At 40.4% G+C, this 122,200-nt stretch overlaps 15 protein-coding genes across 21 annotated transcripts; 7 read left to right on the top strand and 8 right to left on the bottom strand.

Annotated features, from left to right (window-relative positions):
- Positions 1 to 4,416: 4,416 nt before the first annotated feature.
- Positions 4,417 to 7,889, bottom strand: LOC121746911 (thiol:disulfide interchange protein TxlA homolog). 4 transcript variants are annotated; one of them, XM_042140868.1, is made up of 4 exons: positions 7,749 to 7,889; positions 7,529 to 7,577; positions 5,366 to 5,942; positions 4,417 to 4,816 (listed from the first exon to the last, which is right to left on the bottom strand). In XM_042140868.1, exons 3-4 carry the CDS (start codon positions 5,774 to 5,776, stop codon positions 4,664 to 4,666), a joined length of 564 nt encoding a protein of 187 aa, XP_041996802.1. In that variant the 5' UTR covers positions 5,777 to 5,942; positions 7,529 to 7,577; positions 7,749 to 7,889; the 3' UTR covers positions 4,417 to 4,663. The 4 variants fall into 4 exon arrangements, with proteins under 4 accessions (XP_041996802.1, XP_041996801.1, XP_041996803.1 ...); XM_042140867.1 differs by lacking the exon at positions 7,529 to 7,577 and having other exon boundaries at positions 7,749 to 7,887; XM_042140869.1 differs by lacking the exon at positions 7,529 to 7,577 and having other exon boundaries at positions 5,366 to 5,916; positions 7,749 to 7,882.
- Positions 7,815 to 15,051, top strand: LOC121746910 (transcription initiation factor IIA large subunit-like). Its single transcript, XM_042140866.1, has 12 exons — positions 7,815 to 7,943; positions 8,611 to 8,763; positions 8,969 to 9,145; positions 9,245 to 9,487; positions 9,725 to 9,776; positions 9,937 to 9,995; positions 11,456 to 11,557; positions 11,978 to 12,094; positions 14,185 to 14,248; positions 14,362 to 14,522; positions 14,638 to 14,721; positions 14,840 to 15,051. Exons 2-12 carry the CDS (start codon positions 8,641 to 8,643, stop codon positions 14,861 to 14,863), a joined length of 1,206 nt encoding a protein of 401 aa, XP_041996800.1. The 5' UTR covers positions 7,815 to 7,943; positions 8,611 to 8,640; the 3' UTR covers positions 14,864 to 15,051.
- Positions 15,052 to 15,242: 191 nt separating this feature from the next.
- LOC121748185 lies at positions 15,243 to 17,460 on the bottom strand. The gene is made up of 4 exons (XM_042142409.1): positions 17,358 to 17,460; positions 16,771 to 17,247; positions 15,511 to 16,690; positions 15,243 to 15,407 (listed from the first exon to the last, which is right to left on the bottom strand). Exons 1-3 carry the CDS (start codon positions 17,458 to 17,460, stop codon positions 15,513 to 15,515), a joined length of 1,758 nt encoding a protein of 585 aa, XP_041998343.1. The 3' UTR covers positions 15,243 to 15,407; positions 15,511 to 15,512.
- A 1,718-nt stretch (positions 17,461 to 19,178) lies between these two features.
- LOC121747841 (protein TOC75-3, chloroplastic-like) lies at positions 19,179 to 23,261 on the top strand. Its single transcript, XM_042141977.1, has 7 exons — positions 19,179 to 20,441; positions 20,871 to 21,092; positions 21,166 to 21,273; positions 21,362 to 21,553; positions 21,684 to 21,932; positions 22,367 to 22,621; positions 22,758 to 23,261. Exons 1-7 carry the CDS (start codon positions 19,266 to 19,268, stop codon positions 22,995 to 22,997), a joined length of 2,442 nt encoding a protein of 813 aa, XP_041997911.1. The 5' UTR covers positions 19,179 to 19,265; the 3' UTR covers positions 22,998 to 23,261.
- Positions 23,262 to 23,411: 150 nt separating this feature from the next.
- LOC121747842 (dnaJ homolog subfamily B member 8-like) lies at positions 23,412 to 26,118 on the top strand. Of its 2 annotated transcripts, XM_042141978.1 has the most exons (6): positions 23,412 to 23,575; positions 23,659 to 24,072; positions 24,391 to 24,559; positions 25,227 to 25,259; positions 25,408 to 25,502; positions 25,593 to 26,118. In XM_042141978.1, exons 2-6 carry the CDS (start codon positions 23,746 to 23,748, stop codon positions 25,821 to 25,823), a joined length of 855 nt encoding a protein of 284 aa, XP_041997912.1. In that variant the 5' UTR covers positions 23,412 to 23,575; positions 23,659 to 23,745; the 3' UTR covers positions 25,824 to 26,118. The 2 variants fall into 2 exon arrangements, with proteins under 2 accessions (XP_041997912.1, XP_041997913.1); XM_042141979.1 differs by lacking the exon at positions 25,227 to 25,259 and having other exon boundaries at positions 23,412 to 24,072.
- Positions 26,119 to 33,849: 7,731 nt separating this feature from the next.
- LOC121746418 (serine/threonine-protein phosphatase PP1 isozyme 2-like) lies at positions 33,850 to 37,931 on the bottom strand. Its single transcript, XM_042140243.1, has 4 exons — positions 37,216 to 37,931; positions 35,596 to 36,155; positions 35,304 to 35,516; positions 33,850 to 34,192 (listed from the first exon to the last, which is right to left on the bottom strand). The coding sequence occupies exons 1-3, from the start codon at positions 37,400 to 37,402 to the stop codon at positions 35,349 to 35,351; spliced, it is 915 nt and encodes a 304-aa protein (XP_041996177.1). The 5' UTR covers positions 37,403 to 37,931; the 3' UTR covers positions 33,850 to 34,192; positions 35,304 to 35,348.
- An 897-nt stretch (positions 37,932 to 38,828) lies between these two features.
- LOC121746906 (metal tolerance protein B-like) lies at positions 38,829 to 41,331 on the top strand. 2 transcript variants are annotated; one of them, XM_042140863.1, is made up of 3 exons: positions 38,829 to 39,097; positions 39,857 to 39,989; positions 40,095 to 41,331. In XM_042140863.1, the coding sequence occupies exon 3, from the start codon at positions 40,095 to 40,097 to the stop codon at positions 41,229 to 41,231; it is 1,137 nt and encodes a 378-aa protein (XP_041996797.1). In that variant the 5' UTR covers positions 38,829 to 39,097; positions 39,857 to 39,989; the 3' UTR covers positions 41,232 to 41,331. The 2 variants fall into 2 exon arrangements, with proteins under 2 accessions (XP_041996797.1, XP_041996796.1); XM_042140862.1 differs by having other exon boundaries at positions 38,829 to 39,221.
- Positions 41,332 to 41,463: 132 nt separating this feature from the next.
- Positions 41,464 to 43,362, bottom strand: LOC121748557 (ras-related protein Rab11C-like). The gene is made up of 3 exons (XM_042142988.1): positions 43,124 to 43,362; positions 42,723 to 42,944; positions 41,464 to 42,190 (listed from the first exon to the last, which is right to left on the bottom strand). The coding sequence occupies exons 2-3, from the start codon at positions 42,885 to 42,887 to the stop codon at positions 41,702 to 41,704; spliced, it is 654 nt and encodes a 217-aa protein (XP_041998922.1). The 5' UTR covers positions 42,888 to 42,944; positions 43,124 to 43,362; the 3' UTR covers positions 41,464 to 41,701.
- A 4,367-nt stretch (positions 43,363 to 47,729) lies between these two features.
- LOC121747484 lies at positions 47,730 to 51,159 on the top strand. The gene is made up of 4 exons (XM_042141523.1): positions 47,730 to 48,176; positions 48,402 to 48,675; positions 49,292 to 49,417; positions 50,794 to 51,159. Exons 1-4 carry the CDS (start codon positions 47,838 to 47,840, stop codon positions 50,898 to 50,900), a joined length of 846 nt encoding a protein of 281 aa, XP_041997457.1. The 5' UTR covers positions 47,730 to 47,837; the 3' UTR covers positions 50,901 to 51,159.
- A 1,053-nt stretch (positions 51,160 to 52,212) lies between these two features.
- On the bottom strand, positions 52,213 to 63,595 carry LOC121748184 (mitogen-activated protein kinase kinase kinase 17-like). Its single transcript, XM_042142407.1, has 2 exons — positions 63,283 to 63,595; positions 52,213 to 52,457 (listed from the first exon to the last, which is right to left on the bottom strand). Exons 1-2 carry the CDS (start codon positions 63,593 to 63,595, stop codon positions 52,213 to 52,215), a joined length of 558 nt encoding a protein of 185 aa, XP_041998341.1.
- On the top strand, positions 63,273 to 65,777 carry LOC121746615 (IST1-like protein). Its single transcript, XM_042140515.1, has 6 exons — positions 63,273 to 63,927; positions 64,020 to 64,153; positions 64,566 to 64,669; positions 64,752 to 64,923; positions 65,045 to 65,185; positions 65,270 to 65,777. Exons 1-6 carry the CDS (start codon positions 63,594 to 63,596, stop codon positions 65,288 to 65,290), a joined length of 906 nt encoding a protein of 301 aa, XP_041996449.1. The 5' UTR covers positions 63,273 to 63,593; the 3' UTR covers positions 65,291 to 65,777.
- A 164-nt stretch (positions 65,778 to 65,941) lies between these two features.
- LOC121746616 (UPF0548 protein At2g17695-like) lies at positions 65,942 to 68,300 on the bottom strand. Of its 2 annotated transcripts, none has more exons than XM_042140517.1 (5): positions 68,099 to 68,300; positions 66,859 to 66,934; positions 66,571 to 66,747; positions 66,299 to 66,497; positions 65,942 to 66,210 (listed from the first exon to the last, which is right to left on the bottom strand). In XM_042140517.1, exons 2-5 carry the CDS (start codon positions 66,915 to 66,917, stop codon positions 66,016 to 66,018), a joined length of 630 nt encoding a protein of 209 aa, XP_041996451.1. In that variant the 5' UTR covers positions 66,918 to 66,934; positions 68,099 to 68,300; the 3' UTR covers positions 65,942 to 66,015. The 2 variants fall into 2 exon arrangements, with proteins under 2 accessions (XP_041996451.1, XP_041996450.1); XM_042140516.1 differs by having other exon boundaries at positions 66,859 to 66,938; positions 68,099 to 68,292.
- A 2,261-nt stretch (positions 68,301 to 70,561) lies between these two features.
- Positions 70,562 to 72,431, bottom strand: LOC121747563. The gene is made up of 4 exons (XM_042141616.1): positions 72,370 to 72,431; positions 71,970 to 72,032; positions 71,523 to 71,875; positions 70,562 to 71,399 (listed from the first exon to the last, which is right to left on the bottom strand). Exons 2-4 carry the CDS (start codon positions 71,992 to 71,994, stop codon positions 70,794 to 70,796), a joined length of 984 nt encoding a protein of 327 aa, XP_041997550.1. The 5' UTR covers positions 71,995 to 72,032; positions 72,370 to 72,431; the 3' UTR covers positions 70,562 to 70,793.
- A 970-nt stretch (positions 72,432 to 73,401) lies between these two features.
- Positions 73,402 to 85,135, top strand: LOC121747010 (thiol-disulfide oxidoreductase LTO1-like). The gene is made up of 8 exons (XM_042140987.1): positions 73,402 to 73,642; positions 80,503 to 80,547; positions 80,643 to 80,958; positions 81,992 to 82,248; positions 82,330 to 82,442; positions 82,900 to 83,047; positions 84,137 to 84,274; positions 84,534 to 85,135. The coding sequence occupies exons 1-8, from the start codon at positions 73,565 to 73,567 to the stop codon at positions 84,612 to 84,614; spliced, it is 1,176 nt and encodes a 391-aa protein (XP_041996921.1). The 5' UTR covers positions 73,402 to 73,564; the 3' UTR covers positions 84,615 to 85,135.
- A 6,471-nt stretch (positions 85,136 to 91,606) lies between these two features.
- Positions 91,607 to 96,051, bottom strand: LOC121747166 (probable prolyl 4-hydroxylase 10). The gene is made up of 8 exons (XM_042141162.1): positions 95,666 to 96,051; positions 95,489 to 95,573; positions 95,009 to 95,106; positions 93,858 to 93,955; positions 93,018 to 93,147; positions 92,753 to 92,940; positions 92,502 to 92,608; positions 91,607 to 91,794 (listed from the first exon to the last, which is right to left on the bottom strand). The coding sequence occupies exons 1-7, from the start codon at positions 95,860 to 95,862 to the stop codon at positions 92,535 to 92,537; spliced, it is 870 nt and encodes a 289-aa protein (XP_041997096.1). The 5' UTR covers positions 95,863 to 96,051; the 3' UTR covers positions 91,607 to 91,794; positions 92,502 to 92,534.
- Between the last annotated feature and the right edge of the window lie 26,149 nt (positions 96,052 to 122,200).

The following is a 122,200-nucleotide window of genomic DNA, read 5'->3' as shown; positions in this document are numbered from 1 at the left end:
ATATACGGGAAAAGTTTAATAATACTATTAAAATTTAAAAAAGTACAATAAATTAAAAAAAGTACATTAATTTAAAAAAAATACATTAATAAAAAAGAGTGACAATTCACTCCTCGTCTCCGTCGTCGTCGCCTCCGTCGCCGTCGCCTCCGTCGCCACCATCGCCGCCGCCACCATCGCCGTCGCCTCCGCCGCTGCCGCCGCCACCGGTCTCCCTCCGTATAGCCTCCAACTCGTCCTGCAGGCTCATGAGCAAGGTTTGAAGCACGCTCTTCTCCACGGGATCCGTCGCCACCCGCCATTCGGCCATCGTCTTGATCAACTGAGCGCGTGTTTGGGCGCGAGCGAAGAATTTGAGGTCCTGGGTGGATTGGCCAAGGGGGGATGCCGACTGGACCTCCTGGGAAGCCCCGGCGTTACTTCTCGCCGCCTGCTGAGCGCGTCTGCGCCCAATCGGGCGAGGTCGGCCACCGACCGAACGCGGCATGGGGAACTCCTGCGTCGTCTCGGGGAGGTCGTGGGAACCTCCGCTGCTGCCGCTGTAATCGCCGGTGTAGTTCAGTCGTTGCTTCTTCGGCCAGCCAGAGTCGACACCTACTCGGAACTTCTCGGACTCGCTCAGTACAAGATAGCAGTTCCAGTAGGTGAAGTCCTTGTATAAACCCTTCACTGGGAAGGCTTTCTCCGCTATTCTCCTGTAGTCATCCTCCGTTTGGCCACTGCTCATCATGCGGAGTGCGTTGGAGTACAAACCCGAAAATCGGGAGACTGCCGCCCTGATTCGGTTCCAGCCCTTCCGGCAATCCTCCCCGTTGCGGGGCCTCCCCTCCGGGCAAAATCTCTGGTAGGCTACTGCTATCTTGCCCCACATGTTGACGATCCTTTGCTCGTTCGAAACGAGAGGATCGTCGCAAACACTCACCCACGCCTTGCTGAGAGCGACGTTCTCGTCGTCCGTCCACCTCCTCCGTACCTCCTCCTCACCCGGCTGCAACGACTCGCCGACCTTCTTCTTGCCCTTCTTCTTGTCCTAACGAAATCTAAACAATAGACAAACTAAAATTGTGGTCGTGGCACTTCATTTTTATCCCTTTACTAATTTGTCATTATGGTTTACTCGTAATAGTCTTTATAAACGACTCAAATTGTGGCCATGGTAATTCACATCTTCAACTTATTAGTAGAAATAAAAACGTCTTAAATTGCAGTCGTAAGTTAATAATCGATCAAACCACCTAAAATATCAATAGTGAAAAGTTAAGTATCCACATGATCGGATGATCATGTCATTTCAACTAGCTACAAGTAGAGTCACCTCACACGTTATTAGCAACGTAGCATAACTTGATTATTGAGATGTTTGTCCTCAAGTCAACAATTAAAGGTTCAAATCATCTTAAATGTGTACACTAAAGTGTGTATAAATTATAATTTAAATAAACTCAAGTAATGCAATATACAAATTATTTACTAAGAGCATCCGCAATATGGACGGATGTCCCGGCGGACTTCCCGACGGACACCATAAAAACACCTCCTGTTACGTCATAAGGACATCTCACAGCACTGCCACGTCATAAGGACATCCCACTGCACAATAGCAGACATCCCGACGGACATGAACAATAACAAAAATTCACAAATTCATAAATATACAATTTTCGGAAGTAAAATTTCAATACGACTACGGGAAAATGCATCCATTTTATTTATTAAAAAAACAAACACAATTAAAAAAATATACATAGTTCATAAAAAAATACATCCCAAAGCTTCGACACACGCGGCCCCGTCTCACTCCTCGTTGTCCCCTTGACCAGTCCCTGCGTCAATCCCGGGCAGGGGTGGGAGCCCCAAATCACGCCGCATACTGTCGATGACCCCCTTCGACATCTCCTTATATAAGGGGTCAGTCGTCTCGCGCCACTTTTCTATGGTGTCTATCATGCTCTGCTGCTACTACATGCGCGCGAGGTGGGCGAGTTTGGGATTGGCCTGGTTAGGAGTTGCCGATTGGACCTCGTGGGACCCGCTCGCTTCCCCTGGCCATCCGCATCGCGGTCTTTTGGCCAATCGGGCGACGGCGGCTAGAAAACGATGGAGGGGTCGGGATCTCTGCGGCGCCGTAGGAGAGGTCGTGGGAACCGGCACTGCTGTTGTACTCGCCAGAGGAGTTGAGCTTCGTCTGCTTCGGCTAGCCAGCTTCAACACTCGCATGAAACTTGGCGGAATCCTGCAACACAACATAGGCATCCCAATATTTGAAGACGCCGAACTTATTCGACTTGTCGGGGTACTGGTGCATGGACAAAGTCTTCACATCCTCCATGGATATGCCGCTGGTTGCCGTGGGGACGTTGTTTTTGTAGATGCCGGCAAATCGGCTGATGGTCATCCTCAGCCGCTCCTACTGTATCCGGCATTGCTCTCCATTGTGAGGCTTCCCACCCGGCGGGCAGAATTTGATATAGTTCTGGCTAATGCACCACCATATCCTGTCGATAGTATGGTTAGCCCCGATGTAGGGATCCTCGACTATACTGACCCAGGCCGTTGCCAGCACGACGCACTCCGCCTCGCTCCAGCCGATCCTCTTTCCCTCGTCGGCCTCCTCCTCATCCCCTTCCCCCCCATCTCCCGCACATGAGGACTCACTAGGGCCCTTGCCCTTCTCTTTGCCCTTCTTCTTCGACTTCCCTACCCCCGGTGGTATCTCAGTGGGAGACTTCCTGAACGAAGATATCCCCAACTCCTCAAAAGAAAAATTCTCAATGCAGGTGAACTGAGTCTCCAGCGGAGTACTATGAGAATCGCTAGACAATAAATCCATGTAGAGGCGATACACATTGTCCCAAGGTGATTGGGGGACCCCCACTCTGCTACCCCCGCAGCGGCAGACATGCCCTCCATTAGGGCTGGCAAATCGTGCGGATTGGGTCGATATCGGGTCAACCTGATAACGACCCAACCCAATAAGGCCTAACACGAACCCGACCTGTTAAGAAAACTGTAAATCCGAACACGAACCCGACCTGCTACCTTCAAATCCGAACACGACCCACACCCGACACGAACTCGTTATCGACACGATATAATATGGGTTGACACGACACGATAACGACCCGAACCCGATATTAAACGATTAAAACATGATATTACATGATTAAAGCTTATTTTTCAACCTAATTTACACGATTAAAATTCGTTTTATACTATTTAAACCTAATTTACAAGAAATTAAAAATTAAATTAATATACATATTTTTAAAATAATAATAATAATATTATTATTATTATTTCTTAATGGGTTATCTGTATCTGACCCGCATCCAACCTGCACCCAACCCGAAATTATCGGGTTCTTAATGGGTCAACCCGATAAGGACACGGATCCAATAAGACTTGACCCCAACTCAATAATTTCATGCGGATTCGTGTCGGATTATCGTGTCGTGTCAAAAATTGCCAGCCCTACCCTCCATCATACCGAGCATCATCATCCCACTCATCCCTGGCATCATTCCCCCCATTTCAGCCGCCATTCTGGGCATCATTCCCCCCATCATCCCGAGCGCTATCCCAGTCATCCCTCCACTCACCCCGGGCATTTGGGGCACCATCCCACCATCCCTGCACACCAAGGGTACATATTATAGTACCCGAGCATCATCCCCGCCATTTGGGGTTGGGACATCATCGGCGCCATTCCGGGCATCCCTGCAGTTCCGTCGGCGTTTCTCCCACCTCCAGCGGGAAACGTCGGCGTTTGTGACTCGCTTGTGGCGGGAGAATCACTGTCGTGCTCCATTTATATTCAAAATAAATGAAAGTAGGGAGAGAGAAACTCGTTAATACAAGTAGCGCGAATGAAATGAAGTTCAACGAGCTGTATATATAGAGTTTTTTTTTTAAATATCGGAAATTGGGACGTCCGTCGTGGCACCGCAATAGCGGACGTCATTACAGACGACCCGACGGACGTCCGTGCTCACCCGCGGACGACCTCGGACGCTATTGCAGATGCTCTAAACCCTATATTGATTTGTGCATATCACCGGAAACCAATTAGAATTAACATGTACTAATATTTATCGTACTTGTAATTTGTCAATTATGAATGCACATGCCTCCTATGAAACTTGTTCAACACCCTACTTTGATAAATAATATACTATCCTTTACTTTGATTACTATTCAAAATTTGATGAGTATATACTATCAGTGAATTATACGGAGTATTCAATTACTGATCTGTATTGTAAATACATATGTAAAATATTGTCTAACGGAGTAATTTATCCCCTCTAATATCCATTAGTCACAACTCACAACTAGTACTCAAATAACCTCTAGATCTTATTGACCCAGGTATCAACACCAACACCAACACACGTGAGAAAAAACACCACAACGACATTTTTCTAAACAAGTTCGATGTATTATTTTTTCCATGTAAGACCCATATCCAAACAATTATTCCATCAAATACGAGCTTGATCCGAATATTTGACCTCATCAGAGACAATCTTACACATTTCTTGTGTTTAAAGGTATGATACAACTTTCACAGCCGGAAAACCTGGAAAGCGTGCACTGGACAGATCACATCCGAGTGAGCTACCATTGTGTTCAATCTCATACGAAATGAGCCAAATGACCATCTCTAATTCTTCACAGGGCGTCTAATTTTGAGCAGATGGGAAACACCAGCCACAACATGGAGTCGACTGTTTGGAACGCCTGTTTTTGCGAGGGCATTGCCGTGTTTATCAACTAGGACAAAGCACGGTACATACTTGATGTCGTAATGGAGAAGCTGCATCAACAAAAAGCACATAAACCCATCTCTGTCAAGAAAATATATGTCTGGACGCTTTAGCTAACTTCTCAAACCACATGCATAAGCCAAAGTTAGCTCAATATGTTTTGGATATAAAAAGCAGATGCATAGAAACGAATAGAGTCTGTATTTGGAAAAGTCCACCCACATTTATCAAGTGATATATACATGTTGGTGCGTTTTGTTTCCAATAGATTATTAGTCCAAATGACATTTTTCTTGGATTAAACTCAAACCTACACGCATCAAATTCTAAAAAGATGTTGGCTTGCATTTTGAAATTTGAGTTGCTACAAGAACAAGTGCAGATTATAAGCTTCAAACAAAGTTTCATCACAATATGCAGGCATTCTACTTTTCTTCCTTTTTTGTTTTTTTTTTCAAATTTCATGAGTATGCTAGACATCATAATTCATATCAGCAATAACAGAATTCTGTAATGGCTAATAAGCGACTCATCTTTTTACTATGCATCAAGATAATGGAAAACTTACAAGAGGTAGAGAAAGAGGAGAAAAAGACAACCTCAGGTAGCCACATATCATTCTCAGCATCAGCCATAACAATGTTGAGCCAATCAGAGTTGCGGTTCTCGATTTCTGTGACAAATGGGAGCAGAGAATTACAGAGCCTACACTTGGGAGAGTAAAACTCAAGCAGCGTGGCGTCTCTGGCGGTGACTAGGGCGGCAGCGAATGCTCTTTGCTCAGCCTCTCCTTGCACTTGCCCGGATCTGCTGGTCTCTTGATTGTTGAATCCGAGATGGGTTTTAGCGGTGGAATTAATCAATTTGAAGGCAGCAGCGCCCAAATTCCTTACAGACTTGAAAACCCAAGGAGTATCGAGGGTACAGTGGGGATTGTTATTGTTCAAATTGAGGTTGCTGTTCCAGGGCCATTTTACGCAGAAAAGAGGGTGTTTTGGGGCTGGATTCATGGGAGTCGAGAGATTAAGCGTATGGTTATGGATGGATTCACTTTTTTGGGAGAATGTAGGGGTTAGGGGAAAAATCAAGAACAGCAAAGGAGATGACGTGGCGACGGCGCAGAGGTTGCTGGCGGTTGATTGAAGATTGCCTTCAAAGGTAAGCGGTGACGTTCAGCTTGAAAAGAGAAAGGAATCAAGAAAGCGAGAATGCCGTTATATCGTCTATCATAATCAATTCTTATCCCAAATAAACACACAAGGTTCACGTATATGTTAATAAAATATGCACATAATGTCAGCAATTAGTACACATGATCTCAACAGGAGAATTAGATCCTAGAGTGAGAATATGCTACCTCAGAGCTCAGATAAGAGTTTCACCAGGCTCGACGTTTCCTATTCTTTTCCCTTTCCTTTTTTTCCCTCGGCTACCACATGGGGCTTAGTTACTTATACCATTATAGCTAAATACTACTCCATCCGTCCCTCTGTAGCTGAGTCGTATTCCCTTTTGGGTTGTCCCACTGTAGCTGGGTCATTTTCTTTTTTGGCAAAAATTACTTTACTCTCTCTTACTTTACTCTCTCTTCATCTCTCCACCTTTTTCCTTTCTACTTTATTCTCCTTTTACTTAACTCATTTAAAACAATTTTTCTTAAATTCCGTGCCGAAAAGAAATGTCTCTACTACAGAGGGACGGAGGGAGTATTAATTACTCCTACACATCAATCGTAAGGCTATATACAATTCCAAATCCCTTCATTTCTAATTAATAAACTTAGTTGAGCAATATTAAGATGTGTTTCACAACCTACTAGTAATATTTATTTTCTAACTTTGTTCACAATCTTTGTCTTTTGTTTACACAAAATGCTTATAATTCATAATAGAACTTAGATCAGTTAAAGACTACCACAAGATACACTTTGTAAAATCTATCTGTCACGGCTTAGCCAAAACAAAGGTTAACAATTAAGCATTTCAATTTTCAGCATGCTTTTACATAAATTCAGAAACATACTGATTCTGAAAATTCACTCCAATCATCTCCGAAGTCGAAAATCAACAAAACCACTGGCAAAGGAAAGCCATGGATTTTTAGTTTTAGGGATTTATTTTAGGCATGAAATTCCTATCTGGGTTTAGAATTTATAACCATTCTTCCCAAACCTACCAGAACATAGTGGTCGTTTTAGGAAATTCATAATAAATTAATTTGAACTCGGTTTAAGTTAAATTTTGGTGACAAAGAAGAAGACTCCGAACTCTGTTTATGTTCAATTATGCATCATTTCTTTGTATCCAGAAAATGTTCTACAACATAGTACAATATAACTCAGTAAGACAACTTGAATCACAATCCCAACAATCTAAAAGTTTGAATTTTTGATCCATATTAAAATTCAACACTAAACATGTCCTAGTTCCTATCATTTTCATCAATAATAGCGTTTAAAAAACAGCCCCTAATAATTGATAATATGATGACAGAATTTAGGGAAATTCAAATAGCTTTCATGATTTGGGAAATCTAGTACCAGCAACATAAACCTAAGGCCAAAGCCAATATTCCATTTAGAATCTGTAAAAACAACACATTTATATCAACACCACACAATCAAACCAGATTACTTATAAAGTTATTAAGACACAGTAATCAGTTTCCCTGTTAAATAAAATATAATTACTAAATTAGTACTCCGTATATGATTACTCATCATCATCATCATCAACCACACATAGTAAATTTGGCATCCCTACCCTATTTATAATCATGTTCTTCAATTTCCTTCTGGTAAGTCTTCGGCACCTTTGATAACAATGGAAATTAGCTCAAAACAAGAACCTAGTCAAATCTTTGCAAATTCCACAAAAGGAGGCACCCATCATGCATTTCTCGCTCAGAGTTTCTTCATTTTAGATCAACCCAACCAGAATTACTACAGAAACTCATAGAGAGGTGTAAAAAGAAGAATCTGACCTTCAATTTCCAAAATTTCGAAGTTAGGTGTTTGGAATTTGAACTTGACACTCCGAAATTAGAGCACGGGAAGGAGGCATTTGGGCCGAGGCGTCGATGGAGTGGGTTGCGGGCCACGTCTACAGCGTTGGGCGGCGACGGCGACGGCGGCGGTGGAACGACGGTGTGGAGAGACTCTGTATGCCGTGAATCGAGGTAGAATAAGTAGGATTTTTAATTTTTTAAATGTACTTATTCAAATACTCCGTATTTGCTAAAAAGTAAAAAAAAAGTTAAATGAAACTTAATTGCAAATTGCAAAGCTACTGATAAAATTAAACATATATTTAAGGGAGGAAATTCAGCCCTTCCCTTATAAAATTACTAAATTACTCTCTATTTGTTAATAGTAATTAATTTTTTAATCTAATTTTAATATTAGTTCAGATATTGAAATTCTACAAATTTAAGTTGAATAGTAATATTTAAATCCTAGTTCAAACTTGCCAATTTTCTTATTTACAATCTAAATTAATTTTTGGATGTTACATTTACAATATCAAATATAGAAAGATTTTGGAGAATATATAATGCTAATGCTATAGAAAGAGTAAGATATAAAGATTTTGGTGAATATCAAAGAAAGATTGAGAATGAGATGGAGTACATAATTGTACTATATATATATTGCCACGTAAACGGATGCAAACCTATTTATATTCCCCGTTCTTTATTCCTGTTTTCTATTCCGCTTCTTCTCCCGTCTCTCTCTTCGCCGTTGGCCATCGTTTCCTCTCCACACTACTGTGTCTCAGACAAAAATCTTCATTTGTTGAATCAGAGCATTTTTATAGTTTTTTGTTTGGTCTGTTGGCATCAACAGATTCCAGTTTATTACACGAATTTTGCTATAATGGGGAGCTCGGCAACCAGTAAAGTATACGTCAATGTCATCGATGACGTCATCAGCAAGGTCCGCGACGAGTTTATCAACAACGGTGGCCCTGGCGACGGCATACTCGATGAACTCCAAAGGGTAATAAATTTCCCCAATTTTATTTCATTGTTTGTTTCTTTTCAATTCTAGGGTTTTGGGAATAACTGGTTTGACGCACTTTTGTGGCGTATCTGTACTGTTGTTTAACTTACGATTGAGATTGATGATGGAGGGTTTGTGTTTTGTAAACTATTGGATCTGTAGTTGGATTTAACCGTTGATGAGTTTAAGTTGGAATATACAGTTATGGGAGCTGAAGATGATGCATGCTGGAGCAATTATGGGCCCGATTGACAGGTCATCCACGCAAAAGGGGGCTGGTGGTGGTTCTATCACACCTAATCCTGTACATGACCTCAACGTACCGTATGAAGGCACTGAGGAGTATGAAACCCCTACTGCTGATTTACTCTTTCCTCCGGTGAGGTCTCAGTCTTTGTGTTGAATTCTCAGTGATTGAACTTGAAAGTGGAGTGTTGAATTATCTGTGATTGAATTTTGGGTTTCTGGGGTTGTGCAGACTCCACTGCAAACTCCTATGCAGACACCACTGCCTGGAACTGCACAGACGCCACTGCCTGGAATGGCTCATACACCATTGCCTGGAGCAGCTCAGACTCCTCTTCCTGGAAATGATAGCAATCCGTTCTATAATATTCCCACTGGCGGCACCCCAATCACCCCTAATGATTATGCGTCTCCCAATGAAAATAGTGGTGTTCCTGATGTTCGAGGTGGACTAGGAAGACCTAGCCAATTCATGGTATTATTACTTCCTGGACTCATCTTTTGTTCGACTTCATTTTGTAGTAATATTGACTGGAGTATTTTGTTTCTGGAATCTCATTCACCATGTCATGTGGTATATGTACTAGTTTCTCACTCTGGCTTTAGAATATGTTCATTGTAGGATGCTATAGGATGCTACGACAGTGGGTCTCTGTAGTCTCTTTTTCTGTTGGCTGTATGGTAGAGCTGATACTTACTTTCTAACCTGCAGCCTCCGCAATCCCCTTGGTTAAATCAGAGGCCTCATCTTGATGTGAATGTCGGTGAGTAAAATGTTATAACCTCGTATATAAACAAGCTTTACTTAACAATACCTATGTTGGAATGCAGCATAAGGGTTGTGTATATAAATATGTATGCTGGTTAGAAGGCATCACTATAATTTATTGTTAATCTAATTAATATTTCCTTTTCTTTTTACAGCTTACAATGAAGGTCGGAAAGAAGGTGAGATGGGGGCGCCTCATCAGCCATCAACTCAGGTTGTTGTCATTTGTCGTGTTTCAGTTTTATTAAGTTTCTTTGGAGAAGGACACTACTGTTTATGCTTACCTCAAATTTAATTGGGTTTCTGATTTTTAACTCTATAATTGTAAAAGCTAATTATTAGTGCTTATTAGCAGGTTAGATTTGCTTAGAATCAATCAGAAAGAACCACATTATTCTTGATTCTGTTAGATGAAATGCAGATAGACAGGAGTAATTTGACTCTGCTATAATGGGGGATAAAGATTGTTGCTAATATCTTGTAACTTTGTAATCAAGTTGGTTCAGTGATTTTGTTGTCCTCTGGTATTTAAATGTGTTAAATTGGGCAACACATTTTATTTCCAATCTAGACAAAGGTCGAATTTCTTTAAGGGACCTTAACCCTGGCAAAGTTGACATAACTTTACAATTACTATGCTTGAAGTATTCAGATAATTGGAATTAATGATGTCACTATGTCAGTTGTTAAGAATAATACTCCCTCCGTTCACCAAAGAATGTCCCATTTTGTCATTTTCGTCCGTCCACCAATAAATGTAACATTTGCTTTTTTACTACTTTTGGTAATGGACCCCACATTTCACTAACTTTATTTCACTATAAAATTAATATATAAAAATAGGACCCATCTTCCACTAACTTTTTCCACTCGCTTTCTACTACATTCTAAAAACCTGACCCCGGTCAAATTGGCCTTGTATTGGTGGACGGAGGGAGTAATACCTATCGACAACTACTAAAACTACATGGCTAGTACTGCCTACCTTTGATAACTTTTTCAGATAAAACTCATATGCGCTCAAGTTTTATTCTCGGCCTCAAGGCTTGATTTTGTAAATTGGGGTTTTGCTTCCTTGCTCCACCATTCCTAGTGTCCTAGAAAATTATCGTTTTTAAAAATAATAAACAGCAATCTTCTAATTTCTTTTTGGTTTACTTAAGACTGAATTACTTTTAGCTTTATACCATTCTGTTTAGTGATTTCAAAAATTGAAATTCCTCTATTAATCTATTACATTTAGCTTTATACCAAGTCCCTTTTTTGGGGAAAAAATTTCCATGCAAATTGAGTATATTGTTCATTTTATTTTTCTGAAAGGAATTATTAAACAGCTTCGCAGCAATTTCTTCCAGTATATTTTAATAAAACTGAGAAAAGAACATAGTACTACTTAGTTACAGGTCTTACCTCAACTTCTGCCTAATTCACTTTTTGCTTCTGGAATATTTGAATTATTATGTTGCAAACTTACAAAAGCTCTCATTGTGCCTGATAAAAGCCGACCTTGTAAAAAATAACAAATCAGAGACGAACCATATTTTTTCTGTTTTTTGCTAAAGAAAAGAATGGTCAGGACTTGTTTTTCTCTGTTTCTGTGCAGCATATTTCTTTTTATTAAATCTTGATTGCATTTTCAGTTGGTAAGAAACATAATTATGGACATAAATACAGGATTTCTTCTTAGCTAATGGAAAGCGGAAACGTGATGGTTATCATCCGGGATACATTTCACAACAAGATGGAGCGTCAGATAGTCTATCAGATGAATCAAAGGTATATTTTATATGTATCCCTTGATTTGCTTTATTCCCGTGAAAGACAGAGACTTTCTTAAAAAATTGATGAGCTTAGTTGATGTATTTCCATTGTGTAACAATTGTCTTAATAATTCAGTCTATTATCTGGTCTTGTCTCGTATGAGTACATAAGTTACATAAATTCCAGATATAGTGTAGAAAATTACAGACTGAGTAAAGACACCAGAATTTTTCAGTTGCACAAGGTTGCTACTGGTCTACATGTTTTTTTTGTTTTTATTCTGAAAATAATTGCCTTTGAGATTCTATTTAAAAGGCCATGTGAGGAAGCAGATCACCCTCTGGTAACTCAGATTAAGTTATTCTTCAACAATTTAGCCTATCAATCTTTTTGTTTCTTTACTACCCTCAGTATTTTTTAATTGAAATTTGGCAGGTGACTGAAAGAGGTATTCACCAAATACTCGGTCAAGAGGGGAAGATATCTGTTAGGATTACTCAGTTGGATGGCCCTGTGCCGAATCCATATGATGATGTGCTTTCTACACCCAATGTGAGTTTATCTCCTTGATATTTGGCAATATGAAAAATGTCACGTAGCAGTAGGAGGGGATGCATTTGATGTCTTGATCACCCGGTGGTGATTCCAAGTCAAAATGCTAATTTGATGTTGTATGATCCTGGGGACTGCATTGGTTTATTCTTCTCAGTAGTCAATATAACAACAACATCATTCTGTCACACTATACCCGTATTCTATCAACCGTTATTTTAAGTTGTAACTGAAATTCTGGCCATGGCTGTTTAATTTATAATCTTGTAAGTGGTTAAAAAGCTAGATATTGATGTGTAGAGCTTATCTTGTTGTCTTCAAAGGTTTAACTTTTGTATGTCAGTCATGCTATTAGTGTGCTACATGTTACTCACTTTTAAAAAATGTTAAGTTCTTACTGCTGTTACTGTTAAATTCTCTAAATTCTGTCCCACATCGACTTGGTGAAGATCCCATCTAATCTATATAAGTGTGGATAACCCTCCCCCTTATGACCCATTTTAAGGGGTGAGTGGCCCATTTCTAATATGGTATCAGAGCGGGCCCAAGTCGATGATGGTTTTCTCTTTATCTCTTATCTACCTCACGAGTGGATGACCGATGTCCTTTCCGGCCCACATCGATGATGGTTTCTCTTGCATTGCCTACCCACGTGATGGAAGACCGATGTCCTTTCCGGCCCACACGTGAGGGGGCGTGTTAAATTCTCTAAATTCTGTCCCACATCGACTTGGTGAAGATCCCATCTAATCTATATAAGTGTGGGCCTTTTAAGGGGTGAGTGGCCTTATCAATTTCAAAAAAATGGAGTCAAAAAGAGTTACTACCATCATGATGGCTATTTATGTTGGACTAATTTGCATGTCTTTGCTTTCAAGTTCTGTATTCGCAGAGACACGGGATAAAGTAACAAAGATTCTTCAAGGACCATGCTCAAAGTATCCAGATTGCAACGAACATTGTATTAAAACAGGATATGCAAAATATGGAGGAAAATGTGTTCCACTTGTTTTTGGAAAAAAAGATCTTGTTTGTGTTTTTTAGTGCCAAATTAGATATTGTTATGCTGATAAAATAATTTTTATAACATCTTTCCCTTGGATCTGCAAAAAAAAATGATAGAAATCCATGGGTTCCATCCTAAAACCAATTGGTGATAGGAGGAGTGGCCCATGAGATTTATATACTAGTTTCAGTTTTCTTTTAACACCGATGTGGGACAGTTATATGTTATTTTTCTAGTTTTAATTGCCAACACCCTCCCTCAAACCCTTCAAGGTGGTGAACTTGGAGGGGTTGGACTTTTTTCTGATCGATTGGACAACTGGCCCATTTTTTGTTTTCTGATCGGTTGGACCACTGGCCCAAATTTTAAGCCCAAATATACTATTGGGTCAGTCATTTTTTCTGTTTTTTAGCCCAGATATACTGCTGGGTCAGTTAAATTTGACCCACAGTCGGCGACCCGCTCTGATACCACGATAGAAATCCATGGGTTCCATCCTAAAACCAATTTGTTTTAGGATAGAACCCATGGATTTCTATCAGTTACTTCTATTGTTTTCATGTATCAACAAATGAACAAAATATTAGTAATTTATTGAATGTTGTTGCTATGGCGGTGTGCAGAGGTAAATGTTTGTATCAATGTAATTTATTAAAAATAAATGGCTCTTTTTATGCTTTATAAGTTTGTTAAGTATGAATGGATTTTTCTGTTTGAATCTCTTTGAAATGTAAGAGGACTAGATTTGTTGTTATGAATGTTATCTTAGTTATTTTACTCATACGAACTATTTGACTGGTAAATTTACCATATTTTTTTTCTCTTTTTCCCTCTTAGCACATCTTGTGCTTTTGCAATGCATCCACCAGTGCCTTGGGCATTTAATGATAAATCTGGATTTTGTATTCACCTCTAGTACTTGAAAGCGATAATGTGTTATTATGCATCAGCATAACGCTCTTGTTAGATTGGTTACCTCTCTGTTTTCTTCTAGCATTATGCTCTTGTTACTTCTTATTCCTTTTCGACTATTGGGTACAACGTAAATCCAACTGCCGTGGTTGCTTTATTCTTACCCTGATAGACATACAATTATCAAGGAGTTGTCAGTGAAGACTACAATATAGTGAACACACCTTTGCCAAAAGGTATCATTGGTTAATAAATTTGAACTGCTTATCACATCTTGTTCATTATTATTCTGGTTCTTGTTTTTTTGTTTGTTGATTTCCAATTCTGATTTAGTAATCTGCACTTCTAGAGATGCTAGCAGCAACTCCTGCCCCTGTTCACAATGACATTGGAGATGCCGACGATGATGATGAATCCTTGAACGAAGATGATGATGATGATGACCTGGACGATGTGGGTCAGGGGGAAGATGTGAACTCAGAACATTTGGTTTTATCTAAATTTGACAAGGTGCTCTGTTTTTTTCCAGCTGGTTGTTTTCATGGTTTTCCTTCGTCAGTGCTATTCTTTCTGCCTTGTTTCTATACGGTGATGCTACTCTTACCAGGACAATTACTTTTTTTAGGTGACTAGAACCAAGAGCAGGTGGAAGTGCACATTGAAGGATGGGATCATGCGCATAAATAACAAGGATATTCTGTTCAACAAGGTAGGTTTTGTCTCATGCCGCCTGATCTCCCATTTGACTAGCATGCTCGTCAAAAACTCATTGCTCAGTTTCACTTTTGATAGTATAATATATTTTGGTTTTTCTGTTTGTTTCACAGGCAAATGGGGAATTTGACTTTTGATATGTTGGTACTGCTGAATTCCAGATGAAAGCCAGATACTTGGAGAGTATTAGATTGAGTTGTGATCCGCAGAGTGTACATACAGTGTTTTGGCACATCTACATTTTACTTGCAGTGCCTTTCCATGGTTTTGGTGTTTATTGATAATACCAATATCATTTTTCTTATATAAACTTCATATTTTGGTATTCCCCATTTTGGAATCTGAAATTAGCCCATATGTTAGTACTGCAATATTACAATGTCTTGGCGCACTTTGAAATGAGATATCAATAATTGTCTTAGCAAGATAGTATACCAAATTAACCTAACCCGATTTTACTCGTGTAAATCTAAGTATTTCTTTTCAGTAATATTACAAATTAGTGGGAGTAAATCTCTAAATCTCAGCCTAAACACAGACGTGTTATAACAAAAATTATTCAAAAGGGAAAGTGATGTGCTAGATTCTGCTCTGCACTCTCCAAACGCAAAACGTGCCATTTGCTGCGTATGAATCTTCAGTTAGTCTGGAGAATCCTTCCATTGTTTTCTTCCTCATAAACTGTGAAACAACCACATCAATGAACAAGTTACAGATTTAGCTACTTTAAATTCATAAGAATTTCTTGAAGAAGTATTTTAAATGAAGTGAAACAGTAGATCACCTTCATGAGCATTGCTGGACGCTGGGATTGTTGGCACTGTTTGTGAAAACTTTGGTGGAATGAACATGGACTGAAGCAGCGCGGTTCAGTTGAGGACTCGCTTTATTGATTGAAGGCCTTTCTGTGTGGATTGTAGCAATGCGGTTCAGTTGAGGATTTGCTTTACCGGCTGAAGTGCCAAGTGCCATAGGAGAAGACTGGCTTGTGGGTCTTCCTGCCTTGATTGAAGCAGTGCGTTTCAGCTGAATCTCTGTTGGACTGTTTGAAGCGTCGAGGGCAGCAACTGTTTCAACCTCCGAGGAGACAGGGGCATCGGTTATCAAGCCTGCAGATGTTTCTGTTAGGTGGGAGGCCTCCTCCTGTCTGAAAAACGAAGAGACGGCCTCTTTCACCAAATCCACCACGCCTGTCTCCCCGGTGCTCTTCCTGGGACTAATGGCCTCTGTTATAGCCTGTGAGAGTGCTCTTTCATCGTCTCCAGGCTCCAGCTTGCTCAAGAAATACTCCTTCACGGAAACTCCTTTGTCGTATGTTTGAGGACTCCCGCTCGCGCATTGCTTCACGTTTCCTGCATCTTCTCTCACTAACTCCGCTTTCGCTTCCTGATACGGTTTTGCTCCAGATGCAACAGCAATGCTGGCTATTTTGCTAGCAATCTGTTGTGTTGCATCAGACACGGCCGTGCAGGCCGGTCCCAGTTTGTCAGCTACAGCGTGGCTGGTGTTTGTGATCATGCTGGCACCAGTGTGGGTTGCGTCCGACACTGCAGCGTAGGCTGGAGCCAGTTTGTCCGCGACAGCGTGAGTAGTGTTTGAGATCGTGTTGGCGTTGATGTTGTGGGTTGCGTCAGACACTGCAGTGTAGGTGTGGTGGGTTGCGTCCGACACAGCTGCGTAGGCCGGAGCCAGTTCGTTGGCTACGGTTTGAGTGGTGCTGGTGTTGTTGTTGTTCTTGTTCTTGTGGGATCCAGCAGACAGTGCACAGGCTGTAGCCAATTTTTCAACTACAGCACGAGTCTTGTCTGCGATGGGGTTCGGGCTCGCGGGTTGGTCGGTTCCTAGCATTGCAGCTTCATGGTTCATGTTTGGCGCCCGATGACTCATGGAGATGACAGGCTCCGCCCTTGGGTGTTGCCTTGCCGTCTCCTTCAGACATTCGGGCGCTGCTTCTGACTCGTACACTGGATTCAGAAAGCAGATGACGTCAGTTAAAAGTTGATGAAATCAAGATTCATTTAAAAATGGCTGATTGGTTAGGTACTTGGAGCGCCAAGATACTCGGGATCATAATCATCTTCATGATCGCAGTCATCTTCCATCGTAGCCCCCCAAGAAGGGGTGATGTGGTCGTGGTCGTGGCTGTGGTTGTAGTTAGGGACGTGGCTGTTGTTACGGTTGAGGTCATGGCTCTGGCCTTGGCTGTAGTTATGGCTGAGGCTGTGGTTGAGGCCGCGGCTGTAGTTATGGCTGAGGCTTTGGTTGAGGGCATGGCTCTGGCTGCGGCTGTAGTTATGGCTGAGGTCAGGGCTCTGGCTGTGGTCAGGGTCGTGTAAATCGAAGCCATTCCTGCGGCGGCTGCTGAGGCTGTGCCTCAACTTCTTGGCCGTGTCCCGGACCTTAGAGAGAACCGACTTTTTGCCGTCGGGGGAGGAGGCGCAGTTGCTGGGGCACACTTCGTGATCATCATGGCATGCTTTACCGCCTGGAGACAAATTTGGTGACCAGTACGCCTCTTCAACTACATTCATATTTTTTTACATTATTATGATATTCAAAGCTACTCAAATGTACTAAAATATAACAAGCCATTTTATTTTTTTTGGTGAGGGAAATAAATAAATACTGTACCTCTTAGGAGCTGGTCCCCGGTGGGGGGAGATTGAGATTGAGACTGAGATCGGGATCTAGGTGATGATTGAGGGCTGCTCTTCCTCCTCTCAAGTTGACCCATTTTTTATGTGTTTTGTTTTCTTCAAATGGAATGAGGAATAATGGAGTAATATACTCCATATAAGAAGGCGCAGCCAGCTATTTTCAAGCCTTGTTTTTAGGCTTGCTCAATGGACTATAATCTAAAACTAAATCCTGCCCTTGCCTTTTGTAATTTACAAATATGTGATTCCTTATATTTTTACTTTATTTAGCAATTTGACTTTGTCCAAATTTACAATCACTCTCTCTTACAAATTTCACATTCACAACAATAAAACCAATGTTTTTCATCCAACTTATTGGTTGAAGATTTAGGTCACCTTGATAAGAGCATCTCCAATAACCGGCGTCACCACCGCGACGCCGATTTTTCGCCGACGCCGGTTTGACGCCGAACCATTGGAACCGGCGTCGGCGAAATCGGCGTCGCCATGCCGATTCCCGCGCTGACGCCGGTTCTGACGCCGATCCTCACGGGCGCCATTGTGCGTCCCGGATCGGCGCCAAACCGGCGTCGGATTAAAATTTTTTTTTTGTTTTTCGAAAACACTATATATACGCGCGTTGAACCTCATTTTCATTCGCACCACTTGTTTTAACGAGTATTCTCTCTACCTTAGTTGAAGAGTTGTGGGCGCGGAGGATTGCAAGGCGTTAGTTTTTATGCAAATTTATGTAATTTTTTAAATGCAATTTTTTTAATTATTGTACTTTTTTTAAAAAATTAATGTACTTTTTAAATTTTAATATTATTATTCGAATTTTCCGTATTTGTCTCGTAAATTAAATTCTGTATGTTGATACGAGTGTAAATTAAATTATATAATTGTTATTAGTGATGTGGATAGGTAGCGTGAAGGCTATGTGAGGGCTATTTGATGTCCAGTTGATGTGGCAAGCTGATGTGGCAGGAGAATTGTAGTGCTGATGATGTGGCAGTGTGAAGGCTATTTGAGGGCTATTTGACGTCCTAACCTATTGGAGATGCTCTAATGAAGCAGAGCTTATATGACAATGACATGCTACATATTTTATGTGAGCACCACTTTCGTTTGACACACGTTTAACATTATTCGTTTTGATTTATATATTTAGTTTGATTCTAATAAATTAAAAGATGTCAGTGAAGTCTTTAATTTCACAAAATTCATAAAAACCAAAGCTCATTTTCTTTATAATTTCAAATAAATTAATAAAATTACAAATCGAGCTTTGATTTTTTTTATGAATTTTGTGAAATTTAAAACTTCACTAACATCTTTTAATTTATTAGAATCAAACTAAATACTCCCTCCGTCCCTCTGTGGTAGAAGCGTTTCATTTTGAGCACTCATTTGAAAAAAATGATAATAAATAGTTAAAGTGGAGAGAAAAAATAAAGTAAGAGAGAATAATATAAAGAAGAGTCTTCTCTATATTATTTTCTCACTTATTTTACTTTTTTTTCTACTTTAATTATTTATTATCATTTTTCTAAAACAAGTGCTGAAAATGAAACGCTTCAACTGCAGAGGGACATGGGAATATATAAATAAAAATGAACAAGGTTAAATGTGTGTCAAACGAAAGGAAAGGAGTGCTCAGAAAATTATCTAGCATATGCATATCATTCCTCAGATATAGTATTATTAAATTTTTAAATATAGTCGAATTTTGACTAATATAAATTGATAACGATGAGATATAAATGCATTTTTCGTTTTTATTTATAGGACTGCATAAAAGAAGTTACAGTACATTTTTAAACCCTCGGACTGCCTTTTTCTATTCTAATTTCTAACCCCTTCACCCACCGCCTCTGCCTTATCGAAACCGCGCCACCCGATGTCGTTCTCCGCGGCGGCGCATCTCCTTCCCCTCTCTTCCTCCGCCGCCTCCCGCCGCCGCCGCCCCAATGGAACCACAACCGCCGCCGCATCTTCAGGTCTCCACTCCCCTTCTTCCATTCCGCAATGCAGTCTCCCATCTCCGTCCTCCTCCCAAAACCCTAAACCTCCGAAATCTCCGCCTTTTCCTTTGACCTCTATTCTCTCACCCAAATCCATAGCTGTCTCCGCTGCATCCTGCATTCTCTTTGGCATCGCCAACCCTATCTTATCCGGCGCTGACTCTGTATTCAATTTCGGCGGCGGTGGGGGAGGAAATAGCGGCGGTGGCGGTGGGGGAGGAAACGGCGGAGGAGAAGGCGGTGGTTTCTGGAATTTCTTGTCACCCGCTGCTATCGCTAAAGACGACGATCCCCAACAGGATTGGGATTCTCATGGACTGCCTGCCAACATCGTTGTTCAGCTTAACAAGCTCAGTGGCTTCAAAAAGTACAAGGTCTCGGAGATCTTATTCTTCGACCGTAGACGCGGCTCCTCTGTTGGCACAGATGACTCCTTCTTTGAGATGGTCTCTCTTCGGCCTGGGGGCGTTTACACCAAAGCGCAGCTTCAGAAGGAGCTCGAGACGCTAGCCACTTGCGGAATGTTCGAAAAGGTCGATTTGGAGACGAAGACGAACCCGGATGGCTCAATTAACATAACTATTCCGTTCCTCGAATCGACATGGCAGTCTGCAGACAGATTCCGGTGCATCAATGTGGGACTTATGCCGCAGTCCAAGCCTATTGAGATGGATGCTGATATGACTGAGAAGGAGAGGCTCGAGTTCTACAGGAGCCAGGAGAAGGATTACAGGAGGAGGATTGATAGATCCCGGCCTTGCTTGCTGCCGATGTCTGTGCAGAGAGAAATTCTGCAGATGTTGAGGGATCAGGGAAAAGTTAGTGCGAGATTGTTGCAGAGGATTAGGGACAGGGTGCAGCAGTGGTACCATGATAATGGATATGCTTGTGCTCAAGTTGTGAATTTTGGCAATTTGAATACCAAAGAGGTGGTTTGTGAAGTGGTGGAAGGTGATATCACGCAGCTGGTGATTCAGTTCCAAGATAAGCTTGGCAATGTCTGTGAGGGGAATACTCAGTTGCCGGTGATAAAAAGAGAGTTGCCAAAGCCGGTATGCATCCATTACAATATACTGAAATCTGAATACTTGTGCTACTTTCTAGGTTACTATTATTATGGAATGGGTTATTGGGATGGCGTGTTTGCAATCTTATAAGTACTTTATGTCTGTATTTGATTATGTATGAACACTTTATCATAGTTAGGTAGTACTTGACTTTCTTGGTTTTGTACTTCTATGAGGAAATTATTAGAAGTGTGTGTGTGCGCTCAGTGCTCTTGATACTCTTTGCTGGCTCTAATTTGAATGTGGTCGAATAGTGTGATAATCCTAAGAATGGTCTGAATGGGTTTGATCTATCATGTCTGTTTCATGTGGTGTATGCATACGTTAAAGTGTGACATATGGTGTATGCATATCTGAAAGCCTTTATAAGTGATGGGTGCCCTAGGATTCATACTGTTGCATTATTTATCACAGCTCCGCCAAGGACAAGTTTTCAATATTGAGGCTGGGAAGCAAGCACTAAGGAACATAAATTCCTTAGCCCTTTTCTCGAACATCGAGGTGAACCCTCGTCAAGATGAGAAGAATGAGGGAGGTATCATTGTCGAAGTCAAACTTAAGGAACTGGAACAGAAGTCTGCAGAAGTTAGTACTGAGTGGAGTATTGTACCTGGTCGTGGGGGCCGTCCTACGCTGGTAAGTAGCTTACAAACTAAATTATAATTTAATTGGTAATCGTTGATTCCTAAGTGTTTTGGTGTCTGCTCAGGCTTCAGTGCAACCTGGAGGAACAGTTTCTTTTGAGCACCGAAACATTAATGGTTTGAATAGGTCACTTCTTGGTTCAGTGACCACCAGCAACTTCCTTAATCCCCAGGTGAGTAATGTAACTTTGCTCTTCCATAAGCTTTCTTTTTAAAATGAAGTACCATCTCTCATTTAACATTTTCAAATCTGTGTGACAGGATGATCTTGCTTTCAAGCTAGAGTATGTTCATCCTTATGTAGATGGTGTATACAATCCTCGCAACCGTACCTTCCGTGCTAGTTGCTTCAACAGTAGAAAGCTGAGTCCAGTCTTCACTGGGGGACCTGGAATAGAAGAAGTTCCCCCTATATGGGTTGACAGAGCTGGGTTGAAAGCCAACATTACGGAGGTATAGCTTTTGCTTGAGCGTGCTCGTTATATTTTTGCCTGGTCATTGGATTTAACTCAGTGTAAAACCTGAATATTCAATGTTGATTAGTCAGTACTGTGGAGATGAAAACTTGATGTATTTCTTGTAGAACTTAACAAGGCAAAGCAAGTTTACTTATGGGCTGGTGATGGAGGAAATAACAACACGTGATGAAAGCAGTCACATTTCTGCAAATGGTCAAAGGGTGTTGCCAAGTGGTGGAGTTAGTGCAGATGGGCCTCCGACGACTCTCAGCGGCACTGGAATTGATCGTATGGCTTTTCTGCAGGCCAATATCACACGTGACAACACAAGATTCCTAAATGGGGCTATAGTTGGTGATAGAAATGTGTTTCAGGTGAGAATATTCAATTCGACAGTGCTCATTATTAAAGCATCATTATTTCTATACAGAAAAATTATCACATTCTTAAAAGAAAACTAATCACATCTCAGACTTGGATTCGTTCTGAAGATTCCTTCTCATTCTAGATTTCCTCAATTCTGATGCAATATTATTTTCACTGTGCATCTTTCAAGCTGCTAACCTTCACAACGCTAGTTTATATTTTGTGACCCTTTATATCTTGATCTTAACAACGTAGAAGTTGTATGTGGAATGTGGATGCATATGAGTTAAGTCAATGAGTTTACAATTTGAATCTTTTAATCAGATGTTAACACCAGGAATTGTTGTTGACAGTGCTTTTTCATTGCATCTCTTTGTGGTTGTCTCAATACATGCAGTAGAGGTTTCCACTCTAACCTCTCCAAACTTTTGATGTTCTGCAGCTTGATCAAGGTCTTGGAATCGGTAGCAAGTTTCCATTCTTCAATCGCCATCAATTAACCCTCACCAAGTTTATCCAGTTGAAGAATGTAGAGGAAGGTGCTGGGAAGCCACCACCTCCTGTTTTAGTTCTCCATGCTCGTTATGGTGGTTGTGTTGGAGATCTACCCAGCTACGATGCATTTACTTTGGGAGGGCCTTATTCTGTCCGAGGATATAACATGGGAGAGTTGGGAGCTGCAAGAAATATAGTTGAGGTGTGATCACCTGGCTTGTTACTATAACATGCACTGGCATTCTCTTAATATGGTGCATTTATTAGGACAGTCTTGGGAGACCTGATCTCCGCCTACACAGCGGCACAGTATCTAATACTTGTTCTATTGTCTGTAGGTGGCTACTGAGCTCCGGATACCTGTGAGAAATACGCACGCTTACGTGTTTGCAGAGCATGGAAACGATCTCGGGAGTTCAAAGGATGTCAAAGGAAATCCGACAGAGGTATACAGGAGACGGGGCCAAGGATCCTCATACGGTGTTGGGGCAAAGTTAGGGCTAGTGAGAGTAGAGTATGCAGTCGATCAAAACTCTGGAAGCGGCGCTGTATTCTTCCGGTTTGGAGAGAGATTCTAAACCAGTTTTGCGCACGTCGTTCAACCAGATAAGGATTTGACATATTCTGACTCGACATTTAGTTGCTCTTTCATCGGTGTGGATTGCATTTTACAATTGGTAATAAAGTGGCTATTGAACTATGGAAATATGTTGAAGAATTTAAACCTAGTATCTATCTAGTTCTTTAGCTGCTGTCGGAGATGGCTTTGTTTCTTTCCTTGAGTGTAATGTCACTTTCAATATTTTTGAATTCTAAAATATATATGTATAATTTGAATGCCATGTTGTCGTGTATGAGAATGAGATGCATCTTTAGATGTCTTTTTGAGTTCATTTCATGCATGTTAAAGTTATTTTGTTTTGACCTAGTTTTCATCTATTTATGTTGTCCTCTCCAGCCATATGAGAAATAATATTTGCAAATTGCACTCTCAATCCCTAAAATATGCATTCATGTTTTAAAACATAGTACTACTGTGGATTACTTTCTTTCAAAAAATCGGATTAATTTATTCATAATGACATAATTTGGATGATAAAAATTGATCGGAGACTTCATACTAATTACAGTTTACAAATGGTCCATATTATCCAAGGTAAGAATTTATTCAAATTAAATCATTTATCGAATTTCATTTGTGATTTTTTTAATTCGCTGAAAACAAAATCTTTTAATTAGGAAGAATGAATTACAACCGTTAACTTCCAGGAACGTCCTCCTCAGTCCTCATCCACAGGCAAAAAGATCCCATATGAATTCAAGAACATGCATGGATTCGCTCATTCTCTCACATCTCCCTCAATTCTCAGCTTAAACCCCCTTCCCAGATCGACATCTCCGCCTTTTCTTCCCAATTTTCGGCATGGGCATAACGTCGAACACCTTGCGCGCGCACCGGAGGCCTTCCTGTGCAGTCACACCCAGCACCTCAAGAGGAAGAAGATAGGAAATTACAGAGGCTCCCCCATCAGAGCGAGTGGGAGGGAGTCTCCCTACGAGGTTCTGGGCGTGTCTCCTTCTGATTCTACCAAAGATATAAAGAGGGCTTATCGGAAACTTGCTCTTAAGTATCATCCAGATGTAAACAAGGAGGTACCTTTATGTGTTTAACGATTCTCCTGCTGTTGTTTTTTTTCTCATCATCTCTAGAGATTGGTGAAATTAAGGTGTTTTAATGTTTGTGCATTCGATTAAGCTTATTGTTTGAAGGGAGCATAAATAAGGATTTTGATAAAAAAAAATTCGAGTTTGATGTTTAAGAAACCCTAATCTGTTCCTCGTTAGGAGACAGAATAATAAAATAGACGTGAAATTGAAGATTTACCTTAACTTTTGTTGGATGAAAGCAGCATTATCTCGTATTCCTGCATCATCAGCATACTAATCCAATTGTTTATATGTTGCCTACAGGCTGGTGCTCAAGAAAAATTCATGCGGATTAAGCATGCATATAACACACTGCTGACCTCAAAATCGAGAGGTCAATATGACTCTGGCAAGCTGGGATCTGATTATTCTTATTCAGCTGGAGGATACCAGACAAGGAGTAGAGAAGCTAAAGAAGAATTCTATGGATTAGGTAAAAGACTTGCTTCAAAATCCATCCATTTTGTTTGTAGTCTAATTGTTGCATTAAATGGAAAATACTTTATAGTCTGATCAGCAGATCAAGTTGCATGATACCATCCTAATATCACTAGGAGGTCAATTGTTTACGTTCTTGCATCTGCAACTTTAGGATAAAACATCTTGAGTAATAGTAACTTCCCTTTTGTGATGTCAGCATGTTTTCCCAGTAAATGAAGCATAGTTGATCACGGATTGCGCAGGCACTTATACACATCAGTTCTCTCTCTCTCAGTATAGTCCTTCACTTGTAGTATAATTATAACTCACACTAATGGTTTTTTGTTCACAATATGATGAGTTTTCTCATTTAACTTGTAGCTATACTGCTTAAGTATCATGAAAAGCAAATGTGCAATTTATGATATTGCATTTCAATTGTTAGTAAATGCATGTCTTTTCTTTCTCTAATGAACAGTATTTGTCCTCTGAACTTGCAAGATCATTGTGAAAACTGCTGCATAAGAGTTCATATATTTTACCTAAAGCTACTATGGTTTTTATTTCTGCTATGGTATCTATAAATGAATTATGACCTCGTTCAGCAGTGCATTGCCTTTGTGGAGGAGTTGAATCCCCTTTTTTTCTGTTTATTCTTATAGTAACCCTCGATGATGCAGGTAACCTTTTCAGGGATGTCCAAATAACAATAGGTAGATGTATCCTCCTTGCGAGATCACCGTGGTCTCTAATTTCTTCACTTTCAATGTTAAATCTTCCTAAACACTTTGCATTTGCCTCTCTAGCTATTAAATTTTTATTTTTCTACAAATGCTTCAGATATTTGTCTTATTGCTGCAGGGGACTTCTTCAGAGATCTTCAGGAAGAATTTCGCAACTGGGAGTCAACTGTTGATACTCAAGGAAAGCCAAAGAGCTTGTGGGAAGAGTTGTCGGTGAGATGCTTAATTAGCAACATTTAATTTTCCCTGATTTCTTCACTCCCTCTAAATGTTTGTAGCCATTTAATTTATCAATCTGGGCAGGAAATTGGAGAAGAATTTGTTGAGTTCTTAGAGAAGGAGCTCAACATTACAGATGAAGAGGTAGTTGAAAACAATGACAAAAATTCTTCAAAGAGCCCTGATTCATATGGAACTAAGGGCGCTGCAAATGCTGGCCGGAAGGAGGCTAATAAAGGAGGCGGCAGCATCAACGACAATATATATGAGATTGAAGCAACCCTGGCCAAACTAAAAATGGAACTGGGTCTATAAGTTAGGATTGTGTTTTTGTCCTAATGCATTTGAGAATTGTGATTAGCGAATGCTATTGCTCGCCCTGGTGCAGTTGAAATATCCAGTGGGCGATTGCTATGGCTCACCCTGGTTCAGTCGGAATATCCAGTTGGCTCTACAAACACACACACACACACACAGTTGTGGTAAAGAATTCTTTTGTTTGTGGTATAACTGCACCAGATTTCTGATTTGAAGAGGTAGATGTCGAACTGTGTACCATGTGTACAGTGATTGTATTTATAGAAATGGCAATTTTTTTCTTTGGCTTTTATTCATATTTTCAAGTTCCTTTCTCTTGTTGGGGTTGAGGAGAACAATGTAAGATATAAATAATAATTTCTGCCCATCATAAAGTATTATTATTATTTTAACGATTCAACAATAAAAGTCTAGTACAATTTCATAAATATATGGAAAAAATATTGGCAGTAGATTGTTTTATAAAACCCCTTTATATCATACACCATCCGTTGTGTTAAAATAGTTGTTTGAGCGAGACACGTAGTTTAATAAAAAGTGGTTGGTCATGAGTAATAATAATATTATGATGTAAATAAGTTTCTGAAAATTGATAAGTGAATAAAATTGGTGAACTGACAAAAACAGCAAAAAAAACACACCAAAAACACCTTTTTTCTGTTTATGTAATTGGAACAGAATAAGTTTGACATCATGTTTAATTGAGATGACAGTATAAACTAAGTCACAACTTAAATCATTTTGGCACGATTTGAATGAACTCAAAACAAATCTAAAGATGCATCTCACATTTGACAATATGACATTCAAATTATACATAGCTTGTGATCCATTGCTAACTCACTCTCTAGTTGCTAATTACAACTAATTTAAGACCATAGAATCTTAGAAATCTAGTGGTCTAAAATTTGCCACGTGTACTTTTTATTTTTATTAATTATATCGAAAAAGATAAAAAAACTATCAAATTAGAATTTTAGATGAAAATGTCAATATAGTGTTTTGAAAATATCAACACAATGCTTTGAGAATGTCAACACATTGCTTTAAGAATGACATTATATGTGTATTATATTAACATATTTTATATAATATGTTGATATTTGTAGCTGTACGAAAAAGTGAAAATTTTCTATTTTTTTTTCAAATTTTGACATCGGAGCATATGCATGTGAGATCTCCTTAGAATCCTTATGAAATTATCTTTAATTTGATATTTGTTGTGCGAAAAAATAATTTAAATCGAGAAAGTTAAATGCGTTTTAAAGTTATGAGATATTTTTCAAAAGTTAGTTACAACTAATTTGTTGTAAATTGCCCTTAATACCTTTATTGATGTTTTTTGTTGATCGTATTGACATTCCGGGGCTGATGATCTAGACCCTTGATTTGAATATCTAATGGCTATTATTTAATTGTAGTTAGTAATTAATTATTGAGTTAGGAATATAACACTCCCCTAGTATGGAGTGATCAATTGCTAACTCACTCTCTAGTTGCATCGTCCGCGTGACCCGCAGTGGGGCAGACGATACCGCAGACGATGCGTGGTCGAAGCTCTATCGTCCGCGGACGAAGCATAGGGCGCGGACGATGGATGTGCCATCGTCTGCATGGCTACAATGGCGGACTATCGTCCGCCCCACTGTGGATGCCCTAATAACAAGTATTTGTAGCGGAGTATAAATTTATAAAATTTTTAATACTTGTTTTAGTTGATTTGAATAAAATTTCTTTAATCATTGTTTTGTTACATAAAAACTTTAATTGATTATGAAATTAGAATAAATTAATACTTTGACTGCAAAATATAATTGTGGTAAAACATCAAAACTCTAATTTATTCTAAAATTAGAATAAATTAATTATTTGATTACAAGATCTAGATCAATAGCTAACTAATTAATAATCCAAAATTTAGACCAATTTTTAATCCTTAGATTAGGAGATATAGTGGTGAATATAAGGCCAAGTGGAATATATTTTAAATTTAAATAATTATTAAATAAAATTAAAGGGTATTAATGTAAATTCTCTCTTATTAAAATCATCTCAAAACTTTAAATTATATTATCGCAAAAAATATATCAAATTAAAGATAATTTTATAAGGATTCCAACGAGATCTTAATTGCATATGTTCCAACGATGTTCGGATGATGAAATTTGATAATTTATATTTCAATTTTCATACGTGTTGATAAGCAGGTTTATCAACAAATGCAAAAAAGAAATCTCAATATAGTGTATGTAAAATCTCAATAAAGTGCGTTGATATTTTCTTGTAATTGTGATGATATATTCATGTCATATTGTTGATATTTGTAATACACTATGTTAATATAAAAAAACCCACGAAAATTATCATATTATAACATAATGACGATATTACCCTTTTGTTGATATTTTGTCTACTATTTATTGAAATTTATGAGCTTTAATCTCATCCATTCATTTCAAAACTAAGGGTGTAGATTTAGTCTTAGTTTTGGATTATGGTGTTATAAGGCCACCGCAACGCATTACGCCAGTGGCCCGAGTCACGTTACGGAGGGACGAGACAAGCACGAGACGCGTTGCAGCGTCCCGGCCCGTCACCAACCCATCCCCAGCACGTCACGCGTTCCGTCACTCCGAGACGCGGCACGGGACGGCTCGCCACGCTCTCCCGCGACGTGGCGCGCTCCCAGGACATGCGTGACGCCCACTCGTCGGCCCGTGAGTGGGATTCGTCACGCTGACGCAATAAATCATTTTTTTAAAAAAATTCGAATTAAAATTAAAAAATTAAAAAAATGGCAAACGGTAATGTTAGCGTTTTTATAGTCGTTTCCAATTTTTTTTATTTATTTTTTAATTTTTACTCTATAAATACTCCTAATTCATCCTCATTACACACACCTACACATCTATTCTTCTCAAATCATCTCCATTTCCTCTCCAATTTTCATCTCAAATCATCTCTCTTTTATTATTCCCTCAAATTTAATCGACCCCCTGGATTCGTATGAGCAAATGTGTCGAATAATGGAAGAATCGCTTGAAGAAGATCGACGTCGGAAAGCGGAGGAAGCTGCGCCGCCCCAAAGACGCTCCCGGACTTACATCCATCGTAACCGGGAGGAAGCCGCCACAAGGTTAGTCCGCGACTGCTTCTGCGATAACCCGGTGTGGGGAGATACCTACTTCCGTCGCCGTTTCCGCATGCGGCGACCGCTATTTCTCCACATCGCAAATACATTGGCGGCCCGGGAAGAGTTCTTCCAAGAAAGGTTCGACGCCGTCGGCCGTCCTAACCACACGACGCTGCAGAAATATACTGCAGCAATCCGTCAACTTGCGACTGGACAAACGACGGATGTGTTCGACGAATACCTCCACATTGGAGACAGCACTGGGAGAATGTGCTTGCTCCAATTCTGCAAAGGCGTCCGAGCAGCCTTCACCGACGAATTTCTCCGGAAGCCAAGCACGACAGATTGCCAGTTCCTGCTCCGCCTTCACGAAGAAGTGCATGGATTCCCCGGGATGCTTGGCAGCGTCGACTGCATGCACTGGCAATGGAAGAATTGCCTGGTGGCGTGGAGGGGGTCGTACACGAGCGGCCACAAAGGCACCCACCCCACCGTTATACTCGAGGCCGTTGTCGACTACCAGCTATGGATCTGGCATGCGTACTTCGGGGTCCCCAGCTTGAACAATGACATAAACGTGCTCCGCCAATCCGACCTCTTCGCCGAAGTTTTGGATGGTAAAGCACCGGCCATCAACTTCACCGCTAACAACCGACGCTATAAAATGGGGTACTATCTTGCCGACGGCATCTACCCGAAGTGGCCAACCTTCGTGAAGACGTGCGCTAGGCATGTGAACGCAAAGCAGACGCTTTTTGCGCAGAAGCAGGAGGCTGCTCGGAAGGATGTGGAGCGGGCGTTCGGGGTTCTCCAAGCGCGCTTCAACATTATCAAAGCCCCGGCTCGTACGTGGTTCATGGAGAGCATGGTCGACATCATGTATACGTGCATAATCTTGCATAACATGATTGTCCAAGACGAAGGACCCGAGGCGGGAAATTGGTTCGACCCCGGGAAGTTCAACCGGCAGTAGTCCGCCTCGAAGTGAAGTGCATCCGTCTATACAAGAACGGTTGTCTATTCGAGCAAGGACACATGACTCTTCCGCCCACGCCCAACTCCAAGATGATCTAATGGAGCACATTTGGACAAACTTTGGCAGATGAAATTAAATTATGCATTTTGTAATTTTTTTAGGATTTTTAATTATGTTTTTTTTATATTTTTTACTAATTTTATGTTGTAATGTTATTTTATTTTTAATGAAGTGTGTTTTTTATTAATTGAATTTGTTGGGAAAAAATAAAATAAAAAAATGAAATTGAATGAATAGTAATTTAAGGGACGAAGGGTTGCATGTTCCGTTCCTTAGTTAAGGGATGGAGTAAAAAAGTACATTGAGGCCCGCGAATAGTAATTTAAGGTACGGTTAAAGGACGGTATAGTGACAGCGTTGTGGATGATCTAAGCATTAGAAGATCACCCCTAGACGTAATTGCTTGTAAAATTAACGATGGGTCCAATATCTGAACATCGTTTGCGTGGAGGAGTATTAAAAGTGGGTCCATTATGTTAATGAATCATGAGTCCATTAAGTGGGGATGCAATCTGCCTTTCTAATTAAAGTAAAATTATAAGTTAAAAAATAATTAAAATAATTATTAATAAAAAATAAATTATTTCGTGAGAAAAAATTACAACAAAATATACAAATTTAAAAAAAAAAGAATTTTTCATGAACGAGGATAAATTTTTTTTATCTAAAAAGAGTGTTTTGTGGCTTGATTGCTATATTAGTTAGTTAGTTAGTTTTAAAGTCACTAATTATTTTAATTATTTTCTTTAGCTAATAATTAATTACTATAACTTAAGCAAAATATAATTTCATTTTTGAGTTTTGTAATCGTGAGACTCGTATAGTCGACCTAGATAGGTACTAGATCACTTAATTAAAAAGTCTTTCACCAACCAACACATTGTACCATAGTTGGCACCGCAAAATTGTGATGACCTTGAGGTCACGGTTCAAACCCTGCCATCCGCTTAAAAAAATTTGGCCTTACTCTGCAAACCCATCTAACATGATTAGCCGGATTCCACCAAAAGGGGATTGAGAACATATGTGGTCAAGCAAAAAAAAGTTTTTCACAATTAGCTAAGAAAAACAAAAATTAAAGACCAATTTGCGTGTTGGTAACGTACATTGCCAAATCTTGGTAACAAAATTATTACACTTAGAGCATCCGCAATGACGGACTTCGACGCGGAATTCCGTGGCGGACGTCCGCCATTAGGCCACACACGCACGGATACGGAATTCGGAAGAGAACGTCTCAGGTCAGCGGCCTTTCGCGAAATTCAGCGCGGAATTCCGTCCTGACGTCTGCCATTGCGTGGACTGTCACGGAATTCCGGTCTTTGCATTTTTTTATTTTCTATAAATACATCCCGTTGAACTTCATTTCATTCGCGCCACTTGTTTTAACGAGTATCTCATTCTCTAAAAATAATGTACTTTTTAAAATTAATTATGTATTTTTTTATTAAGTATGTTTTTTTTAAAATAACGTGTGTTCGTTTTCTCCGTATTCGCGTTGAAATTTTAATTCCGTAAATTTTTTACTTCCGGAAATTGGTTAATTGTGAATTTGTGAATTTTTTTATGTGGGAATTCCGTCAAGAATTCCGCCACTGTGCAAAGGGAATTCCGTATGACGTGGCAGAGCAGTGGGAAGTCCTTATGACGTGGCAGTGGGAATTCCACAGGGAATTCCGCCGGGGCATCCGCACCACTGCGGATGCCCTTATAAGTAAATACCAATTTTACATGGCATTGTCCTCAAATTAATTATCAGGTGTAAGTCCTAAGGGCATCCACAATGTGGAGCTCTAAGGCACACCACGTCAGCAGTTTTATCCTCCTACCGGACCTACCCCCACCTGCAATGGGGCGCCCTATGCATTTTATTTTATTTGAATATTTAAATAACAAAAAATTGGGAAAAAACTTCATTTCATATATAAAATTAATACATTACAATACGAATTTTTAAAAATACGCAAACTCAACGACGGCGGTTACAGGCCCACACTTCTTCAATCATGTCGTTCATGAGTTGCGCATGGTCTTGTTGGTTGCGCATTGAGGCCTGTCTAGCTAGAACCTCATCGAAGCCCGACGGCAATCCTCTAGCGGGGGGCTCGGTCGCCGTGCTGGACGAGCTAGATGCACCGTCATCATCGTTCCACTCGGTGATGCTCTCACCTTCATGCTCGACTATCATGTTGTGCATGATAATGCACGCATACATGACGTCGACGATGATTTCCTTGAACCAAAGACGAGTCGACCCTCTCACAACGGCCCACCGTGATCGGAGCACACCAAATGCCCCCTCGACATCCTTCCGCGCCGACTCCTGCTTTTGCGCAAATAAAACACTCTTCTCACCCATTGGGCAGCTGATCGTCTTCAGAAAAACATGCCACCGTGGGTATATGCCATCGGCCAAGTAGTACTCCATGTGGTATCGGCGCCTGTTGGCAGTGAACTCGATGGCCAGGCCGTTGCCGTTGCATTGCTCGGCGAAGAGGGTGGAGGAGTTGAGGACGTTGATGTCGTTGTTCAACCCGGCTACGCCGAAGTACGCATGCCAGATCCAGAGCCGATGGTCAGCGACGGCTTCGAGGATCAAAGTCGGGTGGCTGTCCTTGTATCCACTAGTGAATTGGTCTCTCCACGCCGTCGGACAATTCTTCCACTCCCAGTGCATACAATCGATGCTCCCTAGCATCCCAGGAAAGTCGTGCGCCGTCTCGTGCATCTTCATCAGGCCCAGGCAATCAGCGGCAGTCGGCTTGCGCAAATATGTGTCGCCGTAGGCCTCCACAACTCCCCTACAAAATCTCTTCAAGCACTCCCGGCCTGTTGTCTCCCCGACGTGGAGGTACTCGTCGAAAATGTCCACCGTGGTGCCGTATGCCAACTGACGGAGTGCAGCCGTGCACTTTTGCAACGGTGTAAGGCCGGGTCTGTCGATGCCGTCTTCCCGATACGTGAAGTATTCATCACGTGACGACAACGTCCGGACAATGCTGAGAAATAGGTAACGCGGCATTCTAAACCGCCGGCGGAAAACAGTCGGTCCTCACCGTGGTTGATCGCCAAAATAGTCTTCAACCAGACGTTGGTGAGCTGCCGCGTGGTCGCGTATGACAGACGTCCGACGTCAAATAGGCCTGCGGATCTGCTCCGCCGCCTCCTCGCGCTGCAGTTCAAGTAAGTATTCCGCCATGGCCTCTTCAACGGCTGCATCTAAGGCTGCCGAGGTCTCCGAGTGTGAACTACCCGACTCTGAGGAGCTAGAACTAGTGGTGTCATTGTCGTTGTTCATTTTGGTATGTGAGATAGGTAGAAATGTGAGAGAGGAGCGAAACGAGAGAGGCGAGATGTTCGTATGAACAAGTGAATGAGAAACGAAATTTAAATAGAAAAAAAAAATTAAAAACGCGTGGCATCGTCCATCGATCCCGTAATGGGACGCCCGATGGCGCGGACGATGGCCTATCGTCCGCCAATCCCACAATGGCGCGGACGATAGGCCATCGTCCGCGCTTCAACCGCAGACGATGCATCGAGTGTGGGCGTAGGGCGCAGACGATGGCGGGCACCCACAATGGGGCGGATGATGGCGCCCGCGGACGATGGCACGCATCGGGCGTAACATCGGCGTCCCATTGTGGATACCCTAATATTAGTTTTTCTTGGACACTAAAAAATTAATCCATGAGTGGGTATTTCGAGTAAAGAAACCCATTTTACTAATTAGACTCGGTAACAATAAGTTATTTCGTTTATAGCTAACAATTCTGTTAAATAAGGGGAGTTAAATAAATTTGTAAGATAAATTCCAATGCTAAATCTGAGTGAGACAAGAGTAGCATCACCAATTCACTACCAATGCCAAAATACTCAAACTGAAATTAATCAACGTTACAATGTGAAAGATTCATCAAAACAGTTATCAGGAGACAACTCATAAATTTAGCAGTAAATCTACACTTACATCGCAATTTACCAAAAAAAATGTTGATTTACCCAGTCGAATCATAAACTGCGTTCGGAAAAAAGGGAATGATAAAACAAAACTACAGCACTTGGGGCCATTTGATCATAGTTGCCTCTGAATCAGTTTTTTAGGGGGTATCCACCTCAGGAAACAATACATGAACAAGTTTCTTAAACATTCTGTCATCGGACAATGCCTTAGTACCATGTTCATGTCTCCGAGTCCTACAAAATTGAAACGGCCAATATAAATAAGGTCACTAAACGAGAACACATTCATTCGTACACAGTTTTAATCATCAAGGATTATAACAATTTGCAAGGCTTAAGCAAACTTAGTGCAAGTATAACAAACATGATATCATACCAAATATAACTCAAATGACTTCTGTTCCCTTCTAAGTATGTACCAATGAAGAGTGTTTTATTTACTCATTCTTCACATTTTTCATAACTCTGATTACATCTACTAGAATAAGGGGCAAACGACACATGGTGTTACAAAAGAATCCTACTTAAATACATTCCTGGCAGTGGTGTAGTTCATTAAACTACGCCAGCTACAGAGACACTTTTAATTGGGCCTTGGGGTAGAAAATTTAAATTCAAAAGGAATTTCCCACTAAATTAAGTAAATATTCATTGTCTCTATAAAAGAACTGATTGCAAGGGTTTGAAAATATTATCTAAAATGAGATCCAGATACCATACTGTCCATATATACAACCAGGCCACTGCACCCAACCATGTGGAAGGGACTAAAATGGCAAACAATTACAATGTCATTCTGACTTTACGAAAATACAGCTAGTTCACCAGGGAAATTATGTATTGAAGGAACAAAATTGGCTAAAAGAATATCGTTAGTCATTTTGGTATGCAAAATATAAATCTTGACGAAGTATGACAGAATATGCAACTACTTACTCAATGGATTAATGATTATGTAGTTGGAATTTGGAAATCCAATGAGAAATGCAAAACATGGGCCATAAAGTCTTATTTTACATTTTAAATAAACAAGTCCAAAGCTAGAGACATGTGTCAGAAATACTATAGGAATTATTAACCGAGAAAGAGAGAAGGCACAAACATGGTACAGAGCATGAAAATCATAGATCAAATACCAGCATAATGGTAAGCAAGAATTTAATCTTTTAATAAATAATTATCCTCTAAACATTTCACCAAATTGCATAACAATTTCATCATGAAAGAGATAACCATCCAAAAATAGAAAACATATAAAGAAGGCAATACAAAGAAAAAAAGGAACTGCTTAAATTGCTATAATGTACTAAAATACAAGGTTGGAAGAGAAGGAAATCAAACAAACCTGGATAAGTCTCCGAGAGCCAGGAACATTATGAGAGCACTTGCTTTAAAAGCGCTTTTTATCACTTGGTTTTAGAATCTGAAATGAGCACATCAAACTCTCATCAACGCTCATCATAGCTCCAGCATTGTCAAACTCGCCACAGTAGTTGGGGGCAGAAAATATGGTTACTAGTTGCCTATCAGCGAAAAATTCATAGCCATCTTCTACAACCTGCTCAAACAAGACCACATCATCAGATACTATATCCAAATGTGGGAGTACTGAAAGAAAAAATAGTAAGTAACAATACCTGGTGGGCACGACAAATGAGGTCCATATCATGTTGCGTTAGAAATTCAGCCACTTTATTTTGACCAAATGTGTATGAGACTCCTCTGTCATTCATCCCCCAACCTTTAACTTCTCTACTCGGATCAGACCAAAGTATATCACAAAGCAGACCAGACTCAGGAATATCCGTTGGACGAGTTAAATTTCTTATTTGATCCATGTTTGTTAGATCAGGAGAAAGACCACCATGCATGCAAAGAATCTTATCATCTATAAGAGCTGCTACAGGAAGGCAGTTAAAGCAATCAGTGAAAACTTTCCACAACCTAACATTAAAACGGCGCTTGCATTCATCATAGAATCCATATATCCTGTTGATAGAAGCACATTCGTGATTCCCTCTCAAGAGAAAGAAATTTTCGGGATATTTGATCTTGTAGGCAAGAAGAAGGCAGATTGTCTCCAAACTCTGTTTGCCTCGATCAACATAATCCCCTAAGAACAGATAATTGGCCTCGGGCGGGAATCCTCCATATTCAAAAAGCCTCAAAAGATCTCCATATTGTCCGTGAATATCACCTGGGATCCACAAAATAAGTAACTAAATCACAATTTTTCTCTGGTGAAATGAAAAGGAAACTGAAAATTCCACAAACAGCAAAGAAGGGCTCCAACTCAACAATAGAGGAGCATGCATCTTTTTTATGTTTTAATACATACTGATAAGTTGATTTATTTAAATAAAAAATTCTAGTGCAATGCTAACACCTCTAGAATCTCGCTCAGGCACATAGGAGGAAGTTAGTCATGTGACAATATACAAACAAATTTTTCTTAAAGCCACAAACAAGCAAGTTTGCATTACGCTAAAGTCTAAACGAGTAGAAGTTTCTTAATAAACAAAAGAGTCTCTTCAACTTGCATACGATTTAGCACTAACAGTATCTCAGTGGGCTAACAATACCAGTAACTCTAGATTTAACTTTTGGCACAGAAGAATTAGTTGACTGTGAGAAAAATGAGAATCTTTAAAATGTGTGGTAGCTGCTTCTTCCAAAAGGCATCTTTACTCACTAATAGATTCTTCATACTTTCAGGCCTTACAATGCATTAAAAGTCTGAAAAGCGAAATGATTGGTGCAATATAATAGTTCAAATTCCCAAAGAGGCCATTACTTGCAATATTTTCAAACTACACGTAAAGCAAGTTCATGAGATGGGAAAATGAAAACTTAAGCAAGATATTCACCCTTCTTTAGTTATTCTATATAATCCAGGACCATTCTGTTACAAAGCTACACATAAATGAAAAGTAGCATTAAGAAACAATGCAAAACAGCTTCAATTGACCTAATAACAGAACTAAACCCTACAAAACTCACGACATTTGACAGCTGTGCAACACCAGAATGAGGCTCTACTGATTCTTACACGGCAACCTCTTTATGCAACTCATGGAACATTATTATCATCCATTAATTCATCCCATTTTGCTGAGAAAATTTAACAGCATAAAAAAATTCCGACACCATCACCATTTCTAACGAGTCACCAGAAATTCAAATTTTTTTCACATTGTGCAGATGATGAAAGCACAAATAAGCGGACAGGATGAAAAGGGGATGAACGGAAAGTATACCGCAGATCTTGATAGGTGCTTCGAGCTCGAGGAGATTAGGCTGCGATAGGAAGATTTCCCGCGACGTGGCGCAGAGAGCACGGATCTCGTTCTCGGACAGCTGCACCTGGCGCACAGTCCTCGCGTTCCGGAACTCCAATAGCCGATTGATGATGTCGTCCAGCACGGCAGGCTCAATCCCCGCCATTCTACCCACCTCCAAAAAGCTCTCAGAAAAAATTACAAACCCTAGATTAACGAAACCAAGAGAAGCACAAAAAAGGGAAATCGAAAAAAAGAAGCCGAAATTCCTCCGGGGCTCAATTTGCAGGGTAATCGCAGCAAAGAAATGATCTTGAGCTCGAAAAGAGGAAAAAGGCAACTAGGTATTGAGGAGTCTAAGTCCGATGCGGCGGAGAAGACTAAAAGTTCATGCAAAGAGAAGCAGTGGATTTATTGGGTTGCATTTGATTAAATAAAGGGAGAAAAAGAATGTTGTGAATCGGTAAATCCGCTGCGGATGCGTAATTGCCTATGCTACGGAGATATTTGGAGTGGACCGCGTCTTCTCCTCCTCCTCCTCCTCCTCCTCCTCCTCCTCCTCCTTCTTCTTCTGCACTCGTGTTGTGTTATGCTTCTCCTCTCTTCTTTTGTTGGGTCCTGTTAGTGCTGCGCCATAGCCAGAGAAAGATAGAGGCGTTGTTTGATTGAATTTGGGGGCTAGCTAGGGTTGCCAAGGTTCTTCATTTTCTATACATAATTATTTATATCTTTTTTTTTATTTTATTAGTAGTAGTACATTTTTAAGATTAAAACATTTTAACTTTCAGTACACAATCATTTCAGTTTATATCTTGTTAGTATTATTACACAATTATTTGAAATATTATCTCATTATAATACCAAAAATTAGATTAGTGAAATCTGACAACGAATGGAGATTACGGTAAATCCTCCCAAATGCTTGAGGGGTCAAAGGTCAGTAAATCTGATTTTTTGGCTAATTAGGGTGCATTATGTAATGTTTATTCTGAAGCACGAAATTATTTGAGATCCTTTAATTTTCTTAACCAATTTCAATTTCTTCAGATTTCATTTCTATGTACAAATTTTTAATTAAGGTTTATTATACACAATTATGTTTATAGGAGTATTTTTAGTTTTTCACTTATTGGAGTAGATTTATTTCATAACCTAGGATCTGTAGATATTAATTTTTGCTGACTATAGTATTTTATTTTACAACATGTTAATAAATACTGCTACTATAGTCTATAGTGGAAAGTCAATTCAATGCAAAAAGGTAAACGATAAACCAAGTGCCATTCTAAACATTTACTCCTTATTAAATTATTAATAATGAAAAAGAAAGGGAAGATTTCCAGTCAAGTCAAATTTCGTATTAAATTTAAGATCTATCCAATTCAAAATAATCACTTTGTATAATCCATTTACTTAATATTTATTAAAAATTAAGTTATTTGTATTAAATTGATATTTAAGTTACAGATTACCTTCCCATAAATCAATTCATAGTAATTTCTATCACATGGCATACGACTTTTTTATTGTACTTATCATTGTTTGTTTAAAAAATATTTATTGTCTGAAAGTAAATCTATACTTGAAGAAAATATTCTTCCGCATTTTTTTTCTTTTCTAAATTGCATTGCATAAAAATAAAATTGGACTGCAACTGAGGAAGTCAACCTAAATTCATGTTAATTTGCCGAAAAATGTTTGGAAGATGAGATCGACTTTTAGGAAAGTATAAATAAATGCACAGATTCAGCTTTCATTCAGTTTCTTCGATTCAGCATTGGCCGCCGTTTGTCTTGTTGTTGAAAATGGGAGGAGATAAAGAAGTATGAGCACAATTTTTTTGTCGCATGTTGTTGTTTGCGTGAGTGCTCTTTCTTGATTCCCTCCATTCAACACATAAAGCTTGTTTTTTTTTCCGCTTACTCTTTCAACGACTGGTGCGATCTCAACTGGCTTCTCTCTTAACGCTTTAATCACTCGTAATAGTAAGTGTTTTTTTTTTACTTTTTGATTTTGTTCCCTTTTCCATTTCTGATTGCTGAAGTCCTGCTTTTTGCCTACTTTTTGGGTTACTATTTAAACCATTTTTTTGGTTATGTATGTTTGATTATGTTGAGAATGTTCTTAATCAGTAGTGTGACTACTTTTTCTGAATCAGTTTTGTGAAGGTGACTTTTGTTTCCTCACTGCTGTCTGGTTGAGCCCTGTGATGAACTGGACCACTTGCATTCCTTTGAATTAGTTACTACTATTTCCTTACATTTTAGGTTATTCTTTAGAGGTTTTCTTTGCGTATGTGTGTTTGATTGTATTGATAATACTCTTGGCATTCTTGAATCAGTTGTGTGATTGTGACATTGGTTTCCTCAAGCATTGCAATACCTGTCTGAATCAATTTTGTGATTAAAAATCGTGTCTTGATAAACTTGGCTACACCTTTGAATCAGTTAACTTCATGTTGAAACCGTGTCTTTGAATCAGTTGTCTGAATGAATTACGTATGATGAATAGCTTTCCTCTTACATTGGACGCTTGTGGGATTGTTTTATGTGAAACTGGATCTGTTTCCTTGCAATCTGTTGTACATTTCCTAGCTTATTCCTTATATTGATTTGATTAGGTTGGTCTGTTCACCTCTTTCTTGGTATCTTAAGCTTCAAGTTTCGCTGCAATCGAAGAATTGTGAAGCTTGACCAAGCAGTGAGGCATTGCTGCAGCTATTCCTTTCTCAAGGGTCAAGGCAGGGGGCTGAGGTAAGAAGTTTGCATTTGATAACGAAAGACGGATGAGGCTTTGTGATCTACTTTTAATTCATCTTTGTTGGTTGATATGTTTCTTGGATGAATTCTCATTTTCAGATGGGGCAGGAGAACTCTGATTCAGTTGAATTATCGCAAGTCAAGATAATAGATTCGGGGATAGCCATTCGAAGTCACAAGTTCTCGTGCAGCAGCACTTGTCCATTCTCAGAGCATGGCTACAGTCAGTCAGATTCAGCACAGCGGTCAAAGGCAGCTACCAAACTTTGCGGGCTTATAGTCTGTTACCTTATAGTCATGGTAGTCGAGATTCTTGGAGGTCTGAAAGCTAACAGCCTGGCTATTCTTACTGATGCAGCTCACTTGCTGTCTGATATTGCTGGATTCTCCATTTCTCTCTTCACTGTTTGGGTATCCGGTTGGACAGCAACACCAGAACATTCTTTCGGGTACCATCGTGTTGAAGTTATTGGAGCACTCCTATCAGTGCAGCTCATATGGGTCATGTCTGTATCTTTGATCTATGAAGCGATCAAAAGGCTTATCACGAAGCAGACGGAAGTGAATGGCCTACTCATGTTTGTACTCGCTGCCTTCAGCTTGGTTATTAATGTTATCTTGGTTCTTTGGCTTGGTCACGACCATCACCATGGCCATTCTCACCACGACCATTCTCATCACGACCATTCTCATCATACCTGCAACGATGAGGGCCATAGCCATGAAGGAGAGGAATCAAGAACTGGAGATGAAGAAAGTACGAATCTCGTCTCAACTCCACATGGGAGCAGTCACATGTTGAACATCAACATTCGAGGGGCATACTTGCATATAATATGCGACTGCATACAATCCGTTGCTGCAATGGTTGCTGGTGTTATTATATGGGTAAAACCGAAATGGCTAGTGGCCGATCTGATTTGCACGCTACTGTTCACCACTTTTGCTCTAACAACTACCTTCACCATTATAAGGGATATAGTCCACGTGCTGATGGAGAGGGCGCCAGCCGACATTGATGCTGCTCGTCTTGAAAATGGTCTCAAACTGATCACAGGGGTTCACCACGTTCACGATCTTCACATCTGGGCCATCACGTCAGGTAAGCACGTGTTATCGTGTCATGTTGTGATTGGAGCTGAAGTCGGCCCTCAAGGAATACTGCAAGAGATTAGGGAATACTGTGAACTAACCTACAAAATTTATCATGTAACAATACAAGTTGAACAAGAGTGATATACTAATATTGTCATTTTTTCTCTTCAACTGTATAACTGTATTCCTTCTCCACAATTACATTATTGCGTGACAATAAAAACACTCTTGATAGTTGAAACCAGATGAATTAAATGCACATTTCATATAGTTATTGTGAATTGATCATTTAATATTGATGACAGCTCTCAAAAATCAACAACATTCAGTAATAAGATAAACATGCTTTCTTCAGAGAGAGAGAGACACTGAATTGATATCAAGTGTAGAAATGTAGAGGTAATATAAAGTCATTTCAAAGGCAACCAAAATTAGTACTCTCACCATTCCAACACAACAAATTTACCCCAAAAACTAAGGTATTTTCAGTCTCGAATATCATCTTTTCACTGCCACATTTCAGTATATTCTACAAGACTTCTGGAAAAAGAAACAATTTTTTAAAAAGTAAACAGAGCAAAAGTTTTATATCGACATCATCTCTGAAAGTTTCAAGAAGAACAGCAGCCTCCTCTCTTTACGTTCCCCAATGAATCACTGACATTGATGGTCGTGCCCTGACCAGGAACCGCAGTCGAAGCAGCAGCTTCCTGTGCTGCCAATGCCTTCTTGCTAATAATCTGGTGTATTTCTGTCAAAATAGTCTGGAATGCCTTCTCGATGTTAAGTGCCTCCAGCGCTGATGTCTCGAGGAACGAGAGCCCTTCCTTCTCGGCCAAAGTTTGGCCATCTTCCTCTGCAACAACTCTGAGATGGTTGAGATCAGATTTGTTCCCTGTCATCATGATGACAATATTAGAATCTGCGTGATCTCTCAACTCACGAAGCCATCTTTGGACGTTGTCAAAGGTTTGCTTCTTGGTTATGTCATAGACGAGGAACGCGCCAACAGCTCCTCTGTAGTAAGCACTTGTAATCGCCCGATACCTTTCCTGACCTGCGGTGTCCCATATTTGGGCCTTCACCGTCTTTCCTTCTATCTATATCGTACAACACAGACGCATCAGATCCGTCTCAAAAACATAGATGTGTACAAGGAATAGTACCACTTTTTTGCAATCAAAGCATGATTTATACTGTAAAACAGACGAGGATTATCCCTCCCAAGAAGCGTTCATCATTCAAAACAAACAGATTTCACAACCAGCAATCATCTTAAGAAACTTTACACCATGAAAAAAACGTTTAAACTGAACCATTTAGGTATGCCTAATCATAATCATGATAGAACATGTTCAATCAACATCCCAACGTCAAAATCATGATAGAACATTCAAAACGTAACAACTAAGTCCATTTCTCTAAACTTCAACAAGCTAAGTTTCCAACCAGAAAATTGCCAAACAACTTCAAAATACAAATATAATCACACAAATCAAATCACAACATTGAAAGTACACAAAAAAACATAGTAGAACAGTTAGGGCTCCCTTGGCATCTCACAAATCAAAACTACATTCAATCATCGAATTGCGTATAGACAAACAATAAAACACAAAATTAATGATTAACCTGAAGAGTTCTGGTGGCAAATTCAACTCCGATGGTCGATTTCGACTCCAAACAGAACTCATTTCTGGTGAAACGCGACAGAATGTTGGATTTCCCCACTCCTGAGTCGCCAATCAACACGATCTTGAACAGATAATCATACTCGTGATCCACTCTACTCGCCATCTCCTCTTCTCACTCGTCGTCTCCTCGATTATTCTCAGTTTCAACTCCCTCACATGCCTACACGCCAAAACAAAAGACCAGCTAAAACAGATTGAATAAAATGAACCCTATTTTAAGAGCAATCAGATCCAACCATTTCGATGCCGAGATTACTCAAAACACATAGATGAAATCATCTGAAACAGGAAATAATCAAATATCTGTGTATGAATCGAGAAGATTAAAATTGGACTCACCGCGAAGGAGAGATCTGGAGCGAAAATGGGAACGCGGAGATTGAAAACCGAAAAAAATGAAACAGAGTTTGTATATGATGAATGAATGGGGTTTTACCGTTTACCAAATTGCGATTACCATTGTGTTTGCAAAATTTCATTTGCTGATACGAAAACAATTTGGTGGTGTGATGACGTGGAGATTCCCACTGTTTAACTATGCATTGATTGGTGCAATTAATGGTGTTGTGTTGAATGTTGACAAAAAATAATGAGTTGGAATTTGATGGAATGTTGTGTGGACATCACCATAAAAATGATTAAATATGGTGTGATTATAGAGATTGCATTTGTATTTGTTGAAGTTTACTTTAGTATAATTAATTTGAATATAGGGAACACTTTGTTAGAAAAATTAAATGCATCTTGCACCTAACAAGATTTGGGTTGTAGCATATGGTGTTGGAGCCACGTTTCAAGTTCGGTAATAGGTGTACATTTGATTATTGAGAATAGAACCAAAATGTAAAAATATGTTGTTGTTTTGAAAATAATAATATGATTAGTTGATAGTATAAAATTATTGACTATCCAACAGAATATATCTATGATTCCATGAAGCCAAAATAAATAAGTACGAAAAAAGATTCAACTAATAACAAAAAGTTGTGCCATTCAACTTTTGTTGAAACACTTTAAAAGCACAAAGGGCTCATTTGTAATTTTTTTACTATAATTTCAAATATAGTAGTACTACTATTATAACAATATCAACACGGTTATTTGTCATAATTTTCACATATGGATTTGAAACATCATGCCAAAACTAAAAACAATATTTTACTAAATATTTAGCATGCAACAACTAAAATTTTATAGTACTAGGAGTAGTATATTAATCGCACATAGAGAATTCCAAGCCCATATCCGTAACTAAAACAAGGCCCACCTCTCTTTCACTCCCCATCCAAGCCCATTTCCATAATTAACACAAGACCTATATCTCTCTCAAATGTATATAAATATATGGAACTGGAAGTTGTATTAGAATCATTTATTCTTCAAGTCACTTTACTTATTAGGCCATCCGCATTCGTGCCTCAATATCGTCTCTTAACCGTCTCATCCATTCACTATTTATGGGCCTCACTGTACTTTTTAACTCATCTCTTAACTAAGAGACAACACCTGCATTCATCAATATTTTAACCATCTCATCACTTAACTATTCATTCAATTTCATTTTTTATTTTTTTATTTCCAATAAATTCAATTAATAAAAACACACTTTATTAAATAAAAGAAAATTACAATTTAAAATCCTAAAAAAACAAAAAAAACACACAATTAAAATCTTAAAATGAAATTCTACAGTGTATCTTCCTCTCACTCTCTCTAAATTCAAAATCTCAAAACTCAAATCATAAAAAAAATGGAGGCAAAGAAGCAGAAGAAGGAGTTCTCTAGTGACGATCATGTGCGTCTGCCGAAAATTACAACATCCGAAGATACGAAAAATACATAATTGAAATTCTAATATTGCAATTTATTGAAATCCGCATAATCATGGAAAGTGATGCGGTGATCGTCTAACGGTTGCCAAATTTTGTCCAAACATGCTCCATTAGATCATGTGCGTCTACCGAAAATACGAAAAATACATAATTGAAATCCTAATATTACAATTTATTGAAATCCGCATAATCATGGAAAGTGATTCGGTGATCGTCTAACGGTTGCCAAATTTTGCCCAAACGTGTTCCATTAGATCCTCCTGGAGTTGGGCGTGGGCGATAGAATCACGTACACACAACCGCTCTTGCAAAGACGGATGCACTCCACTGCGAGGCGGACTACTTGCGGTAGAGCTTCCCGGGGTTTCAGGGTCGAACCAATTTCCCGCCTCAGGTCGTTCGTCGACGACAATCATGTTGTGCAAGATTATGCACGTATACATGATGTCGACCATATTCTGCATAAACCACGTACGAGCCGAGGATTTGATAATGTTGAATCGAGCTTGTAGAACCCCGAACGCTCTCTCCACATCCTTGCAAGCAGCCTCTTGCTTCTGCGCAAAAAGAGCTTGTTTTTCGTTTATCGGCCTGTTGAACGTTCGGGTAGATGTCGTCGGCAAGATAGTACCCCATTTTATACTGGCGGTTGTTAGCGGTGAAGTTCATGGCCGACGCTTTACCGTTCAAAACTTCCCTGAATAGGTCGGATTGGTTGAGCACGTTGACGTCGTTGTTCGATCCGGGGACCCAGAAAAACACATGCCAAATCCATAGCCGGTAGTCGGCAACGGCCTCGAGTATAACGGTGGGGTGGATGCCTTTGTAGCAGGTCGTGTATGATCCCTTCCACGCCACAGGGCAATTCTTCCATTGCCGATGCATGCAATTCGACGCTGCCGAGCATCCCGATGAATCCGTGCACTGTTTCGTGAAGTCGGAGCAGAAACTGACAATATGCGGTGCTTGGCTTCTTGAGAAATTCGTCGGTGAAGGCTGTCCGGACGCCTTTGCAGAAGTTCATCAAACACAGTCTCCCAGTGCTTTCCCCAATGTGCAGGTACTCGTCGAACAAATCCGCTGTTTGTCCAGTAGCAAGCTGAAGGATTGCTGCAGTACATTTCTGGAGCGTCGTGAGACTGAGACGGTCAGTAGCGTCGAACCCTTCTTGGAAGTACTCTTCCCGGGCCGCCAATGTATTTGCGATATGCATAAATAGCTCCCGCTGCACGCGGAAACGACAACGGAAGTAGGTACATCTCCATACCGGGTTCTCACAGAAGTAATCTCATACCAACCTTGCGGCGGCTTCCTCCCGGTCACGATGGATGTATTTTCGGGGTCGCTTTTGATGCGCCGCGGCTTCCTCCCCCTCCTCCCTACGTCGATCTTCTTCTAGCGATTCTTCCATTATTCGACGCATTTGCTCAAATGGATCCATGAATGGATTAAATTTTGGAGAAGAATTGGAGAGGAAAAGAGAGATGATATGATAGTGTTAAGAAGAAAAAAATTTGAGAGATAGTGTGTTTGTGTGTAGAATGAAAAATGTTAAATAGAAGTATTTATAGAATAAAAAAAAGAAAACAAAAAAAAAATTACCGTTTTCAAACTGTAATATTACCATTAATTTTTTTAATTTTTTTTAAGGAAAATTATTTTTTTTAAAAAATATTTATTGCGTCAGCATGACGACGCCGACTCGCGTGCCGGTGAGTGAGCGTCACGCCGCGCGCCAAAGCTCGCCACGTGGTGCTGGCGCGTGGCGGGCTGTCTCGCCACCCCCTTCCCCCCGAGCTAAGCGACGATACGGAGCACCTACAGCGACGTCTCGCTGCGGGCTCGTCTCGCCGGGATGAGACCGAGCCCTCAGCGAGACGCCGCTGCGGATGCTCTTAACATCTTTTAAAATTCTTGGTAAACAAGTAAGATATTTATTGATGAATGCATGGTGTACTATACACCTAATCTTTTTTGTTATCAATTAAGGTGGCGTTCGGTTTTCAAGATAAAATAATACCTAGATACAATCTAGGATTGAGTTGTGAGATTATTTTAGTCATAGGAGGTTAGCTACGACTAATTATTCTATGATTATCCATCTAGGATTAAGTTGTAGGATTGAATCTCATAAACCAAACACATTACAAATTTAATCTCGGATACAATCTTTGCAAACCGTACACCATCTAAGTTTATGTAAAAATATCCATATGTAAACATCTTCATTTAAACAATTTGGCAATCATAATATAACTTCTACCCATACCAAGAAAAATAAAATATGTGGTCAAGCCATGGAAATTAACCAATTAAAGAAGAATACAATTTTAAAAGTTAAACAAAGTAGGCTAGGCCGATCCACATATACATACATTTAATCAAGATCAGTGTATAGGCGTCTAGCTAGGTTAAAATCCATAGATGTACCCAATAAATACACTGATTAAATGATCATTGAATTGTTAGTTAGCTAATCTCCTTGTACGTGGTGTAGCCTCTCCCAATTGCTTTGTGATCATTAAAGTCTCAAATCTTACTATTACAATAATTTTTTTAACATCAATATACCTTATATTATGGAGTGGGAAAAAGGTTGGAATATGTTGTCGAAATATAGGTGCAATCATCGCACTATAAAAGAAGAAAAATTATGTGCCACCAAAACCAAAAACTAAATCCAATGTTGGCGGTTGAACAATAATGGGTCAATCATGTAGATCACTAACTAACTCTAACCACAACACAACCATTTTCTCCACTCCACATTTCCCATATACATTTCACTACTTCAAATTAAAAAATCTAGCTATTGTATCATCAAATGAGTTCAACTTTATGGGTTTATATAAATTTAAATTTCTAAACATATTATTTTAATTATTTAGTAGAAAAAATATACTGTATGTGGGTAGTTCCCAATTGAAGTCTCAGTTTACACCATTTGTACCAAATATTTCAACTAAAACAGAGCAACAACCTTGGTTGAGACTTATTAAGACAGCATATTTAAAATACTATTAAATAATTCCATTCCAATATATAGCTAAACAAACCGGTTGAATTTAGATTCAGACTCCAACAAATGGCAGTTGGGTTTAGATCAAATTAACCACTATATATAAAGACTCACACTCATATCATATAACAATAAAATCTACCAAGATCTTAATCCCTTCAACACCAAATTAGCATTTGAGTAGTCGAAAAGCTGAGATCAAATGGGTTTCGATTTTGAAAAGAACAAAACGTTGTTGTATGCTGATTTATTCAAGCAAGAAGAAATTCGTGATAACAGCAGCGCGATCATGCCGCAGTGGAGGAGCCCGAGTTCGTCTGCTTGTGACTCGTCCTCGTCCAGTTTCACCACGCCTTTCGGCTCCGAGCTGGGCTCGTCAGAGAGCGACGATGGTGCCGATTTCGCCGCTGAGTTGAGTCGTCAAATGGCCGAGTTCATGCTTCACGAAGAGGAAGTGGAAGAAAATAATCCGGTTTGTAAGTACGGGTTTAACATGAACCGCCCGGTTCTTCATCATGCGAACCGGACTCCATGCAGTAAGGTACTACTCCATATAATTGAATATTTTAATAAAATTAATATGCATGTGTATTACTTTATCAGTTTAGAAAATAATTTCAGTAACGGTTGTGATACGAATTTTAATAAAAATAATTGATATTGTATGGTCTTATCTTAAATGAGCGTTATATTGTGAAGTGTTAATAAATTGAAAATAAGTTAATTTTTGTGAACATATTAAAAAATGTTTTTGTTGCTCTTTCAGTTCAATAATCAATTGGCTGTGGGGGATTATATTGGTGTTTCGAGAGGTAGAAGGGTTAAGGGAGCTGAGTTGACTCAGCAGATGCGAACTCGGAAAGCAGGGCAGAAACAAGGGCGATGCAGAGATGGGGAGTTGAGAAGTGGGTCGGGTAGGGAGGTGCAGAACGGATCGGGTATGCGGGCCATCTTTCTTGGCCAACCCGGATCGAGATCCGGAACCGGTGTCTTCTTGCCTCAAGTAACTAACAATCCGGTTGAGAAAAAAAAGAAATCAGGTATATTACTATTATATAGAAAAAATTGATGGTTTTGGATGAAAGTGAGACATCTTATATTCTTATTAGTATCATTTAAAAAAAATCTCATTGGGATCGTATGTTATTATAACAAAGTCACGAGATTAATGATATTGTAACTATCGACAGAGAATTAGAGAGATAAGACTTAGGAGGGCTTAGATTTTTATAAATCCTGCTCCCTAGCAAAGAGAAAAAGGGAGGTTATAAATTTTTCATTAAATTTTTTTGTTTGGTGTGTGGAACTATGGATGGACTGTCCTTTTCTGAGTACTTGAAATATTAACTTTTTTGTTGGTGCGTTTTTTATACCATAATGGAAAGCAACTTCTCAAAATCAAATCTAAGTACATAATTTTTTATATTAAGATAGTAGTTATTTTAGTTAAAAATTTGATTAAATTGTAATAATCACTCTTACAAAGTTTAACAATATTACCAGTTTAGGTAATAGTTGAAAAAGAAAGTATCATACTATTACTATTTCAACTACATTGGTGAGAGTTGAGATTGAAACATTGGCTTGCATGTTTCAAATAGTACTAATTTTTATTAAACATATAACTAAATAATTAATTTACTTGTATTTCAATAGGTCTTTCGACGGTTCTGATACCCACTAGGGTTCTAGAAGCTATTGAACTCCACTTTACAAGGCTTTCAAATTCCGAAGCCCCATCATCATCAACGGCTGAATTTTTCCATCACGCTTCACCTAAAGGTACCTTCCGCATCCACACTTATACTTTGAGGGGAAATGGGGATTAGTATATACTCATATATTAATGTTCTAGTATTAATTAATTAGCAAATTCGTACACTCTGGGAGTGTTCGGTTGGCAAGATTAAATCTCATGATTAAATATGTATCATGTTTGGTTAATAAGATTGAACCCTTCAACTTAATCCTAGATGGATAGTCTCATGATAATTAGTTATAGCCTTCCCCTCTAACTAAAATAATCCCACAACTTAATCCTAGATGGATAGTCTCATGATATTAGTCATGGCAACCGAACGCCACCTCTATATATCTATTTTGTAGTGACTATTACCTTATCCAAAACTTAATACAAACATAGCGTTCTTGTAGCACTTTTATGGAGTATCCTAGTATGTCATAAATAAATTATGTAAACTCGGACACGCAATAATCTATTGTTATAAAATTAGTCGTTCTAAGACTATATATATAAATATAAAAAGTTAAAACATAGAGTTCTTATCTAATTTTTCCTCTTTTTACATTTTTCCTTGTACTCTAAATTTCTCTTCATTTCGTCTTGGATTTGCCCCATATCTATTTAAAGGGAAAAGTTTATATTTATACTTATATATTTACGTTTTTATATATTTTTTTAGCACATAGTACACTACTATCCTCTCCCCTCGCAATATATTTTCAATCGGATCTAAGGCCATCCACAATAGGAATAGCCCAGCCATAGCCTAGCCACTGCCACATCATCAGTACTAAAAATCCTCCTGTCACATCATCAAAACAAACAAATAGCCCAGCAATAGCCCAGCCATAGCCTAACCACATAATATCCATATCACTATTAACAAATATTTACAAAATGAAATAATTAACAATCACACAATATATGAAATTTAATTTACGAGACATATACGGGAAATATTAATAATACTATTAAAATTTTAAAAAGTACAATAATTTAAAAAAATACAATAATACATATACGGGCAAGTCGCGTATATATAGTGTTTCGGAAACAAAAAATAAATAAAAATTCGCGCTAGGCGGTGCGCTAGGCGATCCGGACGCTGCAATAGCGCCTAGCGGATCGCCTAGCGCACCGCCTAGCGCCGCGGAACTGCCGAGCGCTAGGCGGTTTTTTTTCTCTAAATCCGCTATGCGGCTGCAAGGCGGTGCGCTAGGCACTAGTGTGGATGCTCTAATAGTAGTTATTTTTAATGTGGGAATCATGACATCATTCATTCTCACAATATATCAATCACTTTTTTTATTAAAACTCGTATTGTGTGTCACATTAAACTTATTTTTAAATAATGACGTACTCAAATTGAATACAAAACACATACTACAATACAATTTAACATTACCTTTTGCAGATGATACGAGATCAAAAAGAGAAGGAAATATACATGCAAAGTTCGAAATGGAGACAACAAACATGGTTGATGAGATGCAAATACTACCCCAAGAATGGACTTACTGAAATATCGTCGTTTTCATCAATTAAATCATTATTTTATAGTGAAGAAAAATACATTAGTTTTGGCTTATGGTATTATCTCAAAGAATAATTAAGGAGCCGGCAAATATTAGCAATGGCTACTTCATCATATGTATAGAAATGATGCAAAAGTCAAACTAAAAATAAGAATTAAACAAACAATCAACACTGCACTATCATATGATATGTAATTGATATCATCCTTCCTAATTTTCTAGTCTGTAATATTACCAGTTTTTATTTGTTGGAATACAAATTGAAAAATTATCTTGTAAATGCATGACTGTTAGGATTAAGGGATGGTGCATGAACAGCTTATGGACACTTTCAATATTAATTAAACTACGTACATTCCAATAAGTTATGCTACACAAACAATGTATGGATATCTATTTCCATTCCAATTAATAGTAAAAATTCTCCTAAAACGATAATATCAGTCTCTATTTATGATAAGTTAGATTCTATTTTTCACTAATAATATTTTAATTATTTTCTCTATCTTCCTATTTTTATCTTTATTACTTTTACACTATCAAAATGATTTTTTATATAAAGATAGTACTCCATTTATCAAAATCATACCACTATATACTAATTAGAAATAAAAAATACTTGCAATCCAGCCCATTGCGTAGTCATTTAGCCCATGAGTTTTGAAATGTCTTTGTAAGTATTCTAATTAGTACTCCCTCCGTTCCATAGTAATAGAGTCATTTTGCCATTTTAGTACGTTTCATAGTAATAGAGTCATTTCCCTTTATAGTAAAAGTCAACACATTTCTCCACACCTACTTTACTCTCTCTTTCTTTATTCTCTCTTCATCTCTCTACCTTTTTCATTTTCCACTTTATTCTCCCTTTACTTAACTCACCTACCATAATTTTTCTTAATCTCCGTGCCGAAAAGAAACGCCTCCATTACTATGGAATGGAGGGAGTACAAATTCTATTGAAATCCAAATTATGTGGAAATGAACATATACAAACCCATAATTTATACTACTAATCTTTCTAAGATTTTTGTACATACATACATTACAATCAAATTCAAAATTTGAATTCGAATTTACGCAAGTTTGAAAATCAAAATCTAGATTTCTAGACAACGACGTCGCTGTATCCTCGACCAAACCTAAATTTTCCGAACAAGTCCCTCCGGCTCCGCCTCTGACCACCACCCACCCGTCGGAATCCCAATTTTCCCCCACCGCCGAAACCAATCCACTTATCCACTCACTCCCCTCCAAATCCACTATCTCACCTTCCTCTTCCTCCTCATGAAAATCAGTATTCAAACAGTCCAACACGCACCGCGGCGACCAATGATCAGCCACCTCCTTCCGCGCGGGTGCTGCAGCAGCTGATCGCAGCTCCACCTCCGCGTATAATCCCTCCTCAAACACTTCTCCAGAAAATCCGCTCCCGCGCCGGAAATCCTCACCGGAAACAGAGGCACCTCATTCGAATACCCGATCCTCCACACCGATCCCCCCCACGCCGGCTTCCCCGTCAGCATCTCGATCACCGTGCACCCCACTGATGGATCCGCGAATTATTGATGTTAGTAAATGCTGGTAGAGAATTATGACACAATGAATTTACGTGGTTCGATTTACTGAGGTAAATCTACGTCCACGGGGAGAAATGAGGGCAGGTTTGTATTGCTTGATCTGCGAAAATACAGCTTACAATACAGACTTGCTATATGCTATTTTATCTCTAGAGAGCTTAACCCTTTTCTATCAGATCTAAGTTCTATTTATACATTGAACTAGGATCGTGGTTTGCAGCCCCACTAACAAGATCGTGGGTGAGCAATAACTGCTCAATAACTGCTTCATACCACTAAATAGATCGTGGGTATAGTGGAGGTCGTGGAGGCCTTTCGTGAGTCCACCAACTCCTAGTTCGGTCGAATGCTGAGACCGAACTGCTGGACTTTACCGATCAGCTCTTGCCGATCTGAGAGGAGAGCTTGACTGGTCGGCTTTTACCAAGCTGTAGGCTGAGTCCGAACTCTTTGGTCGTGCCGAACTCTTTGGTCGTGCCGAACTCTTTGGTGCCGAACAGATACTCTTTCTTGGGCTCTGGGCTGATGGGCCGTCACTGTTATTGGGCTTGCCATTAGGGTTTAGTTCGTACCCCATCACTACCCCCCCCGAAAAGCGAAGTGGATCACTTCGGCGAGGTGAGTCACTTCGGCATTCTGGATAACGGTAAGGGGGAGGCTGACGTCAGGGGACGTGCCTAGCGCATGCCTGCATTAAATGCGACAGTAAAATCCGGCCGTTGATTCCTGAAAAGGTGGGATTCGAAACGGCGCAACGATTTCGAAATCTTTCCCGTATCTGATAAATACGCTCTTTCTTCATCATTGAAGCACTTTTGCTGTTGCGTCTTCTATACTCTCTTTCTTGCGAAAATTCTCTCTCCGCTTTCAAGAATTTTTTCCAGACTATCTTCACCTTCAAAAGTAAGAAAAATGTCTTCTTCTTCTTCTTCGGAGTCGGGTAGCGTTAGGAAAGGGGGTAAGGGGTCTTCTAGCCGGAAAGAATCCGGGGAGAAGACCGTAGAGTATTTTCACAGTATCTTGAGTAAGGATACTGTGATATCCCTTTACGAAAAATACTCTTTTCCTGGGGGGAAGGCGGTGGTACCTGACGGTGATCACAGGGCTGACTCCCCGCCGGAGGGTTACGTCACCGTGTACGAGGCCTGCTTAGAATGCGGGCTTCGTTTCCCCCTCCCTTCTGCCTTTATAGATTTACTAGATTTTTTTCAGCTTCCTTTAGGCCAGGTGACTCCGAACTCTTGGAGGCACTTGTCGGCCTTCGCTGCCGAACTCCGTAGGTTAGGAAGGGATTTGTCTTTGAAGGCGATCCTTAAATTCTTTCAATTTAAGAGGAAGGGGTCTTGGTTTTACTTGATCCCTTTACAGCCTTTTAGGGCCTTTTGTAAAACGAAGTGGCCGAAGTGGCAAAATCGCTTCTTCTACTATGATAGGACCGCGGCTCCTAGTTTTCCCTGGAGAGGGCCGGAGTCCGTTATCCGTCACCCTCGGCCTGAACCGTTGGACGAGCTCGACGGCGAGCTCAACAAGATTCCCCTAGTTAGGAAACAATACACGGAGTCTGAGCTCGTCAAGGGCGACGTCGTGTTCGACATCTCGTCTTCGGACGAAGAGGCCGAGGGTGAGGATTTCTCTTTATCTTTATGCTCTACTGCTTTAACGAAGAAAATCTGACTTTGCTTTCTTGCTTTTTGGCAGTGTTCATGTTGAATAAGGCTATCAGAAAGTCCTCCGAGCTTGTGGAGCCGGAGAGAGAGAAGGCTACCAGCTCGGCGCCTGATGCCGAGAAGAATCCGAAGAGGCAAAAGACCTCTTCGGGTCCAAAGAAGCCGGAGTCGACTTCGGCAAATAGGAAGGGGAAGACCCAGAAGCCCCCGAGAGCGCCAGAGAAAGACATGGTCTTGGCGCCTCCTTCGGAGCATATCTGTGAGCCATTTCTATGGCCCACGGACTTCGCCGAGGTGAATTGTCTTCTTGATTCCTTGGCTTGGCTTCTGTCCTGTATTTTTGGTGCCCTCTGTTAACTTTTTTCCTTATCCATTTTCAGAGGAATGATATGCTCTCCAAGCTCGTCGCCGTCGAACTCTCCAAAGCGTCCAATGACTATGCCGAGATGCAGAGGAAGTTGGCAGCTGCTTGTCATCGGGCCGAACAGGCTGAGGCTAAATTTGAGAAGGCCAGAGCTGCTAGGATTTCGGCCCAGGATGAAGCTCAGTTTGCCAAAAACCAGCTCGTCATCCAGCGAGAGCAGGCGAAGCGGAGCGATGCTGCTGCCGTGGTTGCCCAAGGGGAGGCTCTCCGTGTTTACACGGAGAAACTCTTTTTGAGCAGCCAGTTCTCGGCCTTTGTCGGTAGCCTGGTAAGGCTAATTGCCGATAAGGGCGAGCAGGGGGCCGACGTCGTGCTGCCTCTGTACAGCCGAGAGATAGCAGCTCGGCTTCAGAATCTGCCGCTCCTTGAGGAGCTCGCTTCATCTTCGGTCCTGCTTTCTGCAGACCGAGTCCGGAGTTGTCGAGCTGATCGGGACGAGAACCTGGAGGCTATCTTTGCCTCCGTGGGACCCGTTTCACCCGCTTCGACTTACAACGGAGAGGGTGAGGCCGAGCCGCTGGAGCGGGAGGCCGAAGTCGATCAGGCCGGGCATCCGGAGAAGGAGGCCGATCAGGAGGCGGAGGCGAGGCCGGCAGGAGGCGAGGCCGAGGCTGAGGTAGCCCAGGAGAAGGAAGCTGTACCAGACCGAGGAGCCGGAGACGAAGCAGGCGGAGTATGATTTCGTCTCCCTTCTCTTAGTCTAGTTTCTTCCTTGTAAAATGGCCTTGAAGCCCTAGTGTAAAAAAATTTTCCTTGTGAATGAAAAATTCTCTACATTTGTCTTCGTATAGCTTTTCGTACTCGCCTTTATTCCTGTTGTATTTTACTATCTGCTCGGTATAGCTGCCGAACTAATAGCTGCTTTGTACTCAAGGAGATGGAGATACTTCACTGGAAACGGCTGTACTCTTCGGCTTTAGACGAAGCTGAGAGAAGAGCTATAGCCGATCAGACGAAGAATGACGAGCTTCTGGCTCGTTTAGTGAAGCTGGAGGCCGATATCAAGGACTTAGAGTCCGATAAGAAAGATCTGGAGGCCGAGCTGAATACGACCATTGCTGAGAGGACTGCGTACGAGGATTACATCCGTGTGCGCGGGGGATTGACCATATCAGATGTTCAGAGTCGAGTTGACGAACTGTGGGAGGAATATCTTGTACTCCGGAGGAACAATGCGCTGGAGAGCTCGGCTTGCCAACAAGTTGTGAAATCACTACGGCGTTGGGCTTCTCGGTACAACATTGTTCTTTCTCGGCGCCCCTCCATAGAAAGATTCCTTCGGCATATCGTGCCAACAGATGCTCGCACTCCAGATCAAACCTCTGGTTCCCTTGTTCAAAATCCTACTCCAAGTCAACAACGAACTCCGGAACAGCCGGAAACGTCTAGACGAGAACGGGCTCAGGAGCAACCGGAATCGTCAAGACAGGGACGGACTGAAATTCGCCGAGGAGTTGTGACTATGAGCGAGCAAGATCAGCAGATGCTTATTGCAGAGACTCTTCATCGCCGAGGTGTTAGGACTTCTCGGGCTCGGGGAAGAGGCGTTGGGTCGAGGATAGCATCTCGTCGACCTGCTTATTCTTCATCTGCTCGGAACGACCGAACTCGGCTTCCAGAGGATTTTGTGAATAGGTGGCTCAACTTTAGCAACCCCGGACAGTAGAATAGTCCTTTGTAATAGTAGGGTAGCGGAGTTGTATGCTGAACAAGATTTGAAAAATGAAATTTTGTCTCCACCTCTAACACTGTATTTACAGCTTAGCGAAAAAATTTCATCGTACTTGTCCTCGGTCTTATGAAGTATACTTCTTTGATCGGACTTGGTCCTTGGTCTTATGAAATAAACTTCTTTGACCGGACTCGTCATTGGTCTGATGAAATAAACATCTTTGACCGGACTCGTCTTTGGTCTGATGAAATAAACATCTTTGACCGGACTCGTCTTTGGTCTGATGAAATAAACATCTTTGACCGGACTTGGTTTGTGTTCTAATTTGGCGATTTTTGTCGCCGGGATCGAACTTTCCCTTGTCCTAATTCGGCGAGTTTTATCGCGTGGATCGGACTTTCCCAGTTAACCGAAGTGGTCTTATGCAGTAAACCTCTTTGACTAGACATGGTCGTCCTCGGTCTTATGAGGTAAACTTCTTTGACCGAACTCAGTCGTCCTAATTCGGCGAGGTTTATCGCGTGGATCGGACTTTCCCTTATTGCAGTTCGTTTCAGACGAAGTGCTTATTAAGCTGAATTGCGGTCTTGTATCCTCCTTGGAAGCTTGGACGCACAATCGTTGGCTTATTGCAGTTCGTTTCAGACGGACTGCTTGTTAAGCTGAATTGTGGTCTTATATCCTCCTTAGAAGCTTGGACTCACAATAGTCTTTAATAATCGATCTAAAAAGGGGATCAGTCTTTAAAGAACGATATTCCTTGGTACCATTTGTAAGAGACGACAAGCACATAGAGACAAAACACATAGAGAAAAAAAGAAAAAGACGAAAGAGAAAAAAAAAACTTTAAACTTTTATAAAACGACAAGTAAAAGACACAAGTAAAAAAAAACAAACAAATAAAAACATGTACCCCTATGACCGAACTAGACACAAGACAGACTGACCGGACTTTGTCTCTTACAAGTGGAACTTCTTGAGGTTGGAGACGTGCCATGTTCGGGGTACTTGTTCTCCTGACATGTGAGTCAATTTATAAGACCCTTTGCCGAGGACTTCTGACACCCGATATGGACCCTCCCATGTGGGCTCGAGTTTGCCCAGCTTTTCTGCTCGGCTTACTTCGTTGTTTCTCAAGACGAGATCTCCCACTTGAAATTGAAGCTTTTTCACCCTTTGGTTATAGTACCGGGCTACTTGCTCCTTATACTTGGCTGCTTTTATGCACGCCAATTCTCTTCTTTCTTCGGCGAGATCTAGTTCTGCTCTCAGTCCGTCGTCATTCATTTCTGAGGAGAAATTTAGAGTTCGGGGACTGGGTACGCCGATCTCCACCGGGATTACGGCTTCAGTGCCGTACACCAGACTATACGGAGTTTCACCGTTGGAGGTTTTGGGTGTAGTTCGGTAGGACCATAGGACTTGAGGGAGATTTTCTACCCATTGTCCTTTGGCTTGTTCTAACCGAGCTTTTAACCCTTTCACCAGAATCCGGTTCGTTACTTCCGCTTGTCCGTTTGCTTGGGGATGGGAGACCGAAGTGAACCGCTGTTGAATGTTTAGCTCTTGGCACCAATTCTTGAACGTCTTGTCGGTGAACTGAGTCCCATTATCCGAGATGAGGATGTGGGGTATGCCAAATCGGCACACTATGTTCTTCCAGACGAAGTCCAATGCCTTTGAGCTCGTTATCGTAGCTAATGGTTCAGCCTCCACCCACTTCGTGAAGTAGTCCACGGCAACGATAAGGAATTTCATTTGCCGAGGAGCTTGAGGAAGTGGTCCCACTATGTCTATGCCCCATTGCATGAAAGGCCAAGGGCTTTGCATAGTGTACAGATCGGTCTGTGGCATCCTTGGGACATTTGCATGAATTTGGCACTTCGTACACTTCTTGACGAGCTGCACTGCCTCTTGTACCATGGTTGGCCAATAATATCCCCATCTCAGAACTTTTTTAGCTAAAGCTCTGGCTCCGATGTGGCTACCGCACGATCCTTCATGAACTTCTCTGAGGATGTAGTCCGTCTCTTCTGGTCCTACGCACCGCAATAACGGCTGGAGGTAAGACTTTCTAAAGAGGACTCCTTCATGAAGTTCGTACCGAAGAGCTCGGCACGTGATCTTCCGAGCTTCTCTCTTATCCTCGGGCAATTGTCCTTGATCCAGATACTGCAAGATCGGCGTCATCCAGTTCGGCGAGCTGGATACTGAATGTACCTCGGCTTCATCAATGCTTCGATGCATTAATTCTTCCGCCTTTGAGCTCGGATCTGAGGCCAACTTACTTAAGATATCTGCTCGGCTATTTTCCGCTCTGGGAATACGGATTATCCGAAAATAGGAGAAACTTCGGCTGATGCTTTGCGCTTTGTCCAAATACTTCTTCATTCTCTCGTCACGGGCTTCACTTGTACCCAACATGTGATTTACTATGACTTGTGAATCACAATGGACTTTGAGAGATTTGACGAGCAGACTTTGCGCTAACTGGAGTCCGGCCAGGAGGGCTTCGTACTCGGCTTCATTATTAGTAGTGGGGAATAGGAACCGAAGTGAGTAGGTTACCTCGTGTCCGTCGGGAGCGACAAGTAGAATACCAGCTCCACTTCCCATCTTGTTTGAAGCTCCATCTACGAATCCGCTCCAACAGTCCGGCGGTTCTACTTCGGATTCCAAGGGCTGTGCTAGTTCGGCATTGGCAGAATTCTTCTGTTCGGCAATAACAGGACTTGCTTGATCGAACTTTGCTTCTGCAAGAAAATCTGCCAAGGCTTGTCCCTTGATGGCTTTCCGAGGTAGATATTCAATTGTGTGCTCTCCCAACTCTATAGCCCACTTGGCGATTCTGCCTGATGCTTCCGGTTTGGTCAACACTTGCCGAAGTGGCAGATCAGTTAAGACGCATACCTTGTGAGCATAGAAGTATGGCCGCAGTCTCCTTGCTGCATTTACTAATGCCAGAGCAATCTTTTCCAGTGGTTGATACCTTGTTTCTGGACCTCTTAATGCTCGGCTTGTAAAGTAGATGGGAAGCTGCTTTAGGCCTTCTTCTCGTACAAGCACCGCGCTGATGGTTTGATCCGATGCCGCTAAGTATAAGAATATTACTTCGGCTTCGGTTGGAGCAGAGAGCATAGGAAGCTCGGCTAGATAACTTTTGAGCTCGTCAAAGGCCTTTTTCTGCTCGGCTCCCCACTCGAACTTTGGTGCCTTTTTCAACACCGTGAAGAACGGCAGTTGCTTTTCGGCTGCTTGAGAAAGGAATCGATTCAGTGCGGCTAGGCATCCGGTTAGCCTTTGCACGTCATGTATGGACTTCGGCATTGCCATGTTTTGAACGACTTGAACTTTTGAGGGGTTTGCCTTGAGTCCGTCCTTTGAAACCCAACAACCCAGAAACTTTCCCGAATCTACCAAAAAGGTACACTTTTGGGGATTAAGTTTGAGGTTGGCTTTCTTGAGCACGTTGAGAGTGGACTTGAGGTTGTGCTCGTACTCCGAAATGCTTTTGCTTTTGACGACTATATCGTCAACATACACTTCGACCTCCTTTCCAATCAGGTGCCGAAAAAGCTTGTCTACCATCCTTTGATAAGTGGCTCCGGCATTCTTTAAACCGAATGGCATCTTTTTATAAGCGAAAATGCCGAAATCAGTAATGAAGGCCGTTTTTGAAGCGTCAATCTCATCCATTAAAACTTGATGGTATCCTTTGTACAGATCAAGAAAACAAAAAATTTCAAAGCCTATCAAAGCTTCTACTTTTTTATCTATGTTCGGAAGGGGATAGCAATCTTTGGGACAGTGCTTATTTAGATCGGTGAAATCTATGCACATCCGCCATCCTCCTTCCTTTTTCTTGATCATGACAGGATTGGCTACCCACGAAGGGTACTTCACTTCGAATAACACATCCGCCTTCAATAATTGACGGACTTCGTCATGGATGACTTGATTTCGTTCTGCCGCAAAGAGTCTTTGCTTCTGTTTTATCGGCCGGACTGAAGGATCAATATTTAACCGATGAGTGATTACCTCGGGGGGCACTCCGGTCATGTCCAACGGAGACCATGCAAAGACGTCTTTATACTCCTTGAGGAGCTGGATGGTTTTTTCCCGAAGTAGGGGCGTTCCCGCGAAGCCGATCTTAACCGTTCGGGATGGATCGTCTTCGTACAGCTGAACTGTCATCGAGTTCGGCTCCGGTATGACTTCGGTCATCGCCTCTGACTCCGGCTGCTGTGATTGCTATGCTTGGTGGTGCCGATCTGACTGCTCGGCACTTCTAAGCGCAATTTGCAGACATTCCTTTGCTCTCTTTTGGTCACCTCGGATGACCGCTATCCCTCCTTTAGTGGGGATCTTGATGGTGAGGTGATAGGTGGAGCAAACGGCCCGAACTGTGTTGAGCCAGTCTCTTCCCAGGATGACGTTGTACGGGGACCGAGCTTTCACCACGAAAAACTCAATCATCGTACTGGAGCTAGTAGGCGCTTTCCCCACCGTGATCGGAAGGCTGATAATACCTTCAGGGCGGGTGTCCTCCTGGGTGAAGCTCTTCAGGGGAAGCGGAGCCGGACTGAGCCGAGCTGGGTCCACTTCTAGTTTGTCGAAGCACTCTTTAAAAAGAATGCTAACCGACGCTCCTGTATCCACAAACACCCTGTGGATCAGTTTGTTTGCCACTCCGGCTTGGATGACAATGGCGTCTTGGTGAGGAGAGATGGCCGGGACGGGATCAGCAGCCGAGAACGTAATCACTTCGTCCTGCTTCAGCCTTTTATGCGTTGGCTCCTCTCGATTGGAGCCTCTGCGTTCTGACTTTAGGGACGACTTGGTCTTCCCGGCAGGGAGCGCGTCAATAGTCTGGATTACTCCATCATATTGCGGCTCGTCATCGTCTTCGGGATCCGGCTGCCTTTTCGGATCCTGAGGGGCGCAGTTCGCACCACTCTGCTTTTTATTCTTCTTTGGCTGCTTACTTCGGTATTTTTTCAATGTCCCTGCCTTCACAAGAACATCGATACCTGCAGCCAAGTTTCTGCACTCCTCAGTATCGTGACCGTGGTCTTGATGGTAGGAGCAGTAGTTATCCTGTGGTCGGCGCGCGGCTGATTTCGTCATCCGCTTTGGCTTTTCGAATAGGTCAGAGTGCAGTTCGAAAATTTCCGCCCTCGGCTTGTTCAGCGGTACGAACTGAGCGGGCGGCTTCTCGGGATTGAGACGAGGTCCCAATCTGTCTTGCACCGGAGCCCTTTGAATTCTTTCAAATGGAGTCCGGCGAGGATGCCCCTGATCGCTATGATCGGGCTTCCTTCTGTCTCCTCGGGACGATGAGCTGTCTAACGACCGTTTACGACGGTCTGCCTCATCGGCCCGGGAGTACTGGTCCGCAATGTCCCACATTTCCTGAGCTGTCTGCGGACCGCACTCAACGAGCTTCCTGTAGAGAGCTCCGGGCAGGATTCCATTTTGGAATGCCGAGATGACAAGCAGATCGTTGAGATCGTCTACTTGCAGGCATTCCTTGTGGAATCTTGTCATAAAGTCGCTAATTTTTTCGTCGCGACCTTGACGAATGGAAAGCAGCTGAGCCGAAGTGATTCGGGCTTCCGCTTTCTGAAAGAACCTCCTGTGGAAGGCATCCATTAGATCTCGGTAAGATCTGATGCTGCCCTGGGGGAGGCTATCGAACCACCTTCTCGCGTTCCCGATGAGCAGCTCGGGAAACAGCTTGCACATGTGGACCTCGTTGAGACCCTGGTTCGCCATGTTATATTGATAGCGCCCCAAGAAATCGTGAGGGTCCACGAGCCCGTCGTAAGTCATCGACGGAGTTCGGTAGTTCTGTGGTAGGGGAGTTCGGGTGATGTCGTCCGAGAACGGAGTCTTCAGTGCTCCGTACACGGCGAATCCGATATCTCGTCGGTATGGAGGAGATTGAGTTCTCCTGTGATTCCGGTACCGAGGAGGAGCTGGAATATGTCGGGGTTGAGGATTCTTTCTCCTGGGAGATGCGACACTACTGCGGTAGTGACTTTCTTGTGCGGAGGGAGAAGGAGAATCCGTCGTTTTCGTCTCCGGCTGCTTTTGGCTTTTTCGCAGGAAGGTTAAGAATTCCTCCTGCTTTTCAGCCAAAAACTGCTTAACAGCCTCATTCAAATCGGGCTGCTGGGAAGACTCAGTGGGACGATTTTTGGAGCGGCTTGTTCCTTCGCCATGAGAACTGGTGGTGGATTTATCCCTAGGCTGTTTTCCAGACCTGTGGGATGGATTGGCTTCCTCCTGGTTCTCACGGGCTGGAATACGGGTATTCTGCGATCTGGTATGCATTTTTTGGGTGGAAAAAATGGATCAAAAATTCGCTTTATCACAAATTTTGTTCTCTGCTTCCCACAGACGGCGCCAGTGATGGATCCGCGAATTATTGATGTTAGTAAATGCTGGTAGAGAATTATGACACAATGAATTTACGTGGTTCGATTTACTGAGGTAAATCTACGTCCACGGGGAGAAATGAGGGCAGGTTTGTATTGCTTGATCTGCGAAAATACAGCTTACAATACAGACTTGCTATATGCTATTTTATCTCTAGAGAGCTTAACCCTTTTCTATCAGATCTAAGTTCTATTTATACATTGAACTAGGATCGTGGTTTGCAGCCCCACTAACAAGATCGTGGGTGAGCAATAACTGCTCAATAACTGCTTCATACCACTAAATAGATCGTGGGTATAGTGGAGGTCGTGGAGGCCTTTCGTGAGTCCACCAACTCCTAGTTCGGTCGAATGCTGAGACCGAACTGCTGGACTTTACCGATCAGCTCTTGCCGATCTGAGAGGAGAGCTTGACTGGTCGGCTTTTACCAAGCTGTAGGCTGAGTCCGAACTCTTTGGTCGTGCCGAACTCTTTGGTCGTGCCGAACTCTTTGGTGCCGAACAGATACTCTTTCTTGGGCTCTGGGCTGATGGGCCGTCACTGTTATTGGGCTTGCCATTAGGGTTTAGTTCGTACCCCATCACTACCCACCGACCACACGTCCGCCTCCCTCCCCTGCCTCTCCCCCCGTATCACCTCCGGCGCCATCCACAGCGGGCTCCCCCTCCCCGCCGCCGACGAGACATCAACATCAACATCCACCGCCGATCCGAAATCCGCGAGCGCGGCAGTCCCCGGGGAATGGCCTAAAAGGACGTTTTTGCCCTTGACGTCGCAATGCACGATGCCTCTGGAGTGGAGGTAGCTCAGCGCGGCGACCAGGCACCAAGCGTAGGATGCGACGGCCGCCTCGCTCCGATCGGGTAAATCGGCGGAGGTTCTGGCGGGGAGATACTCCATGTGGAGGTTCCTGAACGGCGACGATCCCTCCGACGTCGTATCGTCGCCGAGGTATTTCACAATAAAAGGCGAGGAGAGCGATCTCAAGATTGCGATTTCGCTCTCCAGCGCCTCGACTTGCGATGGCAAGGCCGTCGCCAAGTTGACGGACTTGACGGCGAAGATGTTGCCGGTGGCGGTGTTGACGGCGGCGTTGACTGATCCGTCTCATTACTTAAAACACACATTTTTGTCGAAGAAAAAATCATGCCAAGCGCCGCCGCCGACCGCTGGAAGAAGGCCGTCGCTATGGGTCTCTCCCTCTTCGGTCGCACTTTCAACCCGTCCAAATGGTTCTCCTTCCTCTCTCTTTTTTCCCTGCTTTACTTTTTTTCTCTTTATGTTAAAATGTGCTGACATTCTACTTTTTGCCCAATCTTTTGAGGCAAAACGTCGGCCAAAATGGCGGTGGCAAGGATTAAACTGCTGAGGAACAAGCGAGAGGTGGTGATCAGACAGATTAGGCGCGATATTGCTCTGCTTCTCGAGTCCGGCCAAGATGCCACTGCTCGTATTCGAGTAACTCGTTTACCTCTGCTTCATTTTGCGTTTAATTTAGGGTTGATTTTGTGTATTTTAGCTGATTTTGGGGTTATTAGATGCAAGGTTTGCCCCCATAGAACCCTAGCCCTTTTAATTTGGTGGCAAATGCATTACTTTTAATCTATCATCCTTGATTTTGAGCTTATTAGTGACTACTTTGGATGCTACTTTATATAGGTAGAAAAATATAGTCTAATCCACTACATACTCTGATAGATTGAACAATTCTGAACTTGTTTGATCGCGTATGTAATCCATCAAATATTGGATCATATGTATTGTCGATCTAACCTTATAATCCAATGTAGATTTCTTGGTTGCAATGTTAGCCTTACCTCAAACAGTTTGTGTTGTTGCTCCTTACTAAATGCTTCTCATGGCTATGTAGGTTGAACATGTGATAAGAGAACAGAATATTATGGCAGCGAATGAGTTAATCGAACTTTTCTGCGATCTAATTGTGGCAAGGCTCTCTATCATAGCAAAGCAAAGGTTGGTTTGAATGAATTTGGTGCCATATGACATGGAGTGATGTGAATGGTGAAAAACATAACGTTTCTGGTGATGGTTGCAGGGAATGCCCGCCTGATCTTAAAGAAGGGATATCGAGTTTGATATTTGCTGGCCCTCGATGCTCAGAGCTCCCAGAGTTACTGGCCATACGAGATATATTCCAGAAGAAATATGGCAAGGATTTTGTTTCTGCAGCTACTGATCTGCGTCCCAATGCTGGTGTCAACCGATTGGTACGTGTTCCCGTTGCCAAATTTGAACTTTGTATTTTGATCAGATGAGTTCTGTTGTTTGATAAGTTGGAGTACAATTTTATATGATGAAGCTTGCAATTTGACTCTTGTCTGCTTGCAGCTTATTGAAAAGCTCTCTGTTAAAACGCCATCGGGTGAAGTGAAGCTGAAAGTTTTGAAGGAAATTGCGAAGGAATACCAGGTTCAATGGGATACAACAGAATCGGAGGAGGAATTGCTCAAGCCTCCAGAAGAGCGTATTGTATGCCCTCTCTCAATCTCTTTCTCCCACTCCTATGCATGTTCCAGCACACTCTTAGTCTCCAGTCTTGTTTCTTTTCCACAGGACAGCAAGGCAATGTCATGAATTTTCAAGATGTGGCATCTGCTGCTGGCGTTGCTGCTGAGAAAGCACTTGCTGGTGCTGAAGCAGCAGCCGTCCTATGGAGGTAACAAGCAGATGCCTGCTTCTCACAACAGTGGGGGAAGCTTCAACAACACTTCTCGTAAATCCAGTATAAAGTTTAAGCCAACTCCCCCGGCTGAGTATTCTACCATTGATGATCAATCTGAAGATGAGAGAACAACAATACAAACAATCGGCCTCCAGAGCGCCCGGCTCCACAAATTCCAGTGCGGCGTGTGCACCCCAAGCTGCCTGACTACGATGCACTGGCTGCTCGTTTTGAAGCACTGAAACAGCACAAGGCGTGGCCTAGGTAAATCGGCCAGTGCACATTCATATATGTTTATCAATGAATATAATATACTACTGGACGTTATACCCCTCTTTTGCCTATTGTAAATGGATACTGATATTGAAGAATATATACATATAATAATTTTGTAGTTTATCCCTTACTTTGCCTCCCATCTTGGATCTTGAATCAAATGGTGCAAAGCTATGTTGTTTACAAGACATCTCAAGGTGAAAAAACTGTATCACTTTGTGGCTCAACACAAATCGAACTACACATTTCGTCTTTGCAGTTTCCAAACATAAACTTAAACAGAAACATTCACTTGCAAACTTTTTTCATTATATATCATTAAACCAACGGTTACAGCAAAGAGTCTTAGTATCAGGGAGCATTACTTATCGTCTAACTTTGCAGATAAATGTTTCTGCATCGCTAAGGCTGACTCACGAGCGAAATGCTTTTGCTTGAGAAGTACATAAGGGTATCCAATAAACGCCAGAGGGTTCGCTGGCTTTGAAAATGAAAGTATTTCGTACCACACATCATTTTGTTCATCCATTGTAATCGAGAAGCATTCTTCTCCTGCCTGCTCGCAACCAAAACAGACCACCAATATAAGCATTCATTTATTTTAGCGAAAGGAATAAATAAAAACCGAGCTCCAAAACTTGTACCAGAAGGTGCCCCTGAAGAGTCCCACTACCATAACTATATGAGGCCACAGCATTTCTTTCTTTACTAGAGTCGTCGACGTAAACAACTTTCAGTGGCATCAGAAGCCAAGGGAAAACCACTTTCGTGCACACACAGAACTTCACCCCGCTCTGAATAGGAGTCTTGGGGTCGACAAATGCCCAATTCAGATTGAAATGCCTGCAAGGTTGAACAGTTGCATGAAATAACTTCTACCGTGTCTTACATGCGCAGAGATTAACGTCCTAACTACCTCCAATTCTGAAGAGCGCTTTTGCCTTTCTCAAACGTCTCAAGACCTGAACCGACTAGAACTCTGGCATGGTTAATCAGAAAACTGCTATCTGAAAGTTCCCGGTCTTGCTTAAGAGCAGAAGCGGATTTAGCAGTAGCGCCTTTAAAATTGGCGTCGTAATTAAAGTCACCAGACCTGTCGATGGAGGTATGCAGAAGAGTATAATCATGCATAATGCAGACAGAGATAAACACCTAGAAATAAAGAGTAAACGATACATTTCAAGAAGAGATGTAGCTTACTTACTTCTTAATGCATTTCTTCTGTTCTTGATTAGATGGACGGTACATAGATAGGAAAAACATCTTCCTGATATATAACACTATCTGGAGCGGAAAGACGATACTTACATAAATTAATAACTGAAAACAACTATATCAAGAGACATGCTAGATAAATGTTCACAAATCACAACAAATCATTAAGCAAATATTGTTGCTTAAATATGCTTACAGTTTATTTCAGGAGTTAGCTCAGTAATCCTCAAAATTAGATTAGAACAAAAATATGATGACATCTGATATTCAAGTCTAGTTTAACAAAATCAAGCAATGCATACATTTAGGATCAATACTAAAGTTCCCAACTTTTAAATTTTCTACTTGTATACAGTTGTCAGTCAGTAATCAGTATAACAACAAAACAGCAAAAAAGAAGAAGATCAACACAGCCAGTCATGTAGCTAGGGATGTCAATGTAGCCACAACCCGTGGGCTGGCCCGAATAGCCCGCCAAATTTATAGGGTTATGGCTGAAAATTTCTAGCCCAATAAAATTAAAACCCGATTAACCCGCGACCCGTTAGGGCTAGACCCGAAAACCCAATTTTATTAATATAATAATTGATAAATAAATTAAAAACTTCAAATTCACTTAAAAATATTAAATTTCTAAAACATACATTAAAATTTCACGAAATATATGAAAATTTAGTATTTGATCATGTTTATGATTGAGTTTGACTATATATCTCAAATTTATCATAATTAAATATTGTACATTTTATGAATATAACTAATTTTCATCATTATTTATTGGATTGATCACATGTTAATCTTATCGGTAGCAACCCGATTAACCAGCTGGCTAGCCCGAATCCCGAGCTTTTAGGGTTAGGGTTGAACTTTTACAACCCGAAAGAATTCACAACCCGATTCGCCCGCACCCGATTGACCCCGTAACCCGAGTTGGGCCGGCCCGATTGACATCCCTACATGTAGCACAAATTCCATGAATTTGACAGAATTATTTTCTCATTTTGATTCAATTCTGTCAAATTATATCGAGCCTCCTCGATGACGATTTTCCAATGCTAAATTGGATAAACTAATTCAGGCTAAAAGCTGCTAAACTAGGCTAAAATTTTTGCCTATATGCATAGCTCAAAACAACAGGCTAAAATTTACAATTGAGAAAACAAAATTAGAGTCGAAAGAGAATCCCCATAGTTTGTAAGAGTGGGAAAAGAGAGTGTGTAGTTAGTTACCTGAATCGCAGACTACTCTTCAGTCTTCGCAGTTCGCACACGGAATTGTAGAGAGCAGCAATACTGTTGCATTTTAATTATTTTTCTCGCATTTAAAGAAAATATTAATGTAATATATAAATGATTGTAGACTTTCCGTGCTAAACTCAATTAGCGTTCCATGATTCCATCACTTAAGAATCAATCAACAACAGACTATTAATCAAGAAACAATGTAAAAAATAAATTTAATTAGTTTAAACAATTCCCCTCCACCTTCTCTTATATATTCTGGAAATTTCACCCAATATTTTTGGATAAATTTCCATAAATTAAAGTAGTGAATGAATTTAGATATACTGTCACTAATTTCCATTTATAAATTGAGGTCTGTCTTTTCTTTTTTTTTGAAATCTATTTGTCAAAATGAGGTGGATTTATGTCAAATCTAGCATCTAATACTCACATTATTTTCGTTAGGCTAATACCCTACTTCAAATAGATATATGATAGTCAAATATTTTTATAAAAGTGGAAATAATCCCACGTACGCGTAATCTCATAAATGGGGTACAAAGAAGCTGCTGGTGGCATTTTTTTGGCGGTGAGAAGTGATAAATACACATTCCATCCGCCAAGATCAGTGATATGAAATGAGTATTTGGCCAGTGAAATGATGTAAGGAAGTAGATAAATGTCTTTCAAACTAATGAATGTGTAAACCTCTATTTAATAGCTGCATCAAACCACAGTTAGTCACACTACTAGCATTCCCTTCCTTCCATCACTAACACCATGCTTATTCCTCAACAAGCTGTGTATCTATACTACGACAACTGGACCCTGGAGATCGACGAGATTGTCCTAAACATGATCATCAAGCTTAAAAGGGAGACCCAATGGAAGTTCGATGATTTTCCAACTTGGTTCTTAATGACAGCGCAACACGAAGTGCAGACTAAAACCAACATTCTGTTGACCGAGGTGGACATCAAACAACGTCTCGACTTCCTGAAGCAGAGGTACACCACCTTCAAGGCGGTCGTGGGTTACAAAGGCGCATCATATGACGTGAAGGCTAAGTTTGTGCGTGCGACCGATGAGATCTAGGAGAAAATTCTGAAGGTTAGTATGCTCTTTTTTGTGTTATACATTGTGAGTGCAACTCCTGATCCATGATAATTGTGTAGAAAACTCCATTTGCGGCAGCGTACTACCACCGAGATGATTCCCACTTCTCGCAGCTGGCATGCTTGTACGGGATGGACGACATCAAGAAGGAAAGAGAAGTCGATGTGATAGTGCTTTCTGACTGCACCGAGGCGATCCCTACTGATGAACCGAGCTGTTACGAGGTTAGTGGCTTCGAAGCAGAGGTGAACTCTCCGGCTATTTTCCCACCTCAAACAGTTCGACGTAAACTATTTCCGGAAGATGACGAACCTCCAGTTAATTAGGAGTCAACCACTGACGTGGGCATGTATTTCATAGACATTGGCCCGGATGGGAGGCTGGTAACTCTCCTTGAGAGCGGCCGGGTTTTGGCGAAGCCAGATGCAGCGAAGAAAGATGAAGTTGGTCCCTCTACTCGATCCCCCAATGCTAGTTCCGTTGCGTCAAACTCGCCTATCCGTTGGTGGCCACACTGTTAGGGAGATTTACTGAATGTGAACAAATGGATATCCTGAAAGGCGTGAAACACTTTCAGATCAAATCAATTTGGTGGTTCTACCAATATTTGATCGGATACAATTCAGGTTTGTAGAAGATTCATCTGTTGATTCTGCGATCTTAACTTTGAACCGAAAATGATCAATAAGAAGAGGCCAGAAACGAAACGTCGCGTCTCTTCACGAAACATCGCGTCTCTTCGGATATTAACCGATTTTAACTGTTTTTCAAGGGTTTCGACCCCAGCCAGGGGCTCTGCCCCTTGGACCCCGCTACTAGAGAGCGCTGCCCCCCGAACCCATGTCTAATCATAATGAATTCAAACAAGCGTGCACTCCGCACTTTCAAACTTATATGATGTCTCATTATGATAATATTGATCAAACAAGTTAATCCAATTACACTAAAATAACCAATACACACAATATCAAGCGTCCCAATTTCTAACTAAGTTATATAGTAATGAGTAGGTCCTAATCTCTACTATGCTAGCATATATAGTAATGCCATAAATTGCATCTCATTCTGTCGGACCTACGTTTTGGGTGGCGTATAAAAATCCCTAGTATTGTAATAGGTGTAGCATCGTATTTTGTTTTGATGTATGGCGTATTTAAGTCGACTGTTGGTGCTCTGTCTATGAACTAAAAATATGAATATTAGGTGATGCTTTTGTATGAACTTGTTGATGGCAGCCGATCTGTTATAGCTATAGCAGCATACACTCACATATTTACATGCCGAGTAGTATGCATCAAGAGCAACCAAATGCTGAGCAGGCACGATGTATTAACATACATAGTTTTTGCAGATATGATTGACCAAAAGTCCCAAAATAATTACATAGAGTTGCAGTTCAAAGGCTAATTCCCTAGCTACTTACAAAATATGTGTGTCACACTTCAGGCTTCTGAGTTTCACTTGCTAGTACAAGCACGCTGCTTACTTACAAAATATGCATGACATTACTACGAAGTATACACATAGAAGGCCAATAAAAAACAACAAGGACATTAGCCATGACATAGATCATAAACCCCATCATTCAAGAGCTATTGTGTTTCTCTTTGATTAGCATCAACAAGTATCCGAGACGTGCACCCACCGGCATTCCCATGAATACCTCCAGGCGCTGAGATTTATCGCCTAGGATGTTGCATAGTTGATAACGTTGCGCAAGCGTGAGGCCTTCCACCGTGCAAAGCTTATCAAAAACATCTTGTCTTGTCTTTCCAAGGTCAAATTCATAGCCGATTCTAGCCGAAATTACCTCCAAACGAGAATTAGTCTCAGAGTGCAGATTTGCGAGGAACTCCATAAGGGCTGCATCAGGATCCTCGTGTTTGCGTTTCTTGCTAGAGCCGGACTTGTTGGTGGAAGTTTGTTTGTCATTGTTGCCCAAGTTGTTTGATTCATTCATTATTTGCTGTGACATTGGAAGCACATTGTTGATCTCTTCATCCTCAAAAAATGGGTGGTAGTCTTTTTCATTGACTTCACTGCTACCTTGGAGGTTAGCACGCACCCGCTCAGCCGCAGCATCAACCTGTTCAGCACCTCCACCGATCGCACGATCCTTGCCGAAGATGGCCTTCCACGTTTCCCATAATGGCCATGGCTTTGTCCGCATTCCTTTGACGTCCTTATCAGCCTAAGTTGGTAAAACAAAACAACATACAACAATGCAGCATGACTCAGGCGATGCTCCCTTAGCAAAAATAAAAAAACATGGGATTTTATACTCAGTTGCACTGAACAAATTGACGCATAATACCTGGACGATCGCCTCCCATTGGTCATCATCGCATTCTATCATGTACTTTCCATCCGAATTGAACCCTATGCCACTCCTCGCTAGTATCTTTGTCAAACTGATATAGTTCTTGTTCCATGCTGTTATCTTGGATGTGATATGGGGCGTGCCTTTGAGGTCGGTATTTGGGAATTCCACACGCAGGTTATCTTCAATCCTTCCTAAATACCCTGAGCTAAATCCATTGTTGGATTTCCATCCCCTAGCAAGGAGTTCGAGCATTGATACAACCAAGATTTCCTCTTCCCGAACAGTCCACGTCCTCCGAGTTCGATCACCCTTGCGGAATTTTCGACGAGCAGAGCTCGGGGTTCCTGCCCGCAATTGCACAATTGTAAAACAAAAGTTCTATAACTGATTTATACAACACCATTTTGCATAAAACAGAGAGCCGAACGACACACAAACCCTCGGATGCTTGTATGCCTTTCATACGAGTTCCGGTACCGTGTTGTTACTCAACCATTACACCTGCCAAAAAATTCCATGTATTGAACCCCATCAAATTTGAGAACGCGTTCGATATAATAGGATACGACGAAGCACATAATTTCACTTTGGTAGCGATTTTACCTAAACAAACACAATTATAGCACCTGCTAAATTCATTGGAAAACACTACACGACTCCAACCAGTGAATCAAAATTTCATAATAATAAAAAAATGCATCTAACGAAACTCTCGAAGCTGTAAAAAACTCCATCGCAGTAAGTCATCGCATACCAAATAACATTGAAGTAGCACTTTCATAAATTCAACGATCCAACACTATACTTTTGAAATTCGAAGGGGATGGGGAGAGATTACCCCGAGTTGAAGCTCCAGTCGTGCGCGTTCGGTGTGTGAATTCGAATGGGATGACGTATACTTAAACCCGCAAAAAAATGAATTATTTGAACAAAAAAGCTGCGTTTTGTTGATAATGCGCGGGGACTTGAAAATTTTGAATGCATTTAGGGTTAATATGGGCAATTCGGTGTTAATGGACCGCCTTTTTAATTAATTTGGAATTCATTTTACACTAAAACAGAGCCCATATCTGAAAAAGTGAACGCTAGTATATAAGCTAATGCAAGTGGGCTAGTCCTTATTAATTCGAGAAATTTTGGAATAAGGGATTAATTTCCCCGACCTTTCAAATTTGGGATCCAATTTGGTGACCTTTCAAAATATGGGATCAAGGCGCGCGAATTTTTTGAAATAAGGGTTTTTTCATTTGTCCTCTTTTTTCTTCTTCTTTTTCTTATTAATTTCATCAAAAAATATATGAATGGACTAAACTATCCCAAGATTTAAAACCTCAATTTTAGCATATCTCTGATAATTTGAATCCCTAATTCTGAAACCCCAATTTCTCTCTAGCTTCGGTGGTTGGGGGTAGAAGATTTTACAATTTAACAAGCCTATTTTCAATATTTAAGCCCTTCTTTAATCGAATACTTTATCTCAATGGACAAATTTATTTGGTTTTCCCCAATTACAATATGAACCAAATTATCAGATATGGATGGTGGTTGGGTGGGACGGTGGTTTGGTAGTGGAAGTTTCAAATTATCAGTATGCGAGCAGAATCATAATCGGGGTTTTAAATTTTTATGGGTAATTTTGTCTATCCATATATTTTGTGATGGAATTAATAAGAAAAAGAAGAAGAAAAAAGAGGAAAAATGAAAAAACCTTTATCTCGAAAAATTCGCGCACTTCAATCTCATATTTTGAAAAGTCAGCGAATTTAATCCCAAATTTTAAAAAGTCAATGAAATTAATCTCTTGTTCCGAAATTTCTCTATTAAGTCTGACTCTGCGTTTATTCTGCCCAAACCAAAACAGAGTCCAAAATATTTAAAAAACGATATCGAATTAGTGATTGTGCTGACTGAATGAGCGACGCACAGACACAGTTGTAAACAACCGATCTCCCCACATTAACTGCGCCACCGCCATACATCACCTTCAACCACCACTGCGCCGGAAAACGCTAACACCAGCAGCTGCGCGAGCTATGGCGGCGGCGGCGGCGTCGACCAGTTTCTTCAGCATAACGCCCTCATCATCTCTATTTTCCCATCGAACTCCATTTCTCTGTGATGATTCCGCGAATTTTTGATGATGATAAATGCTCGTAAAAATAAATTACGACACAGAGAATTTTACGTGGTTCGATTTACTGAGGTAAATCTACGTCCACGGGGAGAAATGGGGGCAGGTTTGTATTGCTTGATCTGCGAATTACAGCTTACAACACAGACTTGCTATATGATTATTTCTCTAGAGAGATTCTCACCTCTTCTATCAGATCTAAGTTCTATTTATATAATGAACTCAGATCATGGCTTGCATCACCACCCCAAGTCGTGGATGTCGTGTAGGTTATGGCCTAAGATCGTGGGTGAAGCGTAGGTCATGGCCTACGATCGTGGCCTGAACTGACATCACGTGGTAGTGGGTGTGTTGGACATCCTGTATGGGTCCACTAACTCCTTGTATTTGGCTGCTTTTATGCAGGCCAATTCTCTTCTTTCTTCGGCCAGATGTAGTTCGGCTCCGGTGTGACTTCGGTCATTTCGCCGGCCTCTGATTCCGGCTGCTGTGATTGCTATGCTTGATGGTGCCGAACTGATTGCTCGGCACTTTTAAGCGCAATCTGCGAACACACTTGCTCTTTTTCGATCACCTCGGATGACCGCTATCTCTCCTTTAGTGGAGAAGGTGTTCGGCGAGGATGCCTCTGATCGCTATGACCGGGCTTCTTTTTGTCTTCTCTAGATGAGCTGTCTAAAGACCGTTTTCGACGGTCTGCCTCATCGGCACGAGAAAACTTGTCCGCAAGGTCCCACATCTCTTGAGCTGTTTGCGGACCGCACTCCACGAGCTTTCTGTAGAGAGCTCCGGGCAGGATTCCATTTTGGAATGCCGAAATGACAAGTAGATCATTGAGATTATCTACCTGTAGGCATTCCTTATGGAATCTCGTCAGGAAGTCGCTGATCTTTTCGTCGCGACCTTGACGTATAGAAAGCAGCTGAGCCGAAGTATTTCGGGCTTCCGCTTTCTGAAAGAACCTCCTGTGGAAAGCATCCATCAGATCTCGGTAGGATCTAATGCTGCCTTGAGGAAGGCTGTCGAACCACCTTCTGGCGTTCCCGATGAGCAGCTCGGGGAACAGCTTGCACATATGGACCTCATTGAGACCTTGGTTCGCCATATTATACTGATAGCGTCCCAGGAAGTCATGAGGATCCACGAGTCCGTCATAGGTTATCGACGGAGTTCGGTAGTTCTGTGGAAGGGGAGTTCGGGTAATATCGTCCGAGAACGGAGTCCTCAATACTCCGTACATGGCGAACCCGACATTTCTTCGGTATGGAGGAGATGGAGTTCTCCTGTGATTCCGGTACCGAGGATTCTTTCTTCTGGAAGACATGACACTACTGCGGTAGTGACTGTCTCGTATGGAGGGAGAGGGAGAATCCGCCGTTTTTGTCCCCGGCTGCTTTTGGCTTTTTTTGCAGGAAGGTTAAGAATTCCTCCTGCTTTTCCGCCAAAAACAGCTTGACAGCCTCGTTCAAATCGGGCTGCTGGGAAGACTCGGTGTGACGGCTTTTGGAGCGGCTTGTTCCTCCACCATGAGAACTGGTGGTGGATTTATCCCTAGGCTGTTTTCCCGACCTATGGGATGGATTGGCTTCCTCCTGGTTCTCACGGGCAGGACATGTGACTGCATTAAAAGCGACAGTAAAATCCGGCCGTTGAATCCTGAAAAGGTGGGATTCGAAACGGTGCGACGATTTTGAAATCTTCGCCGAATCTGATAGATATGCTCTTTCTTCCTCATTTGAACATCTTTGCTGTTGCGTCTTCTATACTCTCTCTTTCTCGAGAAATTTTCTTCCGCTTTCAAGAGCTTCTTCAGACTTTCTTCACTTTCAAAAAGTAAGAAAAATGTCTTCTTCTTCTTCTTCGGTGTCGGGTAGCGGTAGGAAAGGGGATAAGGGGTCTTCTAGCCGGAAAGAATCCGGGGAGAAGACCGTAGAGTATTTTCACAGTATCTTGAGTAAGGATACTGTGATATCCCTTCACGAGAAATATTTTTTACCTGGGGGGAAGGCGGTGGTTCCCGACGATGATCATAGGGCTAACGACCCGCCGGAGGGTTATGCCACCGTTTACGAAGCCTGCTTAGAATGCGGGCTTCGTTTTCCTCTTCCCCCACCTTTTGTAGAGCTTCTTGATTTTTTTCAACTCCCTTTAGGTCAGGTGACTCCGAACTCTTGGAGGCACTTATCGGCTTTTGCTGCCGAACTGCGTAGGCTAGATAAGGATCTGTCTCTGAGGGCAATCCTTAATTTTTTCCAGTTTAAAAGGAAGGGATCTTGGTTTTACTTGATCCCCTTACAGCCTTTTAGGGCCTTCTGCAAAACCAAGTGGCCGAAATGGCAAAACCGTTTCTTTTTTTATAATAGGACTTCGGCTCCGGGCTTTCCTTGGAGAAGGCCGAAGTCCGTGATTCCCCATCCTCGGTTAGAACCGTTGGCCGAGCTCGAGGGCGAGCTCAATAAGATTCCTATGATTAGGAAACAGTATTCGGAAACTGAGCTCGTCAAGGGCGACCTCGTGTTCAATATCTCGTCTTCGGACGAAGAGGCCGAGGGTGAGGATTTCTCTTTATCTTTATGCTCTACTGCTTTAGCGAAGAAAACTAACCTTGTTTTCTTGCTTTTTTGGCAGTGTTCATGCTGAATAAGGCTATCCGAAAGTCCTCCGAGCTTGAGGAGCCGGAGAAAGAGAAGGCTACCAGCTCGGCGCCTGATGCCGAGAAGAATCCCAAGAGGCAAAAGACCTCTTCGGGTCCAAAGAAGCCGGAGTCGACTTCGGCAAGTAGGAAGGGGAGGACCCAGAAACCCCCGAGAGCGCCAGAGAAAGACGTGGTCTTGGCGCCTCCTTCGGAGCATATCTGTGAGCCATTTTTATGGCCCACGGACTTCGCCGAGGTGAATTGTCTTCTTGATTCTTTGGCCTGGCTTCTGTCCTGTATTTTTGGTGCCCTCTGTTGACTTTTTTCCTTATCCATTTTCAGAGGAACGATATGCTCTCCAAGCTCGTCGCCGTCGAACTCTCCAAAGCGTCCAATGACTATGCCGAGATGCAGAGTAAGTTGGCGGCTGCTTGTCATCGGGCCGAACAGGCTGAGGCTAAATTTGAGAAGGCCAGAGCTGCTAGGATTTCGGCCCAGGATGAAGCTCAGTTTGCCAAAAACCAGCTCGTCATCCAGCGAGAGCAGGCGAAGCGGAGCGATGCTGCTGCCGTGGTTGCCCAAGGGGAGGCTCTCCGTGTTTACACGGAGAAACTCTTTTTGAGCAGCCAGTTCTCGGCCTTTGTCGGTAGCCTGGTAAGGCTAATTGCCGATAAGGGCGAGCAGGGGGCCGATGTCGTGCTGCCTCTGTACAGCCGAGAGATAGCAGCTCGGCTTCAGAATCTGCCGCTCCTTGAGGAGCTCGCTTCATCCTCGGTCCTGCTTTCTGCAGACCGAGTCCGGAGTTGTCGAGCTGATCGGGACGAGAACCTGGAGGCTATCTTTGCCTCCGTGGGACCCGTTTCACCCGCTTCGACTTACAACGGAGAGGGTGAGGCCGAGCCGCTGGAGCGGGAGGCCGAAGTCGAGCGAGCCGGGCATCCGGAGAAGGAAGCCGATCAGGAGACGCAGCAGATCGGCTACGGTGGCGCCGAGCAGGCTGAGGAGAGCAAGGAGGCAGAGGCTGAAGCTGAAGCAGATGAGAAGGAAGCTGAACCTCACCGAGAAGGTGGAGACGAAGCTAGCGAAGTATGATTTCGTCTCCCTTCTCTTAGTTTAGTTTCTTCCTTTATGTAAAATGGCCTTGAAGCCCTCCTTGTATAGAAAAATTTTTTTCTTATGAATGAAAAAATTCTTCTTTCTGCTCTTGTGTCTTCGTATAGCCTTTCGTACTCTCTTACTCCTGTTGTGGTTTACTACCTGCTCGGTAAGCTGAAATGCCGAACTGACGTAGCTGCTTTGTATTCTTAACTCTCAAGGAGCTGGAGATACTTCACTGGAAACGGCTGTACTCTTCGGCTTTAGACGAAGCTGAGAAAAGAGCTATAGCCGATCAGACGAAGAATGACGAGCTTCTGGCTCGTTTAGTGAAGCTGGAGGCCGATAATAAGGACTTAGAGTCCGATAAGAATGATCTGGAGGCCGAGCTGAATACGACCATCGCTGAGAGGACTGCGTACGAGGATTACATCCGTGTGCGCGGGGGAATGACCATATCAGATGCTCAGAGTCGAGTTGACGAACTGTGGGAGGAATATAATGTACTCCGGAGGAACAATGCGCTGGAGAGCTCGGCTTGCCAACAAGTCGTGACATCATTGCGGCGCTGGGCTTCTCGGTACAACATTGTTCTTTCTCGGCGCCCCTCCATAGAAAGATTCCTTCGGCATATCGCGCCAACAGATGCTCGCACTCCAGATCAAACCTCTGGTTCCCTTGTTCAAAATCCTACTCCCAGCCAACAACGAACTCCGGAACAGCCGGAAACGTCAAGACGAGAACGGGCTCAGGAGCAACCGGAATCGTCAAGACAGGGACGGACTGAAATTCGCCGAGGAGTTGTGACTATGAGCGAGCAAGATCAGCAGATGCTTATTGCAGAGACTCTTCATCGCCGAGGTGTTAGGACTTCTCGAGCTCGGGGAAGAGGCGTTGGGTCGAGGATAGCATCTCGTCGACCTGCTTATTCTTCATCTGCTCGGAACAACCGAAATCGGCTTCCAGAGGATTTTGCAGATAGGTGGCTTAACTTCAGCAACCCTGGACAGTAGAATAGTCCTTTGTAATAGCGTAACGCCATTTTGTAGGGTAGCGGAGTTGTGTGCCGAACAAGATTTGAAAATGAAATTTTGTTTTTGTTTTCGCTTCTAACACTGTGTATTTACAGCTTAGCGAAAAAATTTCATCGTACTTGTCCTCGGTCTTATGAAGTAAACTTCTTTGACCGGACTCGTCTTTGGTCTGATGAAATAAACATCTTTGACCGGACTCGTCTTTGGTCTGATGAAATAAACATCTTTGACCGGACTCGTCTTTGTGTTCTAATTTGGCGATTTTCGTCGCCGGGATCGAACTTTCCCTTGTCCTAATTCGGCGAGTTTTATCGCGTGGATCGGACTTTCCCAGTTAACCGAAGTGGTCTTATGCAGTAAACCTCTTTGACTAGACATGGTCGTCCTCGGTCTTATGAGGTAAACTGCTTTGACCGAACTTGGTCGTCCTAATTCGGCGAGTTTTATCGCGTGGATTGGACTTTCCCTTGTCCTAATTCAGGCAAGTTTTATCGCGAGAATCGGACTTTTGTTGCAGTTCGTTTCAGACGAAGTGCTTGATTCTTAAGCAGAATTGTGGTCTTGTATCCTCTTTAGAAGCTTTGACACACAATCGTGGGCTTGTTGCAGCTCGTTTCAGACGAACTGCTTGTTTAAGCTGAATTGTGGTCTTGTATCCTCTTTAGAAGCTTTGACACACAATCGTGGGCTTGTTGCAGCTCGTTTCAGACGAACTGCTTGTTTAAGCTGAATTGTGGTCTTGTATCCTCTTTAGAAGCTTTGACGCACAATCGTGGGCTTGTTGCAGCTCGTTTCAGACGAACTGCTTGTTTAAGCTGAATTGTGGTCTTGTATCCTCTTTAGAAGCTTTGACGCACAATCGTTGGCTTGTATGTTCTAAAAAGGGGATCAGCCTTTGAAGAACGAGATACCTCAGTTTTATTTGTAAGAGACGACACTCACATAGACACAACGCACATAGAGACAAGAACAAGTAAAAAACAAAGAAAACACATAAGACTGACTGACCGGACTGTCTCTTACAAATGGAACTTCTTGAGGTTGGAAACGTACCATGTTCGGGGTACTTGTGCTCCTGACGCGTGAGTCAATTTTTAAGACCCTTTGCCGAGGACTTCTGACACCCGATATGGACCTTCCTATGTGGGCTCGAGTTCGCCCAGCTTTTCTGCTCGGCTTACTTCGTTGTTTCTCAAGACGAGATCTCCCACTTGAAATTGCAGCTTCTTCACCCTTTGGTTGTAATACCGGGCTACTTGCTCCTTGTACTTGGCTGCTTTTATGCAGGCCAATTCTCTTCTTTCTTCGGCCAGATCAAGCAATACAAACCTGCCCCCATTTCTCCCCGTGGACGTAGATTTACCTCAGTAAATCGAACCACGTAAAATTCTCTGTGTCGTAATTTATTTTTACGAGCATTTATCATCATCAAAAATTAGTGATGGGGTACGAACTAAACAAGCCCAACAGCAGTGACGGCCCATCAGCCCAAAGCCCAAGGAGGAGTATGAGTTCGGCATTACCAAAGAGTTCGGAGGAGTTCGGCATTACCAAAGAGTTCGGCCTCAGCCTACAGCTCGGTAAAAGCCAACCAATCAAGCTCTGCTCTCAGGTCGGCATCAAGCTCTACTCTCAGATCGGCAACCAAAGCAGTTCGGTCTCGGTATTCGACCGAACAAGGAGTTAGTGGACCCATACAGGATGTCCAACACACCCACTACCACGTGATGTCAGTTCAGGCCACGATCGTAGGCCATGACCTACGCTTCACCCACGATCTTAGGCCATAACCTACACGACATCCACGACCTAGAGTGATGATGTAAGCCACGATCTTAGTCCAATGTATAAATAGAACTTAGATCTGGTAGAAAAGGGTTGGAATCTCTCTAGAGAAACAATCATATAGCAAGTCTGTGTTGTAAGCTGTATTTGGCAGATCAAGCAATACAAACCTGCCCCCATTTCTCCCCGTGGACGTAGATTTACCTCAGTAAATCGAACCACGTTAAATTCTCTGTGTCGTGATTTATTTTTACGAGCATTTATCATCATCAAAAATTCGCGGAATCATCACTCTGCCCGACTTCATTCCCCGTGACTTCGCTCCCCCAATTCAAGGTCAGACGAGTTCCTTTTCCCGCGCCTCTGTTATTTTCTCTCTCCTGCGTGCAATACGGTTAATTTAGTCTTTGTAATTGATTTCGAATTGGTAGAGAAGAGTTCCGGTGCTAGGGCACGTGTTGGTTCAGGTGAATTGCGTGTCGGAACGTAGCAAGCAGGCTGCAGAATCGGAGCCTGAAACAGCTCCATCGCCTTCGTCGGAATCTCCATCTTCTTCTGCTGCTGCCGGTGCCGATGACGACGATGCGGACGTTTCGGCGTATAAATGGATTGCTGCTCTTGGAGGAATTGGATTGCTGGAGACGGCGTATTTGACTTACCTTAAGCTCACGAATTCCGACGCTTTTTGCCCTACGGGTGGAGGCTCGTGCACCACCATCCTCACCAGTGATTACTCTTCTGTTTTTGGTAATATTTAACCTCGATTTGGTTTTGTGCTAGATTCGTGTAATCTGTTACATATTGGTGTACTGTTGCGGTATGACATAATTTGCTTGTATTTTGGCGTGAGTGGCAATTATAGAAGATTACAATTTCGGAGGTTGCCTAGAAAATGTGAAAGGCTTTAGACAGGACTGTGGGAACAAAGTGTTGGGACATTTACGAAACAATTACAATCGAAATTCTGATGAGATCATGCCACATTTACTAAGCAAATGTTGACAACATTTATTTTATGTTTAATATAAAGGTTGAAAGGTTCTACTTACTGAGATGAAAATGAATCAGACTTAGGACCAGATGCGTGAACTCCCATGCTTTCACTCTCTTTGTCTGAAACTTGTTGAAGAAATCCTATGATTTTGAGACATTTGAGATGACTGAGAATTCTCTTTTATGTAAGGGCTTCAAGTGCTTGACGAGTAGGAATAATATATATTACCAACTTCTATCCATCTCTATTGCATTATGGAGTATATATTAATTTTTTTGTAGGTTCCCCAAATTCTATTGCAGGTTAATGTATATTTGCTCCTTCATACGCATAGTACTTACCCTCCAATTTATATGAATGAATATCATTATTTATGATTCCGAAAATATTAATTAGGAATTGATTGAGTTGGTGAAATTAAAAGAAAACCTAAAAAAGTATGTGTTAATTAGACTCTGATTGTAAATTGTAAACGTATGTAAACCTTCTCTAGTAATCTTATTGCTTACCAATCATACCAGCAGAATATGTTCTTGCTAGCAAGTATGTTGACACTCAGTTTAACTTCATTTTATATGTCAGTCATATAGTTGTTGGTATCACTCCCACTTTCTCAGCATGTCAGCTGATGCTGATGTTAGAACAATTGTGTCTTTAGCAATGTTCTGATGAAAACTTATTTGCTGCCTCATGTTGGCTGCCCGCAGTCTCTGTCTCTGACACAGGTGTTGATCGCTTTTCAGTCTCTGTAAAATATAAATTGTTTTCGTTTTCTCTTATTTCCAGGTGTTCCTCTGCCATTGTTTGGCATGCTAGCATATGGTTTAGTTGCAAACCTTGGCTTACAATTGGGTAGGGAGAAAAGGAAATTTGATACTGGAAAATCTAATGACGAGATCATCTTAGTTGGAATAACTACCTCTATGGCAGTTGCTAGTGCATATTTCTTGTACATTCTGAGCACTGAGTTTGCTGGAGAGTCATGTTTATATTGTTTGGCATCTGCAACATTGTCCTTCAGCTTATTCTTCATAACGATAAAGGTTTGTCGCCAGTAAAATGCTTAGTCTTTTTAACTGCTTAGTTCTATTAAATTACAAGAATGTTTGGGGTCCAAATTGCAGAGGTTTGGACTGCAAGAACTTCAAAAATTATTCGGCTTACAGCTATCTGTAGCTAGCTTGGTGGTTATTGCGTTGACTGCATCTTATAATACTGCCCAACCAGGTTCATCAAGGTAACTGAGTTCTCAAGTGATGTGATTGTAATTGAGGTGTGGTACAGCGACCTTGTGGTAGGAGTGTGGAGTGTGGAGTGTGGAGTTGACCCCAAAGCAAGATTTTTCCTGTATCATTGTGATATCAAGTCTGAAAATTTAAAAAGACCAAAAGAATGACCAACTCACTTGAGAAGTTTCTAATGATTAAACTTTGGACCTCCTAGTAAATTGATCATCTACTTGAAGATTTGCTCCTCTAGGTTGCCAAATTGTAGTTTTTCTTAATTCGTTCTAAAATGTGCACCTTGGGCACTTGTAAATGTTGCTTTCTTACATTGGATGCATAGTTAGTTTCGTATATTGAGTAGTGATTAGACTTGGCTTAGGTACTTCTGGGATGTGCTATAATCTGCTTTATGACCTTATGCTCAAAGCCAATATATTCTGTGTATATGACCTTATAAATGTGCAACAGCATGTTGGAGACTGAAATACCTTACTTTGAAACTGAGATCACAAAAGAGTCAACTCCTTTTGCCATTGCTCTGGCAAAACATTTACATTCAATTGGAGCAAAACTATACGGGGCATTCTGGTGTTCACACTGTCTTGATCAGAAAGAGGTACTTTCCTTATGTTTCACTTCCAACTGATTCATATTGGTTGTTACTAGGACAAAAATATTATCTGTTGTTTTTAAAAAGATGGATTTGCAGAAACAAGATATGCCTGTATTGCGGCTCTGATAGGTCTTGGTATCTAAAGAACTACTAGATCATGAAAACGACAAGAATGATCTTAGACATAAGTTAAAAGACATCCTTCAGAACATGTGTCATGGGGTGGTCAAGTTACTAGATTAAAAAGTTTGCTTGCTTTCTGGGAAATAGAACATTTAGTCTCAACTTGTCAGATGTTTTATGCAATAAGAAATATCAAGTTGTAACATTGGATTCCCATTTCGCTTCTAATCTGCTAGAGATTATTTTGCTTAAACTAGTATATTTTCAGCAGTGATTTTACTTTCCTCCAATACAGAATAGGACTCATCAAAACGTGATACTGTTACTGGTGATCGGCCCTGCCTATGAACTTTGTTGCACCCAGGCTTTAGACAGTGCTCGACTGCCTCCATATACTAATAATAAATAGGGAATTTTTTGGGAAAACTATGAATTTTGGTCAGTTTCTGTTTCTGGTATATCCCGCATCTTGGAAAATCAGTCCTAAAACGTAGAAACCATGAACTTGAACATTTTTCTCAATTTTCCCATGACCAGAAAAATCCGATTTCCTATTTGTAATATGATGTTGATTTGGCGCGCACTTGTTTCAAATTGATGACATGGTTGAGTTATTTGCTGTGTTGAGAAAAATGATAAAATTCACGGGTGGTGTTGTCCTTGCCGAATTTTTTTGGATGTCACATTAGATACAATTTCACTCAAATTAGATCCCATGGGGAAAATGAGAAAAATGTTAAATTCATGATTTTTACGGCTGATTTTCAAATTTGCGGAACACACCAGAATTTGAACAAAATTCATGGTTTTCTGGCAATTTACCCTAATAAGTACTATAACTTTCTTATATCAAAACAAGAGAAAACAGACGCACACATGATTCATATCACCAAATATAACCATTCCAAATTTCGAGATTGGATGGTTTACAGTTTACAGACTAACTTTTGTTTTCTGCTGGCTTGATAGTTTTTTGGGAGGGAAGCAGCAAAAATATTGGATTATGTGGAGTGCTTCCCTGATGGAGTAAATAAAGGAACTAAAATGGTCCAGGCGTGTGTAGATGCTAAACTTGAAGGATTTCCAACCTGGATAATAGACGGTCAGGTAAACTCGCAGTCTAACTGCCTTTTACTTGGACTCAAATGATTAATTTCTTTGAAGAAACTTTTGTCCTGTTTTGTATTAATTAAACTTGGTCTGATCCCTCGGATGGCTGCCTGGCCTATCCCTTCACCGTTAAACCTCTCGATGGGTCTATAATTTGCCAGTACCATCAAGATGAAAATGATGTGCTGTTTTCTATCCCTCATTGCTTGTTTATGTCGAGAGAGATGGCCACACGGTAATATGATTCCTATTGCAGGTTTTGAGTGGGGAAAAGCAATTGTCAGAGCTTGCTACAATATCTGGATTTGGACTTGAAGATAAGGCTGAAACAAAATAGGATGTTGTTCCCTCCATTATTGTCTTGCATTCCCTTTTACAAGACGACGATATCATCTCACTTACCGTCTTACTCTAATATACAATAGAATTATCATCTCGATAGCAGCCCTATACGGAGTAGATATTGGGGTAAACTAGCTATTTCAGTAAATGTTTCATCACTTCTTGAATAGAAATGAAGAGCATGGGTGTAAAGATGGATAACGGTGTAGAGCGGGACTTGCATCGTTTTGATGCGATTACCAAAGAGATCTTCCGCTTCTTCCTATGCGCCGACGTGAAACCCAGTACATTGACGTGACTTGAGGCTATCGTTTTCATGATCACGTTCTCCACTCTTAATGAGAGTATGAACAATATTTATGATGTATTGCGCTTATAGGTGACATGAATATATGTATTGTATTATACAGTTGGCTCGAATAACCATATGTTATAAAGGTGATATTACATGGAGTAATTGTAAAACGAATAATTTTGCAGATCCAAAGTAGTTGCAACAATTAGGCAATTCTGTTACTCTATTATCTTTTTGCTTATATATGGTACTTATTTAGAAGCTAAACCTTTTACCATTAAAAATACTTTAATCTGCATTTATTATTCATTTGTCCAATTGCAAGAACCATCTTACATATCCAAAGTAGAGTGTGCTCAGCACGACATATCAGTGCTATTTTGTTGCTACAGAGGACAAATATCACATCAACAAAACATCTAGAAATTGAAGCTCACCAGTCACCATTGGCATCATGATATTGTACCCATGAACCTAAATAAATAGATGATTATAGATTATTTTTATATTCTAGTATACAAGTTGAGTCGAGTCCCAATTCGAGCTTATGTCTTATTGTTCGAGTTAAGCTTACCAGTTACAACCTACCAATTATCGAGCTCAAACATCATGTGAATTAAGCTCCTGAAATAGTCAATAATATCATGTTCGAGTTGGAGCTTGACCTCAAGTTCAGTTCAGTTCTGACATTCAAATAATTGTAATAAGCTCGAGTGCCATTAAAAGCTTATGAAAGGCTTGAAAAAACTCGAGCAGTTGAGCTCCATTGAAGACTTGATTAAAAGTTCAACTCAAGACTTATATACTGACTAGCCTTGACTAATGAGTTCATGAAAAGTCAGACGAAGTTACGAACCAAACACCATTAAACAGATAAATTATTCAATATGAGCTTGCCAAATCGATCTGGAGTCTCATAATATAATGCCTAATTTTTTTGTATTAACACATGAAATCAAAACTAACAAGCATGGAAAACTAACTCTCTGCTTACGCTTGCTAGTTTTACCTCTCCTTTTACATGAAAATAACAAAGCTCATCACTTGATTGAGATCGACCTTTAATGGAGACTTTGAACTTATGATAAAAATTTATGTAGGATAATATGAAAACATTAATTCCACTTTTAACTAACAAATTAAATAAAAATGGAAACTTTGTTCAAAAATATGAAAATTGATGATGATTAGGAATGCAAGAGAATCACACCACAAACAAGGTGGAATTGGGTCAAAGTATTCTGCTATTTATTTAGTGAGTAAATAAGATTACATTACACAAACACAACTACTGCAAAACAAATCCAAACACAACATTAACTCATCTTAATTACTAAAAGAAATGAATTCCTATAAATAGAGTTACACAAGAGTAGCTACAGCAAAACAAATCCAAACAAAACAACTGAAATGATCTTAAATAAAAGAAATATAGAGTTACACAAGAGCAACTCAAATCCAAGACTTGATCACAATATCTTAAAAATCTGAGTAAAACTCCGATAAAACGGAATCATAGAAGAGCACCTGACCTCAAGATGCATCAACTCTCCCATGGTGCAATCAAACACCACTAGCTCATCACCAACTAAGCTTGTAAAATACAAGAGATTACCATCATGTGAAAACCACAATGGCCACCCAAGAGACAAGTACGGAAAAAAGTCTCGATCATCCATGATCCATCATCGCTCAAAACGCAAAGTTCAGGTTCACGAAATGCCTCACCTTCATTCGCAAGAATGCATAAGTGTCCTTTATACTCTAGAAAATCATAAGGAATCCCCCAGCTATAAATGGAGGATATGGGGTAGGGTGGAAAAGGTTTCAGTAGAAATGTCAAACGAAAGGATACAGGGCCCACAATAAAAAAAACCCCGGATACTAAGGGCAGAGATTGTGTTTTTTATTTTGATAATTTTACAGATCCTCACTAATTTTTGTTGTGTTTCATTGGTCGTCGAATTATAGGTTTCTCTGTTGGTGGATGCCGAAATATTGTTGGAAAAATAGGTCTACAAATTCTCAAGGACCTCCTTTAGCAGCCAGTAAAGCTCCACCAAAGAGCATGGATGTACTACCCACTGAAGAATCGGGACTTGTTGTCCATTAATCGCCAAAGAAGTAAATACATTGATGAGAAATACAAACTCACATAACTTATCACTAATTTTGATCTCTCTCTTTTTGGTTGAACTCCCAACTTGTTTATCTCTTTCTCTCTCTTGCAAGCAGATGTGTGCGTGAGTTAACCATTAACTCCAAACTGATTAAATCCACCTTGAATTAATTACACTTCCTACCGAAATGTCTTGACCAATTTTTCAACTCAATACTCCCTTGTATTTGGCACTACAATTGTATTGTGTTAGTCTGTGGCAGAGTTGATATCTTTTGTAATTAGAAGAGGAGGGTTGCGTATTAAAGGAAATACTACTAACATATTTAATGTCGGACCAGATATGATCTGGTCGTATAGTCATGAATACTTTTTTTAGAAAGTCAATTAATTTTATGAAGAATACTAATCACTTTTAAACATCAAGAAGCTTCTTTTTTATCTGGAAACTTTTATTCATAAGAAAGTTAGTGGTTAACCATTATAACAAATAATTTTAGGATAGTGATTTAGAAACCTAATGTCTCCATGCCATAATGCCTTTATATTTTTTTTTAACATAAGTATAGTTTATATTATGATTAATTTATCCTAATATCATATTAATTGGCTATACATCTAATAAAGGAAAATCGAATCAAAATTGAATGAAACGCTAAAATAATTAATATTATTTGATTATCAATTAATATTATTTATTTTACAAAAATTAATTTAATTGAGCTAGAACTCTAATATTTCACAAAAAAATAAAAATATTAACTACTACTATATAGCTTTAAAATATTAAATAGATGAGTTAAGAACATACTATTATATTTTATCGAGATTCGACTGTAATGTTCTAAAAATATCAAGAAATAATAAGTATGTATACAAAATCCAAACTTAAAATAAAATTACTATTTAAACCCTATTATGGTATTGCTATTATGCCAAAAAATCATTTTCCATAATTTTAAAAGGGAACATCATTTTTGGTCCACGAACTTTGCCAAAGTATCATTTTAGGTCCGTGAACTTTGAAAATATCATTTTAGGTCCGTGAACTTTGAGTTAGTATCATTTGAGGTACTTTTTACTATTTCCAAGTTTTTTTGGACAAAAATACCCTCAATACCTTAAAGTGTATATATTTTTAATAAATTTATCATATACTCATAATTTTTTATAAATATCTTTACAAAATATTTTTGACAAATTTTCTAAATATAATTTGACCTTAAATATTATCTCTTAATTTGGTGACATGCAAGTAAAATTGCTTCTTCAATTTTTTATATTAATTTTTTTTAAATTGAATAAAGAACTTTTCTTTAATAATAAAAAATTGAATAAAGATCTTTTCTTGCATGTCACAAAATTAAATGATAATATTGAAGTTCAAATTATATTTAGAAAATTTGTCAAAAATATATTGTAAAGATATTTATAAAAAGATCTTTATTCAATTTTTTATTATTAAAGAAATTTTCTTTATTCAATTAAAAAATTAATATAAAAAATTGAAGAAGCAATTTTACTTGCATGTCACAAAATTAAGTGATAATATTTAAGGTCAAATTATATTTAGAAAATTTGTCAAAAATATATTGTAAAGATATTTATAAAAAATTATGAGTATATGATAAATTTATTAAAAATATATACACTTTAAGGTATTGAGGGTATTTTCGTCTAAAAAAACTTGGAAATAGTAAAAAGTACCTCAAATGATACTAACTAAAAGTTCACGGACCTAAAATGATATTTTCAAAGTTCACGGACCTAAAATGATGTTCCCTCAAGGCTTGACCGGGCTTGCGGATTAAAGCTGAAAGTCTCACTTTCATTTGTGGTGGGGTTTGAACCCATGACCTCAAGGTCACCACAACTCCGCACTACCAACTGCGTTACAACCCGTTGGTGAAATCCTAAACTTATTAATTAATCTTCTTATCCACAAACTTGTTCAATTATTTGACTAAACTAAAAGAAATACCTACATAAATTTGTAGCTTTAAATAACTACGTTTTTTATTTGAAGTGTATGTGTTAGAATGGGTGACATCGGCCTTCTCACCGGGTTGAAAGGCGGGATGCGAAAGAATTGCACAATCTAGTTTGTCTATAATTAAAGTTATTGTCAAGTAGTATGTATTTATTTATTAGATGAGTTGGTGTGTCGCACTACCATCTTATTTGTTCCAAATGCATGTGCATAATGTACCCAAATTTTTAATCGAATCGGACCAACTTTTTTACTAAGACGACATTGTTTTGAATGTTTTAGCAAGCTAGTACATTATATTTCATCCGTCACCAAATTCTAATATGTTTTCATTTCAGGGTTTTCGCCAATTAAAAACCGATGCCGATGTGCTTTAGAGCATCCTCATCCATGCTCTTGGATGTTGGCCCGGACCCACTTTTATTAATTTTTTACTTTCTGCTCTTCCCCAAGAGCACAACACCCACATACATGCTCTTCCGCAAGAGCATGCTCAACGTCCCACCATTCCATTATTTAATTTAAATACTTCAATTGCTAAAGACATTTCTACAATATAAAAACACATTAAAAATACTCGAACTACAATTATAAATTAAAAAAATATATAAAAATTACATAATTAAATCCTAAAAAATAAAAATTACAAACATAAAATCCTAAAAAAATAAAAATTACATAATTAAAGGCTAAAAAATACCATGTGGAAGACTAGTTCTCTGGCCCTATCCCCAATGTTCGTCGGAGACCTCGTATCATTGCTCGATGTGCTTCAAGCTGCTCGGAAGACATGTGAGACGTCTCGGCCATATTGACTTGAGCCAAAAGGGTCCACAACGAGTTGGTGGGAGGTTGAGGTGGCACAAAGGAAGCGGCGTTGTTTCCTTCCTTGAGGGCGGCGTTGGGAACTGCTCGGGCCGGCGTCGGGGCTACCCAAGTTAGCTCCAGCAAGCTGGCTTGCCACCTCATCCTCGCCGGCGTCGGATAGGGATACCGACCTCGACCGTTTGCTGGAGGAGCTGGAGGAGGATGATACGTCTCCCCTATACTTCGGATGCACACGCACCTCCTGCCAAGCGTTGAGGTACTTGAATGGTTTGTATGGTAGGTCGCCATGGTGGCACTGATGATGTCGAGCTCGCTCATCCCACTCCCCGCGACCGCTCTTCCTAGAGGTAATACCCTGGAACTTTTAGATTTCTTCGTTGGCTCTGAAGATGGCATTGCGCACCATACTCTCATTGCGCTCGATGGTTCCATCCGGTCGGTTTTCATTGTACCGGCAAGAGACGCGAAACCAAAACCTATCCCCGCTTTGGTTCGTGCCAACCTCCGGATCTTCAGAGATTTCCAAATAGGCTTTGAGTAACTTATCCATCTCCCCCGGAGTGTACGGGGTGCGGACGTGAGTGTCACCGGCACGACCATGAACACGAACACTACGAGGAGTAGGAGTAGGAGTAGGAATAGGAGGAGTTTTAGTGCCACCGCTCCCTCCCGATCCTTGTTCGGGTGCCTACCCGTATCGCCCATCGGGGCCATTTTTGTCGTCCACCGGGTAAGGCCGGTAGCCACCCGGAATTTGAGAACCTTAGGTTTGAGGAGGGGCCGAGAATTGCATTTCCGGACTAGGGAATGGTGTTGAGCCGAACCATTCGTGGTTCCAGCCGCAGGAGTCGGAGGGGTGATCGCCGAAGCCGGACAGTTTTTTAGTAAGAGTGAAAGATTGAGAATTGATGAAAGAATTTAGATGAGAATTGTGTAGTGTAGTGGAATTTTTTTTTTGTGGAAATGAGGGTATTTATGGATGAAAATGTGAATTTTGGGGGAAAATTGAAAAATAAATTAAAAGTGGTGAGAAAACGGATATAATTTATTGGAAAGTGGGAAAAAAATTTAATTTAAAAATGATTTTTTAATTAAATTCGAATTTAAAAATTAAATTAAATTAAAATGACATCCTGCTCAGCGGCATGACACGTCATCCAGCTCAGCGGCACGGACGTGCTCGATGCCTCGAGCAGCGCCGTGCTGTCGGCAAGAGTACAGCGGCGGACAGCACAATGCCGCGCTAGCGGCACGGACGCCGTCCTCCGCATCGAGCAGCGATGCGGATGCTGATGCTCTTAGGTCAATAAATACTTTTTTTGTCAGTCATTTAGACACATAACTTACCCCCAATTTTAAAATATTAGTATTTGATTTTTTAAATTAAATTTGATGAAAAAGTTTATAATTAATACTATATTTGAATGCAAATATAATGACTTGATGGAGTACATGATCCACTTATTAAAAAACAAAAAAAATATTTCCTACAACATCTCCTATTCCACACTCATAAACATGAGTAATAGACCCCACCATCATATATAATATATTATGTTTGTGAGGGGTGGAATAGGAGGTGGTGTAGGATTTGGTGTAGATGATCCTCACCGATCAGCTACTATGATGACATCAAGTTTATTTGAAGGGTACCATTGTATATGACAGGGTTTTGTGACAAAACTCGAAACGTTTTCTGATGATTTCCCTTATAGTCAGTCGGCTGTTGAAGAGAAGAGAATAAACCACCGAGAGTTGTTAAATCATAAATGCACATATCCAATATAAAAAAGTTGTTACAACATCCTTATACATATGGTATTATGGTGTTCCCAGGCACAAAAAAAAAGGTTAGCTGTGTAAAATAAATTAAAGTATAACAACAGCATAAACGCCAAATTGTCTCCCAAAGAAGACGCAGTGTTGAAACCTCATCGTCGACCCTGCCAACAAATCAAATGGATTATCATAACTTCACTCAAATGAACTATTGACCATGGTGATGACAGTTTTCACGTAATTGGAGTAACATCATCATCATCATCATATGTACACAAAAGAAACATTACACACAGTAATGAAAGTCATTTTCTGGTTAACATCTTACAAAAACAAACAGCCACTACGCTTTATAAGCTAAATTCCTTTAATTCATGAACACCACATCTTTGCTGGTTAGGAGAATCTTCCAACATAATTGCATGCTACAATAACTTGCAAAGAAACTGTAAAATCAAGAAACTAAACAAGAACACAAAACCAAAGTAGTACTTGTTTATTAGAAAATTCAGAACGATTAAATAGGATTTCAACCTGTACTGGCTAGACCTCATGGATACCAGAAAAACCTGATTAAAGTCCACCCGCAACCAATCAACATGTGAAAAAACATCCTATGGACTAGCTGAAATGTTAATTTTCTCTCTTAAGTGCAACTACGCTAAAGTTAACAAGGATATATACCTATTTATAAGTTAAAAACTAGTATAACCATAAAAAAAACTTTCATCTGCATCTATTACTCATTTGGCCAACTGCAAGAACCATCTTGCATATCCAAAGTTGAAACTTAGCATGACACATTAGTTCTATTTTGTTGCTATTGACGTAAAATGGCACATTAACAAAACATCCAAATATTGAAGCTCACCACCAGTCACCAGTTGCATGATGATGCGTTGAATCAGGCCTTGTACTCATGAACACGAATCCATTTTGTAGAAGACCACTTGTTCCCTTTAATAACAGGACAGCCACCTGAAGAAGACCAGAAGCATGTTTTTTTATTACTCCATTAAATAACATAATGCATCATAGAAGAGAAGATAACTGCCAGGGGATATATCGAAAAGATCAATACTTAAGTGAACACTAAAACTACTTGTCTGAACCACAACTAACCGTGCAAACTTGATGAATCCAAAGTTGCATCCGGCTTCATGCTCCAGAAAAGTAGCGCATCGCCCATTTTTGGTCTAACTGAAAGTCCTTCTTTCCCACATTCAGATAGCTCATTCCAATAGGGTACCGAGCTAAAATTTCCCTTTGCAGCAGGAAATACAGTTTCACCTCCTTCTTCAACATCTGATCTGTATTTCACATTGAACATTCAGAAGAGAGAAATTTTGCACATATACTTTAGTGCTGAAATAGAGAAGCCACTTACAAGTACATTAGAACAGTGGCAATCCGTTGGCCACCATTCTGCGTGTTATATTCATCAAGAAAATAGTCGTAGTGATGCTCATACTTTTGCCCAGGTTCATAATGAAGAACTTGAAGGCCTTCACCATGCTCTGCAGATTAAAAAAAATGATATATGCGAAGCCCAAAATGTGAATAACAATACATGGAATGAGACTGATGATACATTAATACTTCCACATTTCACAGGTGATGTAGGGGATATCTGTTTTAAAGCCCCAGGGAATCTATAGAAAGTCATAGCATGTATATCCAGTAAATTAAATACAATAAGGCCTAAGCAACATAAGATCTTTTATGCAGGGGAAAAAACAACAAAATAACTTAAGCAAACGATTAAACATAGAATTTGATGCAATACAATTGCCAATGGAAAAAGTATTTACTTTCTTCTCTAATTGCAGATACATATGATACTAGAAACAAATTCATTTAAGTTTCCCTATGAAAACTAGGTTACGATCTGTACCAACAGAAAGGTTTTGGCACTCCATAGTTAAAAAACAACTGCATTTGGCAATGTTGAATGAAAAAATAACTCAAATTGATTTTAAGAATGTTTCCCTAGCTCCCAATGCCATAATAGTCCATATGAAGTTTATCTAGCATGGTGGCAAGAAATTTATAGTGCAATCTGCAATCTGATTGCAACATAGAACTACCTTTCACAAGTATTGGCGACAGAAAAAGACACTGAAGTGTGTCACTGATCCAATATGATTAAAACAGAACTACTTGTAATCTAATGACCAGATTTCTAAATTGATTTCAGCACATGAACTTTTCAATGCATATTGCATACCTACAGGGAGGAATGTAAAATCAGCAATTCTTTTCTCAATTCTCTGAACAACTTTATCACGTCCTCTCGCCAGAAATGTTCCATAACTTGTACGAACTCTACAAAGATTCAAACGAAAATCAAGAAAGAACACAATAGTATGTATAGTATGTGTTAAATTTTCCTTCTTGGTGGTGCATAAGACATGGTAAGTGAAAAGCATGTAGCTATGATTATTGATTAGTATATGATGAATAATCAGATTGATATGCAGAATTTGTGAAAGGATCAGAAAAGTACCTAATTGCTAGAAAGAAAACTATTAATGCTTTTGGAATTTTTTGGAAATCAGAATAAGATCAAGTATTCCTATTGGTTTTTAGTCGGCTTAGAAGTATGACCAGGTACTTTGGAGGCTGGAGGTGAGTACACCAAAAAGGCAAGGCTGGAAAATATTGCTTACACAGAAGGCAAGAATTTGAGGCTAGGTAAAATAGGATTAAAGCTGGTTGGGTTACATAAGAGCAGATCAGCTCAGCTTTAGGATCTCACATGTCACAAGACTGCTAAAAACACACAACAAGATTCAATAGGATCTCACAATTATGTTATGCACATGAAATTAAGGTAAAAGGTCAGAAAGTCGCATGGTAATGTTTATCCAAAGGTAATCTTGTGGAAGGCGCATTTTGAGTAATGTTAAACATACACAGGAAACGGGCAGACTAGTTTATGAAGGTGACTTGAATAATATTTCCAGAGCGTAAAGACATGATGCAGTCCACTGCTTGATCCCTAAATTTAAGTTTTTTCCAACAAAAAAAAAACTGTTTCAATGTTTTCAATATTTATTCCAGATCTTGGTGGTTTTCCAGTAGGTTCTCCGAATAGTTATTAAAGCTGTGTTCATTTCATAAAGAAATTATGCACGGTATACAATCTGGTATTAGTAAAGTGGACAAGTAAAGTCCGTATTGAAGGTAATTTTATGAGAAAGCAATGTGAATAACATAGAGCAACGTATGACAGAATACATTTGAACATTGTGATATAACTCTGGCAACGGCTTTTTCTTTTTCTGTGAAAAAAAAGGTAAATCACACAATAACTCAGCCTAATGAGTAAGAAATGAGTTCAATTTGATAAAAAGAAAGGAATTAGAATAGGCAAACCTGCTGTCTCTGCTTTTTCCAGTTTCAGAATCGACAACAGTTGACTTTTCCATATGAGGCTGAGCAATACTAATTAGATATTCGCATTCCTCTTTTGACTGTCAAGAAATATATGAATATGTTTCAGCAAACAAACTTCCCTGACAAATATGAACGGTAATCTGTGTGCTGAATGAAATCTCTACAGGTCATGCCAATTGGATCTTCCTCAAACACCAATTTCAAGATTTAATAGTCAAGACAATTAATTGCAACCAGTTATACTTTACTCTCACAAAAATAACCCACACCAAACCTACTTCCATTGTCTAATGTATACTAGACAGTAAAAAACATGGAATTAAAACCAATGAAATCAGACCTGCAGAGTATACGGATTTGAATTTACAGGATTAACAAGTGCATGCCTAACATAAACGACGGATCTAAATAAATAAGAAGCTAAAACTTTCGATTCCGATACATAAGAGAGAGAATCACCAAGAAGTGATGAAAAATAGATGCTCTCGGCTCCCAGGAAATAACTTCAACCCATTGATCCTTGCTCTCCTCATCGCCATCACGTCTGAAACAATCAAAATCGCACAAATCATCAAATCGCAACTTCAAATAAAAAAACAAATCAGAATTGAGGTTTGGCGAATTGAGTAGAATTACCCGTGTAATGAATCGTGAGCAATGACGCTGAGGTCATGCGCTTTATGCTTTGAATTGGTGCTGCTGGAAAGGATTCCGAAAGCCAAAACAATCACAATCAGCAACGACAACAAAATCAGCCCGTACAGCACCAGCGTGGACGACGCCGTCTTGCGCCGCGGCGCGCTGCTGTAGTGCTGCCGCCCCTTCCCCGCCATGGGTGATCGAGTGCAGAATTAATCAGGATCTGGATTGCGAAAGAGGAATTGATTCGACGGAGACGTAGAAATCCGAAATCCGAAATCCGAAATCCGAAATCCTTGAGCTAGAAACGAGTACGATTTATTAAAACTCGCCTCATTTCAACTATATTTATTTTTAGCTGTTTTGGTCAACTCTATAATTTAATAAACAATCTTTTTCCTCAAGAAAAAATTGATCCTCCATCTAAAATCAGTGGATTTCTCCACTCGTTAGCATTGCAAACCAATTAATAAATTAGGTGGATTAGTTATTTAATTGAGCCGTGACCGTTGACATTATTGTTAAATCAATGATAGTATTGTTTTTTATATTTAAATTGTTTTTAATACTCAAAATTGTTATTTATTTTACAAATTACATAAAATAAATCTTAATTTATTCTTTTTTCCATTAAAATTTCAAATAAATAAACAATATATGCTTGGAGTTTTCTACAATTTTCAGAATCAATCATGAGAATAATAATTTTTAGATATGAAATCGAACTAAACGTAGAAAATAAATTAATGTGAATTAAATGAGAACGGTATCTGTATAAATAGGTAATAGAAGTACATTTTTTCTCTCTATCTATATATATCCATGTTCCAAATACACAAAAGTAAATATAACCATTTCTAGTTTTAAATGTAGAGATATGGATAGTTCATGACTTCATATTCTAGTAAGTGTTTGAAAAACATGTTTGATGTTTTAGAATTGTCAATGCCTAATTTAAGTGGGAAAATTAATTAATCACAAATTGCTCCTTCGCGTGTGATTTAAGGTTTATTTGTGCTGACACGCAATGTTTATTTTTCATATAATGGTGGTAGACTTCCTAATAAGTATTTGTGTGTTTGTGTGTGATGTGGTCTTTTAATTAATTATATATAATCGAACATAGAGCAATGTATCATCTGATGAAATCATACTCGTATCGAATTCATAATGCAATACTATAATACGGAAATTAGACGATCTCTTCCGAAATAGTACAAAATCAAAATAAACATTGTCATTCTAATCTACAGAAACATTCCATAAAGATTTCAAACCAGCTATGGATCACAACTTAATTACCTACTTAATTCCTAAAATGGGGCAGATGATGTGCGATGCATAATTCTCTTCTCTCCACATTTCTCACCATCTGCTATGCCTAGCCTATGCACACCTCTCAAATTTAACTCCACTCAGTACAAGTTTTTACAATACATAGTACTATTCGTTTCTAAACTTAAGTTCAAATCTTGTATTATGAAAAAAGTCAATTTATTCCAGTTATTCTTATAGATTGGAACAAACCAATTACCAATATATGACTTGGTTCAATACTTTTTTTTATAAAGGTCATGGCCCGAGAAGAAACATAAATAAACTAACTAAAGAATTTAATAACCTACCATGCTTTGATTATTCTTTTTGTACATTTCACGAAATATATATATAAACCTGTTGCTGTTTTTGTTTCCTGAGATTGGCATTCTCTTCTCGCAAAAGACTCACACTCCATCGTATATGCCTGTCAGTAAAAATGGACATTGAATAATACTATCAGTCTCGTACAACTTGTTTCATCTCATTGTTTAATCAGAGCTCAAGTACTTTATCAAAATTAAATGTACTATCCAAAGTGCAAATTAGGTTAACACAACAAATAAAAAGCACTAACACAAATTATCAAAACATGAAAAGCTCTAACTTATTTTATGATTTTTTCTGAAAGATCACGTGCATATATGCTAATAAAGAAAAATCCATGGAATGATCATATTCAGTGTGTATGTGTTAGCCTAATGGTAGAGTGGTTAATGTTCAAAATGAAGGTCGCTTTTATAATGCAGGCAAAAAAGAAATGGAGGGTTGAAAAAAATGGTAGTTTCCTGCTTTCTAGCTCTGGAGCGAGCGGCGGAGGCTCGGTTTTTCATCATACGCTTGCGGCTGCGGTCGCCGGAAAATGTCTGAGATTCCGGCGGCAGTGAGTGGAAGTGGTGTTGCGAAGAGGGGGCGGCTCTTTGGGGAAAAGGTCATGGAGGATGAGACCGGCGGCGGCGGAAGGGTGGTGGGAATAGGAGGGAAGGATGACGTCATTCCAAAATGGGAAAAGTAGGGTTGTGGGAAGTTGAAGAGGAAGAAGAAGATGAGGCCCACATTGAGCATATATGAATGGAGATTGTCTGAGGAAGTTTGCCACTGGTAATCAAGCAAGTACAACTACAATATACTAGTATATAGATTTGTAGGCTCTTAATATGGTGAGTATTTTCAGGAAAGGTTCCAACCTGGTGGACAAAGTATTGTAGTGCACCCACATATGAAGTAGTTGTAGCTAATTTGTCTATTGGATATCAGGTCCATCCTACTCGGGTAAGACTCGATGTGGACTAGTTGGATTATAATTTTATCGAATTAAATATTTTCAACTCTAATTCTAAGTGATTGAGTTTAAAGTTAACCCAGTCAGCCTAAAAAGTAAAAACTAATACTACTAATTAAAAGTATCTTGTAAATTTTTTAATCATAAAAATTGTATATTTTCTATAAATAATACTGCACATACACATCTGTACATCATTAGAAATTAACAATGTACACTATAAATAAAAATACATTTTGTATATATTAAAATTAGAAATATAAAATAAAAATATTGTTGGGTTTTACACACACAAGGCTTTCACACACTCAAGAAGATCACACACACACTCACTGTTGTATGAGATCACACAATGCAGAAACACACACACTCACACTTTGAGTATTGAAGATGATAATCTTGGAGAGAAACTGGAAAACTCTTTATTGATAAAACTACTAACTACATACACGGTTTATGAGCTATTTAAAGCTCTACAATCAAGTAGCAACTGCTACTAACTAACTACAACAAGAATCAAGAAAACAAGAAGAATAACCGCTACATCTCAGCTAACTAACTGCTGCTCCAACGGCTAGTTTCTCTAGGTTGCTTCTTCCTTCTCGGCTCAAGACCGAACTCCCTTCTCGGCTCAAGACCGAACTCCCTTCTCGGCTCAAAACCGAACTCCCTTCTCGGCTCAAACACCGAACTCCCTTCTCGGCTAGTTCCAGCTCAACGCCGAGCTTCCTTCTTCTGCCTTCTTCTTCCAACTGAAATGAGCACTCCATTATTACAATTCTCCACCTGAGGGCTCATCTCAGTTCTTGCACAAACATTGATCAACTTCTTGCAATGATCAAACTTGTCTCTACCTAGAGACTTTGTTAGCATGTCAGCCGGATTGTGCAAGGTGTGCTTAACAACCGGAGCAAACACCTCATTGAAGTCAACTCCTTCTTGCTGTGTAAATCCCCTTGCCACCAGCCTTGCTTTGAACCTGATTCTGTCTTTATCAGTGGTCTCTACCTTCTTTTTAAACAACCACTTGCAACTGATCAGCTTCCTCTCCTTTCCATCTGTATTCAGCTTGGATTTGTCCACCAAAATCCAGGTTTTGTTCTTGAGTAAAGACTCTATTTCTTCATTCATGGCCTCTATCCATCTCTCTCTGTCTTTGCTTCTCATGGCCTCTTTATAGGTGAGAGGATCAGCAATATCAATACTCTCAGCAGCACACAGTGCATAATAGACCATATCTGCAAATTTCTCAGGAGGCTTTGCATTTCTCCTTCCCCTATCTCTTGCAATCTGGTACTCTCTGGTAGGATCTGCTGTGGGCTCATCATTTCTTCTACCTTGAGCTGGAGCACCATCACCCTCTGGATCAGGTTCATTTTCTGAGTCAGTGACTCCACCTGCTCCTAGGCCAACTCCCATAGGCTCCACCTTGAAGAAATCACTCTCAACTTCACTGGAGTCACTGGAGTCCAGCTTATCTTTCAAGTAGGGCATCTGATCCTCCAAGAACACCACATCCCTACTCACCACCACCTTCTGCCTACCAGGCTCAATACACCAGAGCCTATACCCCTTAACACCCCTCTGATATCCCAGCAAGATACATTTCAGAGCCCTAGCTTCAAGCTTACTTTGCCTAGCATGAGCATAGGCTGCACACCCAAACACCTTGTATTTTGAGTAGTCACTATGAGCTCCATACCACATGTAATCAGGAGTTTCAGATTTCAGGGCAGTAGATGGGCATTTATTGATGAGATAGGCTGCTGTATACACTGCCTCTCCCCAGAACCTGCTGCTCAAACCAGAACCAAGAAGCAAGCACATCACCCTCTCTAGGATAGTCCTATTCATCCTCTCCACAACACCATTTTGCTGGGGATTACCAGGAACAGTACGGTGCCTCTTCATACCCTTCTCTTTGCAAAATATATCAAATTCAGCAGACAAGAATTCCAAGCCATTGTCAGTTCTTAAACATTTAACACTCCTTCCTTTCTCTAGCTCCACCTCCTTACACCATATCTTGAACTTAGTGAGTGTTTCAGATTTTTCCTTAAGAATATATACCAACAACTTCCTTGTATAGTCATCAATGATAGCTAGATAATACTTTCCTCCACCAATTGAACACACCGGTGAAGGCCCCCAAAGATCACTATGTATGTAGTCTAAAGGGGCTGTAGAAGAGTGAATACCTGTAGGATAGGGTGCCTTCTTTGCTTTTCCAAGTATACACTGCTCACAGGGGTCCATCTTGTTGAAATCTCCAGAGATCAGGCCCTTCTTGATGAGTTCTTTCAAGCTTCCTTCTGCTGGATGGCCCAGCCTCTTGTGCCATAGCATTAGGGAATCATCTGACACAGCATTGCTTTCTCCATCAACAGCCTTAGCCTTCAAATAATAGAGAATATGCTCTCTGTCAGCCTCCATCATCACTGCATCTCCAGATTTCACAAACAATTTTCCTTGACTCATTAATATAGTGAACCCCCTCTGCTCCAGCATTCCCAATGAGATGAGGTTCCTCTTCACTTCTGGAATATACCTCACCCCAGTCAGGATCTTCACAGAGCCATCTTGTAGGCTTAGCTTCACTTTCCCTATCCCTTTTATCTGACAAGTATGATTATTTCCAAGAACAACCGTACCCGATGCTTCTTGAAGATCATGAAACCAGCTTCTATTGGGGCACATATGGAAGCTGCACCCCGAGTCCATTATCCACCTGTGACTGACCCCACTGTCACTAATATTCATAAGTTGAGCCGGGGGATCAGCACTCTCCACACAATCAGATTGGTTGTGTCCCTCAGAGGCCATCTTTCTCTTCCATGCATGACAATCTTTCTTCAAATGTCCAGGTTTCTTGCACCAATAGCAAGCTCTGGTTTCCTTCTGAGCATCAGAACTTGAGGGTTTAGGGCCCTCAAACTTCTTCTTGAAGTTCTGCTTCTTGAACTTCTTCACATTCAAGGCCTCTGCAGCTTGAACATTGGAGCTTGCAGAGCCTCTGTTGGCTGTCTTCTGGAGTTCTTTGGCCATCAAGGCTGAATAGACTTCTGCATAGGTGATAGGTTTATCTCTTCCATAGATAATTGCATCACTTAACTGGTCATACGAGCTAGGCAAGGCATTCAATGTGAGAATGGCCTTATCCTCATCTGAAATCTTGACATCAACAGATCCCAGGTCATCAATGATCTTGTTGAACTCCTCTAGCTGCTCAATGATGGACCTATCTCCAGAAAAACTATAGGCATACAACCTCTTCTTGAGATACAGCCGGTTAGCCAAGGATTTGGCCAAGTAAACTTCATCCAACTTGCCCAAGATCTCCACCGCAGTCTTGGCTTCTTGAACATCCCTCAAGACCTTATCTCCAAGGCACAGAATCACTGCAGAATGTGCCTTGAGCTGCATCTCCTCCATCTTTGCCTGAGCTTTATCATCAAGCACTGGAGCCTTTCCTTTCTCCTCTGGTTTTGCAAGAACTGCGGCCAAGCCTTGTTGAATCAAAACCGCCTTCATCTTCATCTTCCACAGGCTATAATCACTCTTGCCTGTGAACTTTTCTGCATCAAGCCTTGCTGCCATCTCTGAAACCGTTTGATCCTCTGCAAATCAGCTTCAATATCCCTTCCCACAGACGGCGCCACTTGTTGGGTTTTACACACACAAGGCTTTCACACACTCAAGAAGATCACACACACACTCACTGTTGTATGAGATCACACAATGCAGAAACACACACACTCACACTTTGAGTATTGAAGATGATAATCTTGGAGAGAAACTGGAAAACTCTTTATTGATAAAACTACTAACTACATACACGGTTTATGAGCTATTTAAAGCTCTACAATCAAGTAGCAACTGCTACTAACTAACTACAACAAGAATCAAGAAAACAAGAAGAATAACCGCTACATCTCAGCTAACTAACTGCTGCTCCAACGGCTAGTTTCTCTAGGTTGCTTCTTCCTTCTCGGCTCAAGACCGAACTCCCTTCTCGGCTCAAGACCGAACTCCCTTCTCGGCTCAAGACCGAACTCCCTTCTCGGCTCAAAACCGAACTCCCTTCTCGGCTCAAACACCGAACTCCCTTCTCGGCTAGTTCCAGCTCAACGCCGAGCTTCCTTCTTCTGCCTTCTTCTTCCAACTGAAATGAGCACTCCATTATTACAAATATAATGTGGATAATAGATAAAACATCAAAATTCATAAGAAATCACGGGAATATCATTAATTCTCACTCAAGAAAATATAATCAAATCTAGAGCATTTATCTATATAAAAAATATGTTTGTCTTTTTATTTTTTAGTTTGAGACAATTATAATCCGTCAAGGAAAAAGAAGAAGAAAATGTATAACGAATGATTTGAATAAAATGGTGTGACGCAACACAAACGAAAAACAAGTAAAAATCATATTTTCTTGAAGCCCAACAATCCAGTCCGCCAACCTGAACGGCCTAGACTGATTTCTAATCGGGTTGTTATTTTTTAGCCCTAACACTCTAAACTAAGCGGATTAATCTCATATTGAAGTTAACATCTCTAGTTGTAGCGGCCCAACAAGTCGTTGATCCAGGTGCAGGTGCAGTATGCATCAAGCGCATGTAGTGGTAATGTTGATGAGACACTCCAACACCAAATATCTTGTTCATGATGTTGTAGAGATTATCAATTGAGATTTGAGAATTCTAAATAGAAATCTTACATATTGCAATTAGATGCACAATTAGCAAGCAAGACAATAGTAATATGTCCATGCAATGTGATACTATTAGTTTGTACATACTATTTTGTAGATCTTATAATGCCTGAAGTCAAGGTTCTTCTCGAGTCGGTTCATGACTTCGTTCAGTTCAACCCTCAAGTATCTTCTATATTGCGTGGACATATTACTGTCAAGTGTTGCCAGCAAGAGAATTAGAGCAACAAATTAAATGCCTATATAGGCAATTTAGAATTTAACATATTCTTTTTTTTAAAGAAAATGAAAAATTAGTGTACAATATTGTAGAGCTGATGCAGGGCGTCGTAATAACAGTGTGCCAATTTTTTTAAGTAGTTGTCACACTCATATTCTTCAGCTTATACTAGAGTCTGTCGTGAATAAAAATTGCAGTGGCTTGGCAGCTGACTAACATTGGCAGCTGACTAACTTGATGCGAATAAATATGCTTACTCGAAGATCCTCAACAAATTAAAATCAATAATCAATATATAATCACAGAAAACAATTAATTCAAAAACGTGCGCTGCTTTTACTTGAAAATATAACGTAAATAGTTAGAATAAAAGAAATAAAAAGTGAATATTGTGGGAATGCAAAATCGCACAAAGTACTACTCCTACAAGCTAAATCTAAAGAACTGCATATAGATTATAGATTAGTACGGTCGTATTAGTTCATCCGCAACGCTGTCTCTTATCCGTCTCTTAACCGTCTCATCTTTTAACTATTCATGAGCACCACTGTACTTTTCACTTCATCTCTTAATTAAGAGACAGAACCTGCAACCCTCCATCTCTTATCCGTCTCTTAATCATCTCATCCCTTAACTATTCATTCAATTTCATTTTTTATTTTTATTTCCAACAAATTCAATTAATAAAAACACACTTCATTAAATAAAATAAAATTACAACTTAAAATTCTAAAAAAATTAAAAATTTATATATAATTGAAAATCCTAAAAAAATGAAAAATACATAATTTAATTTCTTCCGCTCACTCTCTCTAAATTCAAAATCTCAAAGCTCAAAGAAGCAGAAAAAAGATCATGTGCATCTACCGGTTGCCAAATTTTGCCCAAATGTGCTCCATTAGATCATCTTGGAGTTGGGCGTGGACGGTAGAATCATGTGTCCTTGCCCGAATAGACAACCGATCTTGCATAGACGGATGCACTCCACTGCGAGGCGGACTACTTGCAGCAGAGCTTCCGGGGATTTCAGGGTCGAACCAATTTCCCGCCTCAGGGCCTTCGTCGGCAACAATTGTGAAGGTGTGTCCTTGCAGTTCACTGATTCAGTCAAGTGACAGAGCCGTTGAAGCTCGGGGCAGGGATCAAGAAGGAAGCTCGGCTTATGCTAGAACTAGCCGAGAAGGGAGTTCGGTTTGAGCGCCGAGAAGGGAGTGCGGTCTTGAGCTCGGTTTGAGCTGCCGAACTGGAACTAGCAGGGAGCTTGGTTTGAGCTGCCGAGCTGAAACTAGCCGTTGGTGTTTAGCGGTTGTAACTGTTTTTAGAAACAAATTAGTTAGTTTGTTTTTCTTCTTGACTCCCATATATACTTACAGCTCGATTGTAATCAGAGAGAGAGAGAGACGCAGAACACAGATTACGCACACAATTGGAAGAGAATTCTTGCACTAGCTAGCGTTTGCTTAGAGTGATAGATTGTGTGTGTGAAGTTCTTGTGTTGAGAGTTCCATCAATAAAATTCCGGTCATCTTCTCCGTGGACGTAGGTGATTCATCACCGAACCACGTTACACCTTTGTGTGTTTTATTTTTCGATCGTGTGCGTGTGAGATCGGCGGCAACACGACCCCAACAAGTGGCGCCGTCTGTGGGAAGACTTCCACGATTTGCCGATTAATTGGCTTCTGGGTGAGTTCGTGTCTAGAGGTTCCGTTGTATAAGCTGATCTTGGCGATTGCCCACCGCTCGTTTTGAGAAATGTCTACAGCCAAGTTCGAGGTGGAAAAGTTCACCGGGAGAAACGATTTTGGGCTGTGGAGACTGAAGATGAAGGCCATCTTGATGCAGCAAGGCCTATGGGATATCTTGAAGAATGAAGGTGACGCTAAAGAAGGCAAACCTGATACTGATGACAAGGAGAAGCAAAGGCTTCAAGATATGCAGTATAAGGCTTATAGCACCCTGATCTTGAACCTCACGGACAGGGTGCTAAGGGAAGTTTCCAAGGAGGAGACGGCTGCAGGAGTATGGGGGAAACTTGAGTCATTGTATATGACCAAGTCTCTGGCGAACCGGTTACATTTGAAGCAAAGGCTTCTTGCTTTCAAGTTTTCAGATGGAAAGAGCATTTCTGAACAGCTTGAGGAGTTTGGGAAATGCATAGATGATCTTGAGAATATCGATGAGGTCATTAAAGATGAAGATAAGGCATTGATGTTGCTCAATTCCCTGCCTAAAAGTTATGAGCACTTCAAGGATGCAGTGCTTCTTGGAAGAGAAACCAAGGTCACCTATGAAGAGATTCATTCTGCATTAAAGATGAAGGAATCTCAGAAGGCTGATAACAAACAAACTGATCCAGTAGCTGAGAGTCTGCATGTGAAAAATAATCAGAATAAAAAGGGTTCCAAGAAGAAGTTCCAGAAGAAGGAAGAAGGTGGAGTATGGAAGGAGAAGAGAAGCTGTCACTACTGTAAGAAACCGGGCCATTTAAAGAAGCATTGCTTTGCTTGGAAGAAGAAACAAGAGCGAGAAAAGGCTGGGAACATAGAGACTGCTGATCTGGCTCAGGATGTTGAAGATAATGAAGCTTTGAATATCCACTCAGGGGCCAAGATTGAGGAATGCTGGATCATGGATTCAGGTTGCTCCTTCCACATTTGCTCACACAAATCTTGGTTCCAAGAATTATCAGCTTGGGAAGGATCAGTGATGCTAGGAAATGATCAAGTGTGCAATGTCAAGGGCATTGGGAACATCAGATTGAGGATGAAGGATGGGAGTATGAAGACTCTCACAGAAGTCAGATTCATTCCTCAAATCAAGAGAAATTTAATATCTCTTGGAATGCTAGAGTCAAAAGGGTGCAGATTCAACTCTGGTGATGGGATCCTCACAGTAACAAAAGGCACCAGAATTGTGATGGAGGCTCAGAGAAAGAACAGCCTATACTATTTGCTGGGTGAAACCGTGGTTGATGCTGTGAATCTTGCCCAGACAGAAGACCTGTATCTATGGCATGCCAGGCTTGGACATGTGGGTGAGAAAGGCATAAGAGAGCTGGCTAAACGAGGAGTGATGAAGTTAAGTGCATCAGACAGCCTAAAGAAATGTGAATCTTGCATTCTAGGAAAGGCAAAGAAGCTGCCATTTTCTGGTGGGAAACACACTTCATCAGCCCCATTTGTGTATGCCCACAGTGACTTGTGGGGGCCATCCCAAACTGAATCCATAGGTGGAGGCAAGTATTTCATCTCCATCATAGATGATTACTCAAGAAAAGTGTGGATTTACATTCTAAGAGAGAAGTCCCAAGCTTTTGAAAAATTTAGAGAATGGCATGCTAGATATGAGAATGAAAAGGGCTCAGTGCTTAAATATCTAAGGACTGATAATGGCATGGAGTTTCTGTCTGCGGAGTTTGATAGTTTCTGTAAAGTGAAAGGGATAAGAAGGCATAGGACCGTGCCAAGAAATCCTCAACAGAACGGGCTGGCAGAAAGAATGAATAGGACATTGCTAGAAAGGGTGAGGTGCATGCTATTCTACTCTGGAATGCCAAAGAGATTCTGGGCAGAGGCTGTCTCTACTGCAGCTAATCTGATCAATAAGTGTCCATCATCTGCTATATCCAATGAGACCCCAGATCAAAGATGGTATGGAAGCCTAGGTGACTACTCAGCCTTGAAGGTGTTTGGGTGTGCTGCTTATGCACACATTAAGCAGAGTAAATTGGAGCCAAGGGCAAAGAAATGTGTGCTGTTGGGATACCAAGATGGGGTGAAAGGATACAGATTGTGGAATTTGGATAGAGAAGGCAGAAATATCATTGTGAGCAGAGATGTGACATTCAATGAAGAGGAGATGCCATTTAAAGATGATGGGAAGCCCTCTGGTGGTGGCAGTAGCTCTGATATGCAAAACCTTGAGTTTGGTGGAGAATCTGCTGGAACAGACACTGATGAGGATGTTGTGATCACAGAAAATCAAGAAGAAGGTGGAGCAACTAGTTCTCAACATACTCAGAACACAGGTGAGCAGGAGTCACCAGTGCAGCAAGCTGCTGCAGCTCAAGGGGCCAGAAGAAATCCAAGAAGAAATGCAGGCCTACCTAGCAGATTCTCAGATTATGACATGAGCTTCTTTGCTCTATGTGTAGCAGAAGTACTCATGTTTTCAGAACCCTCAACCTATGAAGAAGCCATGAGTTGCAAGGAAAGTCAGAAATGGATCAAGGCCATGGAAGAAGAAATAGAGTCCTTGCTGAGAAATGGGACTTGGATTTTGGTGACTGATCCAGGGACTCAGAAGCTGATCAGTTGCAAATGGCTGTTTAAGAAGAAAGTAGAGGTGGGGGAAGTTGAAAGTATACGGTTTAAGGCAAGGCTGGTTGCTAGAGGATTCACACAAGTAGAGGGTATTGACTACACAGAGGTGTTCTCTCCAGTGGTGAAGCACACTTCTATTCGGATCTTATTGGCCATGACTGCTCATTTCAACTGGGAGCTGCATCAACTTGATGTGAAGACAGCATTTTTGCATGGAGATCTAGAGGAGACGATCTATATGATGCAGCCTAAGGGTTTTGAGAAGCCGGGAGAAGAAAAGAAAGTTTGCCTGTTAAAGAAAAGCCTATATGGGCTCAAGCAAAGCAGCCGGCAGTGGAACAAGAAGTTTCATGAGCAGATGGAATTGATGGCATTTGAGAGATCCAGTTTTGATAGCTGCGTGTATGTCAAGAGAAGTGGAAATCTAATACTGGCCTATCTACTGCTGTATGTGGATGATATTCTGCTGGCAGGATCAAGCAAGAGTGAGCTGCTGTCTGTGAAGGATGAGTTGAAGCAGAGATTTGATATGAAAGATCTTGGGGAAGCCAAGAGAATCTTGGGTATGGATATTGTCAGGAACAGAAAAAAGAAAGAACTGAAATTGGTTCAGGCTGATTATATCAGAAAGGTGGTAGAAAAATACCAGGTAAAGAGTGAAAAGTCAGTATCCACTCCATTGGCTAGCTGCTTCAAACTCAGTAAAGAACAGATGCCAAAGACAGCTGAAGATAGAGAAGAGATGAGCAGGATACCCTATGCAAATATAGTGGGAAGTGTGATGTACTTGATGATATGTACAAGGCCGGATGTGGCTCATGCCATAAGCGTTGCAAGCAGATATATGGCTGATCCAGGTAGGGATCACTGGGCAGCACTAAAGTGGATTCTGAAATACCTGAAAGGGTCTGTCATGGTTGGCTTGAAGTTTGGTGGTGGAGTTTGGTCTGAGGAGAGGGAAGTCCTAGAAGGATTCTGTGACTCGGATTATGCGGCTAACTTAGACAACAGAAAGTCTCAGAGTGGTTACATCTTCACACTATATGGCACAGCAATTAGCTGGAAATCAAATTTGCAGTCTGTGGTTGCACTGTCCACAACCGAAGCTGAGTATATTTCTCTGACTGAGGCTGCAAAGGAAGGGAAATGGTTGCAAGGAATCTTGGAAGATTTAGGAATGAAGCTGGGAGCAGTGAAGATTAACTGTGACAGCAACTCGGCTATATGTTTAGCAAAACATCAAATGTTCCATGAGAGGTCCAAGCACATTGATGTGAGGAGGAACTTCATTAGAGATGAAATTCAGGATGGAAGGATTGATGTGGTAAAGGTTCCTACTGAAGAAAATGCATCAGATATGTTGACAAAATCTCTACCGGCTTCAAAGTTCAAGCATTGTTTGAAGTTGGTTGAGGTTGTGGAGTGCTGAGGTATGAAACAGGTTTTGAGAAGGGAATTTAGATGTTGATGGAGACTTGCAAGGACAAGGTGGAGATTTGTGAAGGTGTGTCCTTGCAGTTCACTGATTCAGTCAAGTGACAGAGCCGTTGAAGCTCGGGGCAGGGATCAAGAAGGAAGCTCGGCTTATGCTAGAACTAGCCGAGAAGGGAGTTCGGTTTGAGCGCCGAGAAGGGAGTGCGGTCTTGAGCTCGGTTTGAGCTGCCGAACTGGAACTAGCAGGGAGCTTGGTTTGAGCTGCCGAGCTGAAACTAGCCGTTGGTGTTTAGCGGTTGTAACTGTTTTTAGAAACAAATTAGTTAGTTTGTTTTTCTTCTTGACTCCCATATATACTTACAGCTCGATTGTAATCAGAGAGAGAGAGAGACGCAGAACACAGATTACGCACACAATTGGAAGAGAATTCTTGCACTAGCTAGCGTTTGCTTAGAGTGATAGATTGTGTGTGTGAAGTTCTTGTGTTGAGAGTTCCATCAATAAAATTCCGGTCATCTTCTCCGTGGACGTAGGTGATTCATCACCGAACCACGTTACACCTTTGTGTGTTTTATTTTTCGATCGTGTGCGTGTGAGATCGGCGGCAACACGACCCCAACAACAATCATGTTGTGCAAAATTATGCACGTGTACATGATGTCGACCATATTCTCCATAAACCACATACGAGAAGGGGCTTTGATAATGTTGAAGCGCGCTTGGAAAACCCCGAACGCCCTCTCCACATCCTTGCGAGCAACCTCTTGCTTCTGCGCAAAAAGAGCATGTTTTTCGTTCACCGGCCTGTTGAACGTCTTCACGAAGGTTGGCCACTTCGGGTAGATGTCGTCGGCAAGATAGTACCCCATTTTATACCGCCGGTTGCTAGCGATGAAGTTGATGGTCGGCGCTTTACCATCCAAAACTTCGGCGAAGAGGTCGGATTGGTTGAGCACGTTGACGTCGTTGTTCGATCCGGGGACCCCGAAGTACGCATGTCAAATCCATAGCTGGTAGTCGGCAACGGCCTCGAGTATAACGGTGGGGTGGGTGCCTTTGTGGCCGCTCATGTATGACCCCCTCCACGCCACAGGGCAATTCTTCCATTGTCAATGCATGCAATCGACGCTGCCAAACATCTCAGGGAATCCGTGCACTTCTTCGTGAAGGTGGAGCAGAAACTGACAATCTGTCGTGCTTGGCTTCCGGAGAATTTCGTCGGTGAAGGCTGCCCGGACGCCTTTGCAGAAGTTCATCAAGCACATTCTCCCAGTGCTTTATCCAATGTGGAGGTATTCGTCGAACAAATCCGTCGTTTGTCCAGTAGCAAGCTGACGGATTGCTGCAGTACATTTCTGCAGTGTCGTGTGGCTGGGATGGCTGACGGATTGCTGCAGTACATTTCTGCAGTATCGTGTGGTTGGGACGGCTGACGGCGTCGAACCCTTCTTGGAAGAACTCTTCACGGGCTGCCAATGTATTTGCGATGTGCAGAAATAGCGGTTTCCGCATGCTGAAACGGCGACGGAAGTAGGTCTCTCCCCATACGCGGTTATCACAGAAGTAGTCGCGTACTAACCTTGCGGCGGCTTCCTCCCGGTTACGATGGATGTAAGTCCGGGATCGTCGTTGGGGTGGCGCGGCTTCCTCTGCCTCCGCCTCCCTACGTCGATCTTCTTCAAGCGATTCTTCCATTATTCGACGCATTTGCTCAAATGGATCCATGAATGAATTAAATTTGAGAGAAGAATAAAAGAGACGATTTGAGATGAAAATTGGAGAGGAAAGAGAGATGATTTGAGAAGAATAGATGTGTGTTTGTGTGTGTGAAAGAGAAGTATTTATAGAATAAAAAAAGAAAAAAATAATTAAAAAAATTAAAATGACCGTTGAACGGTCATATTACCGTTTTTAAAATATTTTTTTAATTAAATTCGAATTTTAAAAAAAATGATTTATTGCATCACGCGTGGCGCCAGCGCGCGCCACATCGCGCGGGCGCGTGGCGAGACGGCTCGCCATTCGTCTCGGTGGGACGGGCGTCTCGGCGGGATGGTGACGAGACGGGACGCTGCAACGCGTTCCGCGTCCGTCTCGTCTCGGAGGGACGAGATAAGAGACACCCGCGAGATGCGTTGCGGGTGCTCTTACTATTACTAGGTTGGATGTGTAAGTGTAGGACACAGAAGTGCGCTATCGTGCATGCTATCATCTTTCATAAAATGAAAAATCAAATCATTAGAGTTATTGTGTGTTAAATGTGAATTGAGTTCTTCAAATTTAATTAAACATAAATGGCGATGACCATCTTTCTTAATGCGGGTAAATTTGATATAAATAAAGGCCCTTAAACCTATTTTACATAAAAATAAAAAATGACTCAACTAAAAAAAAGGTAAATATGGAGTACTATATTATTTTTGGTCCATTTTAACGTACTCTCGTTTTTGGTCCATATCGATTCAAAATAGCATCTGAGGTCCACAAACTTTGATTTAATATCACATGATATACTTTTTCACCATTTAAAAATATATTTGGCTAAAATACCTTAAGGCCATAAATGACAATTAAGTCTATTTACTCTCTTTTTATTATTAAAATATTATTTATTTCTCTTTCTTTCTTCATCCCTTTACTTTTTCTTTCTTCTTTCCCATTTCTTCCTTCTCTCTTTCTCCACTTCACTAAACTGATATGCCTTAAATTCAATTTCCATATCAGCTTGATCCCAATTAACTTCAAAGTTTTGGCTTTCAATACAGTGAAATAGAAAATAAGAGAGAAGGAAGAAATCAGGATGAAGGAAGAAATTGGGAAAAAGAAAGAAAAAGGGAAGGAAGAAAGGTAGAAGAAGAAAGAAGATAGACAATATAGACTGAATTGTCTTTTATAGCCTTAAGGCTATTTTCGGCAATAAAAAAATTTGAAACAGCTAAAAAGTAATTCATTTGATATTAAATCGAAAGTTTATATGCCTCAATGCTATTTTAAAATATTACGGTAAAAAATTGATATCCTGACAACTTTGTGGACAAAACAAAAATTTTCCCCCTATGTACAATAGGTGCAAATGCACGGGGTAAACTGATATAGTAGATTTTTTAGGCGGAATTAATTTGATTTTTTGAGTCCAAATACCGTAATTTTGCCTGTATTTTGGTCTTGTACATCAATTTTATAAACTCCGAACAAATATTTTTTTTTGGTAATGAAAGCGGGCAACATCCAAACACGACTACATACTACCGATCATAAGAAATTCATAACATATTATGTAATAACCAAATAGCAAGACATGTAGGCGGCTGTTCAAAAACGTGCACTCCTCTCTCGAAATTGTATGCATGATGTGACAAGAAATCTGCAGCACAGTTTCCTTCTCGATGCACATGTCTCAGATGTTGAATCAAACTCTATCAAAAAGCTATCAATCTTTCCCACTATCGCGCGACAGCTGACATTCACCTCAAATTGTCGGTCTTAAAAATAAATGTGATTAATAAAATTTGAATTACAATTGGATTTCTCTGGTACACAATCTAGATAAAAACCATAGAAATAAACAAATATCACAATTTCACACACATATATAGGTCCCAATTCCCATACATAATAATGCAAACATCACATATTCATATCACCACTAATTCGTCTTCAAAAATCAAGAAAGTTTTTTCAAAGAATACGATGAGCTCCATCTCTCTATCATTTTCTGCTGCCTTACTTCCTCTAAATCTTCAACAGGATGTAAATACTGGGTGATTTTCTTGTTCACTTTGCTCTTTTTTATGAAATTGCTGCTGCATGTGTCAAGCAATGATTTAATTTTTGAAATTTCTCTATATGTTTTAGGTGTGCATCAGTGTCTTCTAAAAAGGTGATCAAGAATCAGCTTGGGCCGATCATACGACGTAGTTTTAGCACCACCCACCGAGTTCCCGGCTTCAGGTATTGATTCTTGTTTTTTGAGTTCGATTGCATTATGCTCTTTAATTTCATTTGCAAATTGCACCCAAATAAATTTTTTCCCATTGATTTGAGTGGATTATGATCAAATCTTGTTTAGTTTCACTAATGTCTCACTGGGTACTAGTACAGATCTTGCATGTTATCATTTTGAGAAATCAGTTTACACTTTCCCTAGCTGTGGAGTCTTGTTTGGTTTAGGGGATATTGTCCATAATTTTCCTCTGGTGATCTACTTAATTTTCTCTCATTTGAAGTTGTTAAGTAAATTCTGAAACTGGGATGTTGAGGGGCTGATGCACACACACTCGATTTTGAACTTGCATTATGTTGTTTCGATTTCACTCTCATCCTTAGCCAAGATTCTTGAACCTCAAAGTCACAAATGATCATTGGTGTTGATGGATTTTGTGCAGTGGGATGGTAGCAGAAAGCGGGAACGTGCAGTCGCCTGCAGTGCCAACCTCGGTCCCTGTTCGTGTGGCAAATGAACTACTTCAAGCCGGTCATCGTTATCTCGATGTTAGGTGATCATTTTCGTATTACTCTTTCAGACATGAACAAATCTGATGCTTGGCAAATTTTGCACTTTGCAGAACCACAGAGGAGTATAGTGGTGGCCACGTCGTCGGTGCTGTTAATGTTCCTTTCATGCTGAGGCGCGGCTCAGGTTCGCCCTTGCAATATTCGTTCACTGTGACTAGAAAAAGAAAGTATAATTTGACATATAGTAGAGAAGGTGTGCAAAGAAGTCCTCTGAGCTTAAAACTTTAAAAAGGGAAGATTGTTTGTCGAAATTGTGATATGTAAATAATCAGAAGATGTTTGTGTTGAAGATCAGTCCAAAGGAGATGCTAAGGTTGCTTGTTTTACAATGTTGCATAAAGATGATCTGGCTATTGGTCACGTGAAAGGAAATGGAGCACGAGACATTGCAAGGACTGATCTTGTGCCATTCAAATCTGATACTGAGGTTGTTAGTCAAGCACCAGCTGTGCACCTGGACCACAAGAGGACATGGAGGGACGTGGCAGTACAAGGAGCCTTGAAGAAGAGCCGTTCATGATTCTGTTATGTTTACTTTTGTTAAGCAAGAGATTAAATGATAGTACATAGATTAAGAAGTAGTTCTAGATGGTTCTAATCTATGCTATATAGTTGTGTGATGTAGTTCTTCGTATTTCATGAAATGGAACAGTGACAATACACACTCTTGCTAAAACTAGAAATATATCTTATGGCTTTCTTCTTCATGAATTTGTTTGATTGTTTTCATGGTATCAGAGCAGGATCTCTTTGATCCTGTCTCTCCTAGCCTCTTTCTTGTTTTGTATCTTTTCCAAAATGGCAGAATCAAACGATTCAAATGCCAATTCTATTCCACTCTCTGCACTTCCTATTTTCTCACAATTACCCCCCATTTCAGTGAAACTTACTGATGGAAATTTCCTTATGTGGCAACAGCAAGTGGATGTTGCAGTATGTGGTTATGGCCTCGAGGCTTTTCTCACAGGAGAAGCAACACCACCACCGCAGATGGTTCCAGATCCAGTTGAAGGCGCAATGATGCTGAACCCTGCATATGTAGCTTGGCAGAGGCAAGATAGAAGGGTTGCTGGCTGGTTACTGTCTTCACTCTCTGAAGGAGCACTTGTACTTGTTGTTGGTCTCAGATCAGCTAGAGATATTTGGAGTGCTCTTGAAACCAACTTTGCTAGCAGATCGACAGCAAAAATTATGCAATATAGGCAGCAAATGCAAAATCTCAAGAAAGATACACTTTCTATGAGTGAATATCTGAGTAAGATGAGGTCTTATTTTGACCTTCTTGGTTCAGTTGGCTGTAGGATTTCTGATGGAGAACAGGTACTGCATCTCTTGGGTGGCCTAGGGCAAGAGTATGACCCGGCTGTGTGTGCGGTGACCTCCAGGACTGAGCCATGGAGCATAGCTGATGTCAGTTCATTTCTTTTGAGTTTTGAGTCAAGAATGGAAGCAACTAGAGCCCATGCTACTAGTGTTGAGGGATCTCAACCTTCCCTAAATTTGCTTCAACAACAACCAACTCAGAAAAGAGACTCAAATTCTTACAACAACAAATTTGATCAAAATGGTGGAAGAGGTGGATCAAGGAACCAAAGAGGAGGCAGAGGTGGAAGAGGTTTTGGAAGAGGAGCTAACAAAATCATTTGTCAGCTCTGTGAGAAACCAGGACACTCGGCAGCAAAGTGTTGGCATCGTTTTGAGCAGAACTACACTCCTCCACAGATGCAGCAGATCAGAGGAAATTTGCCACAACAGCAAAATTTCTATAACCCATCAGCTCACATGGTTCAGTCTGTACCAAGGACTCCCTCGGTCCCTCTCAGTGTTGGTAGCCCATCAGAGTATAGCTATGATACTGGAGCTTCTTCAAGCTGGTATCCAGATTCTGGAGCAACACATCATGTGTCAAATGACTTGAGCAATCTCAACATCAGTTCTGAGTACACTGGAGGTAAAACTCTTGTTCTTGGGAATGGATCATCTGTTTCTATAGCTAATGTAGGAGAATCTGTGATTAAACCTCATTCTTCCAATTTCTCTAGAAAACTTCATCTTAGAAATCTCCTTCATGTTCCAAATATCACCAAAAATCTTCTAAGTGTTTCCCAATTTGCAAAGGATAATTCTGTATTTTTTGAATTTCATCCTAACTTCTGTTTTGTCAAGGATCTTTGCACCAAGGAGGTCGTCCTCAAGGGAACACTTGACAAAGGTCTATACCACTTCTTAGTTGATCATTCCCCAATCAAAGGAAGCCATAGCTCCAGTTTCTTTTCCAATCCTGACGTTCCAGCTGCTCATTCTGCAATTCTGCCAAATTCCAACTCTTGTAGTAGTTCTTCCAATAGTTCTAGTCTAGATATTACCTTGTGGCACAATAGATTAGGACATCCTACTCAAGATGTTGTGAAACTTGCTTTAAATAGTTGTAATATCCCCTTTATTTCAATGAAAAATTCATCTCTTTGTGATCCTTGCTGTGTTTCTAAGGCACACAGATTGCCCTATTCAGATTCATCTACTATCATAAATTCTCCTCTTGAACTCATTCATAGTGACCTTTGGGGTCCTTCACCCATCCTTTCCAGAAATGGATTTTCATACTACATTTCGTTTGTAGATCATTCTTCTAGGTTTACTTGGATATATCTCTTGAAGCATAAAAATGATGCTTACTCAGCTTTTAAACAGTTCAAAGCTATGACAGAAAACCTGTTTAATTCCAAAATCAAGGCCCTTCAATCTGATTGGGGAGGTGAGTTTCAAGGACTATCATCTCTTCTCAAAGAGAGTGGGATTATTCATAGGATCTCATGCCCTTATACACCCCAACAGAATGGCCTTGCTGAGAGAAAGCACAGACACATTGTAGAGACAGGTCTAGCTCTTTTATCTCAAGCTTCTCTCCCTCACAAGTTTTGGGATGATGCATTTCTTACTGCAGTTCATCTTATAAATCTGATGCCTTCTAAGGTTATCAAGAATGTTTCACCCTATGAAGCTTTACATTCTCAGAAACCTGACTATACCTCTCTAAGAGTTTTTGGTTGTTTGTGTTATCCTTTGATTAGACCCTATAACAAGCACAAGCTCCTTTTTAGATCAGTTAAAGCCACTTTTCTAGGATATAGCCCTTCTCATAAAGGCTATAAAGCCTTACTTCCTGATGGAAAAGTCATAGTCACAAGAGACATTACCTTTGATGAGAATGTTTTTCCCTTTTCTTCATCTCCTATAAGTGCTTCTGATAATATCAGAATTAATCCAGAACAACCAATTCCAGCAGTTTCTTCAAATTTCATTCCCACCTTTCCAGCCCCAGTTTCACCTCCATCTTCTCCTCATCATAATCAAATCTTCAGTTCTTCTTCTGCTTCACCCCCATCACATATTCCTGCTGCTTCATCTCTAAATGGTTCTGATTCCTCTTTGGCTATGTCTGAGTCATCTGTTGATTCTCAACCTCCTCAAAATGCTCAGCCTCCTCAAAATACTCAGTCCACTCATCCCATGACCACTCGGGCTAGAGCAGGCATTTTTAAGCCAAAAGTGTATTCTCTGGCTATTTCTCCTAGCTTGCTTCCTAGATCTGCTTTGGAAGCTTTGCTTATTCCTGTCTGGAAGGCTGCTATGCTATCAGAATTCATTGCTCTTTTGAAAAATGGTACTTGGATTTTAACAACTCTGCCTCCCGGCAAGAATCTCATTGGTTGCACTTGGGTATTCAAAATCAAGTTTCATCTCTCAGGAACTATTGCTAGGCATAAAGCACGACTTGTTGCTCAGGGATTCTCCCAACAACCTGGTTTTGACTTCAATGAGACATTTAGTCCGGTTGTGAAACCAACCACCATCAGACTAATTCTCAGTTTAGCCACATCTCTTGGTTGGTCCATTACCCATCTTGATGTGAATAATGCCTTTTTGAATGGGGATTTGAAAGAAGATATCTACATGAGACAGCCTCTTGGGTTTGAGCAAGGAGGCCCTCACTTGGTTTGTAAACTCAAGAAAGCTATTTATGGTTTGAAGCAAGCTTCAAGAGCTTGGTTTCTGACCATTCACTCAGTTTTGATTTCTCTGGGATTCTCTCAATCCAAGGCTGATGCATCTATGTTCTTTCGGCAGAGAAATGGAGAGGTGATCTATCTACTCATCTATGTAGATGATATGTTAATCACAGGTAATTCTTCATCTTCTATCCACACTTTGGTCTCTCAACTCAATTCTCATTTCTCTTTAAAAGACCTTGGGGAGGTGAATTTGTTCTTGGGTGTTGAAGTTGTGAAAACTGAAAATGGATTGCATTTGTGTCAATCTGCCTACATCAAGGATCTTTTAAAGAAAGCTAATATGGTAGGAGCAAAGGGATGCCCAACTCCTATGACTTCTGGATGTGAATTGAGTAAGAATGTTGGAGAACCAGTTTCTGATCCAAAATTATATAGGAGTGTTGTGGGAGCTTTGCAGTATGCAACCATTACAAGGCCAGATATCAACTTTGCAGTGAACAAAGTTAGCCAATATATGTCATCACCATTGGATACTCATTGGAGGGCAGTTAAGAGGATCCTCAGATATTTGTCTGGTACTTTGGATTATGGAATACAGATTTACAAATCGAATGGAGTGATCTCAGCCTTTTCTGATGCGGATTGGGCAGCAGATCTTGATGATAGGAGATCAACGAGTGGCTTCTGTACTTACTTTGGAAGAAATCTAATATCTTGGTGTGTGAAAAAGCAAGCTGTGGTGGCTAGATCGAGCACTGAAGCAGAATATAGAAGCTTGGCTCTTGCTGCTTCAGAGGTAACTTGGCTGAATTCTATACTTGGTGAACTGAATTTTCAGAAGAAATCTAACACAGTCATTTGGGTGGATAATTTAAGTGCTATAGCATTAGCTTCGAATCCAGTCTTACATGCTAGGACAAAGCATATTGAATTGGATATTCACTTTGTTCGAGATAAAGTTTTAGCCAAGGAAATTGAGCTAAGGCATGTCCCTACAGCAGATCAGATAGCAGATATCTTCACCAAACCTTTGAGCAGACAATCCTTCGAGAAGCTGAGAGCTAAGTTGGGTATAATATCATTAGCTTCCCTCGGATTGAGGGGGCGTGTTGAAGATCAGTCCAAAGGAGATGCTAAGGTTGCTTGTTTTACAATGTTGCATAAAGATGATCTGGCTATTGGTCACGTGAAAGGAAATGGAGCACGAGACATTGCAAGGACTGATCTTGTGCCATTCAAATCTGATACTGAGGTTGTTAGTCAAGCACCAGCTGTGCACCTGGACCACAAGAGGACATGGAGGGACGTGGCAGTACAAGGAGCCTTGAAGAAGAGCCGTTCATGATTCTGTTATGTTTACTTTTGTTAAGCAAGAGATTAAATGATAGTACATAGATTAAGAAGTAGTTCTAGATGGTTCTAATCTATGCTATATAGTTGTGTGATGTAGTTCTTCGTATTTCATGAAATGGAACAGTGACAATACACACTCTTGCTAAAACTAGAAATATATCTTATGGCTTTCTTCTTCATGAATTTGTTTGATTGTTTTCAGTTTGTACAATCTAGATAGATATCAGTTTTTAAATGTTTTCTTTGAAGTTTTTCGATTCCTAATTAACAGTTGAGCTGTAATATGATGAAACAGGTATGGCAAGGAATCCAAAATTCTTGGAAGAAGTATCAGCTCATTTTAGAAAAGATGATGAGATTATTGTTGTAAGTTTTGCAAAACTAGTAATGTGCTTGTGTTTTTGGTGTTTTTGGTGCTAAAAAGTCTTTGGATTGCAGGGATGTCAAGTGGGCTTAGGTTGGATCGGGCCCTAAGTTATCTAGTCTGGCTTGTGCTGGACTGGGCTAGATTGATACAATACAATTATATTCTCTGGATATCTTAAATAATAATACTAGTTTCTTCCTATTATAAAAATATGGACGCTTCCCATTATAAAAATATACTACTAGTAGACTTCAATTTTCTAATTCCCCCTTTATTTACTAAAAATCATAGAGCGTGGGAAGAGGGTATTTAAAAGATGAAATTCGTCATTTTCTTCATATTTAATCCTTTTATTATTAGTAGTAGTTTAGAATCTATTGCTCAATTAAACTGAATACGTCATTTCTCTTTTCCTTTATCATGTATTGTATATAACCACACTATATCATAATTATCATTATTAAATATTTTTATCTAAATTCATGCAATTTGGTTCATAAAATAGTAGACCTTCCAATATCATTTTCCTACATCTGATATTTCAACTAAATGAATAGGGTACTCCATATTATTCAGATCAGCTGCAATAAATGAAGTGTATTATCTTAGTGAGGAAGAAATAATAATGTCAGTAGAAGTGGGTTGATTCCACCACCTTTCCAATTTACAGTTGAGGAATATCATAAATAATTATAAATTAATTAAACAATAAAAGCCTTCTAGTTTCTTCATTTCTTCGTCGAATTAATTATATTTCAGATTTTGGGTCCACGAATCTGTACATATCTCCAGACGCCATTAATAGTATTTTTAGGTTTTCTTATTATAAATTAATTTGATATAAATAATCATAATTTTGAGTAACCTGTACCATCAATATTTGCGTGGTTCACCTTCCTCTAATTATTGGCACATCATACGGCAACATCAATAGTTGCAAACTTGCATGCCATTAGATTTGGGGGTCGAGGTCTACCCTAATAAAGTGAATCATGTAGTATATTGTTTACAATTTTTTTTATTTATCACATATATATCGAACCCGCCTTTGGCGAAATCTGATTAATCATGTTCGACCGGGTTTGGAATTAAGGCTGAAAGTCTCTCAACGGGTGGCATGATTTGAACATAACCTTGAGGTCACCACATCTCCTTGCTGCCAACTGCGCAACGATCCGTTGTTAATACTGTTTAAATTTTAATACTACAGTATTTATATGAAATAAAACATGGCGCATGCATTTAAAGATTGAATCTCATCTGGAAACCCCACACCCCCCACCCCCCTAATATGATTATACACACATTATTTTGGGTTAACTAAAACTTGAGATTTAAAACTTGGATCTAAATTTTATATCTACTATAAAAATATGTATTTTGGACCCTTCGTGAATAAGTAATTATTTGAATGACTATACATCTCACACACGAAGTCCGATATAATCATACAAGTGTGACATAAGTTGCCGATCCAACTAGGAACAATAATTTATTTTTCATATTATTATATAAAGGGAGTGTTATATTGATAACTCAATACTTAATTGCTAACTATAACTAAATAATAGTAATTAGATATTTAAATTAAGGGCTTAGATCATCAGTCCCGAAATGTCAATACGATAAAAAAAAGTCAATAAGGATATTAAGGTCAATTTACAACAAATTAGTTGTAACTAGCTTTTGAAAAATATCTCATAACTTTAAAACGCATATAACTTTCTCAATTTAAATTATTTTTTTGCACAACATATATCAAATTAAAGATAATTTCATAAGAATTCTAACGAGATCTCACTTGCATATGTTACGATGTCAAAATTTGAAAAAAAATTAAAAAACTTTCAATTTTTTCGTACAACAACAAATGTCAACATGATATATAAAATATGTCAATATAATAATGTAGAATGTCAATATAAGCAATGTGTTAACATTCTCAAAGTATTGTGTTGATATTTTCGAAACACTATATTGACATTTTCATCCAAAACCCTAATTTGATAGTTTTTTTTATCTTTTTCAATTTAATTAATAAAAACAAAAATTAAACGTGGCAAATCGTAGACCATAAATTTTCTAAAATCCTATGATCTTAAATTAATTATAGTTAATAATTAAATGATGAGTTAATAATTATCACTCCCCTATTGTATAATTATCAAGTATTTATTACACATCTAATTATGTAGCTCTAAAAGTAATAAAAATAATTATTAGCAATTTTCTTTGTTATTTGAATTTACCGATGTGTCCTTTCTCTCAACAATTCCTATTCTAACTTCTGCGTTCGGAGTCAATGTAATTATTTAATTATCATTCATACCCACAACTGAAATCTTGAATAGTAATAATAATAATAATAATAATAATAATAATAATAATAATAATAATAATATTCTTTTAGGTATAGCCTGAGATAGAAGTGTACACAACGACTTGTTCAACTAAAGTAAGACTATAAATCTTGATCAAATTGATTTAATTAAGTTTTAAAGTTGAAACCGCCCATGGTTTGAAATAAAAACCGAGTGCATTGTAAACTAGTGGATGAAGAGGAATTGAATGTAATTAAAGAAGGTGTAGCATGTGACAATTAGTGGACCATTCTCAATACTTTTATAACACGCTTTCTATTTTGTCAAAAAAAAAAAGCCTCCCTTCTCCTCTTCTCTTTTTATTTATTTACTTTATTCCTCATGCAGAAAATGTTTGATATTTTAGTTTATTTGGATTAACTTGATTGATCAACGTGATCATAATGAGACATCAAATAAGTTGGAAGTGCGGAGTGTACACTTATTTGAATTCCTTATGATTAGACGGGGTTCTGGGGCAGCGCCCCCGAGTAGTGGGGTCCAAGGGGCGGCAGCCCTGGCAGGGAAATTTTTTATTTCCATTAAAGTTGATGTATAGAAAATTCATCCGGAAACATAATTTCTGAAAGTTGAAGGACTATTTTGCAATTTCCTATTCCCGCCAAAAAC

The sequence above is a fragment of the Salvia splendens genome, chromosome 9, assembly GCF_004379255.2.
Source record: "Salvia splendens isolate huo1 chromosome 9, SspV2, whole genome shotgun sequence".
Lineage (NCBI taxonomy): Eukaryota > Viridiplantae > Streptophyta > Magnoliopsida > Lamiales > Lamiaceae > Salvia > Salvia splendens.
The sequence above is the reverse complement of the archived record's forward strand: the minus strand, read 5'-3'. Positions and strand labels throughout refer to the sequence as shown.

What these genes read in the sequence shown, in the direction of transcription:
- LOC121748184 (XM_042142407.1), bottom strand. Translation starts at nt 63,595, where the DNA reads ATGGAGTATCTCCCCGCCAGAACCTCCGCCGATTTACCCGATCGGAGC. An exon ending in GGCGGACGTGTGGTCGGTGG is followed by an intron (nt 52,458 to 63,282) that starts GTAGTGATGGGG and finishes CGGATCCATCAG; the next exon opens with TGGGGTGCACGGTGATCGAG.
- LOC121748185 (XM_042142409.1), bottom strand. Translation starts at nt 17,460, where the DNA reads ATGGGTCAACTTGAGAGGAGGAAGAGCAGCCCTCAATCATCACCTAGA. An exon ending in CGGGGACCAGCTCCTAAGAG is followed by an intron (nt 17,248 to 17,357) that starts GTACAGTATTTA and finishes ATATGAATGTAG; the next exon opens with TTGAAGAGGCGTACTGGTCA. An exon ending in CGAGTATCTTGGCGCTCCAA is followed by an intron (nt 16,691 to 16,770) that starts GTACCTAACCAA and finishes TTCTGAATCCAG; the next exon opens with TGTACGAGTCAGAAGCAGCG.
- LOC121746906 (XM_042140863.1), top strand. Translation starts at nt 40,095, where the DNA reads ATGGGGCAGGAGAACTCTGATTCAGTTGAATTATCGCAAGTCAAGATA.
- LOC121748557 (XM_042142988.1), bottom strand. Translation starts at nt 42,887, where the DNA reads ATGGCGAGTAGAGTGGATCACGAGTATGATTATCTGTTCAAGATCGTG. An exon ending in TTGCCACCAGAACTCTTCAG is followed by an intron (nt 42,191 to 42,722) that starts GTTAATCATTAA and finishes TGTACGATATAG; the next exon opens with ATAGAAGGAAAGACGGTGAA.
- LOC121746418 (XM_042140243.1), bottom strand. Translation starts at nt 37,402, where the DNA reads ATGGCGGGGATTGAGCCTGCCGTGCTGGACGACATCATCAATCGGCTA. An exon ending in AGCACCTATCAAGATCTGCG is followed by an intron (nt 36,156 to 37,215) that starts GTATACTTTCCG and finishes TGTGGATCCCAG; the next exon opens with GTGATATTCACGGACAATAT. An exon ending in TCATTTGTCGTGCCCACCAG is followed by an intron (nt 35,517 to 35,595) that starts GTATTGTTACTT and finishes TTGTTTGAGCAG; the next exon opens with GTTGTAGAAGATGGCTATGA.
- LOC121747841 (XM_042141977.1), top strand. Translation starts at nt 19,266, where the DNA reads ATGTCGTTCTCCGCGGCGGCGCATCTCCTTCCCCTCTCTTCCTCCGCC. An exon ending in GCAACTTCCTTAATCCCCAG is followed by an intron (nt 21,274 to 21,361) that starts GTGAGTAATGTA and finishes TCTGTGTGACAG; the next exon opens with GATGATCTTGCTTTCAAGCT. An exon ending in GTGATAGAAATGTGTTTCAG is followed by an intron (nt 21,933 to 22,366) that starts GTGAGAATATTC and finishes GATGTTCTGCAG; the next exon opens with CTTGATCAAGGTCTTGGAAT.
- LOC121746910 (XM_042140866.1), top strand. Translation starts at nt 8,641, where the DNA reads ATGGGGAGCTCGGCAACCAGTAAAGTATACGTCAATGTCATCGATGAC. An exon ending in CTCATCAGCCATCAACTCAG is followed by an intron (nt 9,996 to 11,455) that starts GTTGTTGTCATT and finishes ACATAAATACAG; the next exon opens with GATTTCTTCTTAGCTAATGG. An exon ending in TTTTATCTAAATTTGACAAG is followed by an intron (nt 14,523 to 14,637) that starts GTGCTCTGTTTT and finishes TACTTTTTTTAG; the next exon opens with GTGACTAGAACCAAGAGCAG.
- LOC121747484 (XM_042141523.1), top strand. Translation starts at nt 47,838, where the DNA reads ATGGGTTTCGATTTTGAAAAGAACAAAACGTTGTTGTATGCTGATTTA. An exon ending in ACCGGACTCCATGCAGTAAG is followed by an intron (nt 48,177 to 48,401) that starts GTACTACTCCAT and finishes TTGCTCTTTCAG; the next exon opens with TTCAATAATCAATTGGCTGT. An exon ending in TGAGAAAAAAAAGAAATCAG is followed by an intron (nt 48,676 to 49,291) that starts GTATATTACTAT and finishes GTATTTCAATAG; the next exon opens with GTCTTTCGACGGTTCTGATA.
- LOC121747842 (XM_042141978.1), top strand. Translation starts at nt 23,746, where the DNA reads ATGCATGGATTCGCTCATTCTCTCACATCTCCCTCAATTCTCAGCTTA. An exon ending in AGAAGAATTCTATGGATTAG is followed by an intron (nt 24,560 to 25,226) that starts GTAAAAGACTTG and finishes TCGATGATGCAG; the next exon opens with GTAACCTTTTCAGGGATGTC. An exon ending in GCTTGTGGGAAGAGTTGTCG is followed by an intron (nt 25,503 to 25,592) that starts GTGAGATGCTTA and finishes CAATCTGGGCAG; the next exon opens with GAAATTGGAGAAGAATTTGT.
- LOC121746616 (XM_042140517.1), bottom strand. Translation starts at nt 66,917, where the DNA reads ATGTTTTTCCTATCTATGTACCGTCCATCTAATCAAGAACAGAAGAAA. An exon ending in CAGAAGAAATGCATTAAGAA is followed by an intron (nt 66,748 to 66,858) that starts GTAAGTAAGCTA and finishes CTCCATCGACAG; the next exon opens with GTCTGGTGACTTTAATTACG. An exon ending in AGCGCTCTTCAGAATTGGAG is followed by an intron (nt 66,498 to 66,570) that starts GTAGTTAGGACG and finishes TCAACCTTGCAG; the next exon opens with GCATTTCAATCTGAATTGGG.
- LOC121747010 (XM_042140987.1), top strand. Translation starts at nt 73,565, where the DNA reads ATGGCGGCGGCGGCGGCGTCGACCAGTTTCTTCAGCATAACGCCCTCA. An exon ending in TATTCTTCATAACGATAAAG is followed by an intron (nt 82,249 to 82,329) that starts GTTTGTCGCCAG and finishes TCCAAATTGCAG; the next exon opens with AGGTTTGGACTGCAAGAACT. An exon ending in GCCCAACCAGGTTCATCAAG is followed by an intron (nt 82,443 to 82,899) that starts GTAACTGAGTTC and finishes AATGTGCAACAG; the next exon opens with CATGTTGGAGACTGAAATAC.
- LOC121746911 (XM_042140868.1), bottom strand. Translation starts at nt 5,776, where the DNA reads ATGAATCCAGCCCCAAAACACCCTCTTTTCTGCGTAAAATGGCCCTGG. An exon ending in ATGATATGTGGCTACCTGAG is followed by an intron (nt 4,817 to 5,365) that starts GTTGTCTTTTTC and finishes TTGTTGATGCAG; the next exon opens with CTTCTCCATTACGACATCAA.
- LOC121747166 (XM_042141162.1), bottom strand. Translation starts at nt 95,862, where the DNA reads ATGGCGGGGAAGGGGCGGCAGCACTACAGCAGCGCGCCGCGGCGCAAG. An exon ending in CTATTTTTCATCACTTCTTG is followed by an intron (nt 95,107 to 95,488) that starts GTGATTCTCTCT and finishes ATTTCTTGACAG; the next exon opens with TCAAAAGAGGAATGCGAATA. An exon ending in TTTTACATTCCTCCCTGTAG is followed by an intron (nt 93,148 to 93,857) that starts GTATGCAATATG and finishes TTTAATCTGCAG; the next exon opens with AGCATGGTGAAGGCCTTCAA.
- LOC121746615 (XM_042140515.1), top strand. Translation starts at nt 63,594, where the DNA reads ATGTGGAGGTTCCTGAACGGCGACGATCCCTCCGACGTCGTATCGTCG. An exon ending in ACTTTCAACCCGTCCAAATG is followed by an intron (nt 63,928 to 64,019) that starts GTTCTCCTTCCT and finishes CAATCTTTTGAG; the next exon opens with GCAAAACGTCGGCCAAAATG. An exon ending in TCTATCATAGCAAAGCAAAG is followed by an intron (nt 64,670 to 64,751) that starts GTTGGTTTGAAT and finishes TGATGGTTGCAG; the next exon opens with GGAATGCCCGCCTGATCTTA.
- LOC121747563 (XM_042141616.1), bottom strand. Translation starts at nt 71,994, where the DNA reads ATGAAAGGCATACAAGCATCCGAGG. An exon ending in AGGCATACAAGCATCCGAGG is followed by an intron (nt 71,876 to 71,969) that starts GTTTGTGTGTCG and finishes AATTGCGGGCAG; the next exon opens with GAACCCCGAGCTCTGCTCGT. An exon ending in AATGGGAGGCGATCGTCCAG is followed by an intron (nt 71,400 to 71,522) that starts GTATTATGCGTC and finishes TTACCAACTTAG; the next exon opens with GCTGATAAGGACGTCAAAGG.